This window comes from Cuculus canorus, chromosome 25 (assembly GCF_017976375.1).
Source record: "Cuculus canorus isolate bCucCan1 chromosome 25, bCucCan1.pri, whole genome shotgun sequence".
Classification (NCBI taxonomy): domain Eukaryota; kingdom Metazoa; phylum Chordata; class Aves; order Cuculiformes; family Cuculidae; genus Cuculus; species Cuculus canorus.
This window is the reverse complement of record NC_071425.1, coordinates 2,496,605-2,601,948: the sequence shown is the minus strand read 5'-3', so window position 1 is coordinate 2,601,948 and position 105,344 is coordinate 2,496,605. Positions and strand designations below refer to the sequence as shown.

Below are 105,344 nucleotides of genomic sequence, written 5' to 3'. Positions count from 1 at the left end.
CCTGCACTGCTGTTTATTTCAACAAGACTACAAGAAATATAGAAATTTCAACAAGAAATAGGCCTGCACCTCAAATCATAAAAAAAATGACTAGAACATATAGTTAAGTACCTAATCCTTATGTATTCCAACTGGAAATGGGGAGCTTAAGGGAATAGCTAGACCTTACTCACTTTGGACTGGAGCTTCAGTCTAACAACAGAGCTCGGATAACTTCATTAACACCTGATGTCTCATACAGGCTGAAGCCGTCCGGTACGTTAATGACAGTCCGATGGGACATGCTACAATTCAGGGTTCACAGGCTGCTGTCAATTCTAAAGCCTGAGAATTCCAGCAGAAAGGAATTGTCTGGAGAGAGCCACTCCTGCCCCAGCTCTCCGTTTGGACGATACTCTTCTCCTCATAAGCAAGAAAACATAACATTAACTACAGGGTTAGAAAAAACTCTGCGGCAGAGCTGATCCTGTTCCACACCCACTGATTTCAGCCACACCTCACTATTAGAATATGAAAAGAAAAAGAAAAAAAAAAAAACAAAACCAAAACAACGAAAGGAAAGCAATCTGGTATGCAGCTGCGATTCCAAATAACAACAGTGTGTGCCGGCTCATAAATGCTTCAGAATTGACCAAGAGGAAGCACGTTTCATGATGACACAATCTTGTTGCTGTAGTCATTCATCGAAGGGAAACTCCCACAGGAAAAGGCATAAAGCTGCTTAGGGAAGGCTAGGAAGGTGCTCAGTGCTAGGCAGCCCAACACTGGGTTAGGTTCACAACAGAGCTGAACATGAGTACTGGCCAAGGCCCTGCTCCGTTTTTTTCTGGGTCCCTCAGGGGTAGTTCAGGGTGTGGTTTGGCCCAGCAAGGAACTTCTTACAGACCTTCAAGTGCAGATGGTGGTGCCAGCAGCACACATCCCTCTTTCTCCTCTGCCAGACCCCTCTGGCTGGCTGCTGGAGGAGGGGCACCTTGGGGAGGCTTCGGCGAGCGCCATGGGGAAAGCATCTTCCTGGGTGGGAATGAGAAACAGACTATGCAGAACCTGAATGACCGTTTGGCTGCTTATCTGGACAAGGTCCGTGCCTTAGAAGCAGCTAACGCTCAGCTGGAAAGCAGCATCCTAGAGTGGCACAAGACAAAGTCTCACGGAAAGAGGCATGACTTCAACCAGTACGAGCAGAACGTCACTGACATGCAAAGACAGGTAAGTCAGAGCTGTAAGTGACTGCCATTCTCTGCTCTTTTATGGAACCTGGGTGCTCACTTATGCTGATGGTTTTTTTTTCCAAGAAGGTTAAATAACCACCTTTTAAATGTTAGAAATACTGATGACAGTGGTTGCAGGACCTGGGCATAAAACTTCTTTCTGTTCCCAAGGAGGAGAATGGGATAGCAGAAAGAAAGGCTGGAAGGAGACAAGGGGGATTCTGCACCGACTGGTAGTATAAAGATATTTCTATACTGCCAAGTGTATGTTTCTGTACATGAAACTGTGGTTTGAGTAACTACGTCTGGCAGAATTTGGTCCTTTTGACTGCACATGTATTCAAGCAAATTACAAAGCAGGCAAACGGAGGAGACTGCTTGCTTTCATGACTGCTACCTTTAGACGTACTGTTGCATTTCATTACTTTGATTCCTGTGGCAGCAGACAATGAAACTACAGGAGGTTTGGGTCCAATGAGCTTATGTAATCAGATGGAAAAATACTTCATTGTAATTAAGAAAATAGCAGGGACAAATTCCTTGTGGATGTTTTCACTATAATTAAAAGGAGAATTTCTGGTTCCTGCCAGTAGTTAATATTAGCGTTCAACAGTAACTCTTTCAATCTCCCAAACTCACGTGTCTTCAAATTTAAGTGTAATATTAATCTGTATTCATAATGAATATACTTAGCACTGTAACCATCTGTGTGACTAATCAGTGTAATTAACTTTACATAGCCATATGGGGCAAAACCCAAAGCTCTTCCAAAGGAGATGCTGTAGTTTTCCCCCCACCTTCCATAACACTGTCACTCGGCATTCGCAAGACTCTGAGAGATGTCTTCCAAAAGTGCTTGGAAATGGCATTATCCCACATCTCTGCTGGTTGAGGCCAGAGACTCAGTCGAAGTCCCTGCTCACTGTTAAATTTGTTGCCTCCAGGCAGAAGATGAGGCGCTGACCACAGGCAGTGTGTAAGGAGAGCCAGAGTTGTCATCACCTCTGCCTGTTTTAAGGACAAGGAAAGGTCACCTGTCTCCAGACCAATTCTTTGAGCACTTCTTTGAACTGATACAGAGATAAAAATTTGTTCATCAAGAATATAAATGTGTTCACATTGATTTGGAATTAATAAATCAGAAAGACTTAGGGAGACAATAAGTCTGAAAACATTATGCTGACTGGGGTAAAGCCCTCACTTTTGAACAGGCTGTACCCAAACCACTTACTTTTAACACTCACCACTTAAATAGCTGTCACTGACTACAGGCACCTATGAACCGAAAGGCCAGGACAGACTGACCGGTGCTTACACGGGGAGGAAGAGCTGTTTGCGGATCATCTACAGAGAAAAGATGCAGTAATTTAACCCAGAATTTTCACTTTCTTTATAAATTATTGCAATTAGCACCATGACTGCCAGTAATATGAGTGAAAATATAGTATCTAATTATTTACTATAATTACATTAATGAACCGTGAATTAAAAAGATGAAACTAATTTAGCACCTAAAATGAAATTTAGACAAAATTTAGGATCCTATACCCAATGACCCAGAAAGTCTATGATACACTGGCTGTCTGAACTTGGGAGGCATATCCTACATTTTGGACCACTCTCTTTCCTGGATACCTGAACTCTGGATGAACATGCCAGGTGGAGCAGCAAGTCGCTTTGCTCCAGCCTGACTCCATTCTAACCCAGACACAAAGTAAAACAGCACCAGTGCTTCAGGTAAACATTTCACTCAAACATCTTGTATCCCTAAATAAGCAAATTGATTTACGGAGCACTCAGGGACGAAGGATCAGTGCTGATGGTCAGGGATAGAGGATCAATGCTGTTGGACAAGGCACACAAGACATAGTGAGGAAGAAGTCAGTGCAGGAAGCCTTCTTGAAAAGAATCTGTTTGGGGAAGGAATTGGGAGTGCATTTTGTATATGTGAGTTCTTATTTAAGTTACCTGTAAGTTTGCAGATTGGAATTAGCGATGCATCCATCTTCATGGTGGATGTAGCGAAGAAATTTGTGTTTTTATAAACAGATAAATGTTCTGCTAACTGATATCGCACAGCAGCTGACAGTTGTGACTCCTTTGTTGGATTCTTTATTCTTTCAGATTACACAGAAAGCATCATAAAGCATTCCCATAAATGTGTTGCTGTGTTGCACGATTATGAAGCGGCACAAAGTTGCAGAACTCATACGTTGTTTTCTCATTGCCTGATTACCTTTCATAGTAAAATCTAAGCATGGATTCAAGAATTGCCTCTTCACTGACAACAAATCCAGGCAGCAACATGTTCAGGGCATTGTTACACTGCTTCATCTGGCCCTGATCGTGTCCCAGGGCAGTATCCGAGGTGTGCTGCTAATTGCTCAAGAATGCACAGTCTGCTAACGGATTAGTTAAAATATTCCACGGGCACCTTCTTTTTTCACTTCGGAGAGGTAAACTTTTGACACTCCAGGATAATTTTGTCATTTCCTTGTTTCGCTGTGATTCATTCACGTGTGGGAAGTTTTACTTCAAGGTGCTAAGAGCTCTGTAAATGGGAAATGATCTCTCTACAGCCATGATGCACCTTGTTTTGCTGTGTAGGTGCTGAGTGAAGGCAGTTATTGGAACTGCAACCATGCTCCTCTTTGTCAGAAAAGGACACAACGTCCCCCAATTATTTGTTCTGGCTAATTATGTATGAGTTCTTGCTAGAATTCTTTCAAAGGTTTTTTTTTTTACTGAGCTTTTCATATTCAGATCTATAGTTCAAAGCGATTTCATGTCAGCAGGGACTAATAAGTCTTTTCAGTGCACACTGAGGACACTAAATGAACAACACCATGCACATTCTCCTGCAGCTTTTAGGGCAATTTTCAGCATCCCAAGGCAAAATTAGAAACATGAATTAATTACTGCATGCTGCTGGGTGATTCAGTACCAGTTATGGGGGAACAACTGAATAGACCACAACAACTAGAGGCTAGCGTTACTCTCAGAATGTCAATCCATGAGACTCCAGACTGAAACACATGGGCTTGTGGGGTCCTGCTCATGAGATGCTGCTATTGTACCATCGTTACCCCTCTGCATCACACCACCAATTCCGCAGGATGTTTATGCACACGCGTGCTTTCTAGCATATGATTAATTCCAGCATTTTGATTACACTCAGACACAATCTAATGGCTCTTACTGAAATTTGCCCTAAAGATGCCCAAGGCTGCTTTTCCAGCAGTGCTAAACAGACTTATAATCCGTTCACAAAATAAAACCAAAGAAAGTGACTGATGTTCTGTAATATTACGTTATGTAATATTCATAATCTATACCTGGCCAGGAATAAAATTACTCCTCCTTCATATCCAGAGAAATAAGATAAAGAAAAATGTAGCATTATGGACAAAAATTGCAGAAACATCTAAGTGAATTAGGAAACTTAGCTTCTTTTATTCATGTACACTCCTTAATGTGGGACTTCTGCTATTTAGATGCTTCATGCAAGCAGCAGGGAGTCTAAAGCAGCACAAGTTGTTCAGCATCTTCCTGTGGCAACACTGAGTCTTCTGTTGGATTCTCTGTTTTCCAGATTGAGGACAGCAAGATCACCAATGCCAGTATCCTTTTACAAATTGATAATGCGAACATGGCATCTGAAGACTTCAGGCTCAAGTAAGCTCTTCTTTGCCTTCCTGATTAAGTTTGAAAGAGGATTTAGCAAAATATTGCTTTTTTCTTGATAATCCAACGTGAAACTGATTTTACTGAGGTCTTCTGGTGATACTGGATAAATAAAACCAATGCAGAACAGAAAAAAAAACAAAAGACAAAGGATAAAAAGGATGTAAAAACCACAAATGAAGGCTGAACAATCCTGAGTCACCCTGTTTATGATACTTAGTTCAGGTCCTGAAGAGCAGGTTTTACAGCAGACACTTGATACCTATGACAAAAAGGTATTTCAAACTGTCATCTGGGAACACAAATGAATCCTTCTCCGCACTGTGCTCCTCCAGACCAGCCCAAATCCATTTCCTATACTTATCACCTTGCTGTCCAGCTCTGCAGGAAATACTCGTCCCTCAGTATCTTCTGAACTCCCAGGTTTTGCTACAGGAAATGGCTGATGCTTCCTCGGCTACCGGAGCACGGTTGGATTTTAATTCATAGGTGAAAGATAGCTCTCAGGCCAATGAAAAAGCCAAAATGTTTGGACATAAAACTTGCAGGCATATCCTTGCAAAGGAAAGGAATTTACATTTCTGTAAGTTAGATGTCTTAGGAATCATGAAAATTTCTCTTATTGTCAACAGATAGCAATTGTCTATTAAAAAAAACCCAAAAACAATTCTTTTTTTTTGTAGTATTGTAACAAACTTACAGACTCCGAGCACCGCAGGTGCTCTCCAGCCTTATCTTCTGTATCGTGCAGTGGTGTCACAAAAAGGAAAGGTGGAACTACTTTCAGAGAGTGGAATCAGAATGAGTCTCATGCATTGAAGGTAGAAACATCAATAGAGCTACAACAAATGTAGTAAAAAGGGAGAGATTCTGAGGAGCCAAAGTGCTTCCTGTGCCCGAGGGAAGAGAGGGCAGCGTCCTGACTGTGGGTCACCGCAGGCTGCAAACTGCACGAGGTCAGAAAGGAATGCTAATAAATGGCTTCCATGATATCTTCCCCATTTTCTGAATGACTGAAAAGTTTTAATGTTGGAAAAACTACAGACAGCATTGACAGCTGATACTGATTTCACATCTTTATCAGCAAATTTTTAAGACTCATACTCGCAAAGGTTTCCCAACCTGATGAATGTTAAAATGCAAAAAGGAAAATGAAAGAAAGAGCAGTTATTCTATACCAAACTGGAGGAACTGTGAGGAAGAAACAGAAATAATGAAATCCATCTTGGTTTTAAGGCCACTGAATAATATTTTAAGAACATTTTTTAGACACAGAATGTAGTTCCTTGGTTTTTCGTTCCCTACATACAGGACTTCAGCAAGTCTACTTCCTCTCGACACTACTTTCATGAAGTCCAGAGGCCGTCTTTCCTCAACAAACGTGTGTTATCTCCTTTCTCCTCATGCAGGTACGAGGCAGAGAAGGCTCGCAGGCAGGGAGTGCAGCTTGATGTTGAGAACCTGCGTAAGGAGCTCGACGGCCTGACCATCATTACAACAGATCTGGAAATGGAAATTGAAGGCTTGAGAGAAGAGCACATCCTCCGGAGGAAAGACCATGAGGAGGTAAGAAAAGTTCCTCTTGGTAAAATCCTATCACACAAATCTTCGCTACCATGTAATTAACTTTGAGTAAGATCCACAATCTATAAATGGAATTCATGATTCAGAACCCAACCATGTTTCTGAAGAAGCCAATGGCAGTCAGGCGAGGCACAAAGTTTGTGTTCTGCTTTACCAATTAAATTGGGATTACAGAAAGGATAACAAATTGCTGTATTTTCTCCCACCCTTTCCTAGTCACCTACCCATCTGTCATGCATGGCTCATAATAACTTACATATTCAACAGACATATTCTCAGAAATCTAATACTTAGACATACATATGCAGAGATTTTAAGTAAATAGGAAATGTTACTGCTTGTTTCTGAGTTTTACGCATCACAGACCTTCCCCTCAGCTCTGTAGATATCATTTTACAGAATCACACAAGCACAGAGTGGTTCAGGTTGGAAGGGATCTCTTGAGATCACCCTGTCCAACTCCTCAGCTCAAGTAGGGTCACTGAGAGCAGGCTGATCTGAGCTAAACAGACCTTGAATTCTTCAAGGATCGAAACTGGTGGTTGGTGAAGCCTTTTAAAAGAATAAATAATTTTGTATTCTTATTATTTCATAAAATTCTAAGCACAATAATGAGTTAATACTTAATAACCGTCCAAAAAACCTGCTGCTCTGTGGTGTCCCAGAGCTACACCGCAGCAGTCTCTGTTACAATTTCCACATGTGTAACACCACTGCTTGGCAGCACGCTGTTTTCATTTTACCTGATCTGACGCTGTTCTCAGTTATCATCTAATGCAGAACCAAACACCCTACTCAGAATCTGTGCGTTATTAAAACGGAGAATAGAAACACACAAGTCACACAGGAGTAGTTGAAGCTGTCTTTGGCTGATCCCCTGATAAGCAAGGCTACTGCTGAACAGCTACAATAAAACAGTTCTTGGAAGCAGGGCAGCCAGCAGAGATGTCAGTATGTCCAGCTGATCCACATTTTGGAGCCTGTGATGTCATACCCTGAAATGCTACTTTGCCTCGACGCTTCTGAAAATGGTACCTAGCACATAAGATTGTGCTACTCTGAAAGGAATGTTACCAGACTTGCTTGACTTGTCCTGTAATTATGTTGTTTACACAGTAATTATATGCTTTAATCCAATTATTCCTTTAACAATTACATAGAGCTTTTACATTACTCTCCTGTAAACTTAGTTATAGTTCCATAAATATTAACATGCAGGATAAGAAAGATGAATATACTGTTAGATTTTCACCAAAGATTTTGGTTCCTAAGAGATAAATAAATAAAAAATGTCACTGCTTCCTCATTAAGTATGGATATTCCAGAAACAGGATTTGGAAAGATCTTCTCATGTGTTTTTAACTGCATTCTCTATCCCAGTTCTGCCACAGAAGCTGATTTAAGTCACTAGTTAGCTCACAGCAGAGTATTATCAATATATAAGGTTTCCAACTAGTGTTAACTGAATATCTGTGACCATTAACCTGTCACAATGAAAAAGAGATATTTTGGGTATTGTGAGAGGATGGAAGTGAAGAAAAGAAAACAGGAATGGAAACTTTCCACTTTCACAAACAAGTTTGCTAATTTATGAATAGGATATGGAAGCAAATCGCTCATCACAAGACTTCAAAGTCAACGTAAAAGTAAATGCAGCACCTCCTGAAGACTTGGGCAAGATTCTTGCAGAAATAAGAGAGGACTATGAAGCCATAATTGAAAAGAACCGTCAAAGTCTGGACAGCTGGTACAAAGAACAGGTAATGACTATTTCCTGCTCATTTCGGAGATCACTGTTGCTCTATGTGACTGCCCAGAGTCTGTAAGCTTCTCCCTTGCTCTTGCTCCACAGATTGCAGCAATGTCTCTGGCAGCAATCCCCAATCCAGAGCATATACAGCGCAATGAGAATGAGATCAAGGACCTCACACGCACTTTACAGTCCCTGGACATTGAGCTGCAGGCACAGATGAGTAAGGTATTTACTTGGTGGGCACCTCTGCCTGGTCACTGCTCTTTCAGATACTCTCAGAAATTGTCATGGACCGATTCTTCTTTTAAATCCATAGCTTAGCACAATTTTAGTTTAGTTATTGAAGTATCAGTGAAATTGGGATTTGGACCATGCCTGACTTTGCCAGACTATGCAAAACAGATTCAGCAACAACCACCAAGAAGTGAAAAATTTCTTTCTCTCCTTAGAAAAAAACAAGGGGAGAAGAAGAGATGGGATAGCTGAGTCCATGATAGAAAGCAAAAACGTCCAGGAAGACAGATAGTAACACAAATGTCGTATTTATATCCCCTTTTATAATCCACTAAATATATGAACCGTAAAAAAAATGCTGGTGGGGAATCTTCAAAACTGCTACCCAGATCTCACACAGGTTAAAGCTCACATACCCAGCTCTGGGGGGCTCTGGAGCAAGGCTCGGTAGTAAATGCAGAGGTGAGCGAAGAGTCAAGAGCTACAGGAGCACAGCTTTTGGCAGAAAGAATACAGCAGGGATAAATCACTCAGGTTTTGCCTCTCATTATGCACACACGACACAGCTTCATCATTCTGCTGTCTTCACATGAACGGTCATGCCAATGCATAAGTGTTTAAATTACCACAGTCTTAATTTTGCAATCTTCTAGCCAGAGACCAAATTTGCTGGCATTTCTGTACTATAACCACCACATAAATAATAACCACAGCACTGGTATCATCTGTTCTGTCAGAAACGCATGCTGGAAGACACCTTGGCGGACACTCGGAATTATTATGCGGTTGCGCTTCAAAACATGCAGCAGATCATCTCCAAACGTGAGGAAGAGCTCAGCCAGGTCCGTCATGACATTAAGCAGCAAAATAACCAATACAAGGTTCTTCTTGGGATCAAAACCCGCCTGGAGAAGGAAATTTCCACTTACCGCCTGCTGCTGGAAGGGAATGCTGACGGGTAAGGCAAAGCTGCCCTGACTGGAATAGATGAGAAGAGAGTTCTCATATTCAGGTTATTTATTTGTTTGTTTGTTTATGCTTAATCAAAGCTTGTGAGTTCCATACTACATCAAGGGTTGGTATTTTAATGTGATGGATCATAATAAAAAGCTGGAGCCACTTAGTATACAGAGAAACTTGTATCCATGTAATTTGGATTACCTATATTAATATAACTTTTTATTAAAAAAAAAATTCTACATTCCCACAGCGTGCCTACCTCAGCACAGAAAAAAAAAATGCCAATTGCAGTGAAATTCAGAGTAATTTCCTTCTTCAAAACAAGTTCTAGGTCAAAAAGAGGCCTGGAGACAAGTTTAGATGGGTTTTGGTCAGCCAGCTGCAGTTAGAAATGCCCGCACAAACAGCCTGCACGGTGCCCGTCACTGATGAGCTGTTCTGTGTCCCCTTCTCCACCTTGTCTGCTATCCTGCACTCCGAAATCTTTGGGCTAGTCTCATCAAGAGCCAGACTTTTTCTCTCGTCTCATCATATATAGAGCGTGTCTTATTTATAGGAAAAGAAGCAGGAAGATTAGCAACCTTTAGAACTGATGGTCTCAGGGAAGCAAGACACTACATCAGCAAGTATGGGGCTGTTTGTCAGAAGCCAAAATCGGATCGACTTGGGTAATTCAGAACATATGAGAATCACAGAATCACAGAATCACAAGGTTGGAAAGGACCCATTGGATCATCGAGTCCAACCATTCCTAGTTGAGAATGAGTGATAATGAATGTAGATGGGAACAGCTTCAGGCGAGAGGCTCTGTATCTAGGACTGATGAAGCAGAAAAGTTCTAATGGTATAAAAGCATCATTCTTTTTTCTTTCTTTTTTCTTTATGTTATCTCTTTCCACAGTGACATGAAGTCTCCTTAGAAGCAGGGAGAAGAAGGGGCTGAATAACTTCTTGAAATTATTATAATAATTATTTTTTCTCTGTTTTATTATCTTTACAGGATAGCAAGAAAATCTGAATCAAAAGCTAAAGGTAAAAGTCCCTTATTTTGTTGTCTATAGTGACTCTTTTGGGATCTCTTTTTACTGTAATTTCCAATCAAAATTTACTCGGAATGATTTTAACCTTACACGAACTATGAAAGGTTCGCCTGGCGACTGATTCGCGTGAAAGCCATATTTGAGAACAATCTCAGTGACTCATCAGTTTGGGGAAGGACAGTGCTTCAGAACTCATTCTGCTGCGTCTGCCCACTCCTGGGCTGGCTGCAGACTGACCTCTGTTAGTCAAACGCTGCCCAAAGCTCCGACGCAGGACTAAAGCTTTCATAGGGTATGGAGAGGCAAAGACTCCATTTGGTGACTAAAACAGTGTTAGGGCTTGTGAGCAAACAGCAAATCTGCATGTCTGGAAACTCAGATTCTGGCATGAGTGTGACCTACAGACAGGTAGGACAATCTGCTCTGAAATTAGGTTTGCAGTGGCTGGGATGCAGCTGCACAATTCATTTACCCTGACCTGGACAGGACTCGGGTAACTTTCTGGCTTAACATTTCACAAAGAGCAATAACAATTATTGACTTGAAGGAAACATGAACAGATAAATCAGTTGAGAAGGCAGATAATAAATTACTGTAAATGAAGCTTTCCCTGCATCATCTCATCTCAGCGTTGCTTCTTGTCTAATTAATCTTCCTTCTCCTTTCAGGACATGCTGGGGCGACTGATCGGAAGATCACAGCGATTGTCCATGACAGCGTGAACGGGCAGGTGGTGTCCTCCACCATCAATGAGATTCACCGGCAAGCGTGAAGGAAAAAGTCCTGTTAACCACCGGCTTTCCTAGTGGGATAAGCTCTGACAGCCCCGCTGTGCGACCACGTGCTGCGTGTTGGTCTCCCTCTGTGTAAAACAGGGACACCATAGTGAACTCTGTCCTTAAATGATCTGCAGCCTAATAATGCAAATTGCCATACAGAGCTGGGTATAGCTGGTAGTCAGATTAAAGAGCTTTTAGTCATCAAAAAGCCAAAGAAAAGCTATTCAATGAAAATGACTGTCTGAGCTGGTAATATATGTATTATGCACATCTCAATGGGGCATGGATCTCCATCTGTGATTCATTTATTGCTCTGCAAATTAACTATAATTTAAAGTGAATAATCTCTTGACTTTTCTTCTGGTTCTGTCTCCCATCATATACCTCACTGCAGCCAATAAATTCTTCTCCATTACTTGTTCTGGTCATTGGAATTCCCGATTTTGCTCTTTCTTATACCTGCACCAAGAGTGGCAGAGGAACTGACACAGGTCAAGGCTGCAAAAGCCTCATTGTTTTAAGAGGTATAAAACTGGAAGGACACAAAAAAGAAGAGGTGACATAATTTAAAGGTGACATTTCCATAGGCAAAACTATTTGACTTCCCTATCTACAACTTTCCAATGTCACTGTTTAAAACAGTAGGGCTGTTGTAAAGTGCACTTCACTAAAATAATCACCTTAGGAACTTTCCTTTGTTCTTCAGCTTTAGAGACATTTTCTTGAACTGTCTTTACACACTTCCCTTCAAAGATGAGAAGTACTTTCCAAACACTCTCTTTTTTTTTCTCAGTGACCCATTTAATTCAAAACATCATTTCAGTTATTTGCTTTTGTATCCGTGTTCATCAGTTTTGTTGATGGGTTCTGCAGTCAGGATAGAATGGTACATGCAGTGCACACTAAAGTGAATACCAGCCAAACTCAAGTTCTTCAGCCAAACCCAAGCTTCTTCCCCTTTCTCACATCAGCCCAGCTACCAACCCAGGAGACCCTAATGGCAACAGGAAAACTGCCCATGATAGGCAAAGCTAAGAACTGAGCAAGAAAAGGAGAAACTTTATTAGGACTGTTTAGATGAGGAAGACTGTAAAACAGAATAAAGAGAGACAACATGGAGCACGACGAGTGTCTGCACAGATTTGCATTCCAAAGTCAATGTCTGTGCATAAACCAGTGGGTTCAGGGCAGTCTCATATTTATGAGGGAAATTGTCATTGTACTCTTTCATGCCTATTCATGAGGGACTTTCATAAAGGATTCCTGTTACCTGGTTTCCTTTGAAACAAGGTTCACAAAAGAAAGCAAAAATTTCAAAGAAAATGCAGATTTAAAACAAACAGAGTCCATCTCCGTGATAGAATGTTTTCTTACCGGCATGTTCCGACCAGTTCATGATTCCCCTTCACTCCCCCCCAACTCTCCACCCTTGTTGCACAAAGAGATCCCAAAAGCATTGAATGGATTACCTAATGGTTTCTTCAAATTGGGTAAAACTCGTAATACAGGATTAGTAACTCTTGGCTAATTAACGATGTCCTTCCTTATGGCTTACCAGATCCAACAAGCCAGACCTGGTGTTTATAGCATCTGGACAAAATGTGCCCAGGTATTCTTGAACAATGTTCTGTGTTATTTAAAGCCATATTCATTTGCCAGATGTTCACAGCATAACCGCAGTGCTCCAAAACAAAGAATTACAGAACAATATCTTCTAAATCACAGAACAGTATCTTCTAAATCACAGAACAGTATCTATGCTTTGCCCCGGGTTTTGCTTGTGCTAAACTACAAGGGAAGAAGGAAAACAAATAATTTAAGTGCTTTAACGAACACGCCCGTCCTTATTTCACATTCTTGAGCGATGCACTGGCTTTGCCATGTCCTAGAGTCCCCTCGTGCAGGGCTGAGCGATGCACTCCCTGCATTCCTATTTTATGCTCAGCTATGGTCCGAATGGTACTGGCTAAGAGAGCAGAATTCCCAGTCTGCTCCACAGCTCTTACAATTTTAACCTTCTCTTACAACTATGTCATTGCATTCTGCAATGGTCAGACCTGCACAGCTCACAACACCGACCTCACAGTTCACTCTGTTTATTAACACCTTCACACATCGACGGCTTTAACACATTCATTCATGTCGCTGTCTTTTAATAAGTGAAGTAAAACAATTAGCATTTAAATATATCAATACAAACATTACAATGCCTTCTGTTTTCTAAATGAAAGCAAGTATTCCATGGCAAAATTTGCTTATTTCTGGAGCATTTTTAATGGATTTAGAGGACTACGTATAGCTGCAGACTTCTTTTTTGTTGAACAGTTTATGACACTGGGTCACTGCCCACACTGCCCTGTATCTAGGGATTATTTGTTAGTTCTGAATTTGTGCTCTGGTAAATAAGCTATGCATTTCTAAATGTATTTAGGGTAGGTCTGCACCCTAAATAACAGATAATGACACTAATATTTACCACTTGCATGCACTGTTAACACTACATTCTCAACACACCGAGAGATTAACTTAGGGAGATAATAAATGGGGGTAGTATTATCATTCCCATTTTATTGCTTGAGAAATCAGGAAAGGAGATGACACAACTTGCTCAAGGCTGCAAAGAAAGTCACTGATAGCAACTAAATTAGAATTCATCACTTCACAGCTTCTACTTACTCCAGCTATTAGATAACACCACTTCCGCGAGTAGCTGTTCTCTCGTGACAACGATTCCTTCCATACCTAATTGCGCTGGAGATCCTCCGATGGATCCATTGCAAGCGTGTGCTGCCAGTCAGGACCCTGCAAGTACTTTGATGTTCTTCTATTTACCTCTGTAGATCGCTCTGCTGACATTAGTCCGGTACCGATCACTACGCTGCCTTTCTTTGGTGATGTTGTAACATTTAGTAAACTTTTAAGAAGAGGGCATAAGCGCTTCTTTCTCTGAGCCTCAGATCAGCATCTTGAATGAAGGGGAATCTGAGGAGAGTGAGACTGAATTGCTCTAAAAAGTCTTTTATTAATTCATTGTATTAAAACTAATTGTACTCTGCCAGCTGGTATTTATGCTACTTCAGTATTAAATACACACAGCAGTGGTGTTTCAGCCTCAAGGAAGGGACTGACCCACCCCCAGAGAAACAGCAATTTTTCAAAAAGGAAATATAAAAAATAACGCACACAGTGAATATCTTCTATTTCCCATAAATGGAACAGGATAGGAAAAAAAAAAAAACCATCGGTAGGAGATAAAGTAAATTCTAAGACTAAGGGAATGATGTAACAATACTTTTGCAAACTAACAAAGACACAGGAACTCACAGTCTATAAAAGGAGGTTGAAACCATCAGCGTTCACAAATCACTTCTTGCAGTTTCACCTGCCATTTAAGGAAGTCCTGCACTAAATAATCCTTCAGTGATTTATACCAGACTTGAACGCACTCCAGAACCTGTGTGAGTCATAGCTCATTTCACTTGTAGAAATGTTAGAACTTATTAAGGTGTATTACAATACACAGCGCTCGTAGGAAAGCTGGTGCTCCTCTGAGTTTGCAGTGAGGTAATGCAGTCACGGTTCGGGCTGTTAATCACACATTCCTCCTGGTGCTGTGGCCACACAGCTGCAAGGTTCTCTCTTATTTATGACCAAGATATTTCTCCAGAATGCAGAATTCCTGCTTTCTGCCTGCTTCGTTAATAGAGCTGCAAAATTCATCAGGGCATTTCAGAAAGAGAAGAAAGGAAAATCCAGCATTTATAACCCTGCTAAAGCCACCATTCGCACGCTGTTATTGAAGCTGAGAGAACAGGTAGAAGAGCTGGTAACACATTTCACAATGTCCACACCCTGACCTATAAAGGTTTCTGAAGTTTTGCTGGGAGATGCCTATTCCTGTGTATGAATCATTTAGAAAAGGGAAGAATCTATAAACAGGGAAGCAAGGAAAGAACTGCCTGAGAGGCTTGCCTCCCCCCATCCTCCCCACGACCTGAATTACACAGCAAAAGCATCTTAATTATCGACTCTACCTGCACATTTGCCTTCATGAAATCCCAAGTAATTTCTTACTGTGCGCTCCTCTCTCACAATTCTTTCCTAAGCTAAAGTTTTCATTTATTTTCAAGCTGCATTTTTGTGATATTTTTCATTGTATGACTACACCGAAATGACCTACTTGAGCATCAAATCCAGGGGTCAGTGTAAGAGAACCAGTTGCAAAAACATCGCATTAAAGCTATGCATCAAGGTGTTGCAGTTTGAGATGCCTTTTCAACGAAGATAATAGCACTGGGAATGACCTAACAGGGAAAGAGGAGCTTGGCTGCTTCTTCTGGACATACTCATTTGCCTTTCCAAAGTCTGAATATGCATCATAAGCTCAAAGGCATAAAATCGCAGCAGCAGCTGTGGTAAAGACACTTCCAACAACTATCTAGACTTCAGGGGTAAATTCTTTTGCTTTCCAACGTCCTAAGGACAAGTTAAGAGAAATTCGTTTGATAGGCTGGTGTTAGGCTCCACAGAAAGCAACTAAAATGAGGGATATTATTTAATGAGAGAAAAATGTAATTCAATTTAGAGGAATAATTATTTGGAGCAGACAGGGACAAGGAGGAGAAACAAACAAGCTGATGTAGCTGACAAAATACAGTTCTTCTTCAGAACAGACATTAAGAGCCTGATGCTTTTAGAGAGAAAGCACCAGCTTTGGCTCAGATCTACACTCTGAATCATGCACACAAGATATTAAAGCGCAAAATGCATAAAACAAACACACTGGAATCAACTCTTGCCAGAGCAATTTCAAAGAACGAAACATGTAATGCTGCTGCAAGGAGATAGAAAATTGCAATTTTAGTTACCAGTGCCGGGGAAAAAAACCTCACATTTTCATTCCTCATTAGTTAGACAACTTAGTAGTTCTTGGTAGCAGTTTGAGTGCCCAGGCTCTGTTTCTAAGTTAATCTCCCTCAGAACAGTCTCAAGCCAGTTCCCAGGACAGTTTGTGAATGCAACTGTTGCAATGGAAATAATATTGCTGCTATGCAGAACAAAATCATAAAAACAAACCCAAAGAAACCTTTTCTTTAATGAGTTTATTGCTGTCTAAAAATTGAGATCCTCAAGCATCAGTCACAGAGAAAAAGTCATGCTTTAAAGGGATAATGAACATTCCTGTCCTCAAAAAATTCAGCTTCCAGGATCTAGGAAAATGGATAATACTTGTTGCCATTGCTAACAAGCTCACTGCAACCTACAACGCTGAACTCTTGGAATTACTTTAAACATTTGCTTTCAAGAGTTAGGCAAAAAAGAAAAAAAAAAGTCTCTGGATATAGGACCAAACAAGAAGGCGATATGTGACATTTGGGATTATAATAGATGGGTTTCATTAAGCACATTGAGGTTTCAGCGTGGATCCTTCCGTTTGGCCCACGGCACCTTGTGGCAGGCAAGTGGTGGCCCCTAGTGCCTGGCCCGCACACACACACCCTGCACCCTGGGGATGGCTCAACCGGCAGCGATGGATGGAATCCATCCCTTTTCCATCCCAGAGTCTTCTGCCAGCCCCTCCAGAGCAGCCAACAACTTTAACGGGAAATGTCTGTTGAGTATCTGTGTACAGGACATTCCTGAAAGCGCACAGCCCTCTCCAGGGAAGCACGGGGACGCATTTTTCAGCTGCTTTCTTTTTGGTTTTCACTTCGATGCCCGGTTGCCTGACACAGATTCTGCCGCTGGAACAGTACTGCAGGTTCCTCTCTTTCCAGAGAAAGCAAATCATGGTTTGCTCCTGGATATACAGACACCGGGAGAGAGGATGCCCCATGGTCACTAGAACGGACTGAAGGGTGACTCACCAGCGTGGCCCCCAAACCAAAAGCTGCAGCCACGCAACCACCCAGGCAATCCCGACTGCTCGGAGGGCAATTATACCCTTGGGAACAGCCTAAGCTTTTCTCCTGGTTTGGGGATTTGTGAGGGATAGAAGGCTGGTCTCTGAAACTACGAGGATTATGTTTTTAAAAGCTGGCAAAAAAAACCCTGCACGGATACAGTGCAATAGAGTGCCTGTGTGGATTTGCTACGGTGTACGATCAGCGTGTGCCCTATTTGCACAGGGCCATGAGAACTGTATTTGCTTACTGAATCATAGAAATACACAATATTTTATCGTGGGCACCAAACTATTCCAGCATTATGGAGCTGAGAAAACGAGGAAGCTGAAATCTTCTCCAGGTTACTGGTTTTCTCATTCCACTGACACCTCAGTTGCAGGGTTTTTACAAGGGAAAAAGCTCTGCCTGGTAGCCTTTTGGGTTCTATACGAGCTGATACTAACGCTACTTTTAGGGGAGAAGAAAGAGAAGTTTCATTTGTATGGCCTGGAGCTGTTATTGTTGGCACTGAGATCGGATTGTGCTTGAAGAGAGCAGCTGAGACAGGAAAGGCAGCTCCTGACGGTTCTTTTCACCCTGTGGCTGGGGAAGGATGATCCCAGCACGCTGCTCAAGCGTACACCAGGATCTGAACACTGCTATAAGTATCAAACTATTGAAAAGTGATGTTTTAAATTTACCTCTCTGGTCAACAGCTCAGAGCAGAAAGAAATGAAGTGCAGTGTTTTGACGATTAAGGCATTTTTACTGGACAAAAGATAAATAAGAGAGGGAAAGGAGGACAAAATGTACATGTGAGGAAGACAGTGTAAGTAAGATCTTGTGCTGCCGACGTTCAGGGCATAACTGAATGTGGCTGAGTTTGTGACTTTCTCTAGACCCTTCTCTGGTCTGATCACATTCAACAAAACACAAAACGTCTTTCTTTACTCTTTGGACAGAGCCATCTTCAAGGGTGCAGCACTGGCACTAACAAGTGATACAGAGAAAGCTTGCTTTAATGGTGCAGAATTGTCCTAAGTACTTTTTTTCTCTCATTCAGAAAAATCTTAACTTAAAATCTGCTATTGCTTCACATCTACATTAGAAATTTACTCTGCTTTTCCCCGGAAAGTTCATCTTACAACTTAGCCAGGGACTGATAAATGGGCACTGGATTTCCCTCCTAGAAGGGATCATCACTGAAGACTTTTCTGTATTTAAATTTTTAACTCAGCCAAACGAAAAGCCTGTGTTCCACCCAAAGGCGGCATAAATGCAGAACCAGAGCTGGGTGTGTCTTTTTTCCTTGAACTCTCAAGACTGATTACCCACGACTGGCTAGTAAAGGTGAGTAATACCAATGGCACGCCCCTGTTATCAGAACCCTGCATGACTGATCTTCATTGCTCTCTGATACACATTAAACTTTTGCCACACAAGTGAGGTTCCTCCATGAAATCAATTTATTAGTGCTGCTATGACTGTTTTATTATGGCCACACACAAACCATCCCAGTCGTGCACGTCATTGGAGGAAGTGTTTCGCACATACACCTCTATAGAACATTCACAGGGGAGTTTTGAGTTGGAAGCTGAACTGCTGAACTAAAGCATCAGCAAAGCATTAACAACACTCCTTTAGAATTGATAAAAAAATGTAGATATCAGATAATATATTTTTAAGTTGCTCAACATCTATTGAGATAACTTACTGTTACAACCAATAAACTTAAAAAATAAGTATCTGTTCTCCCAGATAACAACTGGGCAGGGGAGTCTGACAGCCACTCTCAGCCAACAGCTTTTCCATGTGAGCCATGGCGAAGCGCTTGCCCTTCAGTCAAGCTGTGGCCTGGCCTGTGTTCCATTTACTGCTATCGACAGAGTTGTCAATTTTCATTTTTGTAGTCTCCAGTGACTGGGACAACTCTCCAAGATAAATTTTATGAAAAAAACTATGTTGAACCAAAAAATAGGAGTAAACCCTACCTCTGGAATGAACGATACCCATCCTGATCTTAGTAAATATTGTTGTGAATGTTCCAGGTCCCGTTTTGGCGCAGAAGCAGTTTGGAGAAATTTGCCAGGAAACAATTTGAAGAAGAAAAGAGAAAGAATGCTTGAAAAATTCAGCCTGTTATCTTTACAGACTAGGTCTACATGATGCTATTGCTCTGTGCTTCCATTACAAACGCCTTGAACACTTCTGCTTAATAGTCAAGGGGATTCTGGAAGAAAAATAGTTGTTGACATTTCAGTTTGACCCGAAGCAGAAGAGCCAGAACACAAGGCAAATGTGTGCCCTGATCCTCAAGTTCACTTTAATTCAGCTCACAGTACAAGGCGAAGGTAGAGAAAAGTTTAGAAATGTTTATGTACCAGTTAATTTTATTTCTCTATTAATCTGAAATGTGGTTTTATATTATTCTTACATCTCTGAATAGTATCGAGCTTCTCTGTATTTCAAACACCAGACATTAACATCACACACAATTAGCTTTTGAGATTTAAACTCTGTAGCTGCTTCTGCACACACAGGTGGGGTAGTTGGAAATACAAAGATTGAGAATTTTGACCACAAAAGCCAATCTGGACCTTGATTGGCATCTTGTTGCATTTGTAGGTGAACACAAAAGTTAACACATAACCTTGACATTCGCTCAATATACAAAAAAATGGCACATTCAAGTGATGATTAGAAAAAATACTATCAAGGTAACATGATTTTAATATATACTCAGAAGGCAAAGCAGAATGTTTACTCTTAAACATTAAGAGTATCATAAAACACTGTCAGAGATTGAGGCAGTGAAATATGCAGCCAAGAAATCTAGCTGTAGCAGGATTCCTTGCTTTGTCCTTATAGCTTTAAAGGCATAAGCTCCGCCCTATTAACATAATCAACTCTTACTCAGTCTGGGTAGTTTAAATGAACTGACCTTGAGTTCCACAGTAACAGCCCCAATGATACAGCTAGTGTACTTTGGTTTCAGATGTCATAAATGTTTTTCATTATCAGTCACACCTAAAGAAGTTGAAGGTCCACAAACATCTCTCAGCATCCTCCTGCAAAAAAAGTTCTGCTCTGAATGCTGATCGCTTTGGTTTGGAAGTTCTGTATTTTCAGAACAGCTGAGTATGACAGCTGAACTCCTTCCCTTGATCCAATAGTAAGACTAATCTGTAGCAAAGTAACTTAAGTTTTGCAGTACTAGTTCCCTTATATCCCAGGTTAGGTGTTCTCAGAACCCTGAAGAAGCCTCCAATATATACTCTAATGCCTCCAAAGCATAGTGTCTCACCAATTTCCTTGCCCCAAGGTTGAAGATCAGTATCTACAGCAGCTGTTTTCACTACTACAAGCAATATGTGTTAATTGTTCTACCTGTACATCAATAATAAAGTGCTGCCAGTGCAGTGCCCCAAGGAACTACACCTACGTGCTGTCCCAACGCACCCCTGCTATCGCTTCCCTGCTGCACTAAAACCCTCTCAGCCATCACTGCCTTCCCTTGCTTTCCACTGCATCCCCGCATTTTCTGTATCAATGCACGTACCACCATCCGTTTAGGAACTTCAGTATGAGCAGAAGAAGGATTGTTGGGTTTCCACAAGCACTGAACAAACACACCTGCTTTCCTGCTAATGAACACAAGACGCAGGTTTGTGACAGAATGTCCAGCAGCAGAGCTCACCAGCTGGCAGTCTCTTTGGAGTACTGGTGAGGCAGGAGGGTCGCTGGTTTTCCTGGAACTTCAACCACATAGGTGGGCTGCACACCAGTTACACTGGAAGCTCGATTGCCTCCTGCCACTCTAAGGACCTCAGCATCTCATATGTAAAATAAAGCGGGCCATGAAGATTTTCAATATTCTTGCTCCCACTACTTTATTTAGGAACCAAGCAGTGCTCTTTCTGCTTAATTTCAACTGCACTGAAGGCGAGAGTCCAACACGTAGCGGTTTGCAAGTACTAAATGAATGCATATTCAATGCAAGCTAACTACAACAACATTTACTTTGCAGTTACAGTATGAATATGGTTTTGCACTTACCATAAAATAAATTAACATGGGAGTTATAGGTGCCTCCTTTCTAATAATTTATACGCTGTCCTAGACTGTCCTGAGGCCCAAACTTTTGCCTGCTCAACAGAAAGATACATTCAATTGCAAACATAAATATTTTAAGTTCTCTTGTCACATGTAGTCAGCTCCCCTTTTAATTTCACACGCTGCTCATGGGGGTACAAATCTCCCTGTTTGTTCAAAAGGACTATACAGAGCATGGCTGCAGGTGCACTGTTATACATGATTCAATGGTTTATTTGTGGTTTATCTTTTATTCAAAAGAAAAACAAAGCAAGCCAACCTACCCAGGGAGTTTTCCTCAAACACAGATGAACAGATGAGAACCCTTTTTACATTACATGGAGCGTGGGGGCAATGTGCTGCGTGCTGTCTGTGCTGATAGCAGCTACAGTGTGTGTCAACAGAGGTGGGGTTTATCACCATTGTCCTTCCTCTTTGAGACACAGTATAAAGGTTTAGAGAGCACACCTTGGTCTTCACTTCAGCTGCCCTCTATCTGTGTAGATTCAGGCAGTTCATTGGAGAAGGCAAAGAACAGAAATGGCATTCTCTACCCGAAGCATCCAGTGGAGCACAGGCACCCGCATCCAGCCCACGGCTTCCAGCGCCAGTGGTGTAACATCCAGGAAAATGGTCATGCAAAAGCTTCAGGCACCCAGCGTCTACGGGGGAGCTGGCGGCAGTGGCACGCGCATATCCACCAGCACCAGCTACGGACAAGGCTTCAGTGGGAACTTCCAACTTAGTATTACTGGTAATGATGTGCTGCTTGCTGGCAATGAAAAATCAACTATGCAAAACTTAAACGACCGTTTGGCTTCGTACCTTGAAAGGGTGCGTTCCCTGGAAAAGTCAAACTCCCTGATTGAAAAGCAGATCAAAGAGTGGTACGAGAAGAACACCATAGAAATCAGGCATGACTACAGCTCATACTTTAAAACAATTCAAGATCTCCAAAACAAGGTAAGATAGCATGCAGACACTTATAAATATATTAAATGCTTTTATCAGGGAGATAGACTGTAATCTATTGTAGAAAACATACTTTTCCAAATAGCAATTGTCTTAGCTGAGAAAAATAAATGCTTTAGTTTGATCAGATACAAATTAGTGACAGATTCTACCTAATTAGTAATACTGGATTTATGTCTGCAGATGTGAGTAACCCTATAAAGGAGAATATTTGAATAAAAATTGCTATTATATTTGCCTAAGGTAGTTTTATTTAGCGAGAATACTGATGGAATTTGCATATTTAAATAGAGTTTAGCATCTGTGGATATCAAAGTGTTTCAAGCACTTCAGAAAAGACTGCCAAATGCTCAGAAAAAATAATAGATCGCTGCATGGAATCATAAATTACCACTACGAACAAAAAATATTCCCCCAGCAAGCAGCTGGCAGATTTGTGAAATTATGTTCCCAATGAATTTCCTTAAATCTTTCCCCTTACTTTTCACCAGTTCTACTTCTGATCCCTTAAAAGCAGATCCCTCCCTGAGAGCAGCTTGCCCCAACTATTTCATATACCTATTTTACGACAGGATCATTTGACTTTTGGAAAATCCTAATGCAATGGGCCACATGTAGTATTAATTCACAGAAGGGGATCGAGTGGTCATTTATGTGCATCTCTTTGCAACCATTCCTTTTTAGATTACTGCTGCACAGTTGGAAAACGCAAGGTTTGTCCTGCAGATTGACAACGCCAAACTGGCTGCTGATGATTTTCGACTGAAGTAAGTTCCACGATCATTTCATAAATTCTCTTTCATGATCCTCTTATCCATGACAGCTTCTGCAATAGTTATTAGTATCAAAGTAGAGCAGAAAACATTTTCTAATGTCAAGTTTAATAAAAAGCGAAATATTACACCTCCATCTGTAGTGGTTACCCATTCTAACATGAACATCGAGTGTTCATGATGACAACACCAGCCTTGTTTTACAGGTACGAGAATGAGCACCTGCTCAAGCAAAGCGTTGAGAGTGACATTGTTGGATTGATCCGAGTTCGTGATGATTTGACTTTGACCAAAGCTGATTTGGAGTCACAGATTGAAAGTGTGAATGAAGAACTAGCTTTTCTGAAGAAGAACCATGAGGAGGTGAGAGCAGCAGAACACTGTCATGGGGCGATTTTTTTTTAAGTGTCATACATAAACCCAGCCCAGCTAGGAATAATGAAATCTTCATGGTTAATCTAAAAGAATATTCCTCTTCCAGGGGGATTCAGCTCCAGGTTAGCACATCCAAATTTAGGTGTCTATGCACATACCTGTATGTGCCCATGGTTCTATTATAATCAACTGAGCGACAGCTGATCAAACAGACATAGCCTAAAGAGCAATTCAGCTCACTGCAGAGCAAACACCCACTGGGTGCTCAGCTGGGATCCTCTCTGGTCTCTGCCGGTCACAACAGGCGCTCTGGCTCATGCAGAGACACCTGAAAGTCAGAAACGCGTACTGGGTATCGCTTGGGAGTCTAAACTCAAAGGAAATCTCAGCCTTACCGTTACATTTCTAGTCTCAAACACCTACAAAGATAAGAATGTTAAACAAACATTGCTTATTTCCTCTTTCCAAGTAAAGACACAAACTGAAATCCTAAATTCAAAATTACTGTTAAATGCTAACAAATTCTCAGTTACGGCATATGCCTAAGCTTTCCTCACTTAGGGGCACACTGGCACCTTCAAAGGTGCTAATTCCTTGTCACACTGCAGAAAATATGCTCTTTAATAACTGTGCTAGACAAATCTGACCTGGAAAAATAGCCAGCCTAGCCAACCACTTCAAAAGGCTGTGTAGCCATGAAGAATTTGGATGATGTCTAGAGGTGTGTAACTGTGTGGCACTGACTGGCACCCAAGCTATGAGGCATCAAAGGCTGAACAGCTCCAGAAACTACAGAGTAAAGGTTTTCCTTAAGAATAATTCATGGTTTAGGAGGTACCACCACACAAAAGTATACAAATGGGGGACTATGACTTCTACACTCATTCCTCAGATCTGGCACTGAGGAATTCTTCTTTTTATAACATATTTATCTATGATATACCATTTATTGTGACAAAATGAGCAAAATGTTCTAACATGAAGTGCACTAAAAAGTATTTACAAGGTGATTAAGTTATCTTGCCTTGAAGTGCTGTTTCAGAATCACTTCTATTTCTGTAGATTTTGAATTTGCTTACAATATTCAGGACTGAAAGTTCCCTGTAACAAATGCTAACACAGCCCTCATTGCTGTAGGACATTGGCAGACTCCGCAAAGAGGTGAGTGGCTCCGTTAATGTAGAGGTGGATGCTGCTCCGAGTATTGATCTTGCAACTATTATGGAAAACATGAGGCGGCAATACGAAGAAATGGCAGAAAAGTATCGTCAAGAAGCCAGAGAAGAATTTGAAAAGCAGGTAAGGTCAATTATTTAAACATCAGCAGAACCCTAGTCATGCCTCACTGCAGTTTACAGCCTTTTCATGTTGGCATTTCAGACAGAGCAACTGAACCAGGAAGTAGCGATCCACACTGAAGAGCTGCAAGTCCAGAAGAAGGAGGTCACCGAGCGGAGACACTTCTACCAAAGCCTGGAGATGGAGTTACAGACCTACTTTAACACGGTAAGTAATAAAGAGTACTTGAAATAAGGACTGTGTTTAGTAGATAGTTACATGGATAAAAGTAGAAACTGAGAGGCTTTTCAATCAAAACATTACTTTAACACAAAAACATTATCCTCTTGAATAACACATCTCCGCTCTTTCCATTGACTGTAGAGACAGTCTCTAGAAGCCACTCTGGCTGAAACGGAAGCTCGTTACAGTTATCAGCTAGCCCAAATACAGGAATCGGTTGCCAATTTAGAGGCTCAACTGGCGCAACTCCGAGCTGACATGGAAGGTCAAAACAGCAAGTACAGTATATTGTTGGATATCAAGACTCGCTTGGAAATGGAGATCGCCACATACCGCCGTCTCCTGGAAGGAGAGGACAGTGGGTGAGGAAATACACGCACTTTGCTTGTCAGCTGACTCTCGTATGACGGCAAACAGCATTGCAACTACCGCCTATGTTCACAGCAGGCGAAGTGTAAAATCTGCCACTGGTTTGGGGGGGCTGGAGAAGTCTGAGCAAGAGCGTGCTGACTGCTCCTGCAGTCCATGGCAAGCTTTGCAGCCTGACCTGGGTTATGTTCTAGACTACCTGTGTCACGGGTCGCCAAGCTACTTAAAAATGTGAAGAGGTGCGAGTAAGCTGATACTAAACGTTCAGATAGTCCCATATCCCATAGTCTGTAGTGAAAAGAGCAAAAACCTATGGAAAAGCATAAAGCAAGGCAAGCATAAAGCAAGTCTGGATTCTGCCTGCTCAGCTGTTCTGGCTTAGAAATCAGATTGGCCTTTCTGCATGAGCTGAAGTTCCAACATTGCAGAAAGGAGGCTGCGGAGCAATTTCATCTATAGCTTATGCTTACCAAGTTTTAATAGGGAAAACTCATGATTAAACGTACAGGAGACATACAGGGACTTATCTTCAATACATCAGGTACCATATATTTACATTTTTTCATTTGTAATTTGAACAGACATTTTGAAGTGGAAACAGCTACAACAGAGCTTGAAAAAGGTACGTCACACCAACCTCTTCATCTTTGATGGCTGCCTGTTGAAATGTTACAGAACTAAGTAGCCTGGTATGAAATGATACAGTTTCAGAGAAATCTTAGATCAAGAAAGCAATCAATTATATGAATAGATAACCTACAGGGATTATACAAAGCCTCGCTTTATGTATGTAATTCAGGTGCCCAAGGTAAAACCACAGACTCCTCAAAGAGCCAAGAGAATGATAGAGAACTCAAAGAGCCAAGAGAATGATAGAGAAGCACTGGATTCCCCTCTGGAGGACTCCAGAAGTATCTGCTTCTCTCCACTGACAGCTCAGGGAGAGCAAGCTCCCAGATAAAGGATCTAGTTTGATAGCCACAATATCCAGTGCAGTGTCAGAATATTCCTAGGTGTTACATCTGCAAGTTTGTGCTAAACAGAAGCAAAAATATCAGGAGAGATAGAGTTATCCAATACCATGTCCACTTAATGTATTATGGGTAACATGCAGCATATTCAAAGGAAGAGAAACCATGCCCTGTATATCCCAAAAGTTTACTGCACAGTCCCAGTGTGTTGAACAGATGACTTTATCCACATTGTCCTTTGTGGAGTTGCTGCCAGCACTACAGTAACCTTAGTCTGTCAATACACATCACAGTTAATGAATTCGCTCTTCAATTTCATTACTAGAATCAAGCAAAGTTATGAAGATCAAGACAATTGTTGAAGAGGTGGTGGATGGCAAGGTTGTCTCCTCTCAGGTCAAAACGGTTGAAGAGAAGATGTAAACGGCACCAGCAGGGAGGAGACAGCCCTAGAGCTTCTCAGAGCTGACTCCAAAACTAAAAGCTTAAACTTTATAAAGAATTCAATGTAATCCTCTCTAAACCCCAGAAGGGTTGGAAAACACCAAACTATCAAATCTCAATCAATTTTCTTCTTCTTTTTTTTTTGTGTGCGTGAGTATTTATAAAAATCAGTAAGTTACAAAGCACAAGATTTTGGGTTTACTTCCTTAGTGACTAAACACCTCATAAAAAACCCAAATCAGCCTGTTGTAAATGTATAATTGCTTCCAAGACAGATAAAAACCTCAAGTATCAGTTTTTACTTACATCAGGCTCTTGAAATTACATTTAAAAACTTGCTCAGTAAAAACTGGAAAGTGAAATGACTTTCAGCATGAATTTACGATAGCTTTTAAAATAATTTACATTAAATTTAGAAAAACACTTAAGCAGTGCTTATTGTTGAGGTTTCAAAGTACTGAGCTGGGGCAAGACATCAGATGAAGACACAGGACAGAACTGGCTCATGCAGCTCTTGACGGTCATGGGTGCTTCTGAAAGCATCATTTGCTCACAGTTCACTTCTCCAGCTGGTGTCTTACCTTTTCTCATGTTTTCAACACATTAATAAAAGAAAAGGTTTTAGAAGTGAGCTGCGATTTCTGAAACCTTGACAGACACCTCACCAAAACTTTACAAGAAAGAATTTCCCAGATACAGATGACTCTCTCTCTATTAAACTTGTCAGGTGAATTGCAATCCAGAGTTCAGCAACCTATTTTTTCTCTAGCACATTTAATTTCTTTTCAAAAACACATTAAAATGTTGATTCCCTGCACCTTTCTGCACTTGACCTACCAGCTTCACTTTAGTAAAAAATTATTTTCAAGATGTGTCGATTTTCATTTCATAACAGATTAAAATGTAAAACTGAAGAAGCGTCTTCCTTATTTTTCACTCTCTGTGAATGTTTATCTCACCAGGGACTATAGGAAGCAAAGATATTCTATCAAGAAGTTCAGAAATTAAAAGACCACCATTTTAGTAAGCCTTTCCCTACCAATAATTGCACGTACCCCTCCCTATTCCGTGCAAGCCTCCTATGCCGCACCCAGGTCCTCAATCCAAGGAGCCTACGATTTCCTCTTGACAACACAAAGACAAACACTCTTCCTTTTGAAATGTCCTCCATCCGTGTGATATTTACTGCACACAAAGAGCTGCCAACAAAGATAATCCTTTGCTTTCACAATTATGAGTCACTGATACCAGGCGATCAATTCAGTTCTGCACCAACACTTCACTTAAAAGCCTTTGATCTACTGCTCACAAAATAAATCTCTGCCCAAAAAAGCACCTCTGCTCCTGGATGTAAGATTAACACATTTCAGTTGACAAATCCAATGATATAATTAAGACAGGATGAGGAAAAAAACAAATTTCTGTTTACCAAAATAACTTCAAAAGAAAAGCATATTGGTTTTGAAGGGTTTCCATGCCTAAAAAGAGTTATATTTGATTTTTAGATTTATGAGAAGCACAAAATACAAAAATCATTGTCCTTATTTTGAGATAATAAACTATTTAGAAGAAAAAAATGGTTAGTTTTCAGCTCAGAAGTGTAGGCAATTGGTATAGGCTATGCATATTACACAGAGATATTTCAATGACAAAAAGTTTAGGATAGAAAACACAATTATCAATTATGTTCAGTATAACCAGGTATTTTTATGTTTTCGTACTAATGATCAACCTGGAGATAACTGATTGTCCATGTGCATCTTCATACACTTTGGCTGATCACTTTTCTCACTTCTCATTAAACATACACGGAGCACTGATCTGGCAGAGGTTCATGCCAGAAACGTATTATGACAAGAAACACATTTTTGACACGCTTACTGGGAAAGAGGATATGAAAGGGATCATTCCACTGACTTAAGCATATTTCTAGAATAATAGCCCCAAACCAAGAAAGCGATGAATATGTAATGACAAAAAAATTATTTAGGAAGATTTAAATGCGAAAAGAATTTATGCGCTCCATTGCACATGGCAAAACATTATCCGGACGTCTCAGCTCTCCTCCACCCATTTCCCTTCATACAGCAAATACCTGGAGGGCATCAGATTTCCACTCCCATTGGCAATTTAAATTGGCACACATCATTTAGTCCAGTCAGGACACACTAAACTGACTTCCCTTCAAACAAGAGAGAGAGAGAATAAAAGATCTTCCCAGGAGGTGGGGACTACTGCCGAACCACCCACCGCGTTCCCAATATAAAGGTTAAACTGCTCTCTGCTCGCCCTAGTTCTCTGCTGTTTGCTTCTCAAAACAGATCAGGGCATCCTGAGCACCATGGCTCTTTCCATGCGCACCAGTGGTGGATCCCGGCAGTTCTCTTCTCGGAGCGGCCTTGGTGGAGGATCTCTGAGACTGTCTAGTTCTGGTGGTGGAGGAGGCTTTGGCAGCAGTGGACTTGGGTTTGGTGGTGGATCTGGTGGTGGATTTGGTGCTGCTTCTATGCTTGGTTCAGGCTCTGGCTTCAGCACAGGGTTTGGGAGCAGTGCAGGTGGAGGCTTTGGGAGCAGCTTAAGCAGTGGCTTTGGAGGAGGCTTTGGTAGTGGTTTAGGTGGTGGCTATGGCAGTGGTCTGGGCAGTGCTTTTGGTGGAGGTTTAGGAAGTGGTTTTGGCAGCAGTTCAGGTGCTGGTTTTGGAGGTGGCTTTGGAAGTGGCTCAGGATCCGGTTTTGGAAGTGGTTTCGGCACTGCTGCTGCTGGAGATGGTGGCCTTCTTTCTGGCTCAAAAAAAGAAACCATGCAGAACCTCAATGACCGTCTGGCTGCTTATCTGGACAAAGTACGGTCTCTGGAGGATGCCAACACTGAGCTGGAACGCAAAATCCGTGAGTGGTATGAGAAAAACGGCCCTGGAGCTGCTATCCCTGCACCTGGGAATGACTACAGTAAACATTATCCTGTAATTGAAGATCTTCGAAACAAGGTAGCAATGCAACGTACTTAACGTATCTTTAATTTGTAATTCACCTAACAATACTTTGGATAAAAATAGCAAATTTCTCCAAGAGCAAAAGCAAATTTAGTCTACAGTGCCAATGTTTGCAATAACCTCTGTCACGTTGCACCGGTATTGTGTGTTGAGTTCTTGGATATTAATGGCAGTTCTGTAGCTGCATGGCACAACCCTGTGACTTGGTCTAAATAAATGAGAGAGCAGTGATGGAATCTGGCTCAAGACGCTCTTGTAGACTAAAAAGTTTAAATTTTAATAAGTTTCATATTTCTTATATCACAAATTCAATTCCTGACCCAGACAGCCCACTGGCAAGCTCTTCACAGATCAGAAACTCCCCAGTCATATTGTGCAAATTGGGGTTCTGCCAGGAAGGGAAGCACATCGATTTGCAGAAGCTGAAAATCCATCCTAAAATTCCTAGTAAATAGTAATTTACTATTTTCATAGTAAATTATACAAGAGTCTAAGAAATCACATTTAATATTATTGTATTGAGGATTGCAGTTAAGTAAACAGTAGTCTGGTGCTGGAAAGCCATTTGGCTATAAAATCATTCCCTGAACATCGTTTGTATTCCAGATCATTAATGCAACTATAGACAACGCAAGAATCATTTTGCAAGTGGATAACGCCAGACTGGCTGCTGATGATTTCAGACTGAAGTAAGCAGAGCTTGATATCACACAAACTCTTACTAATATTTTAAGGAAAAAAACCTTTTTGTATTTAAGAATAACTTTCCTTTGACATAATTACTAAACAATATTATAATAATTATGTGCATTAAGATTTCATAGTAAAAGCTCTATAAGGACACAGCAACAGTTTGCATTTGACCTCATTAATGATGTAAAAAATCCTATTTAATTACTTTACAGATATGAGAATGAAGTGGCCCTTCGCCAGAGCGTGGAAGCCGACATTAATGGTCTGCGCAGAGTTTTGGATGAGCTGACCCTGACAAGAGCTGATTTGGAGATGCAAATTGAAAGCCTGAACGAAGAGCTGGCTTATCTCAAGAAGAATCACGAAGAGGTAGAGGTTTTCCCTTGTGAATTCATAATAAGGCAGATGGAATTGTGAAGTATCAAATGAATCCCTTATTTATGCCAGTGCAAGTTCCTTGGTTTCATTATTTGTTCTGTTTGCTTTTTGAGTTTACTAAATGCAAGAGTGCCAAAAAACCCCACACAAGCTGCACATTCTTGTTGAAACACAATTTATATGCCATGCATTTCTTTACGTATTTTTGGTAGAATTATTTTGACTTTTATTAACATAAATGTTTCTTTATTTTTAATCTCTCCAGGAGCTTCAGGGTATCCAAAGCACATCAGTCGGCCAAGTCAGCGTTGAAATGGATGCTGCTCCAGGCACTGACCTGACCAAGCTTTTGAATGACATGAGGGGACAGTATGAACTCATTGCTGAGCAAAATCGGAAAGAGGCTGAAGCATGGTTCAATGAAAAAGTAATAATCAGAGACACCAAATTCAGCAAAATGCATGTAAAATTGAGTTAAGTATTTGCAGCAGTAACACGGCACCCTGTTCTTCCTTGTCATTTCAGAGTGGGGAGCTGAAAAGGGAAATCTCCACCAACACTGAGCAGCTTCAGTCAGGGAAGAGTGAGATCACAGATTTAAAAAGGACTCTCCAGAGCCTGGAAATTGAGCTGCAGTCTCAGCTCGCCATGGTATGTTCTAAGGATGTTGCTAACCAGGCAGAGTAAACTTCCTGACTTCAAAAGAGTTATTAGATCTTACACTGTTCTACAGGATTTAAGATTTGGTTTTATTCCCTATTAAATCCTGCATTCTTTTAGTTCCTAAATAGCAGTAATATATATAATTGAATTGCAAGTATCACATAACACAGGAGACAAATGCTGATGTTTGAAGTCAGTGAAGCAGCAAAGGCCAGTTTTCGAACTGGTATTTCAAGAAAAAGAATCTCTAAGCATTGAGGCTGTGCTTATCCCCATCTTTTGGTTGGTTTTGTCTGTATAAAGAATACTTTTCCTTCAGTCATACATTGTTTAATATCCTTCTTACACAGAAAAAATCCCTTGAAGACACTTTAGCAGAAACAGAAGGAGGTTACTGTGCCCAGCTTTCACAAATACAACTCCAGATCGGAAACCTGGAGTCTCAGCTGTTCCAGGTCAGGGCTGACATGGAACGCCAGAACGCGGAGTATCAACAACTTCTGGATATCAAGACTCGTCTGGAAATGGAAATTGAAACCTATCGTCGCTTGCTGGATGGCGAGTTTGTGTAAGTAACTGGTTTATGTAAAATATCTCCTTGGTTTTATTCTCCCTAACAATATCCTTTCCAGAATAAAAGAGGTAAAAACAAGGGTACAATCACCCAAAGGCAGCAAGGCACAGACTAGGATTCTGAAATAATACGGATATGCTCTGCCTGATGAGAGGGAACCATCCTGCTCAGGATTTAAAACAACTCCATTTCTCTTGCTCCTGACAAACACTCTGCAACATCACTTCTCTTTGATTCACTTCCAGGAGCGCAGGACAGGCGGTGACATTTGAAAGCTCATCCTTGACAGGGTCCAAATCACAAACACAATCACTGGATTCATCTCAAGGTAGGTAGAACTCAATCGAATAACATTTTGTTTCTAAAGTCATTCTTATAAATAACACAGTACATGTTATTCCACTTAACTCCATCATAGAGTTCATCATAACAAGAAGCCGATTTGAAGGGAAAAGGATTTAACTGTTCATGCACACCTGCTGCTCTATCGTTTTTAATACTTTGATAACTATTTTTTCCCATTTCTTTATGATGTTTAGATCCTACCAAAACTAGAAAGATCAAGACAATTGTTGAAGAAGTTGTAGATGGAAAAGTTATTGCATCTCATGTCAAGGAAGTTGAAGAGAAGATATAAGGCACAGCCTGCGATTGCAAAAGATCTGTTCACTCAATGTTTCTTTCAAACTGAACATGGATAAATAATTTTGATCTTTTGTATGAAGTGATAAAAATAGATTGGCTTTTTACTAAGATTCTTTTACATAAATCAAAGCCTTTCCTTTCATTCTTAGTAGTCATGCAATACATTTTCTGCTTCAATCTATCGGTATTACTTGTACGGGTTTCACAGTGTTCTTTAAATTTATCCCAAATTCTTCATTCAATAACTAGAAATATGCTGCACACATTAGACATTTTATTAGAAATGCTTTTTTATCATTTTTAGTAATTAATAGATGAAATAGTTTTGCTATTCTAACTTCATTTTCCAGTTCTCTTGACTAATAAAAAGGCCTCAACAAGCTGTAAGATGTTAGTCTGCCTTTATTCTTCATTTAAGACTGTTGCTCCTGATTAATACTTGCCATTTTGTGGGGTATTTTGCTTTACCGCATATCATGTGCACGGCAGAACGCCCCGATTAATTACCCTCCACTAAATTAATCCTACTTCACAACACGTACACGTTAAAAAAAAATCTGTTAAATGGGGGATGAAAGGAATGTTTGATGGCTTCTAATCCGAAGCTATTGATGGAAGAGAGGGGTTTCTGCGGGATGGGAGTGGGGAGCAGCCCCAAGCAGCGGTGGCTCCGGGGCTCCCAGCGCCACCTCCCACAACTTGGACCAGGGCAGCGACAGAGAGGAACCGCATCCAAACCGAAACCGAGGACCAGCTGCAACCACCTTACACCTCACACCTCAACCCTTCCTTTCCAATCGAAATGGTGACGGTTTGGGGTGATGCTCACGTAAGACAAGGAAGCTCCTGTGACCTCCTACGCGTGTGTATCACTGGAAATCTCTGAGACACAAACGTTCTGCACGTTTGATCACATCCCTTAAGTACTGAACCAAAACTGTAATTCTAATGGGAGCACAGATTTCATACTGTGCCTCCAGTCTGCCTTTTGTAAAACCGACTACCAGCATTTCTTCTGCTCCCTTTGTGGAATCAATAAAAGCCAGGGTAATTAAAATAATAATCAATGCTACACAAGCGTGGCAGAACCGCAACACCTAAAGTCCAGTCAGTTAAAGAAAAGGCGCTGTGACAAGTATTATTTAGCGTTATTTAGATAGCCCAGAAGGATTAAACAGAAGAATCCTCTATCACACCAGTACAAAGAGGGAAGAACTTGAACACCTCTGGAGTAAACGCAACATCTTTCACAGTTTAAGGAAGTAATTTCTTTTCTAAAAGCACAGAACACCAGTGTCCCACTTTTTTGCCCTTTAAAAACAGTGCTGATAAATAAATGACAAGAACCTCACGATGTGCAATGTGTCTCAGTTAGACTGTTATAGCTGCAGACTACATTTTTTAAATTAAAATAATTACAATATAAATTAAAACAATAGTATCAGCAAGAAACAAACCGAGGCTGTTCATGTAGCTATGTTTGATTACCAGGAGTATCGTTGTATTGAAAGTTTAAGAACACAGACTGAAGGAATTTTTTTCTTTTAGACAGGACCACACACATTGTCCTTTGCTATCCATAATGTTTTTCTGATATGCAGAAAACCTGAAGCCACAATATCTTGCCCATTATTGACATCATCTCCATTTTGAGGAGAAAATAGTTTCTCTCTCATTTTCTTCTTCCAAAGACACAGATACTTTCAGTATAAATGTGTTTGGAATATGAAATAATGTCCATACCTCAAGGACCGCAACCGTGATTGCTACAGCATGATGATTCCCTACATCATTCAGTGTCGACTTCCACTGAATAATCACACTACCTACAAACACATTAATCCTGAATTTAACATTATGATCTAAAAGACGACTGAGAATTGCCCAGAGTGTAGGTGTGATATATGTAAAACCTAGAAACCACTCTATCGCCTTGTGACAAAGCAACAGCGGTGACCGAGCGCAGCCCACTCTCACCACAACCTGACTACATGACATCCCAGAACCCAAACAATTGATGCACAGTGTCCCAACTATAAAGTCAACTAAAATCCAGCATCTCTAATAAGATATGAACATTGAAAGCAGCTACAATTCAAAGCACATAAACGACAGTAAAGACACAATTGCTTATACCCATCTACCTTTAGCTGTCAGGGTTCTCGTAGCCCGATGTTCCCTTTGCACCTGAAAAAAAAGAAGATGAAAGTATTACTGCTTGTTTATTTTTTAAAAGCTTTAAAAAAATGTTATCAGCTGGCAAACATTTAGCTCTGGTCATATGAAGATTCATCCCTAGATGCTTGTTGATGCATAAAGTTTGGTTTGTGGGGCAAAATCCCATATCCCTGCAGACATCCATATTGAATTGCAAACTTAAGACACCTCGAATCGTTTCTGAATGCCAGCCAGCCTGGGCTTTTCCCGATGTAAAAGAAGATGTTCTGAGTTCCAGGGAACTGGAAGCACACTGTGAACAATTGGTACAGCAATGCAAAGAAAAAGGCAGATTTTAAAGTACATTTGAAGTTCTTCTGTGCTTAACTACACTGGCTCTTCCTATTAATGCTCACATTTTCCTAAAGCGCAGTACCATATGCTTGTTTAATTGATTCTGAACATTTTTACTCTGTGACTGTTCTCACACCATCAATGAAAAAGAGTCAGCACTTTGGATTTAGTACTACATAAAACTAAAATAACTGAAACACTCATAGAAAAGACAGTGGACAACAAAACATTCTCATCTCTGTCCAGGTCAGCTGAAAAACAGCCAGCCAAGACAAATAAAATCAGAACACAGGATCCCTTGACACGCGCCAGCGGACAGGGACAACAACAAGGAAGCCTTATGTACACAAGGAGACTTTTAAGTGGTATACTACTTTGACTTCTAAAAAGAAGAGCGTCTAGTAAAAGTTTACTGCCTTTTTTTCTCACTCTACTGATGTGTATTCTTATTTGAAGCCTAAAAGTGCACTCTATTCAGTAAATTTGTATTTTGTTACTGAAAGATGTTTTTTTTATTAAATATCTGATATTGTTCGTTACTGAAAAAAACCCTGCAAAACCAGTAAGAGCTGTTCTAAGCAGAGAAGATCATGGGGATCACACAGCAGCTAGCCCGGGAATAAAGAATTATTCACAGAAAATACAGCCCAGCAGACAAATGGTGCTTTCTGCATCACTAGTAGCCGTCAGGAAAGGTACAAGAATCCACATGTTCAGTGAAGCGCTGTGAGCGCCTTCAGAGACACACAGAACACTTTTTTCTGACAGCAGCTACCCACCTCTGAAGTGTAAACTCACCACAACTTTACACTCTGCAGAAGGGGAGCTAAACCCCTAACCTCGAGATGCACACGTGTTCTTTACCACTTGTAGTGCTTGTTCCTCTCCCTCTTTCCACGTTTCTGCCCATAAAACCACTGAAATGTTGGGTGAGAGGATGTCCAGGACCCCGCTCTTTTTTAAAATGTCTTCAACACGAGGTCAGAAACCTGAGGCTTCACCTCCCTGAGTCTCAAAAACCTTCAAGGATGGGAATCCTGTAACGTCCCTGGATGACCTGGTCTCATGCTGGTCAGCTGCTGAAGGCCCCTTCCAGCAGCTCTGCCATCAACTCAGGTGTCCTGCTGGAAAGCTGTGCCCTTCCCCTCCTCCCAGCGAATGCACTCTCAAGCTGTACAGCTGTAATCTTGTCCTTTCCTTTGCATTATATCTCTTAACCTGACATTTTTGAGGTTATAACAAACCAGTTCTAGCATAACAAAACATTGTATATATTAATTTCAGCACACCATTGAGGAATCATTTGAATTGCTGCAAAAGCGACAGACCTTGGCTTTATTAAACTTGCTTTTAGAAATGATTGGAAGCCTCTGATCTTTCAGTGCTTCTTCAAAAATCAAGCTCTGCAGCTTTAAAATCTGCCTGTGCTCTCTCGTTGGCTCACCCCTCACTGCAGGCAGCCAGGGCTCTGCAGCAGCCGGCTCATCCTATCACTAAGGCTGGGTTAGCCAAGGTGGAGGATGGGAGGAGAATGGAGCTCTCCGGGCTCCTCAATGAGATCAGGGCCAAATATGAAAGGCTCATCACCAGAAATCAGATAAAGACCATCATCTCAGCAAGGATCCAGGTAATGACTGCGTACAGACAAACACCTTCCAGAGTAAGGAGACAACCCCTGTCCATACAGTTCCTCCCTCAGCCTCTATGAGGTACAGTATTTCCTTTTCAATGCAGCGTAATATTGGGGAAGGGATCGTGGTTTTACTGCAGTAAGATGTGAACTAGAAGATACGTTTTGTTTCGGATACGTAATTCACACTGAACAAATGCTGTGTTGTGCTGTACCTGCAACAGGGATATTGTTGTAATTTAAAAAATGTGGAGATGTGCTGTAACCTGGTAACCTCTAGCACCGTTCGTTATCCCAAAGGAAAAGAAAATCTGGGAAATCAAAGGCAGTGAAAAGAATCCATTTATATAAAGAATGCTTTACCATTTTTAGCAACTATACTAAAAGAAAACTGTACCTCGTCAGGAACAATTTTATATTTTTCACAGTAAAACTATGTCATACTCTTCAGCAGATAGAATCTCTTCTTTCATACAGACTGATTAAATGGTATCAACACACAATACTGCTATTACAGATTTACATACAAAACAGCTCTAAAACCCAACTGGACTTTTAAGTAAAATAGCAAAACAATTTTCGGCCATCCAACATCAAGAAATTTGGGGTGGAAATGAGGTATTGTATCACCTTGTTGTGCTTCTTAGGCATTGCAGAAATTCCAGAGGGTTTTTTTAAGCACGGACCAGACAACTGCTGCAATCGGCTGATCGACACGGGAATCCAATGACACACAGCAGCTATGAATTAAACGGTTAAGCCAAGTTTACATTGGTGTCGGTCACAAAGCAGCCAATGTACATTGATATAATCTTGTCACATCAGTTCTTCAGTACTCAGGCAAAAAAAAAAGGATAAGCAAAGAATATTGAGTGTTCGTTTGTGGATTAGCTAAATTTTCACCAAAGCAATGGCATGATACAAGTACAATAAGTCAGTATGTTATGGGGTGAGAAAGGAAACCGATTTTACTTCATGTGACCTGAAGTAAAGATTTTATTTTCCTGGAGTTGATGGCATCACGAGAACCTACATAAAGCAGTAAAATATGCAGAAGAGTATGTCTGGCTTCAAGGGCTTGCGGCATCTTCAGTAAAACTCGGAATCAAAAGGCATACTAACTTCCATAAGCAAAACAATCATTCTCGAAGTTAAATGCACGAAGCTATTAACTACATCAACGATGAGCCCAAGTCTAAAATGACCCTACATATGCTCAGGGTCGGCTAAAAAAGACCCTACTTTTAATAGGACAGAACAAAAGCAAACCCCCACATTTTCTGGCAAACACAACATAGTGCTTGTTCGACTAATTACTTTTTTTCTAATAAGTTTCAGCCTTACTGATGGCAAATCATTTCAAATAATATTTTTGATCTGGATGAAGCTTATAGCAGGCACTTCACTACTGAACTGTCCCATTTAACACAGGTGACAGCATCTGCTCAGAGAGCACATCAATTTTTTCCTTCCTGTGATAGAGAAATCTTAAATAACCTGTCTTTAGAGGACAAGGGAAAGTGGTAGATTTGGATTCAGATTCTGTTCCTGTTTAAATGACTGGAGGCACTTGCTCTCAAATGACAAACTGAAATCCAGTCCATGGCTAGGATCAAGCAAAACATAATTACAGCAACTGTCAATTGGGTTGTATTCATGTAACCACTCCAAAGGGCTCTCTCTTTATAAGGCTGCTCTAAGAAATCAAAAATACATTAAAAACAAAGAACCTTATTCAAACCTGGAAGCTTGAACTGACTGCAATTCTTCTAATTTCCATGAAGTTAAGCCCATTTACCCTAGATCTGAATCAGGTCTCAATACAATTGGTTGATTTGTATGAGAATTCCTCTACAACGAATATGTTAGGGATAAAGATGAGGCCATCTACTGCCCATTAAACACGGCAGGATAAGAGGTCCCAATCTACATGGTATATAAAACATTAACTCATCACTGATAGCTTTAACAAATGTAGTATGAGACTCTAAAAAAATTCCAAATAGAGATTTTAATGTATGTATTTTATTTGCACTATTTGAATATTTTTAATATTGTTCTCTTGTTTATATCCCCTGTAGCTAGAAGAAGCTACAATTAAAAGAATGGACGAAGATGCAGAAGCATTAAAGGCAGCCAGAGCAGAACTTTGTGAAGCGAGACGGCAGTGGCACCACATGCAGATAGAAATCGAATCTCTTCACGCTGTGGTAAGCATCATAAAATGAAACTTGAAATCTCCCAGAATAAATAAATCTTTTTCGTTATGTAGACTCTTCCCCAATTAAGTTTATGCAACAGCCCCATACACTGGACAACAGAAACACATCACAGAGAAATGCACAGTTTTGCATGGACCTGCAGCCCTTAGAATCATGGAATCATTCAGGTCGGAAAAGACCTCTAAGATCATCCAGTCCAACCTCTCTTCACACAGAGTTCTCCCCAGCATACAATGACCTGGACATTTACTCACATTTAAGAGAATCAAATATTTTGATTCATGATCTGCCATTCAATACACAAGTGTTCTCATGTTTTCATGGAGGCCAAACATATATTTGCGTGACACTCTCTCATCAAGTCCCTGGTCATTTTGCCTAACCAATTCACATCAAGTTTATAACTTTTTTTGAATGTGTGGACCAAATTTATCAGTTCATTCATGATAAAACAGGTCAGCAATTTGCTGAATTTAGTAATACAGTTCATCAGCTATGAGGGCAGGCGTACCACTCGGTGTTCATACAGTACTAAGCTGGATCTGATTTTAACCATACAGGCAAAACCAGAGATCTGTAAAATCAACGGCAGTGGATTATTGCTACACAGGAGGGTACATTTTTTTATCCTATCTTAAATTATTACAGATTTTACTAGAAAATTTCTCAGCAAACGTACTACCTTGAAAGCTTTGCCCAAGCTCCTATTCTTAAAAGAACTGATGTGAAAATACAGATTGTTAATGAAAACTCCATATAACATCTCCACGCATATACACTCAAAATCTTAAACTATGAGTTAAATTTCACAGGAAAAGGGTTTGGAACGTTCCTTGCGTGCCACAGAGCAGCAGTACCACATGCAACTACAAACTTTAGAAGCTGAGATTGAATGCTTGGAGAAAGAGCTGCTGGAAGTGAGAAGAGGTATTGAGAAACAGCTTCAAGAACATGAAATCCTCCTGAACACCAGGATGAAGCTGGAGGAGGAGATAGCAACCTATCGCAGTCTGCTTGAGCAAGAAGAGAACAGGTACTTGTTGTTTAGTGGAAAAGTACTCAAATTTATCTTCCATTTCTGAACTTCTTCATTGAAATAATCATCAGAATTGTAAAAACATGAACCAATCGTTAAAAGATTCCGGTAAAAAATACTTAGAAATGGTTTCATTACCACTTAACTCCACTGACTCCACACTCATAGAGTTCCTCCACGATACATTACAGATAACAGCACGCTGACTGTATCCTCATGGGAGGCACTGCATGTTGCTGCAGACTTGGCACGCCAGTAGCTGCTTGACGTGGGCTCTGTTTTTCTCAGAGCATTGATGAAGCAAGGCCACACACATGGAGGTCTGAGACAGGAGTTCAGGGCCCATCACATGGCAGATGTCTGTTTGTGCACAGTTACAGCACGATATCATTCAAACACATTGGGAAGTTCCCCTTGGTAAACCACTATTTAAGAACATACCCTCCAGTGGTGCCCTTTCCTATCAGCCAGGGAGGCAGCTACAGACATGTAAACAACCACGAGGATCAGAAAAAGGCAAAACTTCATATCTTGGTATCTTAACAAACCCAGGCACTCGATTCCAAACTCTTTCAGTGGAACATCACTTCCTTCAGTCCTTTCTACAGAAAACAGAGGGTTTCTGTCCAGGAACCTCATGCTTCTCCATAGGAAGATTCCAGACTGAGGACTGTGTTTCATAGTTAATGCTTCCAACTGTGAAAATGCACACAAATTGACATCAATAAAATCAAATAGGTCTCCCTGGTACATAACAAAGTGACTAAAAACTGTCCAAAGACAATGATGAAATTGCAAAGATATTTTCAGCAACTTAGTTCAGTTCCATCCTCAGAATGAGAAATCTTAAACTGTTACTGCAATCAAACAGAACTTCCCATGGGTCTCATATTTTTAATTTTTTCATAGCTGCTCCTAAGAAAAGTTTTGGAATAAAGTAAGTCAGTATTATTAGATGACTGTAACAATTTTTATTTTTGCAGGTTCCGTTGCTCTCTACCTGACCAGAAGGATGACAAGAAGCCGACCACTAGCAAGATTGCCTTTACCCTGCCATCAGGTGAGGTTTTAGACACTTTTCCCTTAGGGAATTACAAACCTACAGGAGGCTCCTGACTGCTGACAAATTACTGGATATTACAAAAGGATCTTTCTTCTATAAAGGAGGAGGAAAAATACCTCTAGGTCCTCTCTCCTGACTTTACTCTTCCGCATGCCTTGTGTATCTGCATTTTCTTTTACAGAGAGTGTAAAGAAGCAAGAAAATGAGAAGGTGGAGCTGACGACAAAACAAGCAATCCTAGATGGAAATATTACGAAGGAAAGTGCTGAAGCTCATGGCACTGTACAGTAAGATAAACATGAATTTAACAAAGTAACAATTGAAAGTGAAGGGTGGGCATTACACTTCAGTAGCTTTGAGTTTTCCTTTGTTTAGTATAAGTTATACCATGCCCATGCAGCCAAGAAGCTTCAGAGTAACGATTATAGTTCTTCGAGTTATACTGAATGGCATGTTTTAACAATGAGTTAAATGTTAAAGTTCTTTTTATTAGCATTTACTTCTTAAGCGAATAGTATCATGATGATGATTCTGATTTGTAATTTCTGTTTCTGTCAAGAATGAAACTATGAATAATTCATTTAGTTAAGGCTGAAAGCAAAAAAGCCCAGACCATGTTTGCAAACTCCCTCTGGGGCATATTTATGCACATAAATTGAGGCTTGGCTGCTCTAACTTGCTATTTGGAAACTCCTACGTTTCACCAATTACTACAGAGGTAACAGAGAGCTTGGCTCCTGAGTGGGCATGTGAACGTCTGTTTGTGTGTATTATTCACCTTAAATTACTTTAATAGTATTGGATTGCCTCTTTTTTGGATTTTTTTCTGCTGCTCTTCAAGCTTTTTTGTAGACTAGCACTTAGCTTTACATTTAAAAGAAGCTGCAGTGTTCCATGTCAGTAGCACTGAACTGTAATCAGCAGTTGAAAATGTGCAGAAATTCTGATTAAAACTCAATGCCATCCACTGGCCATCCACGGTCCATCCCTGCAGCCTATTTTCACACGTGAGCTTTGTTCATCTCATACCTCCTCTCAGGTTTGCACGAGGCTCTTGGCTGAGTAAAGTTTACTCTGCTCCCACATCTGATCCTGACACATACTTACAGAATTAAATCAACACGACTTGGGTACCCAGTGGTTATTAAATCAGTTGGGTTTTAATTCCCCCTATCTTACTTCTGCTCTTTTTTTTCTTTCTTAATTTAATGTAGAACTGTTCTCTGAGATTTGGATCTGAACTACATTTTTCTCCTCCCTTTTTTGAAGGTTTTCAGACACAGGAATTCTGTCCTGCCCGCTATAGTACAGAGGTTTCTTGCAAAGTTTTTGAGCTTAGATTCCAAACTTTCTCCTTGGAAACAAACTGCCTGCTGTGTTTGGAACGGTGGTTTTGTAGACACACAGACTTAAAAGTATACAAGCAAGAATAGAATGAAACCTCGCCTTTTAGTTAGGAGAATGGCCCTATGAAAAAGAAGAAAAGTCTAGTGTTTCAGTACCCGTCTAAAATAACTTGGCACTTTATTATGCAATTGCTTTCTACATTTTAAAAACAATCCTGAAGACACATTTTTCATATTGCCTGAAGAATCATAAACACATTTGCTTTATTGTTTCAGGACAGAAAAAGTGGATGAGGTTATTAAAGAATGGGAAGGTTCTTTCTTTAAGGACAACCCTCGCTTAAGGAAAAAATCCGTTTCATTGCGCTTTGACCTCCATCTGGCAGCAACGGATGAAGGATGCCTACACACTAAAAAGAAAACCCTTCCCGACATTGAAGTCAGGCTGGTAATGAGGAGATCTTGCAGTATTCCTTCTATCAAACCTTAACCTACAGCAAATTAACCCAACGTTCAGCTCCAACAGGCTCTGGAAATAATCCTGGATGGATTTACACGGCCTCCTATCCTGCTACAGCTATGAAATCTTACTGAGTACTTTGATTAACACAATAAAAACATACAAGTCTTTTAAAAGAAAGGGAGAAGAGCAAGGGAGTTAAGATTCCAGGAAACCTAACTTCTACTAGTTTTATACTCTGGGTGCAGCCCTTTTATTTTCTCATTGTTGTTGTCGTTTCGTAGAATTTCACCAATTACAAAAATTAAACAATAACTTTATACTTTTGACATATTTTGCCTTTATAAAAAAGAATTTGCTTTCTCTTTCTAGAAATGAGAAATTCATATTCCATTCTCTTAATTATTCAGTAGTGCATACACATAACAACTGATGAATCCTTGTAACAATTTATGTTAGAACCGTGATACTTCTCGAAATATATTTTAAAATAATACTTTCTAGCAGCAAAAATGTTATACAAAGACGCTCTTAACACTCATAAAATATCAACAAATTATTTTCTTTTAAAAGCGGCTGGTATTTTTAAATTAATTTTTTAGGCAACAACTGAGCAAAAATGTCTTTCCCTTACATAACTGTACGCACATTCTTAAAAGTGTTATTACAATAAGACTTCAGCCATATTATTCCACTGATTCTGAAGCATTAATTTCCAGTGAAAATCAATCATTCCTTTATGTGTCCACATGTACCTGTACGACAGCTGAATCAGCCATAGCAAGAAGAATTATACTCTTTAACTGTTCAAATGTATGGAGTCAAACAACAGTTTTAATGTTGCTACTTCAACAAATTCCTTTTCTGACAAATATTAAAGGAAGGTTCTGATCTTGATCTGACACACACAAGTCACTATTGTGCAGAGTACAACTATCATAGTTTAAAGTTAAATGGACAAAATAAGGGCTACATATTCCAAGTAAAATTCTACCATAAGTATCCCCCTCTACTGCTCCAGGTAGCTTTGGGCAAAGTACAGTAGATGATCTTGTATCTGTACACAGAAAAAACAGAATACAAACTCAGAAATACTCCTTTATAACATTATGAGAACAATTTCAAACAAAAACTCCAACAAAATAAGATAGGAATGATTGTTTATGAGGCTTTTTTAAGAGGATTGTAGATGTCACAAACTCTGACCGAAATCACTGGGATCGCAGGGGCTCAGGTTCTAGAAGAACCACATACTGTGGATTTACAGCAGCATGTAAAAGATTAATTTAAGTGTCGGTATTTGCCTTATTACTTATGGCATGTGATACAAAAACTGATCCTACAAATTCTGCCACTGTTAAGTTACGCTTCTATCTTTTGTTAATGGTAAGAACAATGCATTTATATCGCCCACAGTACTGTATCTACTGTATGAAGCTGGGTAATTATCATTAACCTTGATACTGATCTGGTGTTGTTAATACTTGAGTATTTGGCATCCTGAATGTATTAGCCTGCTCTAGTATTTTCACTATGCAGCTTTCCTTTATGCTTATACACTGTACATTTTACAATACTTGAATTTAAACTAAGTTTCAATTGCTTTAAGGCACTTTAAACAGGGATATGAATTTACCAAAGTAAGCGGTAGTATTACAATTAAAAAGTAATAAAATGGCTGCTGCCCATGCATATTTTGTGAGTTTTAATGTGCATACCTTAAACAGAAAGAAGTAACAGGGAAATACAAAATAAAAGTTGCAGATAAGAAAATCTGTAACGCTACAACCATGTGGGTTTTTTTTCTAAGCTCTCCTCTACAATTCAAAAGACACAAATTCCCTAAGAACCCTTATCCTAACACAGAAGGTGAGGGTCCTCCTGCTACACAAATTACTCTTCTTCTGCTAAATGCAGTAACCCTGTCAAGATCTTAAGTCCTTTGTTCCAAGCGTCACACAAGAAAGAACAGAAGACAGCATCTGGCATGGTTTAGGGAGTGTTAGGAATGGTTGGACTCGATGATCCAGTGGGTCCTTTCCAACCTGGTGATTCTGTGATTCTGTGAAAGTTTACAATCTAAAAGATGAGATGAGATGACGTGCAAAGATAAATAGCAGGCAAACACGTAACAAACTTAGCTTAATACATCCATCTTTAAAATTGCTTATCCTTTATGCAGGAAAAGGTGGCGTACAAAAATTACTGTACAAATCCATGGAAGTGATTGCCATCTTGACCATAAACTTAATGGAATAATCTTACTCACAGACCTTTTTTTCAACCCAGATGCATCTAGCTTATTCTCAGACCTATGCCACTTCTTGGGGTATTATCTTGTCCAGCATAACTCTAGGTTTTCTTTTCCCTAATGACAGGAACCTCATCCAGCACAGTAAAGAACACAAATCCGACTACACTTTGCAATAGAACCACCACAGGATTTTAGAAGAGAAAAATTACTGTGTAACTATAGAAAACACTGTCCAGGATACTAAGTAACTACAAAAAAAGGTTGACTTTATTCATATGTTATTTCATCCACATAAGGGCCTGAGCTCAGGGTTTCTGCAGCCACCTCCCTCACAGCAAAAGAACATCCTGGTGAGAAGATTCCTCCTTCCACAGAAGTTGCCATTGTGTAACACCAGTCTGAACTGAAACAACCGACATAAACCCAGTTGCCCTCTTTTATGATCATGAAACCTGATGCTCTAAAAAAAATCAAAAGGCTGCAGTTCAATGGGTGTTTTGTTAACACAGGACTCCACAGGCAGCCCGCTCCTGCCGGTACAAGTTGTCGTCCTCCTGCGGGATCTCCTTCATGACCTGCATCAAGAATCACTCCTACTCCAGAGGTGGTTCAACCTGTTGTTTGCTACATTTTCTCCCAGTACATCTCTGTCTTTTGCATTATTCACAAATCTCATCTCTTCAAACATAAAGAGCTTACTCTTTTGTCCGTAAACTACGAAACTTCTGCTAGTGTTAGTGCAAACTCCACGTGGGCAGAGGAAAAAGAAGTATTCACAGTAACATCTCACCCTGGTTTTAGGTCACTTTTAAGCTTAATTTTAGAAAATAACACATGAAGCCTGATAATATGGCAAAGAATTCTTCACCTCTGTGCTCCCAATTAAATTCAGACTAGCTGAGCAACTGACATTCAATACCTGTAGTTTCATTGTCTCAGCCTACTTTCCAATGAATTTATGTCCTCGGTACAAAGCTTATTAAACTGTTGCTAATTAAAACAGTTGGCTAAGAGCCATCTATTTGGAGTCCCTCTGTACGATGCCATATAACCAATCCTACTAACTCAGTGAAACCACTCACGTCCTACAGTGTATTAAACAGTGAACACAGGCAAAGTCTTTCCCTATCACAACGTGGAAATTAGGCAACTAGCAAAGTAAAAAAGAACCCATAAAACAAAGGAAGGAACTCATTGCTGGCTCTGAAAATAAAGGCAATTATTCAGAACTACTAGCAAGGCAAGTGACTACCACTGAACATACACACACACCATACAATAAGCTATGCAGAATTTATTTGAATGTTGTCAACACTAAATGCATTTTGATGCTATCCACAAAATCCTGTTATTATTAAAAGTAGAGATGAATGCACGCAGTGGTCAAAACCAGGGGGGGGAAAAGAACAAAACAAAGTTATTTTTCACCTCTTAACAAGTATTTACTCACCTTTTCTTCACAACCATGCTGCCCAGGTGAAACTGTAGACTAAACAGAGGCGCATTTGGTTGGCTGACTGAGGAGTCTTTTCAATCCTTACTTTCTTTTAATTATCAAATCAAAGTGACAGATATTGTGCTGCATGTCAGCAGCTATCCGCTGTGGCCACAGAGAGCACACTGTATGCAGATGACGGCAGAGTTACTGTCTCTTGTTCATAAAAATGTGCTTATTTAAGAACAAAAAAAAAAAATGGGCTAGACAGACTGTCTGCATCAAGAATAAATGGGCCTAACTTGCAGCAAGCCGGTATCATGTTCGATTAGCTTTTCTTCTTTTTCCCTTTCTAGCATCTTTTTGGGTTAAGTAAGTATCAACTATCTCTTTCTGTTAAAAAAAAATCAAAAATATATCCACTCTCTCAGCACGAACATCCACTGTTTGGTTTTCCTTCAGCTGCCATTCACTGTATCCACCAAAATCCTCCTTTATGGATGTCTAGAAATCCATCTTATAAGCCATATGACAGCATTTCAATGCCAAACCTTACGTTTCCATTTTTAATTCTGTCACTTCAACAATTTTCACTGTATAATAGACTCCGACGCTGAATGCTGAGGTCTGAAACTCTTCATCTTCCATAGACATCAAGAGCCACAAGGTGTTCTGTGTTCTCTATCTGCAAGCTTTTTCCCTCCATGTGTGAAACCTTCATAAATTTCAGCAGATCATTCTACATAGTTCCACTGCTCCTAGCACAGCCTGTAATTCATAATTCTCTGTGACAGCACACTTGAGTTAGTCAGTCTGATTTATTATAGCTCAAAAGTCCTGGAGGAGGCTGAGGGGAGACCTCATCGCTCTCTGCAGCTCCTGGAGCGGAGGTTGTGGTGAGGTGGGTGCTGGGCCCTTCTCCCAAGTGATGGGATGAGAAGAGATAGCCTCAAGTTGCACCAGGAGAGGTTTAGATTGGATATTGGAAAAATTTCTTTCCTGACAGAGCAGTGAAACCCTGTCAGAGGCTGCCCAGGGCAGTGGGGGAGTCTCTGTCCCTGGAAGGGTTAAAAAACGTGCAGATGTGGCACTTTGGGACATGGTATAGCAAGGAGCGTGTGGTTGGGCTGACAGTTGGACTGGATAAGCTTGAGTTCTTTTCCAGCCTCAGCGATTCTGATACAGTATATGGACTACTTCAAAGTGTAATATTTTGATTTAAGCTAAAGTACAGTTAAGCTTTGCCTAAACAGTTGTGAGTTTTGTAAGTCAGAATGTCCCTCTGATAGCATGTTTTCTTTCTTTGTTTCGGCCTTTTCCTCGACTTGGAGCTTTAGCCAGAGATAAGTTTCTTTAAGATACACAACACTTGACTCGTTGCTTGTTTCAACTAGTAAACAAGCTAAACTCCTGCTACGATCACAGTCTTTCTTACTGAAGCTGGCCAAGATTTGGTTCTTATTATTCTTATTATTGCTTAAGCCGATTCTTTCCCTTAATGATTTATTCCTTCCTTCACCTCTCTGCACGCTGACTCTGCTCCCTCTAGGCCTTCTCGCCAGCATCCTCCTCGCTTTCCTCATGGCACTACGACCGCTGCAACATCTCCATGAGGGGACACCATTCCCAAACCACCGTTTGGACAATTTATACATCCCAACAGCTCCCCAGCACTGCCAGAACCCTTCCCCACACTTCCCAGCCTCCTTTTTCGGGCTTATCCGAGCCCTGACCGCCGCTACAGCCCTTTTTCCCCACTCCGCCCACGTCGCTCAACGCCCGACCTCCACTGCCACGTGGAGATCAAAGCCACAGCCTGGTGGTTCCCGTCCGCAGATTCGCCACGCTTAGCACGGCAGGGCGGAAAGCCGGGGAGCCACCCCGTGAAGAATTTCCTTGCTCGCATTTTCCCCCTTGCTGTCGCAGGACGAGCCCGGAGGACGTAACCCGGTGTCTGAGGAGCGCCCGTTAGTGGGGAGCGCCGTTAAGTGCGCCCCCGCCCCCCTCGGGGCGGTGCCTCGTTGCCGGTAATGGCGGCGCCGCACCCCGCGCGCAGCGTTCAGCAGATTCGCCGCGTTCAGCAGATTCGCTACGACGTCTGCCCCGTAAGGAATGAGGGGGACACCAAGCTGAGTAGGGAGGGTGAAACTCGAGAGAGAAGAGCCACCCTCCAGGAAGACCTGGACGAGTGGGCTGGAAGGAACCTTATGGAGCTCAATGGATGTTCAGTAGACACAGAGTTCAGTGGCTGGAGAAGTGGGGCTGGGTGAACCTCATGAGGTTCAACAAGGCCAAGTGCAAGGTCTTACACCTGGGTCAGGGCAATCCCCAGTTTCAGTATAGGATGATGTGATGGAGAACAGCCCTACAGAGAAGGACTTGGGAGTATGGGTTGATGAGAAGCTTGACATGAGCCGGCAATGTGTGCTCACAGCCCAGAAACCAACCGTGTCCTTGGGCTGCATCCAAAGCAGCGTGGCCAGCAGGGAGGGAGGGGATTCTGCCCCTCTGTTCCTCTCTTGGGAGACCTCATCTGCAATACTGTGTCCAGTTCTGGAATCCTCAACGTGAGAAGGAGATGGAGCTGTTGGAGCCGGTCCAGAGGAGGATCAAAGATGATCCGAACACTGGAGCAACTCCCATACGAGGACGGGCTGAGAGAGTTGGGGTTGTTCAGCCTGGAGAAGGCTCAGAGGAGACCTTACAGTGACCTTCCAGTACCTGAAGGGGCTACAAGAAAGCTGGGGAGGGACTTCTTACAAGGGCGTGTAGTGATAGGGTTGAGAGAATGGCTGTAAACTAGAAAGGGGAACATTTAGACTAGACATTAGGAAGAAATTCTACATGATGAGGGTCGGGAGGCCCTGGCCCACGTTGCCCAGAGTAGTGAGGCCGCGCCGTGGCGAAAGTGCGGAGCCCAACGCGCAGACGCCGGGCTGGGGCCGCGCCGTGGCGAAAGTGCGGAGCTGAACGCGCAGGCGCTGTGCGCGCCGCCCCGGCCCGGGGGGAACAAAGGCAGCGCGGCCGCCGCGGCGAGTAAGTCTGGGCCGGGGGCAGCGGGGCGAGAGATGGGCCGGGCGGTTGTCGAGCAGCCCCGGGAGCGGCCTGGGTGGGGACAGGGAGCTGAGACCTCGCCAGGAGCGGCGGTGGAGGGAGAGGAGGGGTAGGATGGAGTGGGGGTGTCTCCCGTAGCGGCTGAGGAAGGGTGGGGGTGTCCGGGAGCGGCGGAGGAGGATGGGTCAGGGGTCTCCGGACTAAGCCCTCCCCGTTAATGACGGCGTAGTCTGAGCATCCATAGACGGTGGAGGGAAAGGAAGAATCGAGGGGGAGGAGGGGGACGTCTCCAGAGGCGGCGGTGGGGGCAGTGCAGGAGTGGGGCTCCCCGTTAGCGACGGCGGGGACCGAGCCCTCCCCGTTAATGAGTGTGTGGGCTGAGCATCTGTAGGCAGTGGAGGGAGAGAAGGGGTTGGGGGCCGCGGTAGCGGCGGTGAAGGGAGAACAGGGATAGGATGGGGGGCGGGGGGGGGGGGGAGATTGGCGTGAGAGCTCCGGTGGCGGCAGAGGGGCTGAACCCTCCCCGTTAATGACGGCGAAGCTGAGCATCCATAAGCGGTGGAGGGAGGAGAGGGGTAGGATGGGGTGAGGGGTGTCCGGTAGCGGCGTTGGAGGGAGAGGAGGATGGGTCGGCGGTCTCCGGTAGCAGCGGCGGGGGACAAGCCCTCCCCGTTAGCGGGAGGATGTTTTTTCCGCTGAAAGATGGGAGATTGAGAGGAGATCTTAGGGAGAAATGTTTTGCTGTGAGTGTGGGGAGGCCCTGGCCCAGGTTGCCCAGAGCAGTGGTGGCTGCCCCATCCCCGGAGGGGTTCCAGGCCAGGTTGGATGGGGCTTGGAGCAACCAGATCCAGTGGGAGGTGTCCCTGCCCATGGCAGGAGTGGGACTGTGTGGGCTTTGAGGTCCCTTCCAACCCAAACCATATGACAATGACAAACCTGCGTGCTGTTTCACAGCTATTTAAGGCCACATTCCTTGGAAAGTACATTCGTTTTTCAAAAAGAGAACACCTTGGGTTTTTAGAAGTTTTTTTTGTCTTTATTTCAAAATTGGCAAAGTCTTTGAACTGAAGTTTCAAAAATTTATGGGTGCGAAGGTGTAATACTTACTGGCATGATCTTCTTTTGTCTTTCAGAAGTACAAATATAATGTCAGGTGGCTGAAAATTTGCCTATCAAAATGTCAAGTAAGTCAGATTTTTCTTCCTCTAACTGATGAAGTAAAGATCTGGTTCAGCAGAACCTGGTTGTGAGATAATCCTATTATTCCTTACATTAAAAGGAATTACGTGAAGTGTGTTCGTTTCTGACCAAAATCCTGGGCCTTGAATCTCGCTGTGGCTGATTTATGCCATAATATTTTCATGGGAAATGCAAATATCACAGCTTCTCCTAATTCCTGTTTCACTGCATTTTTTTGCTTACCCTCTTTTTAATTGATGCACCTATAAATGCTAAATAAAATGCTGGCAGTATAGCAGTGGTGTGGTCTTAAATTATTTCTTTCTTTTCTTTCTCTCGTGTTCTTTGCTTTACGCTCTCCAGTGGCAAAATGCAAAGTCTTTTGAGAGTTGGATTGCTGTCTTGTTTTTGTTAATTGCTTGAAAATATTTGCCACAGCAGATGCCTTATAAAGAACTTGTTCAAATTTTCAATAAAAAAAAAACCGCTTGCATTTGTATCTTAACAGAAAGGCCATCTTATGCCCCACCTCCTACCCCAGCTCCTGCAACCGTAAGTATAGTGATTTTTCTCATTAACACAGAGATGGTAATACAGCCTTTAATAACTCACCAGAGCAATAATTATGGAGTTGCATCACCTCCCTGTATTGAAAACACAAATGAGTTATATTTCATTGCTAATATGATATGTATTGCTTAAATTAACCTCGGTTTTTTTTTGGAAGAGAATTTGTGGAAGAGAAGCTGAATAAACTTGTTTCATCTTTAAGGCCAGATCCTCCAGATACTTAATTTTCTGTAAGCAATCAGTTGGTCTAAAATAATTCCCAGTGGGTTGCAGCGGTGTACTTGAGTGATTAAGGACAAACTTATCTATTTAATTCTAAAATTGCCACTCAGCTAGTGCCCAGCTGGTGGGAAAATAGTGCATTTTTCTCCTGTTCCTGTTGTACTGAGCCGATTTTCAGCAAAATGCAGGAGTATGCAAAATTCTGTTCTAGTGGGTCAGAATAACAAAATGCTCATGATGCCAATCTGATTCAGATTTCTTGCAATCACTGGTATTTTGAAGTCTGGCATGAGAAACATTTTCCTTCCTAGTACGATGGTATTGAATGACACTAAGGGGAATACAAACAGTAGCTGTGAATCGTGTCCAGTCACATTCATGAGTGTATAAAAAGGTGCTGAAATACCACTATGCTGTGGTCAGGAAAGTGTTTGGAAGCAAATGCACCTCTTGTGCAGTGTTCACGTTTCAAGATAGGTTGCATTTTAAGAGTAGCATGAGCAAATGCAAGTCTTGTACAGAAGAACAAGCAAAAATGCCTTAGTGAAATATTTTTAGCAAAGAAAATTTGAAAACTTATCCTGTAGAGCGTCCCTGATCTCTACATCTGGAGTGAAAACTGCAGGGTGGAATTTAGATGAAATGTGATCCTTCAGATTTATTGTGCCATACCTTTAAATTTAAAGAGGCTTGAAAATGATATAATGTATAAATATAAGCTATGTTCTTAAAAACTTACATAAATAAAACTGTTTTGCATAGTTTGTTCAGAGTTTTCATTTTGCACACGACTTGATTTGTGCTGTATTAGAAGAAACATGATGGCATCCACTCTTACATCAAGGACTGTGCGTTTACGTGTGTGATTCCCCAGGGATGCAGCCTGCATGCAGAGGTTGTTGAACAGTGTATGTTGGTGAGGGGCATTTTTAGTCAAGTTAGAAGCGTTCAGAAGGGTATGCGAAACAAGTTCCAAAACTGCAACTACTGACATGCTTTATGTATCTTTCAAGATTATTCCTTGTATTTTATCCAGCCCTTGAGGCCGTGATCTGTGCTCATTAATGCAAGTCACAAATTGTTCTTCCGTTGCCAGTTCTATTTACGACAGTCAACAAAATATCAGTGGTTCTCATAAGCACGATGTCATAGCTGGAGTGAAAACTCCCATGTAGTGCAACGTCAGTCCCTTGTACCACTGAAATCCTGTCTTGCAGAAATAAAGAATAAAGCAGACAGAGATTGCAATTGTCATCTGATTTTTATTGGGGAGGTCTAGTTCAACATATTGCAAACTTGGAATACAGAAAACTGCAATAAAATGGTGTCTTGTTTAAATAGTTAACGTGTGTGTCATCCTCACAGGCACAGACTGAGTAAAAGCCAACTGCTATTGAGAGAGTTCAAAAAGTTTGGCAATAAAATGTATATTTGAAGGCTGAATGTTTAAGGATAATTTTACTCTGTATGTTTAGAAATAAACTACCTACAGTGTGTCTGCATATACTTGAAAACTTCACAAGTGAATGTAGTTTACAGGTTGGTTTTGTTCAGTGTTTGTTTGTTGTACTGTGGTTCTTGGAGTCCTGAACCCCTTTGTAGAATTTTTGTACACATAATTTAGAATGGGTCTGGTCAGCACATCACTTTGAAATATGTATTTCTTATTAGGGCCAAAACAATGCTGGAGAGTGGAACATTTAAATGTCTAGAAACGCTAGGTATGTCATAGATGATACATGTATCAACAATATATACATGGGATATCAATTCTAATGGAATGACAGGACTACCACAGTCAGGACCTGATCACAATTGCTCTTAAATAGTTCATCCATATTTTTTTCCAACAAAATTTGGTTGGAACGTGGAGAGGGGATAATGGAAGGAGAGATATTTATGTGAGAAAGGGAATGAAGAGAGCCCTCTGATACTCGATTGTATGTGGATGATAGGTAAGAGGGATTGCAAAGAGTTTCGATGTATCTCTGCATTACTGCAGTGAGAACAAACTGATCCACTCTCCAGGATGAATGAAGATGTGTTGATTAACTTCTTAAATTGTCCCGGATTCAGTGATCTGCTAAGAATGGTTTGTAGTTTCCAACCTGTAGATGTTATTGCAGTGGTTCCTCAGCTCTGTCATTCTGTAGCCTGCCTCGTAACAGAAGGACATCGCTGTTAATTGTCTTCTCTCCCAGCTTCCTAGTTTCCCCGAATATTTAACTTTTGCAAGCCACCAGGAAAGTCTTCACATACCAGGAGTGGTTCATGGATGGTGCTTGAGCAGTTTTTTTTCCCTGTGTTTATTGGCAGTGTAATAGAAAGGCAGAAGGATGGGAAGAAGAGCAGAGATGGGTTTTCATTGGTATACTAAATGTTGATGTTGGGGGTTTCTGCCTGATTGCTGTGTTGCCTTCTAAGCTTAACCCTTTGGATATAAGAGTTTCTGAATTACTGATGGATTATGTGGGGAAATTTTGCTAGCCGTGAGCTGGATTTATAGAATGCTTGTTTAAATGAGTTACACACTTAATAGAAATAAAATCATCAACTTCAGACAGAAGTTTGTAGTGACACATTTGCTTAAAAATCCTGTTCCCTTAACAGGTTTGTATTGGAGTAAGTTTTGTGTGTTGAGAAGATACCAACTGCTACACCTCATTTGCTTGTTTAAATTCCGGTTGCTTTTGCATGCCATATTGCAGTTCATTTTCATTTCTGTGTTTTCCTCGTTTGAGCTCATTTCTCATTCGTGTTTTTGTCTCATTTGTTTCCATCAGCAAATGCCCAGCACACCAGGGTTTGTGGGATACAATCCATACAGCCATCTGGCCTACAACAACTACAGGCTGGGAGGGAACCCGGGCACCAACAGCCGGGTCACGGTAGGAGAATCAACTATTACATCATCCAGCAAACAACAGGAATTGACCAGAATTGGCTTTAGAGTTAGGTTCTTCTGAATCTTGGCTGCTGCCACTTCTTTAAAAAAAACGAAAAAATTACTTCTGATTCTTATTCCCCACCCCTACCCTCCTTCCCTTTCGCTCCGAAACCTTTTGCAGGAAAATGGACTTCTACTCAACAGAGAAAATATGTGGTAATGGTGTATGATGCAGAACTCCAGAAAGACAGACTTTGTGGTCTTCAGTGACCACTGCATGTGTAGGGACGGGTTCTGTAGCGTGGGTGCAAGTTTTCAGAGGGAGGGACCTGCTCATTTTGAGGTTTATTAGCAGAAAAAGAAGGAAGAATATTTTGCAAACCGGAGATCATTGATAGTAGTTGCATCACACCGTTGAACCGTGCAGGAGATACATAAGCCTTTCTTTTTCTTTCTAGTCTTAGTCTGTTAATAACTACAAAGTCCCAAGTTCAGAAATGATGTTTTTTATCAAAAATGAGATGATAACAAAACAGAATCCTTTCAGATTTTACCGACTCTGTCAGTGTGTGGAAAATGGATGCTACGTTCATTTTTCATAGGGTAAACAAAGTGAGGTGAAGTCAAGTAATGAGAGAGGTGACAGCTTCTTTCAAATACAGATAAAATCCTGAGCACTGGGTGCAGTTGGGGAACTAATAAAGACTGTGGAAGTGTAGCACTATGATAACTAACACAGCAAAAATACAGTAAATGCCTACTTTTTTTAAAAATGGTTTCTGTAATTCTCATAACTGCAAGTTCCTGTTTAAAACTTTCTGCCTCAAAACATCTATTTAGTTTGGAATATATGAGATTTATCAAGGAATAAATATATGGTGCTTTTATGCCTCTCTTACGTAAGCCCTTCTTTCACACTTCATTATATGAAGTTCATCTGGTTTGTTGAAACGATTACCGAAAAGACCTTCCTGGTACAAGCTGGAACCTGTTGAACGTGCTGTCTGAACGTAGACTTTTTTCCTTATACAAGAATAAGTTAGGTTTTGTCCGAGAACTTCCATTGTTTCTGTATGTCATAAGCATATACAGCCTTCTCGGCCATGCATATCTCAATATATGTATGGTGTCTTTAAATCCCTGTTAATTTAAAAGCATTAAACAATTTCCGTTAATGTTTTTCAAATCCATCTGTATGTGTATATATGTATACATTTTGGTAATGCATATACCTCATGTACATTATTTATACACAGTTCTGTACGCATTGTTTCATAGAGCTCCATAAATTCAGCAAAACAAATAATATCAAGAGGAAAAAAAATTGAAAGCTGAATACTGAATGCGAGCCTTCTTGGCCAAATCAAAGCATTTAGGCCACAGTCCTAAAACATGTTGGAACTGCTTTATATTTCTTATGACCATACTTCCACTTAATGTAACGGAACTCCTCGCATGTGTAAGTGCTTGAAGAGTGGAGTTTTTTAGAACCTGTGGTGGACAGGGGCTGTAATGTTACTGTGCTGCTCTAGAAGAATCCCCTGTCTGGTGATTTGTAGAGAGAGAGGACGCAGCAACTTCCAATCAACACTTGGTGCCCGCTGTCCTTCTCTGTAGCATGAGTGGTGGGCTTGACAGTGCACAAACCTGAAGGAAAATTAGAGCATGGAAGGTTTTTACAGGCTAATTTGAACAATTCAGTGCAGCTCAGGTACCAATAATGCACACATTGACAGATCAGTTGTATCGGGTTGTTTTGTCTTTACAGCAAGTAGTTTAACTGGCTCCAAATTACAAATGTTGCCAAAAAATACATTGCTAAAATGATTTGTAAATGAAAATAACATCTCTAACTTCACAGTCTTAAACTTTCTGCTTATCTTTTGTCACCTGTAGAGTAGCCACAGTAAGTCTGTCAAAATAGGTTAAACAAATTGCTTAGCAGAAGTGAAAAAAGCAGCTGCTGGGATTGAAGTGTCTGAGCTGTGTATTTCAGTTTTGAGAATACGGAGCCCTTTTGAAGACTTACCTAGTTACTGATCTGTAGAATTACAGATAGAAGGATGAACTTAAATAGGAGGAACATTACTGTGAGGGCCAGCTCTAGGTAGTGCCTGCTCACAGTCTGGGTAATAGTTTTGGTGAAGTTTCTTGTTTCTCGGTGGGAGTGCGTGTGCTTTGTGTTAGCTGCACAAGAATGAGTGTTTTCCGAAACTAGTGTGACTAGAAACTCTCTGTTCATCACATTAACAAATGGATTTATTCGGTTCTTTTATAGGCTTCCTCTGGTATTACCATCCCAAAGCCCCCCAAACCCCCAGACAAGCCGCTGATGCCCTACATGAGGTACAGCCGGAAGGTGGGTACACGGTGTCAAACGAGTAATAATAAAAGTTAGTGTTCCTATGTGCTAACAATTAATTGCTATTATCTTAGTTTCAGCTTCTAAACTTTTACTTCTAACAGCCTGCACATTCTTTAAGGGAATTGTAAAGTACAGATGCATTGCCCTTCAGGATAAAGGCAGCAGTAGTCTGTCCATACAGTTGCCAATTTCTTGGGGGGAAAAGTTTTCTCTAAAATGATAATTGCTACCACTGTCTCTGCTGACAAGGATCCACCCTGCCACATTCAGAAGTGCCTGTGACTTACTGAGAGAACTTTTTTATATAAAGGAAGTATTCCTTGCGTTATACTGGGCTTGGTACAGTGCTGTAGCTGGACTGAAGAGTAGCAATCAGTGGACTTTGCATGTTCTCCTTCACCAACCTAGCCTGTGGCAACGTTTACTTCGCTATTCTATGAACTGTTTGACAGAAAGTAGGAGAGAGATTCTTGTGGAGTCTGAAATCTGATGGGGCATGGGGAGGGCATGTCAGCCTGTCTGAAGCGGGTGAGCCAGAAGGAAATTCTTCCACTTCTGGTAAAGTATCTTTACCAGCATGTCTGTCTTAGGCAAAAAAACCATCAACAAAAAAAAAAAAAAAGTCAAGTGGCGCAGCAAGAAATAACACTGGCAGCTCTCTCCTTGTTTTTTTTCTCCCTATAAAGTTAGAAACTTTTTTTGGTGGAGTCAGAACTTGTTGGAACTCAAATTGATCAGCAAGACTGAAAAATATTGTGAAATGTTACATTCTGATCTGAAAAGCTCAGTGCTCTTTATCGTAATCCACTGCTGGATGTGTTTACTCGGTAGAATTTTTTTTTTTTTTTCCCCGAGATGCAGCGATGTGCATTTAAGAAGAGAATTAAGAGGGTTAAAGGCAATATTCTCATGAAACCCAAGTCATTTCAGCAATTGCCTGTTTCAGTAGATGGCTTCCTACTGACCTCCTGCCCCAGAAAATAATCGAGATAGTTTAGTCAGACTCATTCCTAACTTAATCCTGTTTTTCATGGTGATTCCAGAAAGAACACTGAGATGACAGTATAAAATGTTTAATTTGGAAGTATTTAGATATCATTAGTAAAGCTCCAGCTGTTTCTGTTAAGGTCTGGGACCAAGTGAAGGCGTCCAATCCTGATTTGAAGTTATGGGAAATTGGCAAGATTATTGGAGGAATGTGGCGAGATCTCACTGATGAAGAGAAGCAAGAGTATTTGAATGAATATGAAGCTGAAAAGGTAAATGGAAGAAATCTGGGATGTTTATTACAGCTGATTCTTCTAGGAACTGGTCGGAGAAGAAAAATTCATCTTACCCATGCAGTGGTGTATGAGGCATTCACGAGAGCCCTGTATGTAACTTAAATGGAAGTATGTCCTGACACGTCTTAGACTTTTTTTAATAACTATACGTCAACTGTGACTGGTCAGTTTTTAGACCTAATTCAAAATGAAGTATTTATAATTGAGTGTCGATTTTAACTGTTTAATGAACGGATTTGATTGTACAACATCAGTATTGAAAAGATTGTCTCAACACCAAAATCCTCTTTCAAAACTGGTGCTCTGCAACTACTGCTGTTGTCATGAACGTGTTCATAAAAGACTTCCAGTCACGTAGGGTTTGGTTTTTGTGGTGTGATCTGGTATAACTCCACTCTATGGCATAGTGTGTTGTTTCTTAATAGAAAAATGCTACCGCTTTTAGGGTTTTCTTGTGGTTGTGTTTTGGTTTTGATTGATCTTCGTGACAAAAGATGACAGCTACCTCCTTTGTCTGGGTTGGTAAGTGTTGAGAACCTGTGCAAGACTGTTCTTGTGTTCCTAAGGTACAAAGGGAAAACTGTCCAGCTGATGTGTCGTGCTTAAACCTGGTAGGCATCTGAGGCTGTCTATAACCTGATCAAACCTGAGCTGTTTTTATTCCCAATGAATAGATAAGTTGGAAAAAAAATGAAGGAATTCTACTTTTTAACTTGGCTATGATGTTTAGATTGTAAGCTCCTTGGGGCAGGGGCCGTTTTGTTTGTATTTTTTCAGTGCCTAGGTAGGATGCCAGTCCTAGTCATATAGAAAACAAGACCTTTAGGTACTTCTAATAATACTGCAGACTATATCTCATTTTTCATTGGAAATACCTCAAACCACTGTACAAGATCTAGACATGGCAGATTTTAGGAGTGAGATGAAAGAAAGCAATTCAGACGGAAAAATACTTCACAGAAGGTGAAGTAGTGATGCAGTCCTGCTGTCAGGAGGAGACGGTAGTCTGGCTGCAGCATTCTGTATCATCCCAGTGCAGGGATGGATCAAAGAACGGAAAAACCAGTAGTTTGGCAAACTGGTTTATGGTGTACTGGAGTACACATCAAAGATCTAGTTAGAACTCCAGAGATTTATTGAGAATATTGTAAGTTAACTCATTTTTTTAAACCTTATTGATGAGTTCTCTGTTCCTAAATGCCTCATTCTGAGGTGTTTTATTGTTAAATCTCAAAAAACCAAAGCTATTGTAATATTTTGCAGGTGATACAACTGAAATGTACCTAAAAGCCCAGCTAGTGTTTTGAAAACATGAGTGACTATGGAAGAAGTTCTAATTTGTACAAAGAAAGACTGGGAGAATACAATCCTTTGTGTGTCAGCCAGAGGATTCAAAATAGCTTTGTCTGTGTAACTACAATTTGGGTTACACAGACTACAGTTACGCCAAGTCTGAAATTGTCCAGTGGTGCAATCAAACAATATTGGTCGCATTGCAGATAGAGTACAATGAGTCCATGAAGGCCTACCATAACTCCCCTGCGTACCTCGCCTACATCAACGCAAAAAGTCGTGCTGAGGCTGCGCTGGAGGAAGAAAGCCGACAGAGGCAGTCGCGCATGGAGAAAGGTGAACCATACATGAGCATACAGCCAGCAGAGGATCCCGATGGTAAGCAGAAGGGAATTTGTATGCAAGTCCAGTGAGACAGTCTCATTACAGGCCTGGCAGCGTAGAGAAATGACACCAAATACGGACAGCCACCAGTGCACGGCTTCCACGATGCCTTTGTGTTTTGGTACCCTTAATACTGATTTTTGTTAGCACATCTGATTTCATACAGCTGACAGCTGACTTTGTCGTGTTTCCAGAAACTAAAGCGGCAAGCCATTGGCAAAAGTTATTCCAGCCCTTAATTATGTGTGAAGTAATGCTTGCAGTTCAAAACAAACAAGTCTGTAATGGCTTTAATATATGCATTGTAAAAGGCTTAGGTGCCTGATTTAATCCAGATTGAATGGAATTTGGTGCTTTGTTACCAGAAGCATATAATTCTGACAGGTAGAGTTTGACTGTGATTAAGGGCACCTGAACTCTGACTGTGTTCAACGACTGTCACTTGAGATGGTTTAGAGAATCAGTTCCCTTAGCTGTGACAAGCTGAAGGGGGAATCTGAAAGTTTCTTTGACTGCAGGGAAATGCACCCCACCCAGTGGGAAAACTCAAGCTTGCACACCTGATGTCTGCTTTTAAATTCATGACTGAATACTTGTTGAAACCTGAGGGTGAAAAATGTACGAGTTACGCCCTTTCCCCCCCTCCCTCTTCTAAAAGCACACCCTTGAGATAAAGCTTGTGACAAAGAGTGCTTTCCTCAGTGTGAGGTAACTGCAAAAGTCATGTAAATACATTTAGTGTCCCAGTAGCTGGTGTTTGGCGACTTCAGATTCTGTTCTGTGCTGCCTGGGCCAAATGAACACGGCCAGAACCAGCTGCATGAGGCCTCGCGTTGCATCTGTTCCCATCTGAGAGGAAGCAGCAGGTTATTTTCTGTGACAGAAATGTGGCTTCTGTCCCATCTTGGATATCACTAGGATCAAGGACGTTTAATATACAAGTAATCTGATTGAGCGCACAAAAGCACAGATTTAGAGAGACCAATTTCCTTCATACTTCCTTGTCTCCTGCAAGTCTATTGTCTTCCCACTATTGTTCTGGTTTTGCTTCGTCTCATCAGATACCTCAATGAGAAACTGAACATAACAGTTTGAAATAAAGCAGATAGAAACTTAATTGGACGGGATACCTGGTAAAGTTTTCTGGCACGATCTGTTAGGATTCTCCTTAAATGTTCTGTGAATAGTCAGAGAGTGATCTCCATTAGGAAGATGATGTAAATAAATTCGACTTATACATGACATCATTCTGGAAGATAATTCATACCCGTTGCTTAACATTTTAGTACTCAAATAAATACAAATTATACTTGCAAAACTGTCTCCTCGGTTAGGTTCCTCAGCAATACTTAATGCTATTTAGTTGCTATGCTTTAAATTCTAAGCAGTTTGACTTGAATTTTTTTGAGTCTGTTTTGTAGATGGGCTTTTGATACCGAAACTGCAGACCGTGGTTTGATTTTTATTCTATTGAAAGGCCTTGCCTGCTTTTCTTGAAGAAACACAGGAGGTCAACACAGGAAGGCTTCTGGCTTCTATGGGCTGGCAGCTTTTGCGTGCTGCTAGATACAGGAAAACACATTATTTAGTTCTGCTTTGTAGCATCAAGCTGAATTTTACTTTAAAAATTAATGCCTAATGCAATCCATAATTCTGTAGTTAGATTCTGTAACTAGATTAAAATTCTTAATGTTCTCTGTCTTGCCACTGATTGGAAGCTCAGTTTGGTCAGCGATTAAAAACAAATCCTTGACCTGAAATAGTTTTAGATCTTAGTAGTCAATCCTAGATGCATCTCAAACAACACAGTTGATGGGCTGTCTTTAATTTCTTTTCTCTGCAAGAGCTTAAGGGGACCAGCAGACTCTGTGGGTTTGTGCACTTTGCCTCCTGAAGTGTATTTTTTTCACTAATTGTTCTTTAGAGAACTGTATTTTCTAAAGTTAAAAAAAAAATCACTAATCGAATGCTCTTATTACTTTGCTATGAATGTTCAGTGATGAGTAAACAGGTATCACTGCTTCATGCTTTCATTCCTCAGTGTTTAAAAAGATAAGGTTTTTTTGATCAGGGCCACAAAGCTTGTTTATAGAGTAGTTGCTCTCCTGTTGGTGTTTTGCATTGGATGTTGTTTTGGTAATATCATTAATCAGGAATGGGGTTTTTGTTCGATCAATTAAGTACCGGTCCTTTTTACTCTGGAACGAGGAAAGCCACACAGTAAATAACCAATTCCAGATGTGTGGGACGTGCATGTAAAATCATAGCAGTTGCAGCCGTGCCAGAGTCGGTGGTGTTCTATCCTCATTGTCTTTTTTCTGATTACTTGTATTTGTTAGCGTGAGCTTTGTGGTGTGACCTCAACTGGTGTCAGGGGTTTACTTTAGTGGTAACATGTGTGCAGTGCCGTTAGACCTGGTACTCATTTTGTGGAATTAAAGCAGTTACGCTTAAAACTCTTGTTTCAGATTACGACGATGGTTTTTCCATGAAGCACACAGCCACAGCTCGTTTCCAAAGAAATCATCGTCTCATCAGTGAGATACTGAGCGAAAGCGTGGTGCCTGATGTCCGCTCTGTTGTCACTACAGCCAGGATGCAAGTTCTTAAGCGCCAGGTTCAATCTTTAATGGTTCATCAGGTAAAGATAAATTATATGAGGGCAGTTAAACATAATGGTGTTGGGCTGTACTCCAGGTCTCGGGTTGTTTGATCATCTGCGTGACTATTCTTGTTGGGTGTCAGTGTTCTGTACACTCGAATGGCTAATCCCTGGGCTTTCTTGGAAGCTGTAGGATGTGAAACTTCACCTTCTGTCCTCTGTCACGTTAAAGTGTATTTTGTTCTTAAGTATTAATTCCATAGCTCTTCATTCTTAATACGTAACCCTTCTGTGCATACTGCCAGTCTTCCTTTTTATAGGTACTAGTAGAATTGTGACTTTCAGGTAGCTTATGACGCATAATCCTATTCGTAACGTTTCTTATTACAGTAAATCCTCCCTATTGTTAACGTTTTTTCGTGGAAATGTAAATGCATACGAGGAAATCTAGCAAGGTCACACTCGCATGTTTCACCCAGCTTTGACTGGGCATATGCCTGTATTTTCCAAACAAGCATGTTAGCAGAAGAGTCCTGTCCAAACAGTCAGTGTAGGTGCCAAAAACTGAGACCAGAATGAGACAAGAGATTTGTTGCTTTTTTTACTTAGCAAGAGCAGATAGGAGGATGGATGCGGGTGGTATTCCTTCTTTCCTTTCAGTTGTGGTCTTTCTGCTTTAGAGAATGTAATCATTGGCGGGGTTTATATACCTTGGGGTGTATAATATGAAAGAAAATGTGTAGGTTTTTTCATTTATAATATGCCCAGCAATCCTGAATTACTGCATAGACCCATTTATTGTTCATACTTTTCAGTTTGAAATTCTTAGCTATTGGGTATTAGATCGAGGAAGGCATACGGATGCTTATATATTATATAGGTATATTTTAAAATATTGGTCTAAATGTTTTTGTACCTAACTGTAACCATTCTCCAGGGGCTGCATAGTAAGGTTCTGACCATTTGTTTAACTTCCAGCGTAAACTAGAAGCTGAGCTTCTGCAAATTGAAGAGCGTCACCAGGAAAAGAAGAGGAAGTTTTTGGAAAGCACAGAATCCTTTAACAATGAGCTTAAAAGGGTACAGCTCTTACTTTTCTCTGCTTACTCTGAAGGAGGCTGCTAGTTACCTGTTTGTACAAGCACTCTGCCGGCTTCTTAGCTCTGTATCGTTATGTGTAATTCCACGACTGGCTGCAGTGTCTGTGGGTGTTAGCGCACAGCATTTGTGTTTGTGCTACTCCGGTGACCTTTAGTGGTGATGTTCAGCAAGTGCAGTTGAAAAATGCCTTCAGGCTTGACTGGCTCTGTTCACCAGAGCACAAGTCAAAGAAAGTGGCTTAAAGCCGCTATGGGGAACATGCTGCCATCACATAACAAGGTTTAGGTTGTTTTTTATCCGTTCTTTTTTCTTAATATTCCTCTCTCTCCCTGCCTCGTTACTGAGGCTTTAAATGTAAACTTTGTCAAGTCAAAAGAATTATGCTGCATGTAGAAGCATTGAACTCACAATCAGGTTTTACTGACGTTTTGGTTTTCAGCGTAACTGGGGTAGTAAAAGCTCTCCCTTTTTTTATTTTTTAATTGCTAGTTATGCAGTTTGAAGGTAGAAGTGGATATGGAAAAAATTGCAGCTGAAATTGCTCAAGCTGAGGAACAGGCTCGCAAGAGGCAGGAGGAACGGGAGAAAGAAGCAGCTGAGCAAGCTGAACGCAGTCAGAATAACATGGCAGCTGAGGAAGAACAGGCAGCTAACAAGGCAGAGGAGAAGAAAGAAGAGGAGAGTGCTCCGATGGAGACAGGTAACTGCTTTGAAGACCAGCTTTACAATTCTTGAAGGATCATCATTAAAGTATCTCTGCAGAGGCTCAGCATAGCCAAGAGTGCCAGGAGGTTTTGCTGTTAGTAGGAAGAAAAGCTTCAGAAAAACAACAATCGGAATAGCTAACTTTATCATAGTGAACACAAGTGTTTGCTTTCTTCTCATTAAATTGCTCCTTTCGAAAGGGAAGAGGATAAGATAGCACAAAGCCATGTGCAATGCTCTGTGTAGAATGTACCCAAGGGGAAAAAAAGTGCTTTCTAAACTTAACTTACCTTTTAGACATTGGTTAGCAGGGAGCAACTGAGTATTTCCTTGTCCCAGTCAACCTCCAGCATGGAGCATAGAACTGCACTGCTTTCCATGCTGCTCTTAGAAGCTGATCCACAGGAATTTTTGTGTTCTGTACAGTGACATCAGAAAACACGATTGTATTTAAGGGTATCAGAGGTATCAGTGAGTCATTGCTGTAATAGCATGAGTGTAAGGGAAGGGGGACAAAGGAGTTTGAAATCTAGTGCTTCTGGTTTAGGAAGGCACATTGGTTTTTTGTGGCAGGAATTCTGAGGTCAGGCAGCTGCAGGTGGCTTTCTGGATGCCATGTGCCAGGATAGTCTACATCACTAGCATCAAGAGGTCTTTCAGAGTTCTGCCTGTTACTGCACTTTTCCAGTGACAGAAATAACTGCTATGGAATACTTTTATCTATTACAGATTCTATTTCTTCCTAAATTCTAATTGTACAACCTAAATAAATGTATTGGCATATAAGTGACACTGAGAAATATCTTCTTACAGAAGAACCTCACCCAGAAGAGAGCACGGAAAACCAGCAGAATGGTGAAGAAGGAACATCCACCCCAGATGACAAGGAGAGTGGCCAAGAAGGGGTGGATAGTACTGCGGAGGAGGGAACCAGCGATAGCAACACTGGTTCAGAGAGCAACAGCGCGACAGTTGAAGAGCCTCCTGCAGACCCCATCACTGAGGAAAGCGAGAAGAAAGAATAAATATTGACTCATTTCATGTGTCTCTCTTTAATGAAGTACTGGCTTGATTTCCAGACGTGCTACGCGGCTTTTGTATCTTCCTTGCCTGTATCGCTTGTCTCCAAAAGATACTGGGTTTATTACTGTGTCAGCTAGCAGCATAGTGATGTAAAGAGGCCTTCATGGGCCAAAGATTTCTTGCAGCAGACAGAAAAGAAAACCTTATGTGTCTTAACCACAGCTGTACAGTGTGGAGAGGTGCTATTGCTTGGAATTTCTTCCCTAGAAAGATAGCCTTGGGTTTGGTTTTCATATTAGAAATCAGGCCGTCTTCCTTTCTTATGGTTACGTGACCGCAGTGAACATGTGGTCTTTCCCAAAGGCCATTTTTGTTTGTTTGTGGCTGAAATGAGATGCAGATGCGCATTGTCTCTGCTGCCCAGTCCCAATCCGGCTCTACTGTGGGGTGACTGGTATTCACAACATCACGTTTGCAGCCAGGATGCTCGTGCTGTGGTCATGGAGGCCGATGGCGCTGCACAGCTGAAACTTGAGGTTAATGGAGGCTTCTCAAGAGGTTAGAGTGTGGCTGAGGGATCTTAAAGTTGATGTTAGTGTTGAGCGGAGGGGGGATGCCTGAGCTGGGTGTAACTAGAGCATTTCCTTGCTCTAACAAAACCAAAAAACCCCACAGCAGCCTGCGTGTGTTACCTCTGCACCTTTGATTCTTTGCCAGCAAGGGTGTCTATGGCAGCTGCCCAGTCCTTAAAGAAGGCTTTGGGTATGCAGGAGTTCTTCTCCCTCGGTCTTTGGTTGGGGTTTTGAAGTCATCTGTTGTAACAACAGGTCTGTAAGCAGTTCTACAGGGCTGAGAACTTGCTCATGTTCTCCTTACAGCGTTTCAGGAGATCATTTCCAAAGGACTGAGTGAAATCTGGAAGTAAATGACCTATCTGAGGGGTTTTTTTTGTGATGCAAGATTCCTTTCAATTACAGCCTTTGCTTTTCTTTCCTAGTTAACTCCTTTATTTGCCTCTAAGGTACCCTGGGGTGACCTCAGCTGGATAAATGGCAAATTACAAAGCAGGAAAGTGTTTAAACACATTCATCTTCCCTGAGCAGGCAGTCACTAATGCGGCACAAATGGTAAAAAAAAAGTAGTTTTACTTGCCATGAGCTTTCAAAACCTCTGGGAACTCTGCAAATGTACTGAAAATGCCACGTTTTGCCCTGTGTAAGCATAAGCCCAACTGAAGAAAAACTACCCTTGATTGCAAGAGCAGATACAAGCCGTTCCATGACTTTATAAGAGAACACATGGTGCATACGCTTCAATAAATGAGTATGTTTTTACGGAATAGTGGGTATATTGGATGGTAATGTTTTTAAATCCTTTTGGTCTTTTTTTTTAAGAAAACAGTCTGAATATAATAAAATCCAACGTTTGGTTTTTTTTTAAACTGACAGTGGTGTGGTTCTTGTCTGTTAAGGTGGTGCCTGTGTTTGATTTAGGGCTTTCATCAGTCCGTCTAAGGCCCAGAAGAGAATAAAAGCATGGAATTCATTACCGAAATGTACTGCATACAGAAAAGGCTTTGAAATCCAAAGTAAAAATTCCTCAGCCGCTCTGGGCTTTTGCTGGATGCTGGCTGAGTCGGGAAGGATCTCTGGAGTCAGCGGTTGGCTTTAAAAGCTACCAAATAGAATTTGTAAAGGGAATAATACAAATCTCTGTGGACTGTAATCTCTGCCTGTGAGCTTTGAACCACCTCCCTCCAAACTCGGAATAAACCAAGGAACTTTTCCTACCTAAAGGCTGGAAGGTACAGCTTTACAGTGAGTATTGCACTTGCCAAAGATGCAGTTGTGGTTCCAGTACTTGGTATCTGAGGCCAATTTTTTTCTGCTGATTAAGTGCTGTGCAGTCTCCACCAGTTCGCAAGATTCCTGAGCTGATTTGGACCCGTTACTTTGCACACAAAAAAAGAACTGTTAGGAGGAAAGGGAAACCATGGCTCTTCCTTAAGTCGGGTTTTACACATTGGAAGCAGTGAAACCTGCCTGAAAACTAAACTCAAATTTTCAGTTTCTTACAAGAATGGGCAAATCATTCCCGTTTGTGCTTAAGCACTTGCCCTTGTACTGGTTAAATTGCATCTGGGAGTTTCTATTTCCAGCGGTTAGGACTGCTTTTGGAAAAAAATACATCCTGAGGCCCTTACAAGGAGAGGGGGGAGTTGCCTGGGGACCCATTTGGGGTTTGCATTTCATAATGAACTGTGCCAAAAAGCTGGTAATTAAGAGAGGAGGGTTATTTGTTCCACTCACTCATTAGTCTGAGGAAACTCCCATCACCAAAGCTAAGAGGCAAAGAAATAGAACGCGATGCCTGGAACCTCATTCTTTTCACACAGTGTGAATGTTGGGGTTGTCGTGGGCAGGAACAGGAGATGGATTCGATTATCCCTGTGGGTACATCCCAACTCGGACCATTCTAGGATGCTACGGTTGTTGCTTTAAGGGAAAGGACCTGGTTTCGCTCACACCAAACACTCTCAGTTCCATCACACAGAGCACTTCTTCCCCAATTACTTTAAACCAATACTGAAGGGAAAAGTTAGAATAAGATTGCACAGCCTGTCCTTCGAGGGCAGATCCGAGTTACTCCTTGGCCAAAAGCCTCTCCCAAGGTTCCTCAAGCATTTTATCCAGGTGGCAAAGCTACAGCCCTGCAAATGCCGGTGAGAGCCTCTTTTCTTCTGCCGGAGCTGCTGCAGACTGCGTGCTGCCCTCTTTGCAGCCGCGCTCACCCCAGTCAGCATCAAATCACAGAATCACAGAATCACAGAATCACACAAGGTTGGAAAGGACCCATTGGATCATCGAGTCCAACCGTTCCTAACACTCCCTAAACCATGTCCCTAAGTACTTCATCCACCCGTTCCTTAAACACCTCCAGGGAAGGCGACTCGACCACCTCCCTGGGCAGCTGTTCCAGTGCCCAATGACTCTTACTGTGAAGAATTTTTTTCTGATATCCAACCTGAACCTCCCCTGACGGAGCTTCAGGCCATTCCCTCTAGTCCTGTCCCCTGTCACTTGGGAGAAGAGCCCAGCTCCCTCCTCTCCACAACCTCCTTTCAGGTAGTTGTAGAGAGTAATAAGGTCTCCCCTCAGCCTCCTCTTCTCAAGGCTAAACAACCCCAGCTCTCTCAGCCGCTCCTCATAAGACTTGTTCTCCAGCCCCCTCACCAGCTTTGTTGCTCTTCTCTGGACACGCTCCAGAGCCTCAACATCCTTCTTGTGGTGAGGGGCCCAGAACTGAACACAGTATTCGAGGTGCGGTCTCACCAGTGCCGAGTACAGAGGGAGAATAACCTCCCTGGACCTGCTGGTGACCCCATTTCTGATACAAGCCAAGATGCCATTGGCCTTCTTGGCCATCTGGGCACACTGCTGGCTCATGTTCAGTCGGCTGTCAACCAGCACCCCCAGGTCCTTCTCTTCTGTGCAGCTCTCCAGCCATTCTTCCCCCAGTCTGTAGCGCTGCATAGGGTTGTTGTGCCCCAAGTGCAGGACCCGGCATTTGGTCTTGTTAAACCTCATCCCATTGGTCTCGGCCCAGCAGTCCAGCCTGTTCAGATCCCTTTGCAGAGCCTCCCTACCCTCCAGCAGGTCGACACTTCCTCCCAGCTTAGTGTCATCTGCAAACTTGCTGAGGGTGCACTCAATGCCTTCATCCAGGTCATTGATAAAGACATTGAACAGAGCTGGACCCAGTACTGAGCCCTGAGGAACTCCACTTGTGACTGGCCTCCAGCTGGAGTTAACTCCATTGACCACCACTCTCTGGGCCCGGCCATCCAACCAGTTTTCAACCCAGGAGAGTGTGCGCCTGTCCAGGCCAGAGGCTGACAGTTTCTGAAGCAGAATGCTGTGAGAAACTGTGTCAAAGGCTTTACTGAAGTCCAAGAAGACTACATCCACAGCCTTTCCCCCATCCAGTAGTTGAGTGATTTTGTCATAGAAGGTGATCAGGTTAGTTTGGCAAGATCTGCCTTTTGTAAACCCCTGTTGACTGGGCCTGATCACCCGGTTCTCTTGCGTGTGCTTCATGATAGCACTCAAGATTACCTGTTCTATGACTTTCCCTGGCACTGAGGTCAGACTGACAGGCCTGTAGTTCCCCGGATCCTCTCTGCAGCCCTTCTTGTATATGGGCACAACATCAGCCAGCCTCCAGTCCAGTGGAACTTCCCCAGTCAGCCAGGACCTCTGGAAGATGATGGATAGGGGTTTGGAAAGGACATCCGCCAGTTCCTTCAATACTCTTGGGTGGATCCCATCCGGCCCCATAGACTTGTGGACGTCTAGCTGGGCAAGCAAGTCTCTAACCGCCTCCTCTTGGATCACGGGAGCCTCAATCTGCCCCTCTAACTCTTGGATTTGTAAACAGAAGGAACAACTTTCTTTGCTATTAAAGACTGAGGCGAAGAAGGCATTAAGTACCTCAGCCTTGTCCTTATCCCCTGTCACTGTTATTCCTTCTGCATCCACTAGAGACTGGATATTCTCCCTCGTCCTCCTTTTCCTGTTAATGTACTTGTAGAAAGACTTTTTGTTGTCTTTCACAGACTTAGCGAGTTTTAATTCTAGTTGGGCCTTGGCCCTCCTGATTTTTTCCCTGCACGATCTCACTTCGTCCCTGTAGTCCACCCAAGATGCCTGTCCTTTCCTCCAGAGCACATAGAGCTTCTTTTTCTTATTGACGCATCTTGAGATCACCCTGCTCCACCAAGCTGGCTTTTCCCCCCGCCGGCTCCTTTTCCGGAACACAGGGATGGTTTGCTCTTGAGCTGATAGGATTTCATTTTTCAAGAGCGCCCAACCCTCATGGGCTCCCTTGCCCTGAAGGACTGTTTCCCACGGGACTTTGCTAATCAACCTTCTGAACAGGCCAAAGTCTGCCCTCTGGAAGTTTAATGTGACTGCTTTGCTAATAAATGGGTTTATTTCCCTTGGATTTCAACCCTTCTGTTGCTCAAAGGCAAACAGCGCCTTCACAGGGCCCGTGGAGTGAAACTTTAACTGAGAAACCAGGAACCTTTGTGTTGGAACTGTGAGGAGTTTGGTTAAACCCCACAGAATTCCATCACAGGAATCCATGAAAAGACAAAGCTTGTGTTTTTAAAGCTGAAGTTTTAAGTACCACGTTGTACGTTCAGAAAGAGAATTCAGATTTAAAGGAACGAATGGGATCATTCACTCTTGCTTGTTATGTTCCCTTAATTCCTTCGTGGGATCTTTTAGCGCTGTGGATTGTGCAGCAACTGATGGAAGTGCAGCTCCCACCCCCTGAGCTCCCTTTGGTGGATCAGATTATATGGAGAATCCTTTATATTAGAATCGTGGAATGGTTTGGGCTGGAAGGGACCTCAAAGCCCATCCAGTTCCACCCCCTGCCATGGGCAGGGACACCTCCCACTGGATCCGGTTGCTCCAAGCCCCATCCAACCTGGCCTTGAACCCCTCCAGGGATGGAGCAGCCACCACTGCTCTGGGCAACCTGGGCCAGGGCCTCCCCATCCTCACAGCAAAACATTTCTCCCTAAGATCTCATCTCAATCTCCCCTCTTTCAGCTGAAAACAACCCCCATTCATCCTCTCTCTGCACTCCCTGATCCAGAGCCCCTCCCCAGCTTTCCTGGAGCCCCTTTAAATAGTTTTTGCTGGTGTTAAGGCTATTTCTGGATCGTAAGATACACACCTGAAGATTTACTCATTTTGCTCTCCTAAAACCAAATCGTTTTCTTGAACGGTTGTTGCTGCCAACACAAAGCTTTGATTTCTTCAATGACCGCAGCTGCTGCCCGGGCTGGGCCTGAGCACATGGGATCTCAGGTGGGATCAGTTGGTGCAGGAGCAGGAGAAGGCTCCACACCTCCAGTGCTGCAAATGCTTCTTGTGCAACAGCCTTGGCTTCTGGAGACCATTCGTGCTTTTCATCTGCTGCAGATTCTCAAGGTATATGTAAATAACAGTAATTATTGGCAAAGACAGGGTGTGTTGCAGCTAAGGGTGTGTGCCCGAGTGAGTAGGTGTCATCTTCAAGGGTAAAATAACCTCTCTGAGCACATGAGAACCTCCTGAACAAATACCTGGTAGTGCTGGAACGCTGACCAACTCCCATGGTGCCTGGCAGAGGTGCCCACAAGGGCCATGAGCATCATGGACCCGGTGCAGGAGAGGGACCTTCTTGAGGAACCACAAACCAGGCTCCTTCCCTATGCTCCTGCTCAGCCTCGCTGCTCCTCAGCTTGCAGCCAGGACACGAGCCTGCTGCCTGCGCCCACTCCTGCTGGTAAGAAGCAGCTCCCTGGGGCTCCTGGTGACAGCACACCCACCCAGAGAGGTCCTCAGCAGGACCTGAAACCCTCCCCCAAAGGAGATGAAGCAGATAAAGCCCACCAGCTTGTTTTGGTTTTGCTCTTGGGCTCAGCGAAGCCGTCTCTCTGCCTCCTCTGTTTCTTGTGCGCTGCGTTTGGCGAGTGGTTGTGAGCTCCTGAGGTCACCGCGGTGCCTCCTGGCTCCTCAGAGGAGGGAGATGTGGGTGCAGGCTGGTGGTGTGGGGACCACTGAGAGTTTGGGGTCCCTGCAGGGGGTCTGAGCCCTCTCTTCGGGTGCCTGAGAGCTGTTGAGTCCCTCACACCCACAGGGGACCGCCGAGGAAGTCAAGAGGCAAATCCAAAACATTGCATCATGGCAAGGGAGTTGTTTTCTTTGGTTTGTTTTTCTCTTCAAGAAGAAAACAGGCTCTTTTTGAGAGTCTGACTCATGCTCTGCGACCTCCGACATCTCCGCGGCTCTGCTGTTTGTTCCACAGGCAAAACCAAGTAGGCAAAGGTTCTCTTCTGTATTGGGTAGATCTAAAAAATATGCTTTTATCTCGCCACAAAAAGACACTCAGTAAAAGTTGTTAAGAAGTCTGGGTTTAAAAAAAAAAAACCCTCTTGAAAGTTTTCTGGATTTTTTTTTTTTCTTTTTGAATTGCTGTAATTATCAGATTTTATCACCCAAAAACCTTCTGACCTACAAAACTGAAACGTTATAATGGGTTCCTCGCACAGAGCAGGTCCCAAAGGGTTTTATATTAGAATCACAAAATGGTTTGGGTTGGAAGGGACCTCAAAGCCCATCCAGTTCCACCCTCTGCCATGGGCAGGGACACCTCCCACTGGATCCGGTTGCTCCAAGCCCCATCCAACGTGGCCTTGAACCCCTCCAGGGATGGGGCAGCCATCCAGCATCCTGGATGCCAACCTGGAGCTGGGTTGCAGGCAAACAGAGGGTTCGCCCTGGGCTGCTGCTGCTTCCTGCTGGTTTTATCAGAGCTGGTAAGCGGCAGCCAGCAGCGACAGTGTTTGTTACAGCAGAAGTTTCTCATGGCTGTGATCAGGGCTGCAAAGAGCACAATTATCCAGGCTGGGAACTTCAGTCCCCTCACCCTGGACGGCTGCAGCGATGCACCGGGGAATGCACACAAACCGAGTCATAGAATCATTAGGGGAGGAAAAGACCTCTAAGGTCATCAAATTAAACCAACGATTACCTTTCGTGTGCCTCCGTTTGTGTCTGAGGGGCAGTTACGGGTTTATAGATTCACGTAGATTATGGCAAAGAGCAATTGAAAGCATTAAAACGAGCTTGGAATCCATCTCCTTTTCTTTCTCCCCCTTTCTAACAAGAAAGAGCTGCAGTGAGAAATGCTTCGCCTGCGACAAAGGGATTGCTCAGAAGAATCCTGTGCATAGGAGCACTGAGAATGCCTGTTTACACCCCAGATCCCTGGTAAGGAAGTGAGGAGAAATGCTTTCCTGGAGCATTGGTGAAGCTGCAGGTGGTGTATGCCAAGGGGAAAGCTTGGGCTTCAGAGCTGCCTTCAGGAAAAGACACTGGATGACACTTTGAGTCTCCTCGTGTCTTGCACCAGAAGATGGAACCAATCTGGAGTCGCATTCCTCCATAGAGACCTTAGGGAGAAACATTTAGCTGTGAGGGTGGGGAGGCCCTGGAAAAGGTTGCCCAGAGCAGTGGTGGCTGCCCCATCCCTGGAGGGGTTCAAGGCCAGGTTGGATGGGGCTTGGAGCAACCGGATCCAGTGGGAGGTGTCCCTGCCCATGGCAGGGGGTTGGAACTGGATGAACTTTGAGGTCCTTTCCAATCCAAACCGTTCCATGATTCTGTGATTATTGATCTCTCCCCGATGGGACCTGTACTAATAACCAAGCAGAGATCCTGGACTACAAGCTTGAACTCATGGATCCTCCTTGGGGTTAGGTCTGTTCTCTGTGTTTTTGTTCTCAGTTCCCTTCTTTCACTTTGAAGCTTTTATTTTCCACACTCTTCAAGGGGTTTTCTTTTTGAAGTGGTTTTACAGCTATCGGGCTGGTATCTTATTTTGATGTAAATTATCACGTACGGCTTCGCTTGTGACTTGTAGAGGTCTATCATTTGTGTCAACAGCTACTTTCAATTTGGTTTTTTTCACCCTATTCTATTAAAAAGGCAAGAAAAAAACATTTCAGTCCTGGTACCAGTTCCAGTCATGGGGGCAGGAAACCAAACCAGAAAGAGTGATGATAACAACAGAAACCAAGTGAAAAAAATCCCAATGTGGCCACCCCATCCCTGGAGGGGTTCCAGGCCAGGTTGGATGGGGCTTGGAGCAACCGGATCCAGTGGGAGGTGTCCCTGCCCATGGCAGGGGGTTGGAATTGGATGATCTTTAAGGTCCCTTCCAACCCAAACTGCTCTATGATTCCCTCAATTCCTGGACCGCAGGCTGAGGAAGTTGCTTTAGTGCAGAGCAGATGCCAATCTAGTAAAAACCACTTTATTTTTTCCAGAAATGAATGGGCAAGAAAGTCCATCACCCGCAATGTGACGCAGGCGCGAGGAAGGTGGATTCCCAGTGACTCCCAGGCGTGTGCCCTTCCCTCCCGTGGCCGACCACCCCGGACGACTGCGCTGCCCGAGAGCAGCCTGCCTTCTGCACAGATTACTTCCTCTGCTGGAAGGATAAGGATCTTCTAATAACCTCACGGTGAGATCAAAATCATGAGATATTTTTTTTCGGGGCATCCCCTACAACCACTCTAACGGCTCCTCTCGGGGAGGAATCTCAGCTCGGAACCACTCTTAATGTCAGGAATTTACTCAGAATTTCACTTCTGCTATTCTGTTTGCTTGAGGAACAACTATGTCAAAGGCTCCCCCAGCACAAACCCGCTGACTTCAAGACACGAGCTTTCCTTGCGTGCCTCCTAAATGCCAGGCAGCAGCTCGAGAGCCAAGACATTAGGGCAGGAGGCAAAACTGGGGGTGAGAGACTCCCAATATCTTGGTTTGGGATTAGGGTGCAAAGCAAAACAACAGAGGAGACACCAGGGTGTGGAAGAACGGCTCATGATTTAATAGCAGTGAACCATCCAGGGTTTGCTGTCTGTAGCTAAGCCTGACCTTGAGATAAGATAAAAGGGAGTACAATACAAGAATGTGGAATCCAGCGCTGGAAAGTCCCGAAGAGTTGTGATGAGAGCTTTGTATCTGCCCCTTTTGCGTGCCCAAGAGCGTCCGGCCAGTTGTGTGACAGCATAAGGCGCGTGAACAGCGGGACATAACCAATTAGGATTTGTTTTGTTGGCTCGTGCATTATTGGGATAAGTATATAAGAAGTGTAAGGTGCATGAATAAAGGAGAACGATCATACTCATATTGAGACTCCATCGTTAGTCCAGGTCCGCCTCCCACTCCGACACCAGGGTCCCTCCTTGACGTAAGAGGTGTTAGTGGGAATTGAGTGAGGTTCACCCTCAGCTCACCAGTGCTTCTGTCGGTGTGACTCTGGCTTCCTACAGCACAGGGGAGAAACTCTTCCTGGTGGATTAGATCAGCCAAAGAGCAGGAGGATAGAGCTGAGAGGAAGGGAACATAGCTGGTGTTCCCAGTGGTGGTCCTCACCGCCTTGTCCCGTGCAGAGTGCAGGAAGAAAGCACAGCTCAGGAGGTCACAAGGGACCTACGATACCTGGAGTTGAGCTGCGATGCTTTTACTTGGGTGCAAAACCTTCTTCAGTGCTCACCCCGAAGCTGGGCTACAGCAATGCCAGTGCCACGCGAGCCCATCCGCGATGCGGTGCAGGGGCTCCGCTCCAGCCATGGGCTGAACCGACCGCACAGACTCTCCACCTGCCGAGAATGTGCTATTTCAGAGCCTGCGTTCATCTCGATTCACTTAGAGTGAAAGGAGTGGAAAACACAGGAAAGCTTTGAATTCAGGATGTAAAAACATCTTGTCTTGTGCTTTTCTCAGAATGAATTACACGTCGTTAAAGCGCGGTAGAGCCTTACGAGTTCTGCTTTCTAAGATCACCCGGGCTGTGTGTGCTGGTGGTGCACCGTCTCCTGCCAGGCACTGGGATCCTTCCCGTCTGGGACATCCGTGTGACGGAGCTGAAGGAGAGACTGCACAAAGTCCAGTTTTAGACACAGGACATAAATGCAAAACACAGGAACTGAGTTCCTTTTAGATATTTCGTTCCTGAATGTTGCAATTTAACGTCAGATCAATTCCAGATCGCGTGTCTCAATTCAGCTCGGGAAATTCAATGTTTCAGTTCAAGTGGAACCAACCTGAACTGAAGTCTTTCTGAACTGACTTCCTCTGGAATTTATTAGGAACTGCAGCTTCTTTTGATACTGATGAGCAACTGCCCTGTCCTGCGACCTGGGCAGCAAACCTCATCGCCGATGGCTGTTAGACTGAGTCCAGAGGAGGCCACGGAGATGATGTGAGCGCTGGAGCACTTTCCCTATGAGGACAGGTTGGGAGAGTTGGGATTGTTCAGCCTGGAGAAGAGAAGGCTCCAGGGAGACCTGAGAGCAGCTTCCAGCACTGAAAGCGACTCCAGGAAAGGTGGAGAGGAGCTCTGGATCAGGGAGGGCAGGGAGAGGATGTGGGGAAATGGTTTAGAGCTGCAAGATGGGAGATTGGGATGAGATTTTAGGAAGAAATGTTCTCCTGTGAGGGTGGGGAGGCCCTGGCCCAGGTTGCCCAGAGCAGTGGTGGCTGCCCCATCCCTGGAGGGGTTCAAGGCCAGGTTGGATGGGGCTTGGAGCAACCGGATCCAGTGGGAGGTGTCCCTGCCCATGGCAGGGGGTGGGACTGGATTTGAGGTCCCTTCCAACTCAAACCATTCCATGATTCTATGATTTCCCCTCTCCTTGCAGTGGAGGAGAGCAGAGTAACCTGGGCTCTAACATGAGACTGAATATACCTGTTAGTTTTCTGGGTTTTAGTAATTCATTCAACTTTAGGCTAACGAATGCGTTCTAGAGGAGCAAACAGCACCCTGTGTGTCTCTCGGGCTTAGCGCAAACCCCACACTGTTGAGAAGCGTGGTACGTTTGTTCCTGCAGGATCACATTGTTGTGGAAGATAACTCCTGGGCCCCGTGTGTTCAAGGGAATGCGCCAAAGAGAATCACTGAGGCATGAAATGGACTACAAATCTGCACAGTCAAATTAAGCAAAGCTTTATGAAATGCTTTGTGAACTCCTTAGCTACAAAACATGACCGTACAAGAAGTTTCGGTGTCATAAAGACAGAGTAAAGTGTTTATTTTATAATATTCCCATTCTTTTTTTGAAGGAAAACAATTTACTTGAGTTGGCTCTGACAACACAGAGCTTGGCACGTACCAAAACTTTGAAGTTAAAGCTTGGGAGTCTGTACGGAAAACAAACTGCAAACCATCCGCTTGAGCCTTTCTCTTGTTGGCTTTGGCCCCTCTGGATTTGGGGAGGGATTCACGCAGGCGGCTCCGTTGCTGCGCTTCAAGGCTTTCCACCCACCGTTTTTTAGGTGTTCTTTACCTGAGAGAGGGCTTTTATCTCAAGTCCTACTCGGCGGAAGTGGTTAGAAGATAAAGCTCTCAAAGGCAGCGTATCTACGTGGATAACTGATGAACAAAAGGAAAAGAGAGCAATAAATAGAGTCGCAGGGGCTCGAGCTGCACCTGCCCGCTGAGATAAGTCGAAAGCGAGCGTGCTGGAAACCTGGTGCTGTGTGCTTAGAGAGTGCGAAGGGAAGCGCAGGTTGCCTTCCGTGACGCCACGTGGAAACGCTTTCTTCAAACCTTGGGGTGAGGTCCCTGGAGGGGCTCAGGACCACCGCAGCACCGGCTCACGGGGAGGGAAACATCGAGAAGGGTTTGAAGTGGCAGCTGGGTGGTTGCAAGGGCTACGGAGGGTCTGAAACTGTGGGTGGGTGTTTACACAGCATCCGAGGTGGCCCAGAGCATCCTTGACTTCAGAGGTGTAATTGGTGCTTAAGAGAGGATGAAACCTTTGGCTTCGTGTGAAGTAGTTGGTGTTAAAGGCAAGGCAGCAAGTGGTCAGGAGTTTGAGGATCAGGCTCATATATTTACTCGAATTCTTGTTTTGGCTGCGGTTAACCATCGAATTATTTTAAAATCATTTTAATAAGAACATCCCACTGTAATGTGTTTTTCTCTTTTTTTTTTTAACAACGCGAAGTCTTCAGCTCTTCCAGTGCTGAACTGTGCCAGAGGGAAAGAAATCAGCTCTCCCCAGCAGCCAAGGGTGTTTCCTTTTCCCAAGAGCCACGGACAACCGGACATTCAGTGGTGTTTTAATGGTTAGGAAAAGCATCATTGGCAAAACGATTCCTGCTTGGGTGGCAGGCTGAGGGGCTGCTGTTGGCGTAACTGAGCGACTCATTTAACACAACTTCGCTGCTCCTTGTAATACACATCCCACCTAATGGTCAGATAATTGAGTAAGTCACTGATTATTCCAAAAAGGACAATGATTCATGAGCCAGGCACCGGCTGCCTGGCATAGTTGCCTTTTCTAATAGCTATTTAATGACATGGTTATTTGGCTGATGCAAAGCAAATGCATTATCTCTAAATTAGCCTAAAAGCAATGTAGGTAGGGTGGGTTTGCCTTTATTTCAGTTTGCTGAAGCAGAATATAGTGCCTTTTTAGGTGTCTCCCAGCCACATAAACATCACCTGAAGTGTGCTTGCTCTCTTCCACAGGGCTTTCTGACTGGTTTTTGGAAGTCCCCTGCATGGTGAACTGGTTGCTTTGGGTCCATCCTGAGCTCCATCACCTTCCTCCAGCACTGCATAACCCCAGGGTAAACCCTTTGGAGGTTTGGAACCTGGTAGTGGTTGGGAACTCTGTTTGGGATCCATCCTGTGATGCTTTGGGTCTCCATCTGTCCCAGCTGCAGTAACAGCATTGGCACTGTAAGAAGATGTAGAGGACAAGATGCCAAAGTGAATACTTTGAGTCACCTTGGGAGGAAATCAATTTTGTGAGGAGCTGGTGGTGTTTATGCCTGTTAGAGGAGTTGAGGGTCCACTCTGAACTGCCACAGTATAAGAAGGATATGGAGCTGTTGGAACAGGACCAGAGGAGGCTACAAGGATGATCTGAGGGCGGGAGCACCTCCCATATGAAGACAGGCTGGGAGAGTTGGGGTTGTTCAGGCTGGACTGGACCTAAGGAGGAATTTCTTCACAATGAGAGTAGTGAGGAACTGGAACAGGTTGCCCAGAGCAGTGGTGGTGCCCCATCCCTGGAGGGGTTCCAGGCCAGGTTGGATGGGGCTTGGAGCAACCGGATCCAGTGGGAGGTGGCCCTGCCCATGGCAGAGAGGTGGAACTGGATGATCTTTAAGGTCCCTTCCAACCCAAACTATTCTATGAATACAAAAGCCAACGATTTGTATTGGAGCTGATCCATTTAGGAACAGGATTGGATGAAGTGACTCTTTGCCAAGGCAGGGAGCAGAGCTGCCAGCCCTCCCGGGGCTGCGTGCTGAGGTCCGAACCTTCGGCAGTAACGTGATGGTGGGGAAGGCGTGGGACCGCAAAAGTGCAAAACCTTCTGAGGAAGATGATGCGTGCTGCTACTCTGTAGATGGTAACACAAAACACCCAAAAGCAGAAAGAGCGGGGGAAGTCCACTTACTCACTTGAGCTGCTGATGATCTAGAGAGGATGCTGCGAGCATGTGGGAGAAGGGCAAAGGGATGCCAGTCTCTGGCAGTCCTTGCGCTGAGATTTTGCGTGTGGTAGTTAAACACCTTCCCCACAAAGGTCTGGCAGATGAGATGGAATCCTCCCTGCTTCCTACAGTTCTGGGTTCTGGTGGATGCTCTGGTAGATGAAGCAGGATCTGCTTGTGGAGAGAACAAGAAAGGAGCCTCTTTCCTCTTGTCCCCTCACCACAATGTCTCACGTGTCAATGCAAAAGCAGAACCCCCTCCATTTTACCGAGTGGCAGTAAAAAGACTGTGTGTGCAACCCTCGCTGCAGGCGCTGAGGAAGCATCCAACACCCCGAGGGTCCAAAGGCAGCGCGACACAACTCGCAGCTCTCCTGGATGGGTGAAAGCACCGGGAGGAGGAAGAGGAGGAGGAGGAGGGTCTACTAAATGTCAGCGACACCAGGGCGCGTCATGAGCTTCTTGCAGAGGTGCAGGAAGTATAAAAGGCAGAGTTTCCCAAAGAGGGTCTCCGGCAGGAGCTGCGGTGGGTGGAGACTGCGCTGGAACTTGCGATGCTCTTGCTGACCTTGTGACTTCATCTGGGTTTGAAACAAGACCATGGATGGCGGTGAGTACCTGTTCTTCAGCCTCTGCTTTTCTCTTCACCTTTGTTAATAATGCCCAAATTCATGCCCTATGGCACAGGGGCTTAACAGAGTGTTTAAACTGTAAAAAAATGGCTTTAATCTTTCTCCTGTTTACTACTGAAAAAAAATCAAACCAAAACAAGGCAGAGTTCTCTATTACGAGCTCAAAAAACCTCAAACCAGCTACTTTAGAAACAAACACACCCCAAACCCAGCCTTAGGTAGAGGTGTTTTCGAGGAGTGATTCTGTCCCAGAGCAAATGTACAAATTAAGTGAGAAGAGCTCCTTTTCTTCCGTGTTCCCAATGCAAAATAAGAGAGAGGCACTCCGTCTCCTTGGCGATATCTTCGTTCACCCATATCTGGGCTTACGGTTGGCTCTGTCTCTCCAATTTTATGCAAATTGTTGCTATTAACAAACGTCTTCGCTGCAGCAAAAAAAACTTAGGGGTTTGCATCTGCTCAGAGCTGCAACAGCCTTGAGCCACGGCACTTGTAGGGGTCTTTCCTATGGATTACCACATAGGGAAGAGCAAGTAAGCATGAGAATCTCTCTGGCACACGACATCCAGGGAGGCACATGATAGTTGCCAAAAGCTCCAAACTTTCTTTTACCATTTGCCGTTGTTCTTTTGCACCCAGTGCTCTCCAAGAGCTTGGGTAGTGGGCGATTGGAGAAGAATGGCTCTGCGGGTCAGAGATGCGGCAGAAAAGATTCTTTCCTCTACTATTGTATGATTTATTAATTTTTGGGTTTACTCGTTTTAATGTTCTTTTATTGCTGAAATATTTGCACGCACTGACCCCGGTGTGACTGCGGGAGGCGTAGGGAAGAGGGATAAACGCAATAGCTCGGGTATGTCGGTTTATAACCAGGTTAATCCAACTGGGTTTACAAAACAACCAATACCTGTCTGTGCCAAAGAGCATGGCCAGAGCTGTGAGGATGGGGAGAAGAGCCATGGAATTCATCCCAGTAAAGCCTCGTCCCAAGAGTAATGAATTAAGTGAATGGGAGATGTCGCTGCTTTTTCACTGTGACCTTTTCTAATCTGAGCTTTAAATAACTGGGATGCGAGAGGGTTCCCTGGAGATGCCCATGTCCGGGGTGAGGAGCTGGAGACACTCGGAATACACTGAGGTTTGAGTACCCCATTCCCTGCAGGTGCCCTAAACCATAGCACGAGAGCGGGGAGTGCCACCCTTTTATTTTCTCATGAAATTAAGATGCAAAAACTTGATGCAAAATCACAAGTGGAGCTGGGAAAACAGCTGCTTCTTTTTGTATTTTTCCGTTGTTTCAGCCTCTAAGCTAGTCCTTGTCTTCCAGGCAGGGATTTCTCTCCTTTGAAAGGCAAGCAGTGATTTCTGGCTTAAGCAGAGGCTTTGTCCCACCTGCAGGGCTGGATGCGAAGCCACGTGCGGCGCAGCTGGTGCTGAGCCCTGTGCTGGGTTAGAAGGGGGAGCTCAGGCTCCTCCAGCTGCTGAAGTGACCCTGAAGAAAAGCAACTGGGGGATGCGAAACTCGGCGGTGGTGCCAGCCGGGGGTGCTGGGTCCAACAGGACCCACCAGGCAGAGGAAATCTTCTCATGGATGCATCCTTGTAGCTTCTGGCGATCGATGGCTTGGGAAACGCCTGACTTTAGGAATCCCTGCATCCCAATCACCCCACACATCACTCCCCTCATTTAAACTTCGTCTTGGGGATGCTCTGTAGGTTTCTTGTTTTAGGGGTATTTGGGGTGAGGGCTGTCACTTGGACATTAGTTAATTGATCAAGTTGAATTGTGGCAGGAAAAAGAAAGAATTAGTGAGAATTAATATGACAAATTTCCTTTTTTGTTTTTTTTTTGGGCGTTTTTTGCCCTACTATTGTATTTCAGAGGAAAATTCCAAAAGAAATCTTTCCCAGCACTGGAAATGCCCATCACTTCTGCTTTATTTTAAAACACAGTTATGTAGGAAACACGAGTGCCTCACTTAAGAATGAATTTTTCAACCCGTTTATCTCTGCTTATCTTCCCTTTTGATTCACCGTTTCCTAGAAGGGGTGGAGACAGACAATTATGAACTTTCTTCTGTAACAGATCTATGAGCACCTGAAAAAATACCTACGACTTGCTTTCATCGGGTCTGCTCATTCCTGAAATGATGATATCGTTCCTCTGCCAGTTGTGAGTGGCGGTGGGGAAAGCGGAGGGAGAAAAGGCACCGAGCTGTTAACTGCCAATAGTCATGAGATCACTGAAGTATTAGTTTTTCTCAGAACTATCCGGTTCTTTCCCCAAAAGTCTACTACACTGATGGTGAACCCAAAACTGGTTCACGTTTAAAGACATAAACAGTGTGTTACTCACTGCCTACGTTGCGTTAAGGTGCTCGAGACCGAAACTTTTGCTTTTGCAGCTCTGGCCAACAGAAAAACATTCTTTTGACCGGAGGGTTTAGCCAGAGCCGGTTTGCTCGGCTTTGCCAATACCCCCTAAAGCATTCCCAACTCTTGCTTTTCACATCGTGCATTCCTCGGCTCCGGCAGCTGCTCCTCCACTCTGGCCCCGCTCGGAGCCTGACCTGATGGGTAAGGGCTCTCCAAGAGCTTCGTTCGGCAAGAGGTTGTGTGTCCAGTCTGGTTTAACCATCCAACGCGGTTGTGTTGCTGCTCCTCTTCCCTCCTCTGGGTAGACTTCTTACTATCAAATATTTCTTACTGTTGGAAGCGTTTCTGGGTATACCTGGAGGGGTTCACTGCTGCCACAGCTTCTTTAGAGAAGGGAAGGCTGAGGGGAGACCTCATCGCTCTCTGCAGCTCCTGTGGACCCCTCACCACAAGAAGGATGTTGAGGCTCTGGAGTGTGTCCAGAGAAGAGCAACGAAGCTGGTGAGGGGCTGGAGAACAAGGGTTACGAGGAGCGGCTGAGAGAGCTGGGGGTGTTCAGCCTGGAGAAGAGGAGGCTGAGGGGAGACCTTATTGCTCTCTACAACTGCCTGAAAGGAGGTTGTGGAGAGGAGGGAGCTGGGCTCTTCTCCCAAGGGACAGAGGACAGGACAAGGGGGAATGGCCTCAAGCTCCACCAGGGGATGTTCAGGTTGGGTATCAGAAAAAAATTCTTCACAGAAACAGTCATTGGGCACTGGAACAGCTGCCCAGGGAGGGGGTCGAGTCGCCTTCCCTGGAGGTGTTTAAGGAACGGGTGGATGAAGTGCTGAGGGACATGGTTTAGGGAGTGTTAGGAATGGTTGGACTCGATGATCCAATGGGTCCTTTCCAACCTGGGGATTCTGTGTGTGATTCTGTGTGAAAGGAGGTTGTGGGGAGGTGGGCGTTTGGCTCTGCTCCCAAGTAACAAGTGATGGGGTGAAAGGAAATGGCCTAAAGTTGCGCCAGGGGAGGTTTAGATTGGATATTGGGAAAAATTTCTTTCCTAACAGAGTGGTGAAGCCCTGGCAGAGGCTGCCCAGGGCAGTGGCGGAGTCTCTGTCCCTGGAAGGGTTCAAAAATTGTATAGATGTGGCACTTCAGGACATTTTGGCACAGTGGTGTTGGTCTGACAGTTGGACTGGATGAGCGTGGAGGTCTTTTCCAACCTTAATGATTCCACGATTCTGTGATTTTATTTTGCTTATGACTGGTTTCTGCTGCTGAGGGACATTCAGAACGAATCGGATGGGATCCATCCATCTAAACTCCCCACCCGTTCAGCCACAGCATGGAATGAACACGCACCCCGGATGCCAAATCCACAGAGGGTGAACTATGCCTTAAAAACACCCATTTATTTCCCTTTGCTATCGAGGGAGCCTAAACTACCCCAGATATCAGGGACCAGCGTTCCATGGGATGAATCCCACCCCTTGTGCCTGCTCTGCGGAGGAAGATCTTCAGAACAGATGGGTCACTGTCCCCTCTCCCCATTGCCAACAGCAGGGAGCAGGCGTCTCTCCGCTTTCATTCCATGCCCCAATTCCCTTTTCCACCTTTTCCCAGGTCTTGGAGGACAGGATCATGCTTTGAGAACAGCAGCAACCCTGCACCAGCTGAGGGAGGTGGGGCTGACATGAGGCTCCAGGACATTTCTGACTCATTCACTGCAAAGGGGTTTTTGTTGTCTTTTTCTAAATGAGGTTTTTAGTTTAACTGTTCGGGGGGGACTTTTGAGAGGGTTTTGGTGTTTTTTTTCTTAATATTTTGAGGAACAAAACTTTAGGAAAATACCCACAGCAGAGAACTGCCAAAGGGGGGAGGAAAAAAAAAGAAAAAAGTAAAGAAAGCAACCTAAAATTGCCATTAAGACACCTGAAACAGCAACTGAGAGGAAAAAAAACCCAAAGTACGAATATCTTCAAAGGAATGATACTCTGCTAAACTGTTTCAGGATCGTTAGTTGAGTCACTTTATCAGTTTGATTTCGTTAGACACCTCTCAGAGTTAAGAGAAAAAAAAGGCTGTGCACTCATGACATTTCAGATAAAGGAAGGGCTGGGCTGGAACTAAGTCTGGAAGGGGAGAAAAGAGCGAGGGAAGCTGTTAGGGTGCTCGGGGGTGATGCTCAGGCTGGCGGTGCCGGCGCAAGAGCCTGGCACAAGGAGCCCCATGGCCTTCGCGTGATGTAACTGGAGTCCCCAGCACAGGAAGGACATGGATCCATTGGAGAGAGTCCAGAGGAGGCCATGGAGATGATCCAAGGGCTGGAACACCTCCCATAGGAGGACAGGCTGAGAAAGTTGGGGTCTCTAAGGAGACCTCAGAGCAGCTTCCAGTACCTGAAAGGGGCTCCAGGAAAGCTGGGGAGGGGCTCGGGATCGGGGAGTGGATGTGGGGGAATGGTTTTGAGCTGAAAGAGGGGAGATTGAGATGAGATCTTAGGAAGAAATATTTTGCTGTGAGGGTGGGGAGGCCCTGAAATAGTTTTCCCAGAGCAGTGGTGACTGCCCCATCCCTGGAGGGGTTCAAGGCCAGGTTGGATGGGGCTTGGAGCAACCGGATCCAGCGGGAGGTGTCCCTGCCCGTGACACGGGGTTGGAACTGGATGGGCTTTGAGGTCCCTTCCAACCCAAACCATTTTTGATTCTCTGATGACTGCAAAACTGCCAAGAACAGCGCACTGATGGACTCAGCTGTGGGTTGGCACCTCTTCTCCCCTGCCTCCTTTTTATACAGCTCCAAGGAAGTCAATTGCTTTTGAGGCTTTGGCCCAACGTGATTGAGATGGACCAGAGGGAATTACTCCCCATCAAAAGCACCAATTCGAGGAGTTCCCTGGAAACCAGGCTCTTCACCAACGTGGAACGGGAGACTAAAGTCTCCCCTGACTGGGTTTTTTTGCAGGGCTCAGGGACCTCATGGCTGCGTCCGAGGCAGAGAGAACAATTACAGCCTAGGCTCACTTAAACCCACCCAGCACGTTGAAGTGGTTTGGGTTTTCGGTGTATTTCCTGTGTATATATGGTGCAAAATTGAGATCAGCATCTTGAAGGGAGGGATGGAGACAGCAGATGCTCACCAAACCCCTTCCTGCAGTCTGGGATTGGTCAGAGCGAGAGACATGGGACACGCAGAAAGTACAGACAGAGCATTTAGTCAAACCTCCCCGCTTAGACCTCCAGCCTGAGCTTTGCATAGGTCACTCCTGACTAAACCACACTAACGATGCCCTATGACACCTCCCTGAGTCCTCAGGAGCATTTGGAGAAGGTGAGGGGTGTATGAACATAAATAAGCACCCGGCTGCAGTACTATAAAAGATGAAAATAAGGAATGCAAGGCACAAACTTGTACAAGACACAGCGAGAAGCGGAGATCCAGGCTCTGGGGATCAGACATATGAGCTCTTTCACACGTGGCTGAGGATCTCTCACCCGCACGTCGCCACTCGCATACAAACAGCATCTCCAGTCACAGACACCAAAGTAACTATTTGTGTTCTTAACGATGCCATTGCGCATGACTTAAAGAGGAGAGATTTAGGTGAGACATTAAGAGAAATGTTTTCCTGCGAGGGTGGGGAGGCCCTGGCCCAGGTTGCCCAGAGCAGTGGTGGCTGCCCCATCCCTGGAGGGGTTCAAGGCCAGGTTGGATGGGGCTTGGAGCAACCGGATCCAGTGGGAGGTGTCCCTGCCCATGGCAGGGATGGAACTGGATGGGCTTTGAGGTCCCTTCCAACCCAACCCATTCCTGGTGCAATTGTTGCAGTTACCTGAAAGAGTGGAATTTCCTCATCTTGGTCCACTGCAAAGCCTGAATAGGAGACTGGCAGAGCAGAGGGTGCAAAGATGCTCTGTGAAGAAACAGAACAGACCTGTGTGCAGCAGACTACTAAGCACAAGAGGGGCAAAGGAATCAGCCAATTTTATGAACAAACAGGTTTATCCATAAGGAAAAAGCCACAATCCCTAAAAGAAAGAGGCAGATGAAGACAAAAGCACCTCCTGCCTCTGCCCCAGCCCTGCTCAGTGCTCCTGGACCCGTCAGCAGGGGACCAGCCAGCGCCTAGAGAGACATCCTAGGGTGAGCAGATGATGCTCAAAACAGGCGAGGCCAACTCTCCCTCCAGGAAGGACAAATTTACTCGTGCCAGAGCAGATGGAGGCGAGGGCTTTCTCACCATCACCATGTCACCCTGTAGCCAGAGCCACCTTCAGTTACAGCTGCCCGAGGAGATGCTGGTATGTGCTTTAAATAGAGCGAAGAGAAAGCTTTCCCTGGCCTCTGTGCCTCTGCTAACCACAGCAGGAAGAGCTGTTTGTCTGAGATTGCTCTCACCAGTGTCACATCTAGCTCTGAATTGATTTTTTTCCTCCCAGCTGTCAGCATCCTGCATCTCCACATCCAAAGGCAGCAGAAGCCAACTCTGACATCTAGACACAAGCAATAAATTTCAACCAGTTTCAGTTACGTCCGTCCTGCAGGGAGCAGAGCTTTCCTGTTCTGCACTTTGCTCACGGCTCTGTCGGGGAACAGCTGGGGCTCAGTTTATTGCACTCCCAGCTGTGTGTTTGCACAGGGGTTGAGTAAGTTATGCCCTCACAGCTCAAAGCGAAGCGCAGGAGATGAGCTGCTGTGGGGAAAAAAATAAGGTATAAAATAAGAATTGTTACGCTGTGGATGAGTTAATCGTCTTTAGCAGATTAAACTGGAGGGGTCAGACTCTTGGGACTTATTCTGTGCTCTGACACTAACTTGTTATGTGACCCAGGGTTATCCTGTTGGCATCTTCATTGGGTTTTAGTTAACCCAGTTGTGGGGAGCTTTGCAGGGTAGAGAATGCCACGGTCAAGTACACTATCACTTCTTTTCTGAAGTATCACGTGGAAACCCCCGTGCAACTGCTAACACTAACGCTGTATCTCCTTCCTCTGCAGGTAAGAAGCTGAAAGTCACCCTTGTTTTCAGCCTTCCTCTAATTTTTCAGGTAAGATCTTAAAACCAGCATTGTTGAAATCGGCTGCATTTGTGCTGTGGGTAACAGAGAGATCTCAAAAATATCCTTCTCCCAAGTAACAAGTGATAGGATGAGAGGAAACAGCCTCAAGATGCATCAGGGGAAGTTTAGATTGGATATTAGGATATACTACTTTACCAAAAGAGCGATGAAGCCCTGGCGGAGGCTGCCCAGGGCAGTGGGGGAGTCTCCATCCCTGGAGGGGTTCAAAGACCGTGTGGCCGTGGCACTTTGGGACATGATTTAGTAGCCCCGGTAGGGTTGGGCTGATGGTTGGATTGGGTGAGTTTACGTGTCTTCTCCAACCTTACCAATTCTGTGGTTCTAATGTTGACAGACAAAAAGCAGGCACCCAGAGCAATGCGTGGAAACGAGGCTGCTCGCGCCAAGGGTTCAGCACGTCTGGAGGCAGGTGGTGAGATAGCAAAGTGCCGGGAGGGTCTAGAAGGAGGGAAAACAAACAGAGTGAACGAAAATGAGGAGAGAACAGAAACAATGACACATGAGGTGATTTTGAGGCAGCTGAGGCTCTTAGAACCAAGCCCCTTTCTAGCACTAAAATGAGATGAGAGCATCCTGCACTGTGAAGCATCCATCACGGTGAAGAGCCGGCTTGCTGCTCCTTGGGAATACCTAATCAAAGCACAGGGCTTTAATTGAGGTCAGTGCCGAAAGGCTGATGTGCCCAAAGAGGAAGAGTTCAGCATCTTCCTCCTCCTGTTCCTGCTCAGAGTGAACCTGAAGGAAAGGAGAACCCTAAGCACCAAATTCCCACAACCACAGAGTTGCCTCCATCACACTACAGCCTCCAGCTCGGATTCTCCAAGAGGCTCAGCCGAGAGGGAGGGTTCTGCAGCCTGCTTCTTTTCCCTTTCACTTCTGGTGGCGTGCCTCCAGGTAGCAGGCAGGATGTGGTGAAAGCCAAGCCTGCCCGAGATGGAGAGCGCGCCGAGATATTCGGTGATAACAAACAGAGGTATCCAGGGGAAACCTTTCATCTCTGTGCGATGGAAAGAAGGTACTGGAGACTAATAAGTCACAAAAAAACCAAGGCGCAGATAGACGAAGCTCGCTCACTCTGCCCCGTAGGTTATGGCAGCATAGGAAGATGAAACAAGAATAATCAGAGCTTAAATCGGGGCATGGGGCTGAATGAGTGGCAACGTGTCCGCTCCAGCACAGAACAGCTTCCTGCTTCGCTCGCTGCGTTTCCTCCCCATCTCATTGGCGCCGCTCTTAGTTCAGCAGAGAAAACAGCCCAGGGAGGCTCCAGTTTGTCTTCCCACGGAGGTCATAACGTTTTCCTTTGGTCATAACGCTGCTTCTGCTGCTCACCAGGCTCAGCCCTTGCAGGAGGGGACACAGACTGAAGAGCCCAGGAGGACGCTGGTGCTGACTGTGCCAGGCTGCTGGTTACAGACACAACTGCCTTCTTTTAGCGCTGTCACTAGTGAGAAGGGGACACGATCAACAGGAGTAGCTTAGATGGGAGAAGAGAGGGAATGCGGCACAGGAAGGACATAGATCTGTTGGAGCAGGTCTAGAGGAGGCCACGGAGATGACCCGAGGGCTGGAGCACCTCCTGTATGAGGGCAGGCTGAGAGTTGGGGTTGTTCAATCTGGAGAAGAGAAGGCTGTGGGGAGACCTTAGAGCAGCTTCCAGTAGGGAAAGGGGCTCCAGGAAAGCTGTGGGTCCTGAAACCCACAGCCGTGGGTCTGTTGGTCCTGAAACGTTCTGGAAAGCAGCCACTCATTTGAGAGCTTGCAGGTGTTAGTTTGGCTCAGTACTAAAAATTTCTCGTGGTATTCCCACTTTGAGACCCTGAAAAGCCCTCAAACCCACATACTTATGGGGGACTTTTTCAGCCACAAGACCTCGCCAGCTCTGTTTATGATGTTGCCATGGGATCTCCCCGAGACTCCTCTATGGTCCATGGCTGGGTGCTCTACAGCTCAGCACCAGGCTCCCTTCCCGATACAGCCACAGAGGGGCACGGGACTGGTCCCAATGCACTTTGCTTTTCTTCCCTGTCCTAGTTCTGTGCTGGAAACAACGTCACTGATGACTACGATGACTCCAACGCCACCATTGACTACACTATGTTTGAGACCCTGTGCGAGAAGGAGGAAGTCCGTAACTTCCGTGCTGCCTTCCTCCCAGCCATGTACTCCCTCATCTGCTTCACGGGGCTGCTGGGGAACGGGCTGGTGATGCTCACCTACATCTACTTCAAGAGGCTCAAGACCATGACGGACATCTATTTGCTGAACCTTGCTCTGGCAGACATCCTCTTCCTGCTGACTCTCCCCTTTTGGGCCACGAGTGCAGTCATGCACTGGCTTTTTGGGGAGTTTGCCTGCAAAGCTGTTTATTGCATCTGCAAAATGAGTTTCTTCAGTGGGATGTTGCTCCTCTTGTCCATCAGCATCGACAGGTACTTTGCCATCGTTCAGGCTGCCTCAGCCCACCGCTTCCGTCCACGGATGATATTTATTAGCAAGGTCACGTGCATCCTTATCTGGCTCCTGGCCTTCATCCTCTCAGTGCCTGAGCTGGTTCACAGTGGTGTAAACAGCCCAGACCACCATCCTCGTTGTTCGATCATTGCTAATGACTTGCAGACCTTCAACACTGGCATCAAAGTGTCCCAAATGGTCTTTGGCTTCTTATTTCCCCTAGTGGTCATGTCTGTCTGCTACCTCCTCATCATCAAAACATTACTCCAGGCCCGCAACTTCGAGAAGAATAAAGCCATCAAGGTCATCATCGCTGTGGTAATTGTCTTCGTTGTCTTCCAGCTGCCCTACAATGGCATCATGCTGGCCAAGACCATCTCAGCCTACAACCACACCAGCTCGTGTGAGGAGAGCAAGAAGCTTGACGTGGCAGATGATGTGACCTACACTCTGGCCTGCTTCCGATGCTGCCTCAATCCTTTCCTCTACGCTTTCATCGGCGTCAAATTCCGCAACGACCTCTTCAAGCTCCTGAAGGAGCTTGGGTGCCTGAGCCAGGAGTGCCTCTGGCAGCTGTCTAAGTGCCGTGAAAGCAAGAGGTTTTCCTTTGCCATGGAGACAGAGACAACCACCACCTTCTCCCCATGAGCTGAGCTCCAGGGAGGCTTTGACCAAGCTGAAAGCTGGAGTAGAGAGACCTGCCGCTACTGCAGGAAAGGCAGCGGTAAGAGGGAAAACCAGGAGCCTCCCCATATTTCGGGCAATCGCCACCAGCCAAAGCTCCCATGGGTGGAGAGACTTCAATAAAGTGGTGACTAATAGCAAAGCAAAGGAGAGGGAGGCTAGCGAGTCTAGAATTCATCACCTCTATTTTAGTCTGTCTTAGTCAAAATGAGAAACGCTCAAACTAGAACATTTTCCCAAACTTGACAAATACCAAGAGAAGCAGACACTCACGCAACAGAACTGCTTGATTTAGAGCTGAACTTCCAAGAGTCTCATCCTTGCTTTGAATGTTGCTTTTAACAAGACTTTACCTATACTTTCACACCCAAAAATGCTGCACTGACTGTCAGGAATACAAATTCCTCTTCACTTCTGCCTGTAACCGGTCTTTTCGCCTCTAAAGAAGGTGCATCCTAAGGAGCACAACTTATTCCATCCCAACGTTGACTCGAATTCTCTATTTCCAGAGTGGAAGAGCACTTCTAAAATCTCCTTTAGCTTCTGGAAGGGCTTCTTCCTGCGCAGGGGCAGCCACCACAGTTTAGATTCAAACCTACTGCACAAAGACAAATCAGCTACCAAGCCCAAATAACCAATATCTTTCCAATCGCCAAGCATCCAAACTTAAACTAAGAAACAGATACTTCTGCACCAATCCAGCCAGGTGCTCAAAACATATTTTACCCCCCAGACATCCAACCTGTCCCAATGCCCACCCTCGCTCCCAATGTGCCATTTGCTCACTCACTTGGTGTAAATGTGGTTTAATGAACCGGTAGCAGAATCCTCAGAATCTTAGAGTCAAGCTCAAGGAAAATCCATACGCATTTCTTCAGGCAAGAACGCTCAAATTGACAATATATTTGGACCCATGGTCCAACCACTTCAGTCTTCCAGTATGAAGTTTGCTTTACTGGTGGCTGCAGATGCAGCCTGCTGAGAGTCACAAACACATGGTGGGCTCTCACGCTTGCTTACCTCAAGAGATAAACAAGAATCTGACTTTTCATCTCCTTTTCCAATCCACAAGTCCTTTTAGGAGGAATTTAGCAGCTGGCTTTTAAGTCAGACATATATTTCACTTATAAGCTATGGAAAACGCGTTTTGCGTTCATGCTGTCAATGCTGATAAAGATACCATTCATTGCGGTTTGATTTAAAGACAAAGGACAGTCCTGTGAAGATTACTGCCAGGGTCACGTACTCGAAAGGAACACAGCAACCGAACACGGGATTATCATCATGGAAAATAAGACCTTGAAAAGAAGCCTGGAATGGAACGCCGGTTGGTGCTTTTACCAGAAGAGCAAAGATTCCTCTCCACGGATGAACGCCCCAGGAACTGCTGTTGTGGGATGTCTGAATGTCAGCTGAGGAGGAGGTGCTGCAGATGTTTGTGTGTCTGTTATTGCCTTGCATGCTCCAATCCCTACAGCACACAGCTCTCCCTGGAGCCAGGCGTCGGTGGCGAGAGGTCTTGGCCAGGAACCACCCTTCGTGTGGTTAACTCAGAGGTGCACAGCCTCACCTTCCAGTGTGGTAGAACAGCGTGGTAGAAACCGTAAGGCACATTCCTTGGACGCAGAGCAAAACACACTTACAAAAAAGACATTTATACTTTCTTCATACGTGGATCCATTAGGAGCGATACACGGAACTCTGGATTGAGTTGAAGAACGTTGCTTTGGAGACTTGAGAATTCAAATCAGCCTTCCAAGGAAAGAATTCAATTAGCTGGTTTTGAGACAAAGTTGCTGGTTATATAGCTGGCCACCATCGTAATTAAATAAGTTCTTGTTCATAAACCATTTGACTCCAGGGTATGGGGGTTTGCCAAGAGCTGGGATTCAGGAGGAAAGCACATTCTGCTCTGCATTACATACCTATGCTGAAGCACAAGTCCATTCAATCATTTAACGCCTTTTCTCTTACAATGCTGATGTGCAGAAGCGCTGCTTCTCTGTCACGAGAACAGGGGGTTACGACTGACACTGAATAGTCACTTGTCCTTGGTTTTATCCCTAGGATCCTTAAACAGGATTCTTTCACTAACGAGAACTTTGCCGGAGAAAGGAATACCCATAATATAGGGTCTCTTTAAGTTTTCTTCATCAGTAACAATAAATCCCTAATGGATATTCGTATATGTAAAGCTGCTTTAGACAGAAAGAGTGAAGTATGTACACGTAGGTGCCCTGAAAACACTCTGCTTTAACCAAAACCTGTGATGCAGAAGACATTCACCTAACTTATTCTAGCAAGGAAAATTGCTTCACCACAACATGCAATCGTACTTGTCTCCTGTTAAAAGCCATCCCTGAGGGACTGCTTACAAAAGGCTTGGAGGGATAGGATGAGGGGCAACGGGTATAAACTGGAGAGGGGCAGATTTAGGCTGGACAGAAGGAGGAATTTCTTCACCATGAGAGTGGTGAGGCTCTGTAACAGTTTGCCCAGGGAAGTTGTGGCTGCCCCATCCCTGGTGGGGTTCCAGGCCAGGTTGGATGGACCCTGGGCATCTGATCCAGTGGGATATCCCTGCCCATGGCAAGGGGGTTGGAACTGGATGATCTTTAAGGTCCCTTCCAACCCAAACTACTGTATAATTCCTTATCAACTGGTTGTTTTCTAAACAGGAAAACACACAGCTATTTCTATGCAAGTGAGATAGAGTCATGCAATGGTTTGGGCTGGAAGGTATGTTAAAGCCCATCCAATTCCAACCCTTGCCATGGGCAGGGACACCTCCCACTGGATCAAGCTGCTCCAAGCCCCATCCAACCTAGTCTTGAACACCTCCAGATATTAAAAGCATCATCTGGGACAGCTGCATCTGGTGCCTCCTCAGCAAGAGAGCAGTCACTTTAGCATGCCCGGCTTTTTGGTTTTAAATTTAATAGACAGAACAAATCTGCCACTTATTTAGATGAATCTTGTTAACATAGGCCTGAAATCCTAACTTGAGATTTCCCCATGAAGTCTGAAAACTGATTGTATTCTGCTATTTGTGGAAAATAAATTGTAAGAATTCAAAAATACCTTTGTTTTCCCATTGTGTTTCCTCCAGCGGATGATCCTGTATCAATAACGCGTATCACATCCTTCTGGTCCTGTCAAGAGCAGTTTGTTGATCAACCCGGCTTTATATCAGCAATGCCATGCAGGAAAAAAAGAGGGTGTAAAAGAAATTAAGTTGGTTTACTTCATCTCGTTGATGAATAACACAGTAAACAAGTCATCAACAGATTAAGTCATGGGCTTTCTTATGGCTATTAACTCAACTGCCTTAATTAACACTGCTCCACTACTGGATGTGCCTGGTGGCTCTTCATCAGTGTTTATATGAAGAGCCTTTATGCTGTAACATTTTATTGTTCTTCTTTAAATTTAAAAAGTCAGTAATTAAGTACCGTATTGGCTCCCAGAGAGAGGCAGTGATACAGCTCTGATGGCAAAACCACCTACGTACCAGGTCAGAGCAGTTAAACTGCCATCCTGGTTGAGATGAGCTGTCTAACCCAGCCCTGCAACCCAACCAGGCGGGTTTGTGATGATGAACATGCACAGAACACTTCTTCCTGACCCCCGTAGTCAGCTCATGCCTCACAGCACATAAGGATGGCCAACATCCATCACAAAAAGCGTCAAAATGGCAACCATGGAACCAAAGAGGAAGGAACCTCAAAGAAAAGCAGAAGACATGAAGGTTGACATTTGAGCACCAAAACCAAGGATCGTTTCTGCTTTCACTAAACGATGCACATCTCTCATGGTTTCTCCCTCGAGAGAAAGTATTAGGCTGGTTTCAGCATCCGGCCTAGAGGTTCAAGCAGTGATAAGGAGCATCTCAAGGCCACATCACCACAATACAACTGTAGATAATAACAGTCTGAACCCAAGCCTCCTTAAATAAACATTAGAGCTCTCTGATCACAACTAGGTCAGAAGCCTCAACTGCCTCGAGTCCAAGATGCTCCTTTGGTGAAACCTTCTGCCACAGGAGCTCTGACCTACAGCACACAAGACAGGAAACAAGAACCCAGGCTTTGCAGAAATCTGCCACGCTTCTAACAGTTCCCTGTGCTTCTCAGAGGTGACCACGATCTAACTTTTTACACAGGAAAGCTCCTGAATTTAAAGCAAACGGACGCTCCAAATTACAACCGTGATTTAAAGCAGTAAAACTCAACCCACCGAGCAATCATCCAAGGTCACATCTTACACCACGAATATCCCAGCCATATCACACAGCTTCTATTACAGAAAAAAAAGGCATTTCTAGGCTGAATTTAACCCATTTTAGTACTTTTTTTAGCAGCAAGACAGAGAAAGAAGTTCCCTTTTCACAGTTCACTGGGGACTGGGACCAATCTCAGCTTTAAATCATCTTTAAAGAGCCAATTAAAAGCCAATTAATAAAGCCTGGTCCTCGTTACAGAAAGGGACCCATTGGGTCTCCCACCCAGCCACAATCATGTGGATTCCAGGTGGTTCCTATGATCCCTTCTCTAAGTCATTGTGGGAAACCTCGTCACCACTCAGAAACCACGGAGTGCTCATCGCTCTGAACTAAATATTGCTCCTAATCATCCATCCTTCCTTTATCTCCACACATGTCCTAGTGTGTATTTTTAAGTTATGGTTTAAAAGCCCTTGGTGTCAAATAGATTTGGGCTGGGCATGAGGTAAACTGGAATTAGAAGGAGGTAAACCAGAATGAGACCTCAATAAACACAGTTGCTCCCATCCATAGTTGGTCCTCTCCCTTCTCGCGCTGCCCCAGGCGCTGCTTCCCGTCACTTGCCGGTGGATGAACTGATGGATAGGGTGGTGAAGGGGAAGCATCTCCAGGCACGGCGGTGGTTTCTGACGGCCACCTGGGTAGCTGTGCGAGGGAAGTCCTTGTCACCCTAAGAAAGAATGAGCGGGAGTTAAGTGAGGCAAACAAACCCTAAAAATAATGCCTGTGGGTCATGAGGAAGGGTGGTGGCACACTGCAATCATAAGAATAGCTGAGAGTGGGCTACGGTTTCCTCTCCCCACATGTTCTTTTACAAGGAAAAATAACCCAAACTCCTGTTCTGGGGGTGGAGGTGTCAGATCTCGGGGGAGAACTTCTTGCGTAGCCAACGATCTTGCCCTGCAGCTTGTCACTGGGGTCAGCGGTGGGGTTCCTCTCCACACCAGGGCATTTCCCCCTTCCTACTTGAGCCATCGTAGGATGGAACTGGGGAAACTTAGGTCTAAGAAAAACCTAAATCGGCTGAGACCTCAGCTGGTCCTTGTTTGCACTACTACAAGGAACTTCATGACCTTGAATCAAGTAGATCAAAGAGCCTCATTGGCCTGAAAGGCAGAGATGGATTGAAGAAGGCAGGACCAGCTCAGAGCATGCTGTTGGCACAAAGGACGGAACAAGAACATGCCCCAAGTGTGATGGGAGGATGCTCCGGGGGGCTGGAAAAGAGAAGAGAATAGCTGTGTAACATCATGAATAACTCTGGAGCTTCAGACGTGGCCGACCATAAAAACAGAAGATACACAAAGGGATGGGATCTTGGGAGGGTTTTGCTGAGTTCTTAGACTTACTTCTCAAAATGGGCGGTTTCTTCCTTGCGGTGATCTGTATCAATAGCCGGATGCAGAGTACACATGGGTGAGGATGAGAAAGATGGAAGAAGATGAAAAAAGGTGGCTGAAGAAAGAAAAAAAGAGATTACCTAGCAATCTTTGTTCTCTATCAGGCCTTTTCCTGCTTGAATGCCCCTTTGTGCATGAAGTTCCAGACTAGTTTGGAGCGATTCTACCCAGAGGAAACATGGCCAAGGTTTCATCGACAGGCTGGGAGAGTTGGGGTTGTTCAGCCTGGAGAAGAGAAGGCTCCAAGGAGACCATATAGAGACCTTCCAATACCTGAAGGTGGATACATGAAAGCTGGCGAGGGGCTGTTTATAAAGGCTTGTAGGGATAGGACGAAAGGCAATAGGTATAAACTGGAGAGGGGCAGATTTAGACTGGACAGAAGGAGGAATTTCTTCACTACGAGGGTGGGGAGGCCCTGGAACAGATTGTCCAGAGCAGTGGTGGCTGCCCCATCCCTGGAGGGGTTCCAGGCCAGATTGGATGGGGCTTGGAGCAACCGGATCCAGTGGGAGGTGTCCCTGCCCATGGCAGGGGGTGGAACTGGGTAATCTTTAAAGTCCCTTCCAACTCAAAGTATTCTATGATTCTAAGGGAGCTTCAGTGTTTGCATGTTCTCACTCGTGGTACTGGATGGGAAAAGGGAGATGAGTCTGATCCAGTGCTTCAAATTTTGAACAAGACTCAGAAAATACGGATTGTATTCCTCGCTCTGCTCCTCAGTGACCCGAATCAACCCTGCACTTCTTCCCCAAACACTAAAACAGAGAAAAAATATCACTTTGTAAAAGCAGGAACAGGAGAACGCAGCTGTGTTAGTTCCATGCACAGGAGCCTTCCCATCCTTTCGCTGAAACAGAAAAAACCTCACGTGTTGCAGAAATCACAAGTTTTCAAGCCTGCACACACGCAGCTCGGGGCAGGGGGCGAAGCTACCTTCAACCTGCACTGAAAGTTATTTTTCACTTTCATCTTTCAATAAGACACCAGTTGCTCACCACGCTGAGATTCCTACCCAAGCAGAGAGTCCAATCTCCTTGATATTAAACAAACACTTGTCACTGCCACAACTCCTTACAAAAAAAATACTTGTTCAGGTCTTAACAAGTACGGAGACTTTCGGTTCACCTTTACCACAAGCATGGCAGATGCAGAGCCAAGCTCGGCATGATCTCATATATTTGTCATTGCTGAACCCATGCAAATCTTCAGCTTGCAGGAACTGAAACTCTAACTTCCTTTCCTGCTGCTTTGTTTTTTTAATTCAATTGTCTAAAATAAGATAGCAGGCAGATATTTACTTTCCTTTCGTTGCTGATGAGCACTGTTGCACAAAACCCTAATTCTTGAGTGATTATGTGCTTTATCGGGAAATTTCTGACTGAAGGACAATGCTAATGTCCAGAACCATCCTGCAGGGCAGGAAGAGACCAAATAATTTCCAGTGCAACAAATAGTCACGGAATCGTGGGATGGTTTGGGTTGGATGGGACCTTAAAGCCCATCCAGTTCCACCCCCTGCCATGGGCAGGGACACCTCCCACTGGATCCGGTTGCTCCAAGCCCCATCCAACCTGGCCTTGAACCCCTCCAGGGATGGGGCAGCCACCGCTGCTCTGGGAAACCTGGGCCAGGGCCTCCCCACCCTCACAGCAAAACATTTCTTCACAAGATCTCATCTTAATCTCCCCTCTTTCAGCTGAAAGCCGTTCTCCCTTGTCCTCTCCCTACACTCCCTGATGAAGACCCCCTTCTCAGGTCCCTCAGCTGCTCCTCATAAGACTTGTTCTCCAGACCCTTCCCCAGCTCCATTCCCCTTCTCTGGACATGCTCCAGACCCTCAAAGTCTTTCTTGTACCGAGGAGCTCAAAACTGCACCGAGGATTCGAGGTGCAGCCTCATCAGCATCATCAAGGGGGACAATCCCTTCCTTGCTCCTGATGGCCACATTATTTCTGATCCAAGCCAGGGTGCTGGTGGCCTTCTTGGCCACCTGAGCCACTACTGACTAACCAGCGTCAGTGCAGCCCAGCGGGTCTCCGGTATACCACCGCTTTGTATCTTATTCTCAGAGCATCACCCATCTACACACGAACGTTAATGAGGAAGAATGAGTAAATGCACACACGCTTTCACGTAGGTCTCCCAAGAGAACTGGTTTCGGTCTGTAGGGGCTATCACAGCAAAATTCACCAGCAGTGGAGCAAAACCTCACCGCCGGAGCTGCACAAATAGAAGCTCATGTTTTCAGCGGAGAATTAACTGATTCCCTTGCAGATAACACATTTCTTCTTCTAACTTTAAGCCACACCAAACAGTGAGAAAGAATCTCTACCGCTGTGCCAGGACGGGGAGGGGGAGAAGGAAAAACAAGTCTCTTTCTGGATGACTAACACAGCCAGCAGCAATCGCCACTCTGCAGCTCAGCTCTGCTCTTCAGCAGGGAGTTGTACAGGACTCCTTTGATGAGGTTAACACGTTTGCAATCGGTTCTCGGCTGCCTTGCTAGAAGGTCACAGGTAGCTATAGTGGTTTTTTCGCTCAAACTTCACGACCTGACCATGTGCAGAGGGGCAAGAGACACTGCACAGAGCCATAGTTTGGCAGAAACACCTTCCACCAGGCTTTGGGTGGGATTGCAGCAGATCTGGCGAGTAACCAGATCCTTACAAGGCTCATCAAAATGTCTTTATTACCAGCAGCTTCTGGCGGACCTCCACACCCATCTACGAATGAGCAACACCTCACGTGCCGGCGCTGCTGCACAACAAACCCCTGAGAGGCACGTAGCCAGAGACAGCCGAGACTGTTTTGAAGCGTGTTGCAGATAAACAGCAGAAAAGGTCCCCGTATCATCACAAGCGAGATCTGAAACACTGCCAGACCTGCCTCCACAGCTGAGTGTCCTGTCTGGGGCATTGCATGGGCTGCAGCCGCTGGATATGCATCTGCCACACCAGCTCGCCCTGCGCCTGAGAAGATGGAGCGTCGTCCTGCAGCACCGCAGCGGTGCCACGAGGCTCTCCCGCCACTGGCGACGGCTGCCCCAGCATCAGAGCCACTGCTGCTCCTGCACAAGAAGGCACGGAGATGATGCACCAGCGAGACCTCAGCTCTGCAGGAGAACTGCTCTGCTATGGGGACTTAGAGCTCCTGGTACCTCCTCACCCCAGAGATCTTCTCCTAAGCTCAGCAGGGAGCACGCAGGGCTGGTCTGCATGAGCTCACCCTGAGCAGACTGCTCTCTGCTCCACAGCCCAACGACCAACACAGCGTTACAGCACCTCCCTGGTGAGGTTCAGCCTTTCTCCATCAAGAGCATGGTCTAGGCAGCCTGTTAGGAGCAGGCAAAACCCAGCCGCGTCTCCACTGCGTTGCACATGAAGAACGCCACAACCTTCCTCCTACCATCCCAAACACATGGTGGGAGAGAGGCAGGAGAAACTTCTTAAGAGAGCAAGGACATGATCTCCTCCGCATCATGGAATCCTAGAGTAGTTTGGGTTGGAAGGGACCTTAAAGATCACCCAGTTCCAACCCATGCCATGGGCATGGACACCTCCCACTGCATCCGATTGCTCCAAGCCCCATCCAACCTGGCCTTGAACATCTCCAAGGATGGGGCAGCCACAACCTCCCTGGGCAACCTGGGCCAGGGCCTCACCAGTCCCACAGTGAAGAAATTCTTCCTAATGTCCAGTCTAAATCTGCCCCTCTCCAGATTACACTCATTGCCCCTCGTCCTATCCCCACGAGCCTTTGTGAACAGCCCCTCCCCAGCTTTCCTGGAGCCCCTTTCAGTCCTGGAAGCTGCTCTAAGGTCTCCTCTGAGCCTTCTCCTCTCCAGGCTGAACAACCCCAACTCTCTCAGCCTGTCCTCTTATGGAAGGTTCTCCAGCCCTCGGATCATCCTTGTAGGCTCCTCTGGACCCGTTCCAACAGCTCCATGTCCTCCTTCTGTTGAGGATTCCAGACTATCTCCTCTCGCCTCCAATCACCCTGGAGAGGAAAACGCAGGCTCCCAGCCAAACCTCTGATCCCTGCTGATGGTTGGAGTAAATCCGCAAGCCAACGGGTTCGGCCACAGCCCTCTCGTTGAGAGATGCTGACACCAAGTGGGAAAGGCTGAGAAATGCTCCAGCTGCTCCCACCGAGCCAGGACTCTGGGAACAACTTGAGAAAATTCATCCCCGAAATAAAGACGTGGGCAAAACCGCTATTGGTTGAATCATAAACTGGAGAAGAGCCGATTTAGACTAGACGTAAGGAAGACTTTCTTCACCATGAGGGTCGTAAGTCACTGGCCCAGGTTGCCCAGGGAGGTTGTGGTTGCCCCATCTCTGGAGGGGTTCAAGGCCAGGTTGGATGGGGCTTGGGCATCTGATCCAGTGGGACACATCCTTGTCCACGGCAGGGAGGTTGGAACTGAATGGGCTTTAAGGTCCCTTCCAACCCAAACTATTCTATGATTCAATGAAAATGCCATCTTCCACGTGTCACCTTCCACTAGCTTCATCCTCAAATTTCCTAGACAACTCTGAAAAACTTAAATGTCCTTTTCCTGTCCCGTCCTACCAGTAACGACCCTGCAGGAAATCACACTTCAGAGTCCAGAAGCAGCCCCTTTCCAACCCAGGGAGCTGAGATTTTTCAGGCAGCTGAAGAATGAAGGTTTTTTTTAAAGTGAACTTTACAAACACACGGTTTTCTCCATGAATCTACATTCTGATTTTAATCCCTCTTCAATCCAACCCATAGAGAGCTTAATTCCTGCTGTCACATGCAGCACCGGGACCTGCACTTCACCGGCAGCCCTGTGGAAACCAGTTGCTTGAGCGTAGAATCGTAGACTCATAGAATAGTTTGGGTTGGAAGAGACCTTAAAGATCATCCAGTTCCACTCCCCGCCATGGGCAGGGACACCTCCCACTGGCTCAGGCTGCCCAAGATTCCATCCAACCTGGCCTTGAAGACCTCCAGGGATGGGGCAGCCACAACTTCCCTGGGCAACCTGGGCCAGAGCTTCACCACTCTTGTATTGAAGAGTAGTATCGTGTCTAGCGTAGTGCGTCCAGGCTAAATCTGCCCCTCTCCAGTTTACACCCATTGCCCCCCGTCCTATCACTCAAAGCCTTTATAAACAACCCCTCCACAACACAATCACAACTTCTACAAAGCCACACCAGGAGCCAAATCCTTTGAGCCCCGCGCTGCTCCCCAATCACTGTGCAATAGTGGACACCCACAGCTTCCACCCTCTTGGAGATGAACCCAGAAGAAGCCCTGTCCTTTCAGCCAAGGCTTTGCTGGATGACTCAAAGACTGAGTCACTGTTATGCAGGTGAGAACAACATTAGCAGAGGTGTTAAGTTTGCACTGTAGGAAAGCCACAGCTGGTAGAAGTCAGAACAGAAGTTTCCACAGCAGACAGAGCCCGTGCTAACTGCTTGAGAGTTTCTGTTTCTCTAAAAACCTGCCACACCAACAAGCTGCTGGCATTACGCTACGGAGCTATACCTGTATGTGTCAGCAAAAATGCGTGTGCAAACACACAGAATTAGAGTATTTCTCATGTAGTGGAAAAACAGAGTAATCTCAGTTATTTATTTACAGGCAGGGGGACACCAAACCCCCCTGAGATGCTCTTCCTGTGAAGCCTACACTTCTGTGCTCCTCTGATGTGCACGAGGTGTAATTTAACTTTGTATGCTTTCAGTCTTGATTAACGGCAGGGCAATCGCTGCTTCCAATGCACGCTTCAAAACTCCTCCAGCGGATGTTTTTCCAGAGCTCACTCCCAGAAAAGGCCTTGAGAGGGTCTTGCAGGAAAGCTGGGGAGGGGCTCTTGGTCAGGGAGTGCAGGGAAAGGATGAGGGGAATGGTTTTAAACAGAAAGAGGGGAGATTAAGGTGAGATCTTAGGGAGAAACGTTTTCCTGTGAGGGTGGGGAGGCCCTGGCCCAGGTTGCCCAGAGCAGTGGTGGTGCCCCATCCCTGGAGGGGTTCAAGGCCAGGTTGGATGGGGCTTGGAGCAACCGGATCCAGTGGGAGGTGTCCCTGCCCATGGCAGGGGGTGGATGGGCTTTGAGGTCCCTTCCAACCCAAACCATTCCATGATTCTATGATTCTGTCAAACACCACCCTGCTCATCCACCAGCCGATCAGGAGGGGACGGCAGAAGTTGCTCCCTTCATCTCACCTTCAAACATGCTTCTTGCAGACTGAAGCCTCCTTGGCTCCACGTGGGTTGGCTCTGATGATGTCTCTTTCCTCTGTTTTCACAGAAAAAAAAAAAAAAGCCCTTTTTTTGTGGCTTTCTGCAGCAGTTACATGAACAAAAACAATAAAGATTGCTCCACCTATGCTGATGGCTTTCACCTGAAAGGGATACAGCCCACACACCACCCACCCAAACCTTGAAGAAATAAACACACGGTGACATTAAATCTGTTATCAAGGAAAGTTTCCCTACACCCCCTTACAAAAACACATCAATATTTTGTTCTCTGAGATGCTGCCAACCCGCTTCTCCCCCGCAAACCAGAATGCGTGCGACAGATAAGGAACCAGACATACCGTTCTGGCCTTAAAGATGTTGGCGAGGCATTTTTCAAGACCATTAAACGCTGCGATAAGTGCAAGAGGCAAGGAATTCCTGCTAGTGACAAATTATCATAGAGCCATAGAATGGTTTGGGTTGGAAAGAACCTCAAAACCCATCCAGTCCCACCCCTGCCACAGGCAGAGACACCTCCCACTGGATCCGGTTGCTCCAAGGTCCATCCAACCTGGCCTGGAACCCCTCCAGGGATGGGGTAACCACCGTCTTCCCAGCAAAGTAAACCTTTCAAAGCACTGGTTGCAGGTTTGATGGGCTCTGGATAACAGAGAAACCCAAGATGTACCACGAGTTCTATCAAAATCCTGGTCCTAGCACCAACTTTCCGCTTTTGGTGCTTTGTGACCCCATGCTCTGCCTCCACCCTTGAGGCTCGCTTTCCTGAGACGTGTGGTTGGTGTGGCTTTGTGACCCAATTCCTCCCTGTTTCAATGAGTCCTGATCACCTCTTCACCGCAGGCTCTAACGAAACCAGATGATCTAGGTTGGAATTCGATGATCTTAAAGGTCCCTTCCAACCCAAACTATTCTATGGTTCTATGAAACCGCAGCCTGAATGCCTCAACACAAAGAGAACCTCAGGCTCTGGTTCCCTTCCCAGCTTGCCGGCACATTCCCTGATGATCCCAGAGCATCCAGTGAGAAACAGCAGATCCCAATTCCCAAGTTATAAACCGGGTCCGTTAACACTTACATTCTCTCAGCAGTTGTCTTCCTAGATTGTCAACTCCTTGGGAAGGATCCTACTCGAGCAGGAAAGAGCTTCCAGACATAAATGAAACATAAAATAAGAAATATCAATTTAAAACCCCAGAAGGCAGTTGGAGCAGTAGCAGCGTAGAAGAAAAACATATGCTCGTCCTTAATGACAAAAATAAACACCCTCCAGGCAGTGTGGAGGCTGCTGAGCTCCGTGGTGCAAGGTTTCATTGTTCTTCTGGGAAGAAGCCACGGCACAACAAGCAGTTGGAATTCAGAGGGAGGCAGCACGAGGGCCAAGCCTGATAAACGGGAGAAACCTCACCCTCCTAGGGCTGTTGTGAGCTGATTTCCTGGCCCTGCCTAGGAAAGACCTGAAAGAGAAACAGAATAAAAAGCTTTAAAAAGCAAACCGTGGGAACTGGTGAAGGATGATGCAGGAGTGGTCCAGAGCAGAGCGCGATGGATGTTGTCACAGCCTTCGCCTGCATGGGAAAACACAGCTGGAACAGAGCAAGAGCATCAACCTCTGTATTCAGCTGGGGGGGTTCATTAGCCACATGTTCATTAGCCTCATATGAAACACCAGGAGGCAATTATTGTCTTCTTCAGGCCAGGTGGGAAGCAAGATCCCTGCAGCTGTACTCATGCTGGGGCTGCTGGGAGCCGCTGCCACTGGAGGGCAACAGGAGACCACAGGATTTCTCACACCCCGGACCCTGAAATGGACTTAAATGAGCACAAAGGGCCCGTGAAATCCGGGGGCTGTTGCAGAACAGCTCTGCTGGGAAGCTGAGCCCAGCAGAAAGATGAGGGAGCTGCAGCGTGCCAGAGAGTTCAAGCCATAATTAGCTTTTTACGTGCTTTCTTCCCTGTATTTTTTCCCCAAAAAGTTTCTACATCTCCCTCCGAGCTTTGTGCCGCGTTATTCCAGGTTAAGAGGAACAGTGTGGTGCCCTTCATTATTTTTTTAAAGGGTCTAAAAGCTCAATTTGGTGCTTGAATGTTCTCCCAAGTGGACACCGTTACAGCCTCCTCTCTCACTGCTGCTGCAGGGAGTCAGATAATGCCCAAGAAATCCAGAAACAACACATTCTTGGCAGCAATTGGGGTCTCCTCTTTTAAGCACAGACTTGCACCATATAAATCCTGTTCCCTGACTCCCATCGGTGGCCACTGAGCCACGATTTCCATTTCTGCAAACTCTGGATACTGCAGTGGGAAAGCTCAGATAGGAAAGGAGTGGGAGAGCCGCTCTCCGCGTGTCTCTGATAGCTTTTGACGATCTCAAAGCCCCACGGAAATGAGAGCCAAGTTCCGAGTGTGTATTACAGAGGGGCAGAAGTCCAAGGATCTGTTAGAGTGAGTCCAGAAGAGGCCACAAAGGTGATCTGAGGGCTGGAGGACCTCCTGTAAAAGAACTGGCTGGGAGAGTTGGCGTTGTTCAGCCTGGAGAAGAAAAGGCTGTGGGGAGACCTCAGAGCAGCTTCCAGCACTGAAAGGGGCTCCAGGAAAGCTGGGGAGGGGCTCTGGATCAGGGAGTGAAGGGATAGGGTGGGGGGAATGGTTTTCAACTGAAAGAGGGGAGATTAAGATGAGATCTTAGGGAGAAATGTTTTGCTGTGAGGGTGGGGAGGCTCTGGCCCAGGTTGCCCAGAGCAGTGGTGGCTGCCCCATCCCTGGAGGGGTTCCAGGCCAGGTTGGATGGGGCTTGGAGCACCCGGATCCAGTGGGAGGTGTCCCTGCCCATGGCAGGGGGTGGGACTGGGTGGGCTTTGACGTCCCTTCCAACCCAAACCTTCCTATGACTCTCTGATGCTTGGAAGAGCGAGCAGAGC

The 105,344-nt window shown here is 44.2% G+C and overlaps 6 protein-coding genes and 1 long non-coding RNA gene across 10 annotated transcripts; 6 read left to right on the top strand and 1 right to left on the bottom strand.

Moving 5' to 3' along the window:
• The first annotated feature begins 719 nt into the window (after window positions 1-719).
• Window positions 720-11,678, top strand: KRT23 (keratin 23). Its single transcript, XM_009555498.2, has 8 exons — window positions 720-1,209; window positions 4,804-4,886; window positions 6,305-6,461; window positions 8,078-8,239; window positions 8,332-8,457; window positions 9,204-9,424; window positions 10,427-10,458; window positions 11,135-11,678. Exons 1-8 carry the CDS (start codon window positions 793-795, stop codon window positions 11,236-11,238), a joined length of 1,302 nt encoding a protein of 433 aa, XP_009553793.2. The 5' UTR covers window positions 720-792; the 3' UTR covers window positions 11,239-11,678.
• Window positions 11,679-21,670: 9,992 nt separating this feature from the next.
• On the top strand, window positions 21,671-27,655 carry KRT20 (keratin 20). Its single transcript, XM_009555418.2, has 8 exons — window positions 21,671-22,185; window positions 22,879-22,961; window positions 23,174-23,330; window positions 24,480-24,641; window positions 24,723-24,848; window positions 25,005-25,225; window positions 25,814-25,854; window positions 26,529-27,655. The coding sequence occupies exons 1-8, from the start codon at window positions 21,763-21,765 to the stop codon at window positions 26,624-26,626; spliced, it is 1,311 nt and encodes a 436-aa protein (XP_009553713.2). The 5' UTR covers window positions 21,671-21,762; the 3' UTR covers window positions 26,627-27,655.
• Window positions 27,656-28,986: 1,331 nt separating this feature from the next.
• LOC104054423 (keratin, type I cytoskeletal 12) lies at window positions 28,987-32,836 on the top strand. The gene is made up of 8 exons (XM_054088244.1): window positions 28,987-29,633; window positions 30,246-30,328; window positions 30,545-30,701; window positions 30,976-31,137; window positions 31,236-31,361; window positions 31,724-31,941; window positions 32,193-32,275; window positions 32,487-32,836. Exons 1-8 carry the CDS (start codon window positions 28,989-28,991, stop codon window positions 32,582-32,584), a joined length of 1,572 nt encoding a protein of 523 aa, XP_053944219.1. The 5' UTR covers window positions 28,987-28,988; the 3' UTR covers window positions 32,585-32,836.
• Window positions 32,837-36,595: 3,759 nt separating this feature from the next.
• KRT222 (keratin 222) lies at window positions 36,596-44,508 on the top strand. Of its 2 annotated transcripts, none has more exons than XM_009555421.2 (6): window positions 36,596-36,730; window positions 38,815-38,943; window positions 39,768-39,988; window positions 40,975-41,051; window positions 41,236-41,341; window positions 42,677-44,508. In XM_009555421.2, exons 1-6 carry the CDS (start codon window positions 36,635-36,637, stop codon window positions 42,888-42,890), a joined length of 843 nt encoding a protein of 280 aa, XP_009553716.2. In that variant the 5' UTR covers window positions 36,596-36,634; the 3' UTR covers window positions 42,891-44,508. The 2 variants fall into 2 exon arrangements, with proteins under 2 accessions (XP_009553716.2, XP_053944228.1); XM_054088253.1 differs by having other exon boundaries at window positions 36,616-36,812; window positions 42,677-44,503.
• Window positions 44,509-49,487: 4,979 nt separating this feature from the next.
• Window positions 49,488-66,634, top strand: SMARCE1 (SWI/SNF related, matrix associated, actin dependent regulator of chromatin, subfamily e, member 1). 3 transcript variants are annotated; one of them, XM_054088549.1, is made up of 11 exons: window positions 49,488-49,585; window positions 50,737-50,787; window positions 51,291-51,334; window positions 54,358-54,462; window positions 56,740-56,820; window positions 57,954-58,085; window positions 59,609-59,780; window positions 62,255-62,427; window positions 63,367-63,468; window positions 63,979-64,189; window positions 65,008-66,632. In XM_054088549.1, exons 2-11 carry the CDS (start codon window positions 50,781-50,783, stop codon window positions 65,217-65,219), a joined length of 1,239 nt encoding a protein of 412 aa, XP_053944524.1. In that variant the 5' UTR covers window positions 49,488-49,585; window positions 50,737-50,780; the 3' UTR covers window positions 65,220-66,632. The 3 variants fall into 3 exon arrangements, with proteins under 3 accessions (XP_053944524.1, XP_053944526.1, XP_053944525.1); XM_054088550.1 differs by lacking the exon at window positions 49,488-49,585 and adding an exon at window positions 49,695-49,712 and having other exon boundaries at window positions 65,008-66,633; XM_054088551.1 differs by lacking the exon at window positions 54,358-54,462 and having other exon boundaries at window positions 65,008-66,634.
• A 12,312-nt stretch (window positions 66,635-78,946) lies between these two features.
• CCR7 (C-C motif chemokine receptor 7) lies at window positions 78,947-93,569 on the top strand. The gene is made up of 3 exons (XM_009555424.2): window positions 78,947-79,907; window positions 87,287-87,336; window positions 89,404-93,569. Exons 1-3 carry the CDS (start codon window positions 79,898-79,900, stop codon window positions 90,469-90,471), a joined length of 1,128 nt encoding a protein of 375 aa, XP_009553719.2. The 5' UTR covers window positions 78,947-79,897; the 3' UTR covers window positions 90,472-93,569.
• On the bottom strand, window positions 85,059-102,460 carry LOC128854607 (uncharacterized). The gene is made up of 7 exons (XR_008453589.1): window positions 102,388-102,460; window positions 96,139-96,244; window positions 95,863-96,006; window positions 93,589-95,459; window positions 87,678-87,807; window positions 86,122-86,202; window positions 85,059-85,872 (listed from the first exon to the last, which is right to left on the bottom strand). It is a non-coding gene; the product is annotated as an uncharacterized LOC128854607 (long non-coding RNA).
• Between the last annotated feature and the right edge of the window lie 2,884 nt (window positions 102,461-105,344).

Excerpts from the sequence above, each read along its gene's own strand:
- KRT23 (XM_009555498.2), top strand. The coding sequence starts at position 793 with ATGAGTACTGGCCAAGGCCCTGCTCCGTTTTTTTCTGGGTCCCTCAGG. Across the intron at positions 8,240-8,331 it reads ACAGCTGGTACAAAGAACAG|ATTGCAGCAATGTCTCTGGC; the intron begins GTAATGACTATT and ends CTTGCTCCACAG. Across the intron at positions 10,459-11,134 it reads ATCTGAATCAAAAGCTAAAG|GACATGCTGGGGCGACTGAT; the intron begins GTAAAAGTCCCT and ends TTCTCCTTTCAG.
- SMARCE1 (XM_054088550.1), top strand. Across the intron at positions 54,463-56,739 it reads GCACCAACAGCCGGGTCACG|GCTTCCTCTGGTATTACCAT; the intron begins GTAGGAGAATCA and ends GTTCTTTTATAG. Across the intron at positions 64,190-65,007 it reads GAGTGCTCCGATGGAGACAG|AAGAACCTCACCCAGAAGAG; the intron begins GTAACTGCTTTG and ends ATCTTCTTACAG.
- KRT20 (XM_009555418.2), top strand. The coding sequence starts at position 21,763 with ATGGCATTCTCTACCCGAAGCATCCAGTGGAGCACAGGCACCCGCATC. Across the intron at positions 22,962-23,173 it reads GCTGATGATTTTCGACTGAA|GTACGAGAATGAGCACCTGC; the intron begins GTAAGTTCCACG and ends CTTGTTTTACAG. Across the intron at positions 24,849-25,004 it reads TACAGACCTACTTTAACACG|AGACAGTCTCTAGAAGCCAC; the intron begins GTAAGTAATAAA and ends CATTGACTGTAG.
- LOC104054423 (XM_054088244.1), top strand. The coding sequence starts at position 28,989 with ATGGCTCTTTCCATGCGCACCAGTGGTGGATCCCGGCAGTTCTCTTCT. Across the intron at positions 29,634-30,245 it reads TTGAAGATCTTCGAAACAAG|ATCATTAATGCAACTATAGA; the intron begins GTAGCAATGCAA and ends TTTGTATTCCAG. Across the intron at positions 31,942-32,192 it reads TTGCTGGATGGCGAGTTTGT|GAGCGCAGGACAGGCGGTGA; the intron begins GTAAGTAACTGG and ends ATTCACTTCCAG.
- CCR7 (XM_009555424.2), top strand. Across the intron at positions 87,337-89,403 it reads GCCTTCCTCTAATTTTTCAG|TTCTGTGCTGGAAACAACGT; the intron begins GTAAGATCTTAA and ends TCCCTGTCCTAG.
- KRT222 (XM_009555421.2), top strand. The coding sequence starts at position 36,635 with ATGGAGCTCTCCGGGCTCCTCAATGAGATCAGGGCCAAATATGAAAGG. Across the intron at positions 39,989-40,974 it reads CTTGAGCAAGAAGAGAACAG|GTTCCGTTGCTCTCTACCTG; the intron begins GTACTTGTTGTT and ends TTATTTTTGCAG. Across the intron at positions 41,342-42,676 it reads GAAGCTCATGGCACTGTACA|GACAGAAAAAGTGGATGAGG; the intron begins GTAAGATAAACA and ends TTATTGTTTCAG.